Below are 144,179 nucleotides of genomic sequence, written 5' to 3' on the forward strand. Positions count from 1 at the left end.
AATAGGATAGATTTATCTAAAGTCACATGTTTTATCGCAAATGGTATTAGTAGGTATAAGTAATCCTCATACTCAAATAAACATTAATTAGTGATTCTGGATTATGGAGTGTGATGCTTTGATTATGTGCGAGCATAATCCACTACAGGGGGGCCTTAGGGTGTGTGAGAGAACGGTTAGGTATCACATAAAGTAATCGCAGGATAGTTAATGTTAGATTGAGCATTCGTCACTCCTTATAGATGGGAGATATATACATTGGCCTCTTGTGGAATAATTAACTGAAATCCTTGCAAGGTGATAGGGTTAAGAGTAGAAATGGAGATTTCACTTAATCTATCTATTCAGTGTTAATTCTACCTGAACAAGTAAAACAAACGTCTTATTTTATGTAACTTGACATATTCCATAGTTATGGATTTGCCTAAGGATATAGTTAATGAATGATCAAATTATACTGGACCTAATACTGAAAGGTAAACGTCAGAATCAACCTGACTTCTTATCGCTCTAGGGGAATGTGACGATTCTAATAAAACAGTCTATGCACTCATTCCGTTATATGTTTATGTTAAATTGATTCGGTTAAATTAATTTAAATAAACATATACGACTAGATGCGGTAAGAATCTAATGGGTCACACACATAATTAAGATCGAAGGATGGTATGGTAATTTAAGAGAGAGAGACATGGGGGCCGAAATTTATTGTTGATAAATTAAGATGGATTAATTGATTTATTTAGATAAATCTAATTAGATTATGTTTATGGTTAAATCAATTAAAGGGATAATGTTAATTAGATAGTATAATGTGATTATATATCTATATTATATCCTAACTTAATTAAATATTCTAATGGGATTAGGATAGTATTTATTGAGCAACTCGGGCAAGGCTTCTGCTGGGGGACTGATTCGCGATGAGCACGGAGTGTGGATGAGTGGATTTGGGGTCAACATAGGACACTGTATGGTTACTTTGTCTGAGCTTTGGGGCCTTTTCTTTGGCCTCCAACTCGCGTGGGAGAAGGGCCACCGAAAAGTTGTGATGGAGCTTGATTCACAAATGGTTCTACATATGATGGATGTCAGTTGGGATCCTCATCACCCTTATGGTTGGTTGATTCGTCGCTGCCATGAGTTAAAAGCTAAGGATTGGGCTATTAAGTTTACTCACACCCTTAGAGAAGGCAATAAAGCTGCTGATTGGTTGGCGAACTTCGCAGGTTCTTGTTCCTTAGGTCATCATGAGTTTGATGCACCTCTTGTAGGCCTCCAAGAAATCATGTCTTCTGATAGCAGAGGATCGATGCTTAACCGCTTTGTTCGTTCTTAGTTTCCTGTGTTCTTGCTGTTTTTTCTTTCCTGTTTTTTTTCCTTAGGCCTTGAGCCTTCCTTGTCCACCAAAAAAAAGGATAGTATTTATTAAATATAATTATATTGGATATAGATATTATTTGATATTTTATTATCTAATCAGAAAGCCTAATTTGATTAGAAATCTAATTAACTAAACCTAATGGGATTAGGATTGAATAAATTAAAGATTATAAGTACACCCCTAGGGCTACAAAATTCGGCCAACACATTCTAGAGAGATATGATTTCTTCTCCTCCCTCATTCAACAAATTATCTCTTCTGTTCATTCGTTTCTTAGTTCGTGTGGATATTGTTAGAGGCAATCTACACTTGGTTGCTATTTTGGTTGATTACTAACGTTTTGTTTTTGTTTGTGTTCATGATTGATGTGATATCCACATGGGCACTTCGTTTGCAACGGTAGTTAGTTCGTCAATCAAGGTACATATGTTTAATCCCTCTTTATATGAAATAACGATTAACGGATCTTGGAAAAAGGAAAATAGATAAAATTTTACAATTTTGTTGTGCCTAGACTTGTCTAATTTCCCTTTACATTAATAGTCAAAGCCCTAAAGAGCTTTCGAAACCGAAGAGGGGACATCTCACATCATGTAAATATATCGAATGTACACGTGTCATCACTTGGAACAAGCAAGGACATCTTCAGATCAAACCATGTTAGGATGAAGTAACCACAATGATACATGGATCAATTAGAGGCATTCTAAGGACCTGTTTGGTTCAGCTGTTAGCTAATAGCTGTTGCGGTTGTTGTTAGCTGTTTGCAGTTGCAATAAGTTGTTAGATGTTGGCTGTTGCTGTTAGCTGTTTGTTATTAGTTGTTTAATTATGAGTGTTTGGTAAAATTATATTGAACTGTTGATGTTCGGATTTAAAATGTCTAAAATGGACATGTTTTAAATTAATCAACGAAGAAATTATAAAAGGAAAAATGTGAAAAATTGCCTACAACGTTTACAACTAGGAATAATTTTACTCTTAATGTCTAACATGATGCAATTTTACCCATAACGCTGGCATGTAAGAGCAATTTTACCCCCTAACATTGTCATGTTGGGTCGATTTCAGATATTATTAGAAAACATAGATATTTTTATTTCTTATTATACATCAATTGCACATACCAATGGTTCTAAAAAAGAGATTTCATTAGTTTTTTGTGATTTAATAATAAAATTGAAAATTAATATTTATAAATTCGATGAAATATTGGAAATTTTGTTGTCCAATTCGTAGAAAAGACAATATATATTTTTTTATTTTCTTTAAAAAAAATCACATTTAATCATATGTTTGTGATCTGTTACTAAGAATGACAAAATGGTGCACATGTGAAGTGTAGACGACAACATTAATGACCAAGAAGATAGCTTGATAAATTATTTCTCAAATTAACCCAACTTGTCAATGTTATGGGTAAAATTGCTTTTGGCTACCAAAATTAGGGGTATAATTTCACCATTTTAGACGTTAAGGGTACAATTGCTCCTATATATTGGGAGTATTTTTGCACTTTATCCTATTATAAAGGCTTAATGCTTCTCCAGCCCCCTTAACTTGTCCAAATTGGTCATTTACCCCTCCAACTCATCGAATGTCCTATTTACACCTTAAACTCCATAAAAATTCTATTTCTCACCCTCTTAACTTGTCCAAATTTATCATTTTACCCCTTCTCAACTCATCGAATATCCTATTTACCACCTTAACTCTATAAAAGTGGTATTTCTCACCACTTATGATCCTATTTACTTTCTTAACTCCATAAAAATGGTATTTCGTATCCCTTTATAGTAGTAAAAAAAGTTGAAAAGAGAAAGAACGAATAAAAAATACAAATAACAAGAACATTAATATAAACAAGTTAAATACATTATATGTAGGGATAATGTACCAAAATAGGCCTATGATTTTTGGAGAAGTATCAATTTAGGTTCCACTTACAAAATAGCATAAATATAGGTTTAACGTTTAAAAAAAGTTCTCAATTTAGGCTTCGATAACGGATTGTAAAGAGTGAAAAATACCACTTTTATGAAGTTAAGGGGGTAAATAGAACATTCTATGAGTTGGAGGGATAAATGGACAAGTTGATGGGGTGAGAAATACCACTTTTATGGAGTTAAGGGGGTAAATAGGACATTCGATAAGTTGAGGGGGTAAAATGACCAATTTGGACAAGTTAAAGGGGCTGGAGAAGCATTAGGCCTATTATAAAATAAAAAATGTGTTACACAAATTAATAAAAAATAATCTATATAAAAAATAAAAAATTTATTGAACGCAACAAAACATTGTTTTTCTGGTAATTATGTTATAGAAATATAAATAATGTTAAAGAATAAATATTTTTTGTGGAAATAAGAAAGATAATTCTGTCAATAACAGCTAACTACAAACAGTTGTTTATGAAAAGCTCCAGATAGGAGCTTTCCATGAAATGCTCCAAAACGCTGCAGTTTCCAGAGAAAATGCTAAACGCTGCGGTTACATAACCAAACGCTATATTTTCTGCAGTTTGGAGTAAAACGTTAAACGCTCCTCCGAAAAACTGAAACAAACACCCTCTAAGTCCGTCTTAGGATAAGACCCAAATTTACACCTAGAATTCAGGGATTATAGTTTGGGAACATTACAAACTGTCTAATTTACAACATATATGTCCGTGATTTAAAAGCCAACACTTGTCCTCAATAGATGCTAGGGCCCGCATCTTAAACTGACTACCAGAATTGCTCCTAACACCTTATAAATAGAATATGCCATCATATAGTCAAGATACATACACACATCCATTGTAATTCATACTTGATTGGTTGGTGTTCACCTTTCTAAACTCTACTAATTTAAGAATCAGAGCAGGATCGTCGGTTACCAGCTTATCCTTGAGCCTTTTGTGGAGGAGGACAAATTTACTTGTAACAGTTCTGTATTTATAAATGTATGTTTACATGTTTTACCATAGGAAATTTAATAATTATGAAATGTAGCAATGATACGTTTTTTGGTAAACAAGGAAACGAAAACACAAAAAACAAAAACGAAAACAAGCTATACTAGGTAGCAATCAACTTGGGAGTAGCAAATACACCATTTTTCCGATTCTGTGAATCTAAGGAAGAGGGAAGTTTATCTTCCTTCTTCCTCCTTCCACCGGTAGATTTACTGTATTTTTTTTTTGTTTTTTTTTGTCTATGTTTATTTATTTCATCTGATCTTCTTATTCGTCTGAATTGTATCGGCTCTCCATTATTCTTTCATTTATACCTTTTTCAAATTTAGCACGAGCGGAAGTGGTTTATCTTGTTCGTAGATCAATAGATCTACGTGGTTGCAACAAAAGAAAAGATTCACATCCGAATGTTCAGATCGGCTTAAATGATGATGACTAGTTTGCAGATACTTTTCTATGGATTTGGAATTACGAGAAGTATATATTTTCTTATTCTTTTATGTTTTTAATACCTTTTATGGTTATTTTTGCTCTTTGTAGTCGTTTTAGTGCCTTTATGGTTCTTGTAAGGTTTCATTCCTTTTGTTTTTCTTGTTGTACTTACTTGTTCATCTATTAATGATATAAGTGTTTCTATCAAAAAAAATTAGGGAGTAGCAACGCGGATGTGATCTTTCTAAAGGATCTTTTCAATGTAAGTGGAGCTTTCGTGTGAACAGTAATACCCATAGTGAGATTATGAGCCAGCTTAGCAAGGAAATTTGTACATTTATTTATTTTCTGGTAGACAAGAATAATTATAAGGGTAAAGTTCAAATAAAACCTATGTGGTTTCACTAATTTTCAGATAAAGGACTATGGTTTACTTTTTGTCAAAACGAGGATTGAGGTTTCACACTTTTAATAATGCTATTAAAACTATCTTTAACGACCTGAAAATGAAAATTTTCAAGAATTAAAGTTGTTCAATGCCATATTTTCTATGGAACTACATTTTCGATTTTAGAAAATCATCTTTTTTAGAACTTTCTCTCTCTAAACATTAACTTTCTCTCTCTTTACCAAATATCATCTAAATAATCTCGAAATAAAAAAGTTGAAGAATTAAAGTTGCTTAGAATATTAGTAGTTTTTAAAATATGTCATTTTTGAAGTCGTCAAGGGTAATTTTAATAATATCAATCGAAAAAGTCATTATTTTGCTAAATTTGAAAACATCAGTTCTCGTTTTGACAAAAAGTAAACCACAGTCCTTTATCTGAAAATTAGTGAAACCACAGAGGTTTTATTTGAACTTTACCCTAATTATAACTCTATCACTAGAGAAGAAACAATTGAATGCCTCTGAAATGTAGCGAGGATACTTTCTAGTTTAGTAATGTTTGAAATTGAATAAATTAAAATGTAATAATTAGTAAAGTTGGATTATAAATTTTTTAAGATAAATTTGTTTTGTTGGCATGTATAAAAAATTGATAAGTTATTCTCTCCTAGGTCGAGAGCCGCCGTTTTTCTTCCTCCTAGGCCGAGAGCTGCCGTTTTTCTTCCTCCTAGGTCGAGAGCTGCCGTTTTTCTCTTTACATCAAGAGCCTTCAGCCGTAAGCCGCCGCCTCCTTCCTGTTGCAGGCAGTGCAAATACCTGTGAAAACAACCACAATGACGGAACCAAATCTCACCCTAACCACCCCCCCCCCCCCCAGATTGCCAACCTCAGCCTCCATGATGATGAAGAGGAGGAGTTTCTCCTCAAAAAGCCGACGGATGCGCCGGAATAGGGCATATTGAGCTAAGCATGTTAGGACGCTTTCTCTCTAAAAGCCCTATTAATTTTCTCAGTATGAAGAGACGTCTGGCAGTACTGTGGCATCCGGACAAAGGTATATGTATCAAGGAAACTGAAGGCCAGCGCTTTGTGTTCCAGTTTTTTAGTGAAAATGATTTACGTCGAGTATTTGATGCGGGACCATGGTTCTTTGACAATCGTATGCTGGTATTGGATCGATTATTCTGTGGGGCCTTGCCAGCCCAGCTCGCTTTGAACCACGTGAATGTTTGGGTGAGGATCTATGACCTGCCAACGGGGTTCATGTCAGCTCAAGTAGGCAAGCTGCTGGGTAACTTTGTTGGGTAGTACCTTGAATATGATGAGAAGAACAACTCCGGAATGTGGAATGCCTTCATGAGGGTTCGAGTGAGGGTATCAGTACTGGACCCTTTGAAAAGGTGGACGAAGATCAAAATAGCTAATGGCGGCACAACAATGGTGCAGTTTAAATATGAGAGAATCTCCTCACTCTGCTTTCTTTGTGGTAGACTGGATCATATTGAAACATTCTGTAGTAAGTATGGAGAGTCTAAGCGAGGGTCAGTTACGCGAGAATAGGGGAACTGGATCAAGGCGCCAGCGCGCAGTACTATGGATGGAGGGGCTGATCGCTGGCTGTGGAATCCTCGTGACTAAGGATTCCTGCATGAGGGAAGATCAGTGGGCGTGCAGAGGGAGCCTCCCTAATGTTTCACAGGGTGGAGTAGCACAGGGGAGTGCCGCAGAAGGGTCAAAGAGCCAGGGTCCAAAGAACTCGATAATGCGAGTACATAGCCAGTCGGGAGGGGGTTACACAACAAGAGCAGTAGAACAGGGCAGTCCTATGGAAGTGTCGTATGAAAAGCAGAATGAGGAAGAGGAGACCGATTTGGGGCTAGCGGAAGAAAGGAAGAGAAAGTAGCCAAGTTGACAGATTTTGGCAATGGACATACTACCGTTTCAGATGTCGATGGCACTGATTCACCCAACCCAACCTCTGGAGGACTTCCTGAGGATATAAATATATCGGCCGGGCCCCTTAATGGGCCCCGTCGGGAGCAATGATCGGCTTGAGCTGGAAATGCCGGGGCCTCGGCAACCCTCGCGCAGTGTTAGCCCTTAAGGATGTAGTGCGTAGTAGTATGCCGGATTTTATTTCTTGTTAAAACTCTTGTTCATTCTGTATTGATGAAATAAAACGCAATTTGGGTTATTATGGTTGTTTTGCTGTTGATAGTATTGGTCGTAGTGGCGGCCTTGCCGTTTTGTGGAAGGATTCTTTATCAGTTGACTTATCAGGCTTCTCCTCTCACCACATTGACATGATAATTAAAACTTCTGAGGGTCCCACCTGGAGGTGCACGGGTTTCTATGGCCACCCTGACAGAAACCAAAGGCACACGACCTGGGACCTCCTAAGAAGGCTCAAAGACTCATCCCTGCTTCCGTGGTGTGTGTTAGGGGACTTTAACGATCTACTAGCCCCTGAGGAGAAGAACGGCCAACACCCTCACCCGACCTAGCTGTTTAGGGGATTCTGGAGTGCGGTTGAGGACTGCGGGTTGGTGGACCTGGATCTAAAGCGCCACGGGTACACATGGGAGAAGGGTATAGGAACAGTACACTTTGTAGAGGAAAGACTGGACAGGTGCATGGTGAATAATCAATGGTTACAACTCTTCCCCGAGGCTTCGCTCCTGTGCCTGGCTACTACTATGTCTGACCACCACCCTATCAGGCTAAGCACTGCGCCTATGCACAGGAGTCATCGGGGGCACCGCTTCCGTTTCGAAAACCGCTGGATTGGGGAGGAGGAATTTGTTCAGAAAGTAAAAATGGACTGGGCTAGGCTGCAGGGGCCTCTGCTCGATAAAATGGTAGGGTGTTCGGAAGAGATGCGTAGATGGGGCCGTAATCATGCCCTTCGGTTCCGTTGGGAAGTGGATAAGTGTCGAACCAAGCTGCAATGCCTGATCCAACAAAGGCCCGAGGTTGACGGTGCAGAAATTAGAGCAGCTAGGGGGCGGGTAAACGAGGCTCTACAGCAAGAAGAGGTGTTCTGGGGTCAGTGGGCAAAGGTTCATTAGCTCTGAGGGGGCGACAGTAACAGCCGATTCTTCCACACTAGTGCCACGGCTAGACGTCGGCGTAATCAGATCCCTAGGCTTGAGACGGGTCCGTAAAACTGGACGAATGGGGCGACAGAGCTTGAAGAGCATGTGACGAGTTTCTTTAAGGAGAACTTCAGTGACCCAGGTGTATCAGTACCACCACCGCTGCCCCATTTATGAAGCTTCGGGAATCCGATTGTGAAGCTCTCACTCGCCCTTTTATGTTGGAAGAATTTATAGTGGTTGTGTTCTCCATGAGTCTGACAAAGTCTCCGTGTCCGGACGGCCTGAATCACTGTTTCTTTCAGACGTTCTGGCCTGACATCGGCTTGGAATTATTTAATGCATGCATTGATTGGCTAGATCAAGGCCTCCTACCCCCTTCCATCAATGAAACTCTAATCGCTCTAATCCCAAAGACAAATATCCCAGGTACAATTACTGATTATAGACCTATCTCGCTATGTAATGTCATTTACAAAATTGTAGCTAAGGTGCTAGCGAATAGGCTTAAAACTGTGCTTCCAAGGTTGGTGGGTGAAGAGCAGTCGGCTTTTGTAGGGGGCTGCTCTATCCTGGATAACGTGTTAGTTGCATTTGAAACCATGCACCATATGAAAAATAAAGTGAGAGGAGAGGAAGGCTATGTGGCTTTCAAGATAGATATTCGTAAAGCGTATGATAAAGTCCGTTGGTCCTACGTGGAAGGTGTGCTTATCAAGATGGGCTTCCCAACCCAATGGAGGACATGGATTTTGTAGTGCATATCTTCCATTGAGTACAGGGTTCTCATCAATGGGGAGGAATCAAGGACTATTCACCCAATGCCGTTTGTCCCCATATCTATTTGTGTTGTGTGCAGAGGGGCTATTATAGCTTGTTAAGATGGCAGAAGAGGCCAGTTCCCTACATGGGGTTCGTGTTAGTCGTGGAGCTCCAGTAGTGTCCCACCTACTGTTCACTGATGACAGCATGTTCTTTTCCAAAGCCTCTGAAGAAGAGTGTATGGCAGTATAGGGGATCCTGGGCAAGTTTGCTGAGGACTCTGGACTTGAAGTTAATTTGAATAAGTCTGGCCTCTTCTTCAGTAGGAATGTACCCAGCACAACCCAGGCATCAATCAAAGCCACTCTACAGGTCACAGCACCCCTAAATACAGGTAGGTACCTGGGCTTACCTTCACTCATAGGGAGAAGTAAAAAGGCAGTGTTTAGTTTTCTCAAGGGACGGATGTGGAACAGAATTCACGAATGGCAATCCAAATTCCTCTCTCAGGCGGGGAAAGAGGTCCTTCTGAAATCAGTGGCTACAGCCATACCATCATATTGTATGAGCGCCTTTCTCCTCCCGAAATCACTATGTAACGAGATGGAGGTCATGATGAACGCTTTCTGGTGGGGTGCGAGATCAGGAGGTGGCAGGAAAATTCACTGGAAATCTTGGGCAAGACTTTGCAAACCGAAGAAAGATGGAGGCATGGGGTTCAGGCATTTACACTCTTTCAACCTAGCCCTGCTAGCCAAACATGTCTGGAATATAGTCACTAAACCAACTGCTCTCTCTAGCAGACTTCTCAAAGCTAGATACTTTCCCAGGGGGGACATTTTGACGGCTAATCTGGGTTCCAACCCTAGCCATATCTGGAGAGGCATCTGGTCGGCTATTCCCTACATTACCGATGGCCTGAGATGGTGTGTGGGAACTAGAGAAACGATCCGCATTTGGTCTGACCCTTGGATATCGGGTGAAAATAGGCTCATTTCCACACCAGCTCCACCAGATACCTCATTGCGTGTAGTGTCGGACCTGTTTGTACAGGGGACAAAGTATTGGGATGCTAGACTACTGCGCCAATTATTTAGCCCAACGGAAGTTAGAGATATACTACGACTGCAGGGCGGATCAAGATTAGGCACTGATGCGTTGCGATGGGAGTTTGAGAAGCATGGCATGTATAATGTCAGGTCGGGATATCATGTGGTGGCTTCTGTTTTACTAGAACCTGCACATGTAGAGGGGGTGGTAGTGGATTGGTAAAAGATATGGAAGCTGAGGATCCTACCCCGAGTTAAACTGTTTGTGTGGAAAGCGCTAACTCGAACCTTACCACTACGGGACCGGCTAATAACTAAGGGGATGACCATACCTAACGAATGTGCTAGCTGCCACCTGTTTGGGGAGTATGAGACGCACGTCTTCCTCGACTATAACTTTGCAGAACAGAGCTGGCAAGCGGCAGGATTAGCGCTGAATATACCACCTGTTAGTGACTTTATAGAATGGTTCAACTGTCTGCTGAACAATCACAAGCGGGAGGTCTTAGAGGTGGCTTGTATGGTGTTGTGGGGCATTTGGCGCAACCGGAATGACAAAGTATGGGGCAGGGCTCAGGTCACAACAGCAGTTGGAGTCCAGCTTGCTACGAGCTTCCTTGCGCAGTGGAAGCAGGCCAAACACACCATAACACAAGTCGGCATACTACGGAACGAAGAGGCATATCAAGTATGGCAGAGGCCAGTGGGACAGGAGACAAAACTGAATATTGATGCAGCTATCTTCCATGATAACCAGACTATTGGGTGTGGTTTTGTGTTACGGAATGCAGTAGGAGCAATCCTTGGGAGCGGCAGCAGACAGGTAGCAGGCATCTTCGAAGTGAATATCGCGGAAGCTATCAGTCTGAAAGAGGCACTAACATGGCTAAAAACAATACGAAGGTGCAACGTGATTGTCGAAACAGACTCCCTTCAGGCTGCAAATGCCTACAATAGCGGGTTAGAAGATCGGTCAGAATTCTCTCTTGTTGTCCAAGACTGCATCGCCTTAGGAGTTCAGATTGGCATTTACCATATTTATCATGTAACGCGAAAAGCGAATAGGGTAGCTCATTGTCTAGCACGAGCCGCTAGGGAGCATGTTAGCCCGTCCTTTTGGCAGCACGGACCGCCCCATTGTTAGCCGGCTGCTGATATTGATGTTTACTATTCTCATTATTAATGAAAGTCCATTCTTTTCAAAAAAAAAAAAGATAAATTTGTTTTGTTGTTTAATATGTTCGGTCTATATCAAAACTGAACCTAAAATACTATTTTGCTTGATTCGGTTTTATTTAGTTAAGTTCGATATTCCAAGTCCAACTGAGGCTTACTCCTATTTATTCTTATGGTCGCACGGTAGCGTTTTGATTGAATCATGGATATTAGATCTTAAACGTCACGAGTAGAGTGTGTGTCGTTCCACAATAATTGCTTTTATTAATTAAAGAATAAAGGGTCAATTTTAGGGATGAAAATGGGGCGGGACGGGGAATGCATTTTCCATCCCCGTATCCGACTAGTCGGGGATTTCCCTTCCCCATCCCCATCCCTGTGAGTTAGACGGGGACAGATTTGTCCCCCATCCCCGTCCTGCGGGGAATCCTCGTTCCTGTGGGGATCCCAATCCCCGTTTAAAAACACTTTTTTCCTATTCCACATCCACGTTCCCGCGAGGAATCATTATTTATATTTTTGAAAAAATCAGTATATGTTTCTTTTCTCTTCTCCTTTCTAATTCTAGGTTTTGTTCAAAAGAATGGTAGAGTAGAGATACTATGCTTTTAGTTTAGTTTAGATTAGAAAAAATATCCATTTAGTCCTTTGCTAATATTTTATTTATCCCATTTAATTTTTTATTTGAAAATAAGTCTATTTAATTTAAGTTAAATGCTATAAATTATAATATTTAAAGTATAATTTTAATTATAATGGAGAATAATTGGGGATCCCCCATCGGGGATTAACGAGGCAGGGTCGAGGATCCCCATGGGGCGGGGATACCATTCCCCATCCCCGCCCCATCCCCGTCACATGGGATAAAATTATCCCCATCCCCGTCCCTGTCGGGGCGGGTCACCGACGGGGACGGGGAATCCCCGCCCCATTTGCATCCTTAGTCAAATTGGCCCTTCAAGTTGGCATGAAGGGTTAATTTAGTCTAAATTAATTTTTGAGTATCAAGTTTTAAGAGTCAAATTAATCCACGATCAAATCAGTCTTAAAAGTATAATATATTTTTGATACCCAAAATTTATCATGTTTACATTTTGATACCTCAAATCTATTTTTATACATAAAATGTATTGAAATCGTACTAACAAAGGAAATCTCTAAAAATCTCTCGAAATATGAGTATGGACAACGAACAATTAATTCTTATAGAAACTCCTCAAAACAGAGGCAAAAACCTCACTAAACCCTTCAAAATAGTATTTTTTTTAAACACCATCAAAATAATATTAGTGCATCGATATTAGATACTGACGCATAATCCTTTTGAAATCATGGATGTTGTAGGAAGTTTATTCTTGTATTTCTTTTGAATAATTGTTTGTCTAATAAAATAATAGTATTGAGTGGTGGTGAAGCTCTTAGACTAGTGGTTGAGAGTTTACTTATGACTAAGGAGGTCATGGATTCGAATCACATCCGGGTTTTATGGGTATTTTCCTTTTTTTTTTTACAATTAAAGAAGCATATATTAAGAATCAAGAAGAAGCATATTACAAATAAAATCAGGGGGTACAGAAAACCACTCACCCCGATGTAAAGGTAAAATACTACTTCTAGCTAACAAATGAGCAACAGAGTTTGCAGAATGACAGACAAATCGAATAGAGCAATTAAAAGACTCGTTCAATGAAAAATGACAATCATTGGCTAAGGCGTTAAAAGGAGATGAAACCTCTAACGGGCGGGCCATAGACTGTACCACGATCAAAGAATCTGATTCAATGATTACATCCTTCCATCCGCGGTCTTTGATCCAACTAAGAGCTTCACGGACCGATAGGGCTTCAATGAACGATGCATCTTGATAATTCTGCAAGATTCCATTTTTAGCCGCAACAAAACGGCCCGACTCATCCCGAACAATACACCCAAACCCACCCACATTCTCGTCCGCGAATGACGCACCATCCACATTCAATTTTAGGAAGCCTGTTGGAGGACGCTGCCACACCGTCAAGCTTGGCACAGTCGGACTGCCTGAAGAAGAAACAGACGCCTGCGCTTTCTTCCAGGCCTGTAAAAAGGAGCCGGCCGAATGGTATAGGATCGAGACTTGTGAACCCTTCCGATTCCACACCATGTTATTTCTATAACACCAAATGATCCACCATAACACGGCTACAAGCTCAACAAGCTCCACTGGTTTAGAGAAGATCCAGCCCCAATAATAAAAAATGTTGTGAAATTGGGTTCCCACATCCCCAATAGGCGAAATAGTCCAAATAGCTCGAGCCATAGTACATTTGAGAAAAATATGATACGAATCTTCCACCGCCCCATGACAGAGCTCGCATAAATCTGAGATAGGAACCCTTCGGCTTTCAACGCGACTTTAGAAGGAAAACAGTTAGCAAGAACCCGCCAAAGAAGGTTCTTAACTTTAGGGGGCACTTTAAGATTCCAAACTTTATTCCATAGTGGAGAATCAATGAACCAATTTGTTCCAAATCCAGACATAAGCTTTCGATACCCACTTTTAACTGTATAGATGCCCCGACGGTCATCCTTCCAATACCACACATCATGATCAACCCGATTAGATAAGGGGATACGGAGAATAAGATCTGCATCCCAAGGAACAAAAATACCCGAAACTAACCCAGCATCCCAAGACCTCCGACCCTCCTCCATAAGATCAGCTGCCACTTCCACCCCTAAACCATCCAATTTTTCACTTTCAATATATGGAAAATGATCGTCAGGGAGCCATGGGTCATCCCAAATTCGGACCTCACCACCCGCCCCTACAAATCTACGAATACCTGACTTTAACAATTCTTGAGCACCCATAATACTACGCCAGATGAAGCTAGGCCCATCAGATAAAGATGCATCAAGAAAAGAGCAATTCGGATAATAAAGAGCCTTAAAAACACGAGCCACAAGAGACTCAGGTTTTGAGTTGAGACGCCAGCCTTGTTTAGCCAATAAAGCTAAGTTGAAATTATGCAATTTTCTGAACCCCATTCCACCAGCTTTTTTCGGGCAACACAGCTTATCCCACGATTTCCAATGTAAACTACCTTTACCCGAACCATCTGATCCCCACCAAAATGAATTCATCAACTTCTCAAGGTCATCACAGATATTCATAGGAAAAAGGAAGAGACTCATAGCATAAGTAGGAAGCGCCTGCACTACTGATTTGATCATAACCTCCTTACCTGCTCTTGATAGAAATCTGGCTTTCCAACTCTTCAATCTAGCCCGGACCATGTCCTCAGCAAAGCCAAAAACCTGTGACCTATTCCTTCCCACCACCGAAGGTAGACCCAGATACTTATCCGGGAGGGCTACAGTGGACACCCCAAGATATTACTAACTTCAGCACACCCACCATCTGGGCAGTTTCGACTGAAAGAAATAGAGGATTTTGATAAATTTATTTTCTATCCAGAAGCACACTCATAGTCATTTAGAGCTTGTTTAATAGCTGAAGCTTCTGATCGATTGGCTCCGAAAAAGAAGTAACTATCATCAGCGAAGAACAGATGAGAGATTGCTGGCGCTTGATCCGCAACAACACAACCACGGATCCGACCCTCTGACTCCAGCCTAGATAAGTAGAGAGAAAGACCCTCCGCACAGATAATAAAAAGATATGGTGACAGCGGATCCCCTTGACGGAGCCCCCTCTGTGGTACAATAGGGCCCACAACATGCTTCCCATGGACAACCCTATATTTAACCTTTGTAACGCACTGCATTAAAAGGTTAACAAAGCTCGATGGGAAACCAAGTTTCACCAACATCTCCTGAAGAAATCTCCATTCCATCCTGTCATATGCTTTAGACATATCAAGCTTAAGAGCAGCTATACCACTTGAAACCCTTCTAGTCCTCCGATGGAGATAATGATTCACCTCAAATGCCAGCATAACATTATCAGTGATTAGTCTGCCAGGAATAAAGGCACTCTGGGACGGAGATATAAGAACATGAAGGACTTTCTTTAACCGATTAGCTAAAACTTTAGACACAATTTTGTAGATCACATTACAAAGAGCTATCGGTCTCAAGTCAGAAACCATCTCAGGCTTCGATTTCTTAGGGATTAATACAATATTAGTTTCATGAATCTCATCAGGCAACATACCAGAATTTAACCATAACAAACAAACTTCGGTAACATGACCTCCTACTAAATCCCAAAACTTCTGATAAAAACCGGGGTTAAAACCATCAGGACCAGGGCTTTTGTCAGGGTGCATTGAAAACAAGGCTTCTTTAATTTCCATAGCATTAAACTCACCACAAAGCATATCACAATTTTCCACAGACAACTTCGGCACCACATTTTCAACAATAGGCCCCAAAACACAACCATTCGAGGTAAAAAGCTGAGAAAAGTAAGAGAGAATAACAGAATCCAAACCTGCACCCCAGCTGCGCCATTCGCCATCTACATCACGAAGCCTCACAAAGCTATTCTTTTTCCTTCTATTATTAGCAGCTGCATGAAAAAATTTTGAATTCATATCACCGCCAGCCAGCCACAATTTTTTTGCTCTTTGCTTCCAATACAATTCCTGTTGGTACAGGATATTTTCCAGCTTTTCCCGAGCTTCTAATAGTAACGCCTGACCAGCCCCATCGACATGATTCTGCAACCTTTTAATCTCAGCTCTACACTCCACAAGTTTGGAAGAAAACCGACAGCGTAACTCAGCTCCCCACTGATACAGCGCCTGCTCGCACTGCTCCTGCCGAACCAAAATGTCAGCCGAGGCATTTACATTCCAGGAGCTTACAATCCGTTCCCGACAATTAGGCTCTTGAGTCCAGGCAGCTTCGAAGCGGAACCAGCGAATAAACACCCCTTCACTAGAGGTCGGACACAGTACAAGAGCTGAATGATCAGAGGCCGAAGCTTCCTCATTAATAACATTGGCCGAAGGAAACAATTGAAGCCAGCTGGATGACGCTAATCCCCGATCTAACTTCTCTTCAACAAAATTATGATTGCCTCTGCTCTTTTCCCAAGTAAATGCATGTCCAATCATAGGGACCTCGAACAGATTACATTGCTCAATCACATCAGAAAAACCATTAATTAAATAAGGTGGATGTCTGCGACCACCACTCTTCTCACTCTGTAAAGCCATGTCATTAAAGTCTCCAATAATAACCCAAGGCAAATAACGATTACTACACAGATCCCGGATCATCTCCCAAGAAGCTGACCTTCTAGAACGCTCAGGAAAACCATAAAAACCGGTTAATCGATACTCCGGCAAACCCAGTAAAGAGACTTTGACATCAATAAAATTTCTAGAAGCCCGTAACAAACTGACTGAACCATTAATTTTCCAATGTAAAGCCAAACCTCCACCTTGGTTAATAGGATCAATGAAAAAGAGACCAGAATAAGAAAGACTACGCTTTATTACCTCAACTTTCTCGCGGTTACATTTCACCTCCATCAGAAAAATAAAGTCGGGCTTGAACCTAGCAACTAAGTTCTTTAACATACGAACTGTTCGAGGGTTGCCCATACCTCGACAGTTCCAGCTTAACGTACTCATTCTCCTTGGCGGGTCTGGTCTCCAGATCCCGCCTGCTGTAAGTTTTTTGAGCCAGTCACCAATGGTGTTGTATCCACCACCATATCAGAGGTTATATTCTCAGCCACCTCCTCCTTTCTTCTCCTCTTTGACTCCATAACAACAAGGCTATCCTTCTTGTCTCCTTGCTTTGAGGCCATCCCCTTATTATTTTCAAACAAGGAAACAGTATTCATCACAGTCTTAGTTCCAACTCCTTGTTTCATAATACCTCCAGTAGAACTTTCCGGGGCCGCAATATTTTCCAATGGACGAGCCGTTTCAGGCGGCTTTGACAAGAGCCACTTCGACTGAGGTGGGGGCTGCAACCTGCGGGGCAGAGCACGTAATTCCACCGAGAATGGCCGTATGACAGTAGCCGGATCAGGCACATCAAGCAATTTCAAACAAAATCTCTCAGCATGCCCTAAACAACCACAGAAGAAACAGAAATAAGCAGACGTTCATATTTGAACGTAATGGTTTGCGGAGTCTCACCCGCTTTGCTGATAGGCATAGAAGCACACAAGCTTTTCCGAACATCAAAAGAAACCCTAATCCTCATATACGTTCTGCCGACGCCATTGAAGTTGTTCGGATCCGATTCAACAAAAATCCCTAAAGTATTGCCAATCAAAACAGCCACCCTCTCTGACATAAAACCACTTGGCAAATTATGAACTTGAACCCACATCTCCGTATACATTAGTTCTTCATCACCACGAACCACATCTCCTTCAAGTTTCTGCATGATTAAAAGATGTTGGTCATAAGTCCAAGGGCCTCCTTTTAAGATCCGTTCACGCTCCTATGGATGATATAGATCAAACCGAAACAGATTAGGACCCAATGGTTCCACCGTCAAACCTTTTGCCGGCTGCCAGATATCAGCCAAAACGCTTGTCATTTTTTGGGTTCTTATAATCCTCTCTGTCAAAAAACGCCCAAGAAAGCTCCAACGTTGAATCGGCGCTGTTTGTACCACATCTTCTGCTTCAAGCACAAGCCCCAACTGCAGACTTCTCTCCACCCCATCAATCATATTATGATTATTCGAAGAAGCCATTGAATTGAATACAGAGACTAGACCCGAAAAAACAATAAAATTGTTTGGAAGATACTCAAATCCTAACTCTAAAACTCCTCGTACGGGAGAGATTCTCAAATCAAACTATTGAAACCAAAATTGATTAAAAAACCAAATAACCAATGAATGAAACCCCTTTTTACTTTTCTTTTAACCAAAAGGTTTATTATTTTAGAACTTTTTCATATTCAAACCGTAACCTCAAACTATTCAATCAAACAGAGCCGCCATTATACAATTACGAATTTGGTCCGGCATTCTTCAATCCTTAAACTCAACCTATTCAATCAATGAAACCCCTTTTTACTTTACTTTAATTCAAAAGATTTATTATTTTAGAACATTTTTCTTATCCAAACCTTAAACTCAAACTATTCAATAAAACAGAGCCGACATTATGCAATTACGAATTTGGTCCGCCATTATTCAATCAAATAGAGCCGCCAGCAGGGAACAACCACTGAACCTAAAAGTATGATGACAGGAACATAACAATGATAAAAAAACCCTACGCAATTTCAGACCGGAAACAGATTTGTGAAATAAGAGAGGAGCGGCGGCGAAGGACACGGCAAGAAGAACAGAACCACGACTCTAATCAAGGAAACGACAGAGCCAAAGCCCTAACAGAGCCAACCTCTCCATCAAATCTAAACTATTAGACCGTTCATAATATCTGAACCACAGGGGAAGGCGGCGGCGCAGAGATCGGCGACGGACAGAAGACACGGATCCGCGCGATTAGAAAAGGAAACAGCCGCGAGAAGGGAGCGGCGGCGGAGCCATTAAACACCGAAAGCAACGCCGGCGATGCGAGACGCGGAGCGAGATCTGGACGGCGGCTTCTCTTAGGTTCGGCGATTAGGGTCGGCGATGGAAGGAGATTTAGGGTTTCGTCCTTTTTCTTTCAGAGAGAGGCGCTGCGAGAGAGGTATTCTTCCTTATGAATGTACTTTATTTGTGTAGTTAAAGGTTTAGGTTTGTTGGGTATTTTCCTTTCTTCTTTAACGTAGGCGGGCGCATTGTGCGCAAATTTAAAAAAAACAATAACAATAATATTGAGTAATAACATATGACAAACATAAATTTCGGATATATTTTATTTAAAAAGAGAACAAATCCAATTTTGAATAAGAATGAATTAAATTTATAATTTTAAAATATTTTGCTCATGAAATAATTCTATTAAGTGATAAATTGTGAAAAAAAAATAAAGGTGAAAACTGAAGTGATAGAAGAAATCTCTAAAAATCTCTTGAAATATGAGTATGGCCACAAATAATTAATTCTAATAGAAACTCCTTGAAAAAAGATAAAAAAAAAACATTATTAAACCCCTCAAAATAGTATTAGTATATCGATATTCTGTATTGGCGCATAAACTGCTAAAATTTTATGTGGCTATACAGAATATAATAATTTTTATGCATTAATTTGACCCACCATACTAACTTTAAGGATGAAATTGATAGCCAAAGATGATTTGGGCTAAATTGATCATTCACGCCAACTTGAACGATCAATTTAACCCTTTATTTATTAATTAAAAGGTTGTTTACATAAAATTCATAAATATAATAATATTTATTGTTTAATCAATATTGATAATTTAATTAGTAATATATAAAAAATATGAACCTTTATCCTAAAAATGTCAAATTCTTTAAGTGATTTAGTGGGTGAAATGGCACTGAAAATCGTTAACGGCCAAATATTATTGGACTTGACATAATTCATAATTGTTTCCTACAAACTTGTAGATAATTTTTAAATTTTGAATTCCTTTGTAAATTCCCCTTAATTAAAGGATCTGATCATCAGCTTTTATGATATTCTCTTTCTCCTTTGCTTCTCTTCGATCTGCAGGACAATCTGGAATTTTTAGGGTTTCTTAGTTTGGGAGAGTTTTCCAATTTGCTTCTAGGTACTTTTTTCTTATGTGATTCATATATTGATATACGTATTCATGTTTATATATGTACGTAATTTTTTGAAAGCATATGCACGTATTTTGTTTCTGCTTCTATTTCTTCGGTGAAATTCTCATTCTAATTGGTATTGTTTTTCCTAATTTTAGGTTTAATTCAGTGCCATCTAGGTGTTTTTCCTTACGAAAATTGGTGATCGTCTTTTTTAAGATGGTCTGATCGTTTAAAATCAATCATGATTATTTTACTAATGAACAAGACTATATAATTTAATGAACCAGACTATATTTTGATTTCTTTATAACATGAGAGAAAATATAATTTTCATGTTGTGGAGGGGAATGTAAAGGAAAGATTTGTTGTTTATTTGAAAAGCGATAGCCAAAAATAATGTCAATTTTTCTGAAGTATTTTGATCGTGTCCTTGATGTTTCCCTTTCTTAGAGAAATCAGAAATGTTGCAATGGATTTGAGGCTTAATTTTTTTCTTGAAGGAAATGCATAAGTTGATCCTTGTGAAAATTGAAGGGTCAGCATTGGCCTTATTTTCTTGTAGGATTTTTGTTGATATTGAAATGATATATTCTTCCCGTTTGCTTCTGGTTTTAAAACCTGGTGTATGGTTTGTTAAAGGTTGACTGAACAAGCATGGAGCATTGTTTTTTTTTTTTTTTTTTTTGTACTTATTGTACAAGTAATGTTTACATTTCAATAACTAGACGAAGGATGACTGGTATTTATGTATAAAAAACCTCCTGATTTGGTTACTTAAGTTGCATTTTGTCCATTTATTTGAATTGCAAATCATTGTAGTTTCTTCTTTTCCCCATCTAATTTCTGGTTAAAATGGAAAATGAAAACTTAGGGTCTGCTTGGATGAAGCTAAGGAAGGTTAAATAATGGAAGGGGAGGGAGGTTGAGGTGAAGGGGAAAATAATCAACTTATTTAGGATGTTGTTTGGATGGAGGTTATGGTTTTTTATGTTTCTATAAAAAAAAATTTAACAAATGTCTCCAAAAACATCCAATTTGGTGGAACTCAAACTAACCTTAATTTAATCTTTCAAAAAATTTCCAAGTCCATTAACCTTCATTTAACCTCAATCCAAACAGACTCTTATTGTTTTGGTTATTTGTGGCTTTGACAAGTGGCAAGTAGTAGCACTTGTTATGATAGCTTTCTTTGAGATTGGCATTTTATGTTTCATTGGGTTGATCATTGATGAAATGTATAGCTGTCCAAAAACCAAATTAAAAAAGAAAAAGGTTGACACCAAACCAATGAAGGTTACTATTTTTGAAACATACCTATTGTTTTAATCTTTGCCCAACTTATTTTGAAACTTTTACTAACGATTTGTTAATTATTTTTGCTAGTTTTAAGTAGAATAATTGAAGATATAAGTATTTTAAATTTATTACTTCAGATGTCTGTTTTGAAAAGAATAATTTTGTCTCATATTTAAAATTCCATAACCGGTGGCTATTGGCAGTTACTCTGTTTTTAATATGCGTCGAGTGATTGACTTGGACAAGCACAAGTTATCTTATTTCAGTACCCTTTTCTTAGATATATTTGTACATTTTGTTATGTTCCCTGTGCTTTAAAAATCTTGGTTAATTAAGTGGAAGTTTATGAGATTGTTTATTTTTCATCTTAATATGTGAATAATTGTTTTTTCTACTGGTTTGTGGAGTTAAACAGTTTACTACTTTCAGAATATGAAGGCAATGAAGACTGGAGTGTCTACATTGAACCCGTATGCAGCATCATATGTGCCACTGTTTAAAAGAGAAGTAGCTGAAAAAAGTGATGTTCTTGGAGTTGCAGATAGTAGCAATCAAACTATCTTCTTTGGACCAGCTACACAGCATGAAAAGACATCTTCTGTTAATGAAGCATCTGCACTGAAGAGTCACTCTTCAGATGGTTTTTATGCTCTATCGTCACAAAACTCATTTGAAATGACAGAACATCAGATTATGGAAGACCCATTTGATATGCATTTGGTATATCTTCAGATGCAGTTTCCTGGAATATCAGATGAGTCACTTAATGATGTCTATATTGCAAACAAGGGCGATTTGGAGGCTACGGTTGATATGTTGCACCAACTTGAGGTAAATTTTGTTTTTCCCCCTTGTCCAACTGATATTGAATCCTGAAATTGGCCACTCATGATCATAGAAGCTTACTCATACCACCAAATAGGAACACCATTGAAACTGTGCATATCTGTTTTTTATTTTTTTGGGACAAAACTAGTGAGAAGCAAGTGCAACTTAAGGTGTTGATTTATTTATTTTTGTGCTACAGTATGCTACTCGTGAGTATTTTTTTATCAACATCCTTCATTAGCGTTTAGACTTGGTTCACCATACCAATAAATGGCTGCTAGTGCCTGATTGATGTTAACAACAAGAACTTCTTGATTTGTTACATTTTTCTTCATTTGCTATACTTTCTATTCTTATGTTGCTCAATGAATAGAGTTTGACAAGTGACAGTGTGAGATGTAAAAATAAAAAAGATTTACCAGTAATTTTACATTAAAAATTGATCTATATTAAGTGTTAAGACTGATTTGAATCCATTCTTGGGACTGATGTCTCTACACCGCCAGCATTTTTTGCATTATGAACTATTATTGGTTGTGGATGTCTCTACACCCCAGCATTTTTTGCATTACGAACTATTATTGGTTGTGGACCTGCTTCATAATTTTTTTGATTGTGTGATGATCTATAATGATCTGGTTTCTAGTTTCTGCAATATCCTAACTTGTTGTGTATTTTACGGGTTGCAGTTTGACCCATTTGAGTCTCCTGAAATTCTTCCAGAGTCATTGGACATTGGGGACATTGGCGAGTCAGGTGAGAGTTGTGTGAAATTAAGGAATGTAATGGGTGAAGGTGTCGCCTCTTCATCTGGGTCATCAGTGGCAGATTCAGTGATTATTACCTGATTGAGTTTGTGACATGTTGAGTTTTTGTTGGTTGGGTTTGTTGTTGAATATGTATGTGCATAAGAAGTATACAAGTAGGAAATCTTTCCTTAGGAGATGGGAGAGAGGATACATATATATTACTTGGTGATGGGTGTATAGAGTCTCTGGTGCTGGTGCTGGTGCTGGTGCTTGTTCCCTGTAATTGTATGCCCTTTTTTCTTTTCTGGGTTCTGCTGAGGGTTAAAATAAGCATGCAGATAGAAGAAGATTTCTGAAAATCTAGTGTTGTTTTTTTTTTTTTTTTTTTTCCCTTTTCTATTTGGTATCATATGCTGTAGAGAAAAATCTTGGAATCAAAATGGTTCGGGATTTACATGTAAAGCTTGAAACTTCAATACATGCATTTGCTGGATGCTTTTACGACTCTCTTAGAAATATATAATTATTAAGATAATTCAATTTTTTCTTTACTAGATTTGAAATTAAATATCCTTATTCAAGGGCTACATGAAAACCAGTTTTCCATTTCAAATAGCAGAACTCACTTAATCCTTAGAATAACACATTCTTAATAGGGTTATTCTAACTATACTTTAAAGTGACCAATAGTAATGAGACATGTTTAAATAAAAATAAAAGTAATAAAACTCAATAAAAAAAAGTTAACCAACTATTATTACAGGTAATATTTGTGACTTCCTTCCCCATTCCCCCAATCACCCCCATTACAGGTAATATTTAATTAAAGAATTAATCTCTATATTTTTACTTAAACAATATTTAGTCCTCGTTTATTATTTATACCCTATTTAGTCCTTAATTTTTATTTAATTCAATATTTTACTCCCTTATCGAGGGACTCATCTGTTTAAAAATTATAATATTTAAGTGACCAAACTGTTTAAAAATTCTAATGTTTTATGTAAACTTTATTTATCACAAAGTTTGTGGATTTTTTTCTTATAAAATAAGAAGTTTACGTAAATTTAGTCTTAATTTACGTAAATTATCTCTAAAAATAAAACAATTAAGCAAAATTCTAAAGTTTTACATAAAACTCTATTTTCACAAAGTATTTGGATTTTTTCTTATAAAATAACAAGTTAACGTAAATTTAGTCCAACTTTACGTAAACTATGTTTAAAAATAAAAGATTTACGTAAAGTTTAAATGTTTTACGTAAAATTCTATTTTCATAAAAATTTGTGGATTTTTTCTAATAAAATAACAAGTTTGTTGAAACACAATTTCCACATAGATTTTGATTATGACAAAAACATTAAATTAAATTTATATCTCCATAATTAATAACACATTAAAAATAAAAATGATAAATACTAATGTGTTTGTTGAAGTGTCTGATCAATATAAGCAATAGTTCAAAGACATTAAATTGGGCCTTAAGGCTTAATCCAAGCCCATTGTCAAGAAGGCTTGTGAACCAAAGCATTAAGCCCGGATCATAGAAGGGTCCAGAAGTCTTCCAGCTATCTCAACGACAAAAGCATTCTAGAAGACAAGAATCAAGTCACGTTGGACAAGATCAACAGACGATATACAGAGACAGAGTTGACCTCCACACAACTGTCATTGCCCATACCAGATAAGGAAGTTTCAGAACCACAGACGGCTTGTCTCCTGGTCAACCTGAAAACTTTGCATGTTTTGGTTAGACCAATAAGACTGACTTCGACCAACTCTGCACAACGGCGCAACAGACAAACCAACGGACAAAAGATAGAAGATGATTGGATGTTGGCATTAGCCTCTGGAAAGTGAAAACGACAGCTGAACTTTTTCCCTTTCAACGGTTATTTTGAAATTCGAAATGATCTATGCCTCAAGTGTCAACTATAAAAGGCCTCTCATTTGCAACATTGGTACATACACTAGAGAGAACGATCTTCAATGCAAAAGCTCTGAGTGATTATCTTTTGAAGTTCCAAAAGCAAAGCAAAAAGCAAGAACTACTTTACACACACGTTCATATTTCTTGTGTAATATTTTCTTTCAAGTTCATTCAAAGTGTTCTTAGATTAGAACAAAAATTATCAATTCTCTAGAATAGTTCGGAAGCTCTGTTTGTTCGCTACTTAGCAAACAGAGGTAGATAGTTAGTCGGAGTGTAGAATTATAGAGGAAGGTACTCTATAATTGGCTCAACAACTATTGTAAGGGTTTGTGCTCTACCAGAAAGAGCTCAGTAGTGGATTAAAGCTTGGAAGACGAATTCTGGGGACTGGATGTAGGCAGGAGTCCGAACGAGGATAAATCTGCTGAGTATCATTTTCTAACTCTTACTCCGTATATTTGCTTCCTTATTATTTTGGAACTGTTAAACAAACGAGAGTATCATCTCTAACGTGCAAAGTTCGGAAGCCCTCTAAGTGTTGCTCTCCGAACCAAGGACAGAAGCAATCTTAGTTACTAGTTAACTAACATTGCCTTTGAACCTCAATCTTTGCACTCTGATTTGTGATGTGTATTGTGAGAATCGTTTTTTAGCGTGCAAAAGTTTTAAATCCTAATAGTTCCATTAACCCCCCCCCCCCCCCTCTGGAACTAATTCTCACATAACTAAAGGACCAACATGTGGTATCAGAGCTTAACTAGCTCACACAAGATAACACTATCTTGAGATGATCCCATAATGGCTGGTAATGCAAACAGCACTTGTTTCCTACCTGGAAATGAAACAACTCAGATCTTGCCTAACGGTTTGTCTATCACCAGACCACCTCTGTTCTTTGGATCAAATTATACATTCTGGAAGAAGAGAATGAAATTTTTTATCCAAGCCACGAACATGAGTGCCTGGCTAGCAATAGTCAGAAGATAAGAAGCAAAAGTCCTTAGTCATGAAAGAAGACTCTACTGATGAGAGCTCAACTGGCTATGTTCACCCGGAAGAATGAAAAATATGGAAAGAAGCCCTTTCGAAAATATGACAAGACTAAGAATGAATATGGTGACAGTAAGTACAAGAAGGATGCTTCAAAACCCATTAGTGTTTTGAATGTCATCAAACTGGACACATTAAGTCCAACTGTCCAACTCTAAAGAAAGACAAGAGAAATACATATGCTTCATGGCTGCTAAGACAGAAGAACCAAATGCTTCTGAAATACAAGAATCCTCTTATGCCTCTGAAGACAAAAATCAAGCTACTGAGGTAACTTCACTTCCCACTCTGAAAAATGAAATGATTAATACTCTTTGTGATGTGTACTCTCTAGTTAAAAAATGCAACAAGAAAATAACAGTACTCACCAGAAGATGTGATGAGTTTGAAGAAGTCAAACTGAGTGACATCTGACACCTTCTCCAAAACAATACTAGGCAAAATGAAAATCTCAAGATAATGCACAAGTTTGTCTCAGAAGTCCAAACAGAGTCTACAAGTCTCTAGAAGGATATCACATCAATTCAGAACCAATTAAGGCTTCCGAATATAAAGAGCCATAACCATCAGTACACTTGGAATCATAGTTCCAGTAGAAATGGATGGATCCCACAACCCATATTCCAGTGTGACTTCTGCGGAAAATCTGGCCACACAACCAAAGTCTGTCGGCACAGAATTAGTTACAATAACTGCAATAATGCTTTACCTATCAGAACTAACAAGAAAGGACCCAAAAAGACTTAGGTACCTAAAAGCAAGTAATTATATTGCAAGTAGGCATGAGATGTGCTCAAAAGTCAAAGATGTGGTATATTGACAGCGCATGCTCAAGGCATATGACTGGTGATGAAACCCAATTCATCACATTTGTGTATAAACGAGGAGGAAACGTAAGTTTCAAAGACCACAAAAAAGGTAAAATAGTGGGTTCCGGAGCTATTGGAGGTAACCCATTTATTGAACATGTCTCCCTAGTCAGAGGTCTTAAGTATAACCTTCTAAGCGTAGCACAGCTATGCAATAATGGAAGAAAGGTTGTATTTGACTCTTCTGGATGTCAAATACTCGACAGCAATCTGTAATTCTTACTGCTTTGAGAATAGATAATGTCTTTATGCTAAACCTGGAAAACAAGTTTTTAAAAGATATATGCTTGGTCTCAAAGGAAGAAAATTCATGGTTATGTCACAGAAGACTTGGTCATGTGAGCATGGACCTTCTGGCCAAACTAGCAAGAAAGCAATTAGTTGAAGGACTGCCGACCTTAAGATTTGAAAAAGATCATTTGTGCAATGCTTGTCAGTATGGAAAACAATCTCGTAAATCTTTCAAAAGCAAAAATGTCATTACAACCAAACGTCCTCTGGAACTTCTTCATCTGGATCTTTTTGGTCCAGTTCAGCCTCTGAGTCTAGGTGGAATAAGATTTTCCCTAGTCATTGTAGATGACTTTTCTCTCTATACCTGGATCATCCTGCTTAGTAGCAAAGATGAAACTTTTGAGACATTTTCAAATCTGTGTAAGAAAGTTGAAAGTGAGAAGGATTTGAAAATCGCTCATATCAGAAGTGATAATGGTGGAGAATTCAAAAATCAATTATTTGATGAATTCTGTGAAACCACCGACATTGACCATAACTTTTCTGCTCCTAGAACTCCCCAACAAAATGGGGTTGTTGAAAGGAAGAACAAAACTCTGGTAGAAATGGACAGAACAATGTTGATCGATAATAAGCTTCCAAAGTACTTCTGGGGAGAAGTCGTTAACACAGCTTGTTACATTCTCAATAGGGCTCTGGTTGGACCTATTCTGAGGAAAACCCCATATGAACTCTGGAAAGGATGAAAGCCAAACATTGGGTACTTCTGAGCCATTGGTTGTAAATGTTTTATTTTAAATACTAAGGACAGTCTTGCTAAGTTTGATTCAAAGGCGGATGAAGCCATTTTTCTAGGCTACTCAACTAACAGTAAAGCATATAGAATTTTCAACAAAAGAACTCAAGTACTTAAAGAGTCAGTCCATATTGAGTTCGATGAAACTAACCATGCAGTTAGAATTATCAATGCTTCAGAAGAAGAGCCTGGTCCAGCACCTACAGAACTCAGTCAGAATCTAGAGTCAAGTCCATTCGGAACCTCTGAAGGTAAAAATGAATCTGAGATTGTTTTTATTGACCATCTACCTACTGCAGATGTTGTTGAAACACCTATAGTTGAAGACATTACTCTTCTAATAGAAGTTAGAATCCGTAGAGGGCACTCTGAGGACAACATACTTGATGCTGCCGAAAACAGACTAATGACCAGAAATCAACTAAGAAGATTTCTGAGTAATGTGGCGCTCGTATCATCTCTAGAACCTAAGAACTTTCCAGAAGCTGAAAATGATGGATTCTAGATGATAGCCATGCAAGAAGAATTGGATCAAATCAAGAGAAACGAAGTGTGGAATTTAGTTCCATATCCACAGAACCAGAAGACAATCGGAACCATATAGGTATTCCGAAATAAACTAGATGAACAAGGGAATGTAATTAGAAACAAAGCCAGACTAGTTGCACAAGGGTATAGTCAACAGGAAGGTATTGATTATGGTGAAACCTTTGCTCCAGTAGCAAGGCTTGAAGCCATCCGAATTCTGTGTGCTTACGCTAGCTTTATGAATTTTAAATTGTTCCAAATGGATGTTAAAAGTGCTTTCCTTAATGGAGTTATAAATGAGGAGGTCTATGTAAATCAGCCTCCGGGGTTTGAAGATCCTAAATTTCCAAACCATGTTTATAAACTCAAAAAGGCTTTGTATGGTTTGAAACAAGCACTATGTGCTTGGTATGAACGTTTAACCAGCTTCCTTCTAGCAAGAAATTATGTCAGAGGCAAGTCTGATACAACCTTATTCATTAAGAAGAAGGGTAAAAATACCCTATTGGCACAGGTGTATTTAGATGACATAATATTTGGTGCTACTGACGAATCACTCTATAGAGAATTTAGTCAGTAGATGAAAACTGAGTTTGAGATGTCCATGATGGGAGAACTTAGCTTCTTTCTAGGACTTCAAATCAAACAAGGCAAAAATGGAATCTTCATTAGTCAAACCAAGTATGCTAAAGAGATATTGAAGAAGTATGAAATGGAAAACTGTAAGCCTATTTCAACACCTATGAGTACAGATAATGTGCTCTCAATAGATGAGACTGGTAAGTCAGGAGATAGCAAATTATACAGAGGTATGATTGGTTCTCTACTCTATCTTACTGCCAGCAGGCCAGATATTCAATTCTATGTATGTTATTGTGCTAGATATCAAGCTAACCCTAAGGACTCCTATTACATTGCTGTAAAAAGAATCCTTAGATACTTGTAAGGCTTTGTGAATGCAGGTCTATGGTATCCCAATACCTCTGAGTTCACTCTTATGGGATATACGGATGCTGATTATGGACGAGACAAACTGGAACGAAAAAGCACCTCTAGAGGATGTCACTTTCTCGAAAGTAGTTTGGTATCTTGGTTCAGCAAGAAGCATTCCTCTGTAGCCATGTCAACCACAGAAGCAGAGTACATTGCTGCAGGAAGCTACATTGCACAAGTCCTCTAGATTAAGCAGCAACTTGAGGATTTTGGATTAAAGACAAAGACAATTGAAATCATGTGTGGCAACAAAAGGGCAATTGATCTATCCAAAAATCCCATCCAGCACAGCCGGATGAAGCATGTCAGCATAAGGCATCACTTCATCAGAGATCACATTCTTAAAGAAGACATTAAGCTGATCAATGTACCCTCTAAAGAACATCTTGCTGATATTTTCACTAAGCCTCTGGCACGAGAACAGTTATGTGCCTTAAAGAGAGGCAATAGGTATATTCAATCCTCTTCAATAGGCTCTATATAAATGTGCTTCTAAATGAAACTTGTTTGCTTCTAAATGATGTATGTACGCATGCTACGTGTCTCTTCTAAGTCGATTTGAATTCCCTTCTATCTTCTTTAAGACAATTTTACCGGTAAAACATAACTTTTTCATATTTTCATGATCGCGCCAAGTAGAGAAGGAAAGGTACCATGTCTCTTATGTGCTTAAATGCATTTGCCCTAAAAAAACTAGAATGACGACACCATCATTATGATTTAGGAGAACGCATGCGTCGTCACCTCATTAAATGTCAGAATCTCTGCCATGAATGGCTAGAATTCTGACCCCTTAGGTTCTGACCTTTCACCTAACACGTCTTCCTCTATAAAAGAAAATAAAGCTTACTACCTCCATTCTTACGCTTAAGCTTTTCTCTCTCTTGCTCTCCAAACCTCTGGCCAATCGTTTTCTCTCTCTAAAATCTTCAAAGTTTGAAAATGTCTTCTGATGGCAAAAGAACTGCCTCCAACTCCTCTGAGAGTATGAGGCATAACTCCTCATAACTGAATCCTTCATCACCTGAGTCACAACAGCTAGATTATGGGGATTCACCTACCCATGAAGCCCAGAATGTTCAAGAACATCAAGAACGTCCAGACGAAAACCCTAAAGAAAAAGGCGCAAAACCTTCTGAAAAAGGCACTGAAGAAGAAAGGGAAGAAGAAAGGAAAGAAGGACAAAGAACCTGCTCAATACACTTTCCACCCAGTTTACGAGAATCTATCTAAAATTAAAAATCCAAGAGTGAACAAATCCAAGGAGATTTCTCAAGATTTATTAACTACCGTGAAACCCTTATACACCTGGATCTCCCAGCAATAATGGGAACAACTGTTTGCTCTTCTAGAAGTTGTTTATCCAACACTGGTATAAGAATTTTACTGCAACCTAAAGTCTGCAGTAGAAGATCCTGGCCACCTGATCAGCATGGTTAAAGGAAAAGAGATAATTGTATCTCCAAGGTTTCTAGCAGAGTTGCTGAATCTGAAAAATGAAGGCACTAAGCTTCGGAAGCTTGGTGATGAAAAGGAGGCATATCTAGAACATTACTGCCGACCCAAAGGCTACGTTGGTGAACTCTTTGCCACGTACATGACTCAGCCCCTCCGATAGGCTCATTACATCATCACAAAATTCCTTTTCCCAAAGTCTGGATCCGTCAATTCTGCGTCCAACTTTGAGGAATGTGTCATTTGGCATATGGTTGAAGGCAATCCAATGAATATGCCAGTGTTTCTTATCGGAGCCTTCACACGATGCAAAGTTCAACTGAGCCTTGGCTCCCTCATTACACCAATCCTCAAACACTACAATATTTACCTTGAAGAGGTAGAGGCCCACGAAGGAAAGGACATCACCCTTGAAACTCTGACCCAGCTGGTGCATAGCAAGGTACAGGATGATGAGACTAAGGCCAAAGTTTTGGCTAAGATCGCTGAAAAGGCTGCCAAAAGCAAAAGATCCAAAGCAGGAGCATCAAATGCAACTGCTAAGAAGGACAGTAAAAGGCGTAAATGGAAGTCCTTTGAACAACCGGAAGCTGTAAAGTCTCCTCAAAAGGAAGGTATAAAGAAAGCCAGAGTCAATACATCCAAAACTGATTATGAGAAGGAAACGATTGCTGCGGGTCAGACTAACACTGGGAAAATCCCAAAGGCCCCTGAAACCAGTAAATCATCTAAGAGAGCTGGATCGGAGATTCCGGAAAACTTACAGCCTTCGTCCAAAAATACCCTTAAAATCACGGGACTCTCGGTTCAACCTTTGAAAGTTGCAATTCCAGCAGACTCGCACTTTGCGCAACATTAGAAGCAAGGGGAACTCTTTAGCCAAGAAATTCCTCTTACGACAAATCCAGTAAGTACTAAATCTGCCTCATCTACTGTTGATGTCGTCATAAACATCCTAAGAAAGGATACAGAAACCACACCTAAACCAAACCCTTCCTCTCCACCATCACCTATCATTCCTTCCTTTGAGTCAATTCACTCTCCAAAACCTAAATCACCGTCTGCTGAACCCAAGAAGAGATTTAAGAAGAAGAGCAACAAACTTTAAGTCAGCTTTGTTGAACCTACTGCTTCTACTTCTTATTCTGATTTTGAAGTGGATCTAAACGATCTGGATCTATCCTTTCTCGACCTCACTCCATCAGAACTGTTGACCCCTGAGTCAAACGGGGAAAATCAAGCCTCTATTCCTAAGTTTGGGGAACAAGCCAATCCAGAAGCCAACAAGGGCCAACCATCCGAACCAATAGCCTCTGCTCCAAATTCCACAATTCCTACTGAGCATGCTTCGGAACTAATGTCTGAGCAACCCAAAGATCCAGACTCTGGTGTGGATCAACCTTCCATCATTCCTCCATCTTCCTCCACAAACCCACCAAAAAACACCGAGGAACCTGGCTCTGAACCTATAACTGCTCCTAACCAAACACAACCATCTACAAATGAGAATCAATAGCATGCTTTAATTTTTGCATTTTCGAATGCCTCGGCTGAAGGACAAAAGATTCTAAAAACTGCTCTTGATCTGAACTCAAATATGGCTAAGTCTCACGCCTCCACTTCCACCTCCACACCACCCTCTGATACCAACACTCTCACTGAGACAATGCAACTACTGAATGAACTCTCCACTATCAAATCCTTACTCAATAGTGTTGCAACATTAGTCTCCCAGCAAGACAATCACGTCTTTGTTGAATGAATGGCGGCACTTCAACTCACAATGATTCAATACATGAATCTATTTGAAGCCAAAATTCAAGCTCTGCCTCAAAATTTGCCATCTATTGAACAACTCTCTTCATGCCTAGCCATTGAATTCAGTTAGATGAACTCTGAGCTTAACAAGATCCAGTAGACAATAGAAACCACCTCATCATCTGTTGTTGATCAAATTGATGAATCCATCAGCCTTCTGAACGTCAACCGAATGGCGATGGAAACTTTGGATCAAAAGGCCAGCTCCATCTTTCAACAGAACAATGACACTCTTCGTCAAGTTCAAACTCTGGCCATCCAAAATCATATACTGGATCAAGCTCTTCTGAACATCCATCAGAAGTATACGTCGGCACTTTGCTGAATGTGTGGTTTGGCACTCCAAAGCCTTTCAATTCATCGTCACCTGCATGAATGACTCTAGACAAGTTCCTGCCTCCCACCAGCAGAATGGTCGTGTCTTATTTGCTGGGTTGAAAATCACCAACAAGAAGTTGACAGAATACACCCAACAACTCAACATTCGCCCTGTTGGAACTCCCTCTGTCCGTTCGGGATCTTTACCAGTTGTTGATATTGGAAAAAAATGGGAGAACAATAAGGACAAGGCTAAGTCCTTAGAAGGTGATAAGGACAAGGCTAAGTCCTCAAAAGGTGAGCAAACCAATACTTCCAAGCCTGAAAAACCAACAACCTCTGGACAGGCTACCTATGCTGTTGACGTCACCTTAACAAAGCAACAACAACAACAACAATCTCAACAAAGTCAGGATTCGTCAATTCTGCGTCCAACTTTGAGCAATGTGTCATCTGGCATATGGTTGAAGGCAAGCCAATGAATATGCCAGTGTTTCTTATCAGAGCCTTCACACGATGCAAAGTTCAACTGAGCCTTGGCTCCCTTATTACACCAATCCTCAAACACTACAATGTTGACCTTGAAGAGGTAGAGGCCCACGAAGGAAAGGACATCACCCTTGAAACTCTAACCCAACTGGTGCATAGCAAGGTACAGGATGATGAGACTAAGGCCAAAGTTTTGGCTAAGATCGCTGAAAAGGCTACCAAAAGCAAAAGATCCAGAGCAGGAGCATCAAATGCAACTGCTAAGAAGGACAGTAAAAGGCATAAAAGGAAGTCCTTTGAACAACCGGAAGCTGTAAAGTCTCCTCAAAGGGAAGGTATAAAGAAAGCCAGAGTCAATACATCCAAAACTGATTATGAGCAGGAAACGATTGTTGCGGGTCAGACTAACATTGAGAAAATCCCAAAGGCCCATGAACCAGTAAATCATCTAAGAGAGCTGGATCGGAGATTCCGAAAAACTTACAGCCTTCGTCCAAAAATACCCTTAAAATCATGGGACTCTCGGTTCAACCTTTGAAAGTTGCAATTCCAGCAGACTCACACTTTGCGCAACATCAGAAGCAAAGGGAACTCTTCAGCCAAGAAATTCCTCTTACGGCAAATCCATTAAGTACTAAATCTGCCTCATCTACTGCTGATGTCGTCATAAACATCCTGAGAAAGGATACAAAAACCACACCTAAACCAAACCCTTCCTCTCCACCATCACCTATCATTCCTTCCTTTGAGCCAATTCACTCTCCAAAAACTAAATCACCGTTTGCTGAGCCCAAGAAGAGATTTAAGAAGAAGAGCAACAAATTTTAAAATATCACCAATCGGGTCGGGCCGATAAACGGCCTGACCCTAAACAACTGCATACATTAGTTATGCAGCAGCAGGCCCGCTGCTGCCTTTGCGACAGCATCGACCTGCTGCCGCTGGTTGCTGCCGCGAGTAGACCTGGCAATTTCTGTGTTCGTGTCGTGTTCATGTCGTGTCAGGTTTCGGGTTTGTGTCAAAACCTGTAACATGAACACGACATGAAAACTTTTCGTGTCACAAAATCAGAACACGAATACGACCTGCTCTTGACACGGTAAACACGACACAACACGAATTTCTTACACAACCAATTAAATTGACACGACCTAACCTGCTAACACGACCTAACATGCTAACACGACTTGACCTGCTTTTTTTATACTCTAATAAATAAGAAAAGTCATGTCTATTTTTAACCTAGTTTATTATAATTTTTAATTTTTTTAATTTTTTAATTAAATTTTGGGCCAGTTTCGTGTTTTCCGGTTGACACGAAAATTAACGTGTCATTTCGTGTCGTGTCATAAAACCCTAAACACTAACACTAAAAAAGCATGTCGTGTTCGTGTCGTGTCATCAGGTCGTGTGTTGCTTTGTCGGGTCTAGCCACGAGGCAGCAACCCGTGATAGCAAGTTCGGGTTGCTGCCTCGCGGCAGTAACCCGAACTGCTGTTTTATTTTATTTTTTAATTTAAATACATATATATATATATATATATATAAATGTTTTAAAACAATTTCAAAACAATTTTCAGAATACCAGAAACTTTCAAAAAATTTATGTTTTATCTTTTAGAGTTAATAAAACAAAACTTTTTTTAATCTAACTATAAAACTTTTAGTTTTGTTATAATGATTATCAACCAAATTAATTAGAAACTTTTGCATAATCAGTTTTAATTATCAGATAATCAAAACTCATTTATCTTTAGATTAATTAAATAAACCAATTTATTAATTAACCTAACAATAAATATTCATTCAATCTGATTGAAAACTTTTATTTTCATATATGAAATAACGGATTTAACGCAGGCTCTTATACCACTGAAGGAAAATAGGCAATCATAGGGCAGCGGAAATACAAAATTTTTTACCTATTTCCTTAAACCAAGATCTGTTAATCGTTATTTCATACAAAGAAGGATAGAAGGAAATACCTTATGTGACGTACTATAACGTAATGTCATCAACTCTAGTTCCGAGTTCACGAGCACAAAGAAACACAAAAGATCAAATCAGTCAGAATCCCAACCAAAAGAAAACAATCAATAAAGATTATCTCTAACAAATCAACACAAGATCAAAGAGAAAAAAGAAGAGATAGAATTAATCGGATGGAAGCAGGCGGAGCAAATTTCTTCCTCAACAAGGGTGACCAAAATTTCTCTCTCCTCTTCAATTAGGATTGGCTGAAATTTCCATGTAAGGGGGGTATAAATAGCCTCTTGTATCTAAACCATAGTTAGATAGAATTAGGTTACTTAATAAGAGTTTTATTCTAAATAATACACTATAAATATTATCTATAATTATATCTAAATATAAAGATAATATTTAGTTGTTTGATAGAATAATAATTAGAAGAAACATAATCACACTAAACCTTCTAATTTAATTATCCTATAATTAATTTAACCACAACTATAATTTAATCATAATTGTCTAAATAAATTAATCCCCACATGTGTAAAACACATGTATATTTCGCTCCCCCCCCCCCCCCCCCTTCCATTGGGCCTTAAAAACTATTTTGGGCTTCCATCTATTAATTACTATCCATTCCTCTTTTTGGTTCTAAGTCTTGTGTGTGACCCATTAGGTTCTAATTGCTACTAGTCGTATACAACCATTAAATTAATTTCTCAAAATTATATATAATCTTTGCATAACGGAATGAGTGCGCGGACTATGAATAGCAGAACCGTAAACATTCCCCCAGAGCTATAAGAAGACAGGTTGATTCCGTCGTTGACCTTTCCATATTAGGTACAGCATAATTCGATCTTTTATCAACTACATCCTTGAACTGAACCTTATGACTATGGATTATGTTAAGTCACATATAGCGAGACGTTCATTTTACTTATATAGACCGAGTTAACTCTGAATCGATAGATTAAGTGAAATCTTTATTTCAACTCTTAATTCATCACCTTGCAAGGATTTAGAGTCAAGTCTTCCACAAATGATCCCTGGACATATCTCCCATTTATCGGGAGTGACAAATGCTCAATCCAATATTAACTATTCTACAATTACTTCCTGTGATACCCAACGCCTGCCCACACACACCCCAGGGTCATCCCTGTTATGGATCGTGTTTAAACAGAGTCAAAGTCTCACATTCCATAATCTAGAATCACTAATTAATATTCCTTTGAGTCTGAGGATTACTTATACCTACTAATACCAATGTTATGAACAGGTGATGTAGGATAAATCCATCCATCCTATTATCTCAAGTCGGGTACCTAATCCTAATGAACTCCTTCATCGGGTCCATGTAACTGCCCAGATATCCACATATCTGAAGCTTATGAGATCAGCTCTCTGTTCACAACAGAAGACATTGTCACATGCAAGTCTCAACAGTATTATGTCAATCCCTATTCAAACATATTACTTGACTTGGGGTGGTTTTAAGTTATTAGTTTATTATAATGTTTTGTCTCACTTCATGCTTGTATGAACACTTTATAATCACTTTAAATAAACTCAAGGATTTTCTTTTATTTGACTTATTTAGTTCTTAAAAGTAATTGCCTTTATATAGTTGAAAACTATATCTTATTAAAACAAATAATATAAAAGAACAATTCATTTACAACTGGTTGGCTATAGGACACTAAACCCCAACATAAGTTCAATGATGTTTCAGTTCAGTAATGTTTCAGTTCAGTAATGTTTCAGTTTAGTCATGTTTCAGTTCAATGATATTTCAGTTCAATGATGTTTTAGTTTAGTAATATTTTAGTTCAGTGGTATTTCAGTTCAGTAATGTTTCAATAGAACTGAAACATTACTAAACTGAAATATCAGTGAACTGAAACATTACTAAACTGAAACATTATTGAACTAAAACATCACTGAACTGAAATATCACTGAACTGAAACATCACTGAACTTAAACATCATTAAACTGAAATATCACTGAACTGAAATATCACTAAACTGAAACATTACTAAACTAAAACATCACTGAACTGAAACATTACTGAAGTGAAACATCACTAAACTGAAACATTACTAAATTGAAGCATCACTGAACTGAAATATTATTAAACTAAAACATCACTAAATTGAAACATCACTCAACTGAAACATTACTAAACTGAAATATTAGTCAACAGAAACATTACTAAACTGAAAAATTACTGAACTAAAACATCACTAAACTGAAATATTACTAAACTGAAACACCACTAAACTGAAACATCATTAAATTGAAATATGACTAAACTGAAATATTACTGAAGTGAAATATTACTAAACTGAAACATCACTGAAGTGGAACATCATTAAAGTGAAACATCACTGAACTGAAACATTACTGAACTGAAACTTCAGTGAACTTAAATATTACTGAACTCAAACATTACTAAACTGAATTATTACTGAACTGAAACATCATTTAATTGAAACATTAGTGAACTGAAACATTACTAAACTGAAACATTACTGAACTGAAACATTACTGAACTGAAACATCACTCAACTAAAACATGACTGAACTGAAACATTGCTAAAATGAAACATCACTGAACTGAAACATTTAGTAACTGAAACATTACTGAACTGAAACAATACTAAACTAAAACATTACTAAACTAAAACATTACTAAACTAAAACATCATTGAACTGAAACATTACTTAACTGAAACATTACTTAACTGAAACATTACTAAACTGAAGCATCACTCAACTGGAACATCAATGATTCCTAACATATGATTAGACGTGAAATTGCAATAATTGCTCCGACGTTAGGGGTAAAATTGCACCATTTTAGACGTTAGGAGCAAAATTGTTCTTAGTTGTTAACATTATGGGTATTTTTACACCTTATCCTAATATAATCCTATCATAAAATTCTAGTAAATAATATTTAGTTACTTATAATAACATAGTTAATATATTTCTCTCTCAAAACTTTAAACAATTCATTTTCTACTACCTCACTATTTATTTAATTACATAAAAATTCATACTAATTTTTTTTTTGGTAGAAAAGGAAAGGAAAGCAAAGCAAAACAAGCAACTACACCGGGATTAGCCTAGGAAAGCTAACCCCAATCCTATCCTCTAAAAGAAGAGGAGAAAGAGAGATAGGGGGAACGGTAAGGGTAGAAACACCTAACACCCCCTCATGGCCTGCCGCCGCCAAGTGATCTGCAACACGGTTCTGCTCCCGGAAAATGTGGCTGAACTCAAGGATATCAAATGAGGGGCTAAGCCTCTTAATAGCTTTAATAAGGTTGCGGCTATGAAGACCCATGGCATGACTACCCAAAATCATATTGATGGCCTCCAAGTTATCTGACTCCATAGAAAGCCTCTTAACACCCAGCTTAATCGCCAGCTGGATCCCAGAGAGAATGCCCCAGAGCTCCGCAGAGAAGGAAGAACCCAAACACAAATTCTGGGTAAACCCAGAAAGCCAGGCGCCTCCCACATCCCTAAGAACACCTCCGACAGCAATCTTACTTCAAGAAGAACTCAGCTAAGTTAGGCAAAAGCACAGGTTTATTATCAAAAATCTCCTCGTTCCTCCATTTCCACACTTGATGACAGATAATGGCAAACAAAATGTCCCCATGCTCTATATAAGACAATAACTTTCCCCTAATACCATCTGAGAACCAGTCATTCACAGAATGGGACATGAAGGAAGAGAAAGTATGATGAGGGAGAATTTTCTTCCAAACCTCTTCACTCTTAGGGCAATCCCTAAGAGCGTGGCACAACGATTCAACATGGCCTCTACATCTACCGCAAGCTCCAGAGGTCGCCAAATGCCTTCTGTATCTATCTGAGTTAGTAAGTAATCTGTCTTTAACGCCCAGCCACAGGAAGCTCCTCATGCGGTAGGGGATTTTAAGGGACCAAATGGTCTTCCAAATATCCGAGGGATTATTAGTCCTGTTAAGGGAAAAAGCTTCAAAGGCAGATTTGCAAGAATAGACTCCATTGTTAGTCAGTGCCAAGCAATGCTTATCCATGTCTTCCTCTTGATTACTCACCTTCACTCCTCTAATTCTAAGGAGAGTCTCAAGGCTAAAGAAAGAATCAAATTTAGGCCAAACCCAGTCCCCTTCAGAGTCCACCACATCGGCTAACCTCCAGTTTTGGATATCACTAGGCGGGGGGAAGTGCACACATCCACTAAAGGTTTATCCCCAATCCAGGTATCAAACCAGAAGCTTATGGACTTACCATTACCCACATCCAGACCAACCCCCGAGCAAAACTCAGCAAAAACAGCGCTAAGCCATTTCCAGAGGAAGGAACAATTGATAACTCTCTCTTTCGGGCCCCCAAAGATCTTATCTTTTCGATACTTACCATAAAGAAGGCGAACCCAGAGAGAGGAGTGGCATTGCCACATACGCCAAAGGAGTTTCATTAATAAAACTTTATTATTATCCTTAGCTCTCCTAATGCCCAAACCCCCTGAATCTTTGGGCTGACAAACCTCACTCCAAGGCACCAGGTGGATCTTTCTTCCCTCCACAGCTTCCCCCCACAGGAACCTTCGGTTAATCTTATCAAGATCATTAAGCATAGGATTCGGAAGCTGACAAGCCTGCATGATGTGGTTGGGAGCAGCGGAATTCACAGATTGAATTAAAGTCAGACGGCCAGCGAGGGAGAGAGTCTTGGCTTTCCACGTGGCACACCTCGTATTGGCTTTGTCCAAAGTATCTTTAAAAGAAACTTTAGACACTCTCTCACTATGGAGAGGAATCCCCAGATACTTCCCAAGAGAATTAGTAAGAGGAATACCAGACAAATCACTTAATCTTTTACAAATTCTCGGATTCATATTCTTAGAGCACATCATCCTAGATTTCTGGATATTAAGTCTCTGACCAGAGGCCGAACAAAAACAATCCAGAATATCCATAATGACACTCAACTGCTCCTCATTACCTTCAAGAAAGATAAGGACATCGTCCGCAAAGAATAAGTGGGTCACCTGGGCACAGAAACTGTTGATGGCCACCGGGTGGAAACTCCTAATATCAATGGCATCTTGAATAAGGTGGGACAGCCTCTCCATAGCAATAACGAAAAGGAAGGGACTCATAGGATCACCCTGACGGATGCCCCGACCCGGAGAGAACTCCTCCGACATATCCCCATTCACCATAACCTGAAACACAGGAGAAGTAATACAAACCTTAATAAGATTTCTCCAAACGTCCGGGATCCTAGCTCTCTCCAGACTCTCCATCAGGAAGTTCTAGTTGATGCGATCATAGGCCTTCTCCAAATCCAGCTTAAGAGCCACAATGCCTTTCTTCCCTTTCCTAATCTTCATAGTGTGCACCATTTCTTGGGCAATCACCACATTATCCATCATTTGTCTACCGGGTGCAAAGCTATCCTGATTCTGACAAATGATCTCTGGAAGAATGCCACGGATTCTATTAGCCACAATTTTTGTAATCGTCTTGTAAAGAACATTACAAAGACTGATGGGTCTCATATGCAAAAAGGAAGAAGGCTTATCAATTTTAGGAATAAGGACCAGGAGAGTTCTATTAACCAGCTCAATATCCTTAGACCCATTGAACACACCTATGATAAACTCATAGATACCCTCCTTCACAACACCCCAGTGCTTGTGGTAGAAGCCAGCTGGAAGACCATCAATACCAGGCGCTTTAGACGCCCCAATGCTGAAGATGGCATGGTCAATCTCTTTTCGGGAAATAGGAAGAAAGGCACTCTGACTGATATCCTCACTGATTAAAGGAAAGGTAACAATAGAGTGAGCCCTCTCCAGCTGAACAGGATCCTCTTTGAAAATCTCCTTATAGAACTCCAGAGCCAAATTCCGAATCACCTCATCTTCATACACCCACTCCCCATCAGAATCTTTGATAGCCTCAATTCTATTCCTCTGCCACCTGATCATAGTAGACAGATGGAAGTACCTGGTATTACGATCCCCATCCCTAATCCAGGATTTCCTAGACTTCTGGAACTAGAGAAGCTCCTCCTGCCTAAGCACAGCTTCCAGCTCCTTCTGAAGGGTTCTAAGGAGGCCATCTAAACTGTGATCAAACCTCACATCCAACCTACGCTGAACGCCCTCCATCCTTTTTAACAACTTATTCTTTCTTTTAATAATGTGCCCAAAGACATTCTTATTCCAACCAAGCACCTTCTTCCTGAACCCTTCAGAAGCTTGCAGGACATTCGAATGAGGTTTCCAATTATCTTGGACGAACTCCTTAAACTTAGGATGGGACTCCCACACCAGCTGGTACCGGAACGGTCTCCTCCCCCTAGGCCGGTTGCCTCTCAAAAGTCTAAACAAAATAGGGCAATGGTCTGAATGACGGAACGGAAGATTTAAAATAGAACACTCAGGGAAAGAAGTCAGGGCAGCCACATTAGCATAGACCTTGTCCAAACGAACAAAGGTACTATTGCGTTTCCAAGTGAATCTATGACCCGAAGCCCCCAAGTCGGAAAGCCCACATAAATCCATATTATTTTTGTGGTGAAGACAGCGATTAACATAATGATTGGAACCTCCTCTCTGGTCACTCATAAGGCCGATATCATTAAAGTCTCCCACAATAAACCAGGGCTCAGAGATGCTGCCACTCATCGAAAAGAGGATCTCCCACAGCCGTTTGCGATTAACTAAGATCGGATCAGCATACACAAGGGTAGTCAAGAAGGGAGTAATACCAAAAATGCTCACTTTACAGTGAATGAACTGCTTATCGATACTAATAACATCAAAATGAATCCGATCTGGCCTCCAGAAAAGCCAGATCCCACCAGCTCGGTCAGTAGCCTCCGATCTAACACACCTCCAGTTCTTAAACTTATTAACCACCTCATCTGCTTTCTCTCCACTAATCTTAGTTTCCAGTAAAGTAAAACACGAGGGGTTAAACTGTTTAATTAGGTCATTAATATGGATACGGGTAGCCTTGTTAGCCGCACCCCTAACATTCCAGCACAACAAGTCCATAGAAAGGAGGAGACTGACCGCACCAACCTACCTAAGCCAGGTATTTACTAGGGGCTCCTGAGAGCCTCACCGAGGTACCCGCAGGTCCCCTCTTCTCTGAAAAAGCCAAGGAATTCTTGATGCTTTTTTGTTTGCCCTTTGGCTTTTTCAAGCCAGGTTTAATAACCCCCATTGGATTCCCAATTCCAGGTCCACCAGTAAGAATAGAAGAACTACCCTCATTAGTTTCCTTCATCTTTCGGGCCGCCTGAACCAGGGGGGCCCCCTGAGCTTCATTCTTGGAAGCAAAGAGGGGATTAACAGAATCAACCACTAGCTCAGAAGACACAACAGACTCCAGACCCGGCAAACTGTGTTCCATAAGCTCATCTCCCTGGACAGGCTCATGAACGTCTTTAATAGATAGGGCACCAAACCTAGAGCCAGACCTAAGAGCTAAGCTGGTACCAGCCTCCTCCATAGCCTTGGGGATAGGCTTCTCCTTCACCCTAGGGGCAGCCATAGGCTTAGAAGGAGCGGAAATCCCCTTCTTGATAATATCAAGAGGAAGATTCTGCATAATAGGAGGTTGAGTTCTACGACGAGTAGTCCGTTTAGCTACCATCCAAGGACCGGAGTTTCCTTCATTCCCTTGGTTACCTACAGAAATACTCCCACTCTCCATAACAGTCTCCTTCAAAACACTCTCCCTTTTGGGGCAACCTTCCTGAGAATGACCATAAATGCCACAATCATAACAAATGTTATGTAAGCCTTCATATTCGATAAAGAACACCTTGTTCTGAACACAGAACTTAGATAATAAGGGTTTCGCAAGATCCACATCCACACAAACCCTAGCAAGCTTGCCCCTAATGGCACCAATAGTAGTCTTATCCACATGGTGGACCTTCCCAACCATGCCTCCTATTTTGCTTAGGAATTTCTCACTGTAATACTCAATGGGAAGGCCCGGAAACCTAACCCAAGTCAAAATCCTGTTAACAGTAGAATCATGGGGATTAAAATTAGGAACCCAAGGCCGTAAAGCCAGAACGTGGTTGGAAATAATATATGGGCCCCCCTTGATCACAGTATTGTAATCCTCAACTCTAGTAAACTTGATGACATAGAAGTCATTTTCAAGGTCAGTAATACTGACTTTCCCTTTCCTAGCCCACTGGGCTTGAATCCTTTGGGCAAAATAATTAAAGCTGATCCTCTTCCCCAACACCTTAACTATCAAAGACACCTTCCACTTCTCTTTGAGTTCCCTCTTCTCTTCCGAAGACAGTCTAATAACCGGACAAAGAGGATCATCCTGGACACCATCCTCCTCGTCCGAATCAGAGAAAAGATCCGCAGAATCCCCTACCATCTCCACTTCCTCAAAGCAGAGCTCCTCCTCAACCACTCCCATAACAGTGTCTTTCCAAGACCCGTTACCTATCCCGTTATTGCCAACTGCAGTCCTGGGGGAGGCCATGTTCCCCTGTCCCTGAATATCATGCCCAGCCTCAAAAGGGCTCTGACTCGAGTCAACCTGCCCCCCAAATGCAGCCTCAGCCTGCCCAGCACTGACTGGAATAGGATAATCAATGCCAGGCACAATGCCGGAAAAACCAGGCCAACGCCCAGCCCCAGCATCGGTAGGCCCCCTGCGGTGCCCGGCGCCATCGAAAGGGAGGACAGGCGTCGCACAGTCCGCAGGCGGCAACTTGCCCACCCGTCCATCCGGGATCGCGGGGAGCAAGGGGCGGGCAACCGCGTCACCCGATCCCATGCGCCCACCCCCCAAACATCCTGCAACCACTTCCCCAGGCATAGGGCACCGCTCGTCCAACCTCCCTGCCGATGAATCCCCCTCCAGCGGCGCCGCCTGCGTCCCAGCCGAATCCGCAAGCAAGGCAACCGATCCAGGCGCCACGCCCCTGTCCCCACGATCCCAGGCCCCTCCAGCCCCCCAATCCCCTAAACCGGTGCCGCATCCTGCCGGATCTAACCCATCGGACCCTTGCCAAGCCCCCCGACCCCGCTCCCGGGAGCGGTCCCTCACCCGCTCGCCATGCCCCCTCTTCTCCCTTGCATCCCCTGCCGAAGCCACAACGCCGCCAGCCGACACTCCATCCTGCACCAGATCCGACGCCCGCCCTACCCCAGCCGCCCGATCCGCCTCACCAAGATCGGAATTGCCGCCATCACCGCCCCCCTCTAAGGTCCGCCTAACCCTAATTAATATCAAGAAAATATTATAAATAATAAAAGTTATAGTGAAGGTAAGTAATACATCTTCATGCTAACATTGTATATAGAATTAGCCTAATTTCTTCACATTCCACAAAACTACATCAATTAATCCATTGAAAATCAATTAACTCAAGTGAAAAAATTAAAATGAAATAAAGAGAAGACTGAAGAAGTAAATGAAATATATATAGGCAATGCTAGATAACTAGTTACACCAATCACCCAAAAAGACTTAAGTACTCCTAGTTGCCTTTTTTATAAGTTTCTTGGGAATATAAGTTCATGAATGTAATTAACAACCCATTATGTCTGTTTCGTTTATTTTTTTTAATTATCTAGCATAAAACACATCGTTTTGCGTGAGTTTATTGCCAAAAGAATAAACAGATGGGGCTATCTTCACCTTCATCGAAGAAGAGCTGCCATGGCTGAAGGGGCTCCCAGCCATGGCAGCCCAGGGCCGAGCCCCAAAACCACCATTTTTTATGGTTTTTCGGTGGGCCGGGGGTCGACCGACCCTCCACGGCCCTCCCTGGCTCCGTCCCTACAGTCAGCAAAGGAACAAGGACGACCGGAGGTAGTGGCCAACGGAGGAGATGAACATAACAACGTTTTTTGCGGTATTCTTTTGAAAAGAGACTTTTTTGGGTTACTTCTTGAAAGGAGAGTCTGAGTTTTAGACTTCTAATCCAAAAAATACAATTTAATAACTCGACTAATTAGTTGATTTTTATTCACCAAAAAAATTAGTTAACTTGTTTTATTGACATGTGTTACGTATTTGTAAGTTTATTATAGCATTAATTTCCTGGGTAGTGCTATTTGGATAGAAATATTTAGCTAGAATGGCTAGAATTTTTTGGCGATGTTTGGTAAAGAGCGTTTTGGGATAAAAAGAGCGGTTTTGACTAACTTTAGAGGTTTGACCACTAAAACCGCTGATTAGAGTGTTTGGTGGAGAGAGGTTTGGGAGAGAGTTTTGGGATGAAAACGCTAATTTAGAAAAAACTCTTAAAATGAGTTTTTTCAATTAGCGTTTTGCAATATTAAAATTAATGGACTTCTTTAACCCTAATAGATAGACTCCCTCTTCTCCTGCGCCAAAATTAATGCCTTTATTCGTCTTTTTGCACAAACCGCTATTATCAATCAGCTAATTTTTACCAAACAGGTCAACACAAACAGCTAGTCAAATCAGCTAGTCAAATCAGCTAACAGCTAACAGCTAATTCCCAAACAGGGTCTTTATTTTAAAAGTGAAATGACAACGATGACCTTATAGTTATAATATGCAGTTAATTTTTTTTTTTTTTTTATGTACTTGTAGTTAATTAATAGACTCAATTTCTAATACATTGTTTTTTTCTTGATTTTTTTTGAAACGTCCAATATATTGTTTCTCGTTATTAACTACTAATAGTCTTGTATAACTAATCGTAATTAATCAATTTATTAATTTTTGTTTTTATGTAATTTTTATTTGTAGATTGTCTTTTTTTCATCTTTTGCAATTTTAAGTAGTATTTTTTAAAAAAATTAAATTTTATAGGTTATTGTTAGCAATATTTTCGAATAACACTAATTTTAATATTGTCATGTGTGGTTTGGGTGCAGGCGTACCAGAGAAATTAACTCTCGATTAATATCAGTTAAGTTTATAGATTTTTGCGCACCAAAACTTGAAATCTAAATGAAACAATTGGTGATAGACGCAAGGATTGAAAAAGTCATCATTGGGGTCTTAGCGCCGTTATAGAAACTTTGTTAGATAATTAATTTTATTTAAACTATTGAGAGTAAGTAAATAATGAGTAAAGAAAGAAAAATAAAAGTGTGAAATTGACATGAAATTTTATAAAAAAAAATGGATATTTTATTGATAATGAAAGGGTTTGAATACATATTTACAATTGAAATAATTTCTATATCAACATATAGCTAAACCAATTGCAAAATTGAATGTAAACAAAGCAATAAGCAAACTTGGAAGATGGTGATTGAGAGTGATATGAGTTTATTGGGGATTGAGAAAAATATGATAGTGGATAGGACGGAGTGGAGGGAGAGAATTTATGTCGCTGATACGACTTGATTTCACGGTTTCGTATGACGGTTTATGTTAGCTGAACCGAATCATTTCGGGACTAAAGATTTGTAGTTATTGTAATGATTTATTGAAAAATTACTGAAATTATAAATTCAAAAATAATTGTTTTTGAAAGGATTCAAATATATTTATTAAAAAAATGTAAAAACTTTTAAACTTTTGTATTTAAGAATTGAAAATAAAATTTACCAAGCCAAATAAAAAAACAGAAATGAAAATCTTGTATGATATTTATAATTTTTATTTCTTTTAATCAATATTTATAATTTTATATAATACTAATGTTGTAAATGTAATACTCCACTTGGACAAGAATAATAGATGATATTGGAAGTAGAAATCCAAATAAAGAAGAATTTAAGTCATTAATTATAAAGGTTAAATATATATAAGGTTAAGTTAGTAAATCCAAATTATTCTATCCATTCTATCCTAAAATATTTCTATCCAAATTGTAGGGGTGCACGTGGTCGGTTAACCAGTCCATTAACTATAGTTCGGTCGGTTAACCATTTTTTCGGGTTTTAAAAAACACTAACCATATACTAGTTCATTAAATTCGGTTAACCACAAATCGATCAAGCAAATATTTCGGTCGGTTAACCTTTTACTTCAGTTATTAACCATTAGTAATTGAGGATTAAAAAAACATTCAAATACTATATACTGCATTTTATTAAAAAAAAAAAAAAAAAAAAAAAAAAAAAAAAAAAAACCAAGCCTTTCTTTTAGAACTTCAAAATCAACACAGAAATACAAAAAAAAAATATGCAACAAAATAGAATCGGAAAAAAGCCTTTACATCAAAATAGCAAAAACCACCTAAACACATAACTGATTCCGTCCAAGAGTGAGTGGAAAAGTATAGTTAAATATGTATGTTAGTTATTAAGTTAGTATTATTTTTTGAATCAAGTTATTTTTTTTATAGGAACTTATTAAGTTATTATTAGTTATTAAGTTACAGAACATATATACTTATTATTTTATTAGTTATATTTCGTTATTGTTTTTTTTAACCAGAAAAGATAATTAAATAAATGATTGGACTTGCATCCATAACAATAGTGTTTACAAGTTATTCCGGCACAACAGTTGAAAAGAAATTGCTAGTATTGGAACAGGCAAGCCTAGCTGCCAAATGAGCTGCACTGTTCGCTAGACGAGGAATAAAAACTAATTTAAAAGATGGGTTGGATCTTAGGACTAAACGACAGTCTTCTAATATCATTCCAAACTCAGAGATATCCTGTTTTCCAGAGAGAATATTATCTACCACAAGTTTAGCATCAGATTCAAATTCAACAACTGTATATCCCATATTAGAAAGCCAAATCAAACTCGTGCGAATTGCAAGAGCTTCAATGACCCTTGGTTCTTTGATACCTGGAATGAAGCTACTGCTACACAATACGAAGGCTCCCCTTTCGTCTCTGATAACCGCTCCCATACCGCTGCTTCTTAGTTCTTTAAAGATTGCCCCGTCAATATTGCATTTGACGTAGCCTGGATTCGGTGTGCTCCATCTCTGATCTGTCGCACGCTGTCTCATACCGTTATTGTCGACGGTCTGTGCTGTCCTTGGTCGATTATCGTGGGTCAACTCCGAATCCGCGTGTTGAGGCGTCGCCCCATTGCCAGCAGCATTTGTCGACCCTGGTTGCTGATTGCTTGACTCCTTCCTCCTGGTACTTACGGTTGCGGCCTTTTGTGATAAGCTCTCCAGTCTTGGGTCGCTTCCAAGCTGTTGTGCCAACTGGTGTCTGCCGGCCACCATCTCATATGCCAAAGGACTCTATTTCGGTGATCCCAAATTGCTTTTACTGCACAGCATAATCTGACAATCATGTCCTGGTTTGGGCCACACAATGATTGCAGGAGCCAATCTACAAAATTCGCATTGTCCACACTCGGTGTAGGAACTTCTGCAATTCGCCAAATGTCATCTGCAATTCGCATTTGTTTTAATTATTTAGGAATCATAATATAATATTAGGCAAAAAGCATCCTGAGGCCCCTGATCTTTCATTGTTTGGTGCATTAAGCCCTCGATCTTTTATTTAGACACATTGAGCCCCTGATCTTTTATCATTTGGTGCATTAAGCTCTCGGTCTTTCATTTAGACACATTGAGCCCTTGATCTTTCATATATGGGTGTATTAGATCCTTCCATAAATCAATTAATATATAGGTTTATTAAGGGCATGTTTGGTGTGACAACAAATGATGTTCTAAAAATAACAAATTCTAAAATAAAAAATATATTATACAAATTAATAAAAATAATTTAAATAAAAAATAAAAAACTTATTGAACACAATAAAACCTTGTTTTTCGATAATTATGTTCTAAAAATAAAAATAATGTTAAAATTGAAGCACATTTTGTGGAAATAAGAAGGGTAATTTTATCAATAACAAATAACTACAAACAACTGTTCATGAAAATAGCTTTTCGTGAAAACTCCAAAATGTTGCAGTGTCCAGAGAAAATGCGAAACGCTGCAGTTATATAAACCTAACCAAACATGCCCTTAATAAACCTATATATTAATTGATTTACGAAAGGGCCTAATACACCCATATATAAAAGATCAAGGGCTCAATGTGTCTAAATAAAAGATCGAGGACTTAATGCACCAAATGATGAAAGTCAGGGGCTTAATGTGTCTAAATAAAAGATCAAGGGCTTAATGCATCAAACAATGAAAGATCAGGGGCCTCATGATGCTTTTTGCCTATAATATTATCACGTATACTAATATTAATACATATTTTTTATCTTCCAAAAAATGCATATTTTTTTGTTTTAATTATTATCAGTCGGTTAACTGAAACCGGTGGTTTTTAGAATTCCGAAACCGAAAACCGAAATCTTTAAAATTAAAAACCATCAATTGGTCCATCGATTTCAGTTAACCTCTTTTTCGGACTGGTTTCGGTTCGGTTTCTTGGTTTTTCGATTTTTTGTGTGCACCTCTACCAAATTGTATTACCGTAATTTATTTAACTAAAAGCACAAAACAATAAATGAGTATTTGTAAAATAATATAACAATAATGTATTATATAAATTTAACACTAACTTCAATATGGAGAGAGTAAGTCTAATATATTAATTAAGGAGAGAGAAACATGATTTGTATTTATTATGGAGTTATGTTTAATATACTATTAATTAAGGAGAAAGAAACATTGTGTATTTATTAAGGATTAATTACAAAGGGAGAGAAAAATGCAATTCACAAGAAAATTCATTTATTATGAAAATAAATTACAAATTTTAACATTAAATGATCAGACTATTGGATCAAAATCAACGGTTGAAATTTTGGTTACATTTAGAGTTTAGATGGTTACTACTACCATTAAGATCAAACTCATATATATAGTAAAAGATATATGACTCAACTAATAAATACACAACATAACATATAAATAGAGAAAATAAATATTAGAACTAAATTAACCCTCTTCTAACGTAATAAAACCCAAAAATCCTCACCAATATCATAAAAAACACATATTGAAAAGTTCTAGTAGCTTTAGTGACAGAAAATCTGTCGCTAAGCTACTGCTTGACCGAAAAATGGTGAATTACAATATCAGTCCTTCAATAAACCCAAAAATCATTAGATCTACACTAAGCAATCCACTTTAATCTCAAACTACCCAAATCGGGTCACAGTTCGTATGACGGGATTATAAAAATGGAGTTTTTATTTTAAATTCCAAACGAATGATTTAATAAACGGAATAAAAGGAATTCAAAAGGGTCTAATTCCTCAGATTAATACATGTTTGAGGTATTTTCGATCCAAATCAGTCAATGTTCATGCGTTTCGGTGTGATTTTTGTATGTTTCGTGTTCTAAAAACAATCCGGTAGCGCTTCGGTATCCAACCCCCCCCCCCCCCCCTCATGTATCGCGCTCCGTGCCTATAAATAGGCACGGAGCCCAAGGCCCCGTAGCCCGAGCCGGGTGTAAGGCTCGGCAAGGCCTTACGACCAGCGGGGCGTAAGGCCCATCTGGCCGGGTTTGGGCGGCCCGTGCCCAATCTCGGCCCGTCACGGGTCTGTTCCAGACCCGTGACCGCTCATGGCGGCCCCCTTGGGAGGGGGCCATGCTCTATATATATATCTCATTTTATTATTTTTAATGATAAAAATAAAAATGGAAATAAAAAGGAAATAGTTTTAGAATAGATTTTTAGGAATAAAATAGAAGTGGATTAGATTTTGAAATAAAATAGATTAGAATAAAATTTAGAAATGAAATAGAATAGATTTTAGAATTAAGATTAGAAACGAAATAGAATAGATTTAGAATTAGAAATAGAATAGAAAACAAATGGAATTAGAATAGAATAGAAATTAAATAGAAAAGAAAAGAAATGGAATTAGAAATAAAATAGAAATCCAAAGAGAAATTGTAGACTATAACCCCTCCGCCTTTTAATTCAATTAACTGTTCGGTTTTGATTTAACATAATAAATATTTCGAATTAATTCATCGCTAGAACGATTAACTTGACGACCCGGTTAATTTAATTAAACCCTTTCTGTTCGTTTTTCCACCGACTTCTAGTTTGTTTGGATTGACTAACTTGGATCACTTATCAAAATGTTTTCTTCATAGGTACTCCAATCTTAGTGTCTATAACTGACTTAAGCATTGGAGAAGGGACGTCGGACTCCGACCTCTATGTGACAATTTGTTCATTCTGTTCAGCGTGATCATCATATTTTGTAGACTGGTAGAGTTTTGATTTTTAGAATTATGGTTATGGTTGGATGAGTATATGAGGTTTTCTCCATACAATGACACCAATTAAAGCATTATAGAAGGAAGGGTATGAAGATGGTCCTTTGGTAGGACCTTGCGGAGCATCTCTCTAGTCTTTATTTTTAGTGTTGGAATAAAGGTTTTGCTAATTATAGTAAAAGAGTAGGGTTAAAAATGCATTGAAATGAAACAACTGTCATCTTCTTGTACCATAGAATTTGGTGGAAAGGAAACCAGAAGAAAACTTTAAGACCAAACATTTCAACTTATTCATTACACATTTTCCGTTATTTTTGGTTACTAAATCCTAAATCGGAATCATAGATTGATTCTGTTTGTACGCATTCATAAAGAAATTACTTTTCAAAGTCTTTGTGATTTTATGTTCCTTGTAGAATTTAGAAAATTAAGAAGAAGTTGAAAATAGAAAAAGATGGGTTTGGATTATTATAGTATATTAAAGGTGGAGAAGAATGCATCAGAAGATGATCTGAAGAAATCATATAGAAAATTGGCTATGAAATGGCACCCTGACAAGAATCCAAACACCAAAAAAGAAGCTGAAGCCAAATTCAAACAGATCTCTGAAGCTTATGAGGCATGCATGTTTTGTTTTGTTTTGTTTAGTTTAGTTATATAACATTTTTTGCCCATTAACCCCTATGGTGATTTCAGGTATTAAGTGATCCACAGAAGAAAGCAATATATGACCAATATGGAGAAGAAGGATTGAAAGATATGCCAGCAGGTGGATTCCGAAATAGTAATAGTGGATTCAATCCAAGAAATGCAGAGGACATATTTGCAGAATTTTTTGGGAATAGTCCATTTGGATTTGGGTCATCAGGGCCTGGAAGATCAATGAGGTTTCAATCAGATGCACATGCACATGCAGCAGGTATGTTTGGTGGTGGTAGTGAAAACCTTTTTAGAGCATACAGTGAAGGAGCAAACATGCCTAGAAAACCTCCTCCAGTAGAGAGTAAATTGCCTTGTAGCCTTGAGGAATTATACTCTGGTTCCACTAGGAAAATGAAGATTTCTAGAACTGTGGTTGATGGGCATGGAAGGCAAGTTCAAGAAACTGAGATATTAAGTATTGATGTCAAACCAGGATGGAAAAAAGGAACAAAAATAACATTCCCAGATAAAGGAAATGAACAGTTGAATCAACTTCCAGCAGACCTTGTCTTTGTAATTGATGAAAAAACACACTCAACCTTCAAGAGAGATGGTAATGACCTTATTATTAACCAAAGAGTGTCCTTAGCAGAAGCACTCGGAGGAACTACCGTTAATCTCACTACTCTTGATGCCCGAAACCTCTCCATTCCCGTGCATGACATTGTTAGTCCTGGTTATGAGCTCGTTGTTGCCAGGGAAGGTATGCCCATTGCCAAGGAACCTGGCAATCGGGGCGATTTGAGGATCAAATTCGAAGTCAAATTCCCCACCAGATTAACTCCTGAGCAGCGTGCAGGACTCAAGCGCGCCTTGGGGGGTTAGACTTCAATTTTATCTGTAAACACAAATGTATCCTTATGAATTGGATTGGTTCAAACACTCTTAAAAACCCTTCCCTCACCTCATCATGTATTCATCTATAAGGAAATCAACTTTCCTCAAATTCCAATTTCTAAATCAATCTTCTTATACTATATTTATCCCTTCATAATTATCACTAATCTTGAAGTCTAAATTTCCCATATTCAATTTTTTTATTTCTTGTGGGACACATTAAAACTTTAAACATCTAAGTTTAGACCTTGCGGAGCATCTCTCTAGTCTTTATTTTTACTGTTGGGATAGAGGTTTTGCTAATTATAGTAAAAGATTAGGCTTAAAAATGCATTGAAACAAAACGACTGTCATCTTCTTGTACAGAGTAAATTGCCTTGTATTGTAGCCTTGAGGAATTGTACTCTGGTTCCACCAGGAAAATGAAGATTTCCAGAACTTTGGTTGATGGGCATGGAAGGCAAGTTCAAGAAACTGGGATATTAAGTATTGATGCCAAACCAGGATGGAAAATGGGCACAAAAATAACATTCCCAGATAAAGGAAATGAACAGTTGAATCAACTTTCAGCAGACCTTGTCTTTGTAATTGATGAAAAAACACACTCAACCATCAAGAGAGATGGTAATGACCTTATTATTAATCAAAGAGTGCCCTTAGCAGAAGCACTCGGAGGAACTACTGTTAATCTCACTACTCTTGATGCCCGAAACCTCTCCATTCCCGTGCATGACATTCTTAGTCCTGGTTATGAGCTCGTTGTTGCCTGAGAAGGTACCCAATTCCAAGGAACCTGGCAATCGAGATGATTTGAGGATCAAATTCCCCACCAGATTAACTCCTGAGCAGCGTGCAGGACTCAAGCGCGCCTTGGAGGGTTAAACTTCAATTTTATCTGTAAACACAAATGTATCATTCATTCACAAACGTAGCAATTCACCAACTATTATTTCATATGTTCCATCTTATGAATTGGGTTGGTTCAGTATTCAATTTTCAAACACTCAAAAAACCCTTCCCTCACCGCTATAAGGAAATCAACTTTCCTGAAATTCCAATTTCAAAATTAATCTTCTTATAGTATATTTATCCCTTGATAAAGGGCAAAATTAAATTTTATCACTAATCTTAAAGTCTAAATTTCCCATATTCAATTATCAAAAAAAAATAAATAAATAAAAAAATAAATGTTGGTTTGATAACAATTTCCTTTTATTTCTAGTGGGAAAAATTAAAACTTCTCCATCTAGCAATGAGTCTAGGAGCAGATCCATCCTCTAGTATAAAGTATAAAATGTTTAACAAAAAATCTAAAATGAAATCCCCTAACCATCATTATTCAAAGAAAATGATGCCAAAAAACTTATACAAAATCCAGAAACAAGTCAGGGAAATATAAACCTTTTACTATATGAAGGAATCTACTTCTAATGAACATTAATAAAACATAAGATCTACCAAAAATAATAGCCTAGCTTCAAGCATCTAGAGCTGAATTGCTGAAGCCGTAATGAGCTTTCCAGTGCAAACCATGTCAAGCATATAACAGATGAGCTTTTAAAGATAAGAATAAGTTATTCAGATAAAAATTAACTGGTAATCCATTCCATTAAAGAACTGTCGTGATTACAGATGTTATAACTGATATTGCTCGTATAATTGGTTTCTGTAATAACTGATTGCTTGTCTGGTATAGTAGAACAAGCAGACAGGCCTTGCTCGTCTTTGTTTTGAACTGATTATTTTCTACTAGAATCTAACGGCAGCAAACAGGCTACAAAACATGAGATCTGACAAACCAACGATTAAAATAAAAATAAAAAAACTAAATTCTACTGTACACATTTTATAAAAGATAATACAAGATGTTTAAAAGCCTCTACTAGAAGGGGCATCTCTACGCCATGGCTGCCCATTATTATTCTGATAGGAAGAAATGGGAGCCATCCACTGGCCCTGCTGCTGCCAAGGAGTTTGGGGAGGTTGCATCACATTTACTTGGGGTTGCGAACTTATGGTTTGTGTTTGTGGGGCCATATGCTGATATTGTGTTTGCTGCATCACATGGGCACGTAACATCGGCTGCTGGATGCTATTGTTACGCATAAATACAGCCTGCACATGCGCAGGCTGCAAATGAGGCTGAGGCTGTAGCTGTGGCTGCGATTTAGCATCATCTGGGTGCCACTCAGGCATGTCATCATCATCATCATTCCACGTCTGTACCATTACACCTCTTGCATTATTAGTTTCTGGTTGCCCGTACTTATGTACGAGCTCCCTCATTTGATCTACAGGACGAGGTAGAGATTGAGGAGAGTGAAAGGGCATTCCTTGACCCTGAATACCACTTTTTTTAACCAAGTGTGACCTTGGAGTGAGAGGACCACTTGAGAAATTGAACTCTGGCAAGTCATCCTCATCCCGAGCAGCCCCAGCTGAAGGACCAAACCCGGGAGGCACATCATCATCATCACCATCATTCTCATCAGGTTGAGGTTTAACAAAGCTATGAGGTCGATCACCATGGTGTTTAGACATTACATTCACATCTAGATTAGCATCCTTCTCTAGGTTTGTCCTAGAAGTGGAGTTTTGCTTTTTAGAATTGTGCTTATGGTTGGGTGATATCGTTGAGGTTATATGAGGTTTTCTCCATACAATGACACCAATTAAACCATTATCAATAAAATTAAGGGCATCAAGCTGGTCCTTTGGTAGGACCTTGCCGAGCATCTCTCTAGTCTTTGAATCAGGTGGGCAGACATAGAGTTCCACACCAGAAGCAGGTTCAGCAAAACCCACCCTACAGTCAACGACATAAGAATCAGCCACCTGCACCATTACATGCCAATATCAGTTTAATGACAGATTGCCAAATGTATGCATTCATTCAAAGTTCTAGTTTACCTCTTTGACACTTGCACGCTCACTTTCTGCAGATCCCTCCTTGCAAACAAATTGCACAGCCTGCAAAACACATTGTTAATATATGAGAAAGGGGTCTTTCCAGCTTCAAGAAAACATATACCGTGATTGTCTGTTCATCTGTGTCAAATAGAACTCCACTTATAGCAAATATCATGAACAAATGACCTCTGCTATTGCCGCACTAATTAATCTAATCAAGTTTTTAATTTCACAAAATCACATCTTATTTAATATACTTTTTGGTGCACATCAATCTCTGTCAAACAGATCTGGCATGATTAGACATCAACTTCCATCTATAAAAGCAATTGGAAGAATTTGTCCCTATTTAAATCTCAATTCTCAATGCAACCTGCCTGAGATGGTTGTACAATATGTATTTTTGTATCACTTAAACAGAGTCTGCTTTGTACATGGTGAACTATAAACAATGAGCAGACCAGTAATATGGACTAATTAACAGATCCAACAAATCTTCTTCTGGTATCCACATTAAACTTCCTTCAAGAGATTAAATCAGCATTTTTCTTCTAATCAAATTGATTATGATTTTCCATCGAAGTAACCCTTGATTTGAACTTTTCTCTTTTGAAATGTTGGTACAAATTCTCATTAGCCTAGGATATATGCCACTGACAATGCTTGCTAATACCCCATATACTGGACCGACAGCAAACTGGAGTAAGCAGGGAGGGGATAAAGCACCATCCCTCTTTTTTGAACTGTAGTAACAAAACCCAAATCTAGTACAATTAAAAGGAACTTGAGATACCATAACAGCACGACTTCTGGACATCGGCAGCTCTTGGAGGAATTTCTCAAATGCATCAAGTCTAACTCTCCCCTTAATCTCAACGAGGCCAGGCCAAGCTTTTGCAAATGCTTTCTCACCACTGCAAAATCAAAATACACATGGACATTACGCAAAATATTCTTTCAGATGGAGAATCAGACGCAACAGAAGATATTTCATACAGCCACTGGCACCAGTTCTCTATCTAGAGTTCATCAAATGTATCTATTTAGAAACACATAAAATACAGATTTAAGAACATTTCATTTCAACACGTCAAAATGATAGAGCCAAGAACAGAGAAAAATAAATAACGAAATATATAAATAAAGAAGGATAACAATGAGGAGCCTAAAGATACTGCAATAACAAATAGCTGGGAACAACTTCATCAACACTTCAATGCCATTAGATACTGACCTTTTAAAAAGGGCCATGACTGAGGCCGAGGATGATATGTTCAACTGAAGTAAGCCTTCCCACACAAGTTCACCCTTTGTTATGCTAACAGAACGTGGTGTTTCTGATTTTATAAGTTCCTCGGCAGATTTTCCATCAGAATCCAACTTTGCGTTTGTCAAGTCCACTGTGCCAGGTTTACCAGAGGTAACATCATCAGGAGACTTGGATTCTGAACCAACTCGTGAATCGTCCTTATCTGAGACAGTTGTTGCTTTTCCAGCATCCACTGGTAAATTTTCAAATGGAGGTTCAGCATTAAGCGATTCCATGAACTCATCGAGGGAAACAATTGGAGGAAGAAACTCTGCATCCTTCAACTCGTCATCAACCATTAGCCCTTGCATCAAATCACTCCCATCAGTGGAAGGAATCATGAGAACATTCTGGTCCTCTGGACTACTCTTTTGACCAGTACCATTTCCTCTGATTTTCTTTTTATCAGGTTGCGAAGGGGAAGAGTCATCCTTCTCCCTAGGTTTTGGTCGCATCCTAGTAAGTGAAGAAGGCGCAGTGGCAACCTCCACAGAAATGCTATCGTGTGGTTCAACTTCCACTTGGAACTCACCCTTGTGTGTTTTCTTCACCAATCTCCTCATGTCACCATCTGAATCAGGCAATACAACCATCTGAGCAAGCTCCTCAGCTTTTGCTGTTCGCCATTCAGAAAGCTCTTTAGATGCAAGTTCCTCTGCAGTCATTGCACAGAGACGGTCTGGGGCAATATCTCCTGACATTACTTTTTCTCTTAGGTCAGGATTATTGCGATCCTTCAAGTTAAATAAAAGAGATCTGCCTTTCTCCTTGTATTTCTTGTTAACTCCACTGTATAATTTGTATAGCTCTACTTCAATCTTAGATGCTAAGACTTCAGGTGGCTGAGTATGTCGTCCTCCACTAACTATGCAAGAATCCCCCATTGCAGGCTGTTTTTCAACAATTTGAGCCTCCCTTTTCTCTTCTAACCCCATATTAGATTCTAATACCCATGAAAGCCCATTTCCCTGCAAAAGTTCATCTTTAACAAACAAGCCATCACTGACTGAAACACTCTCACCAAGGGAACTAATAACTGACTGACAGTTCTGGCCATGAATTCTGGAGGTCTCTGTATAATCATCAGAATTATTAGATGAAATTTTGGGAGTTGAGTTTAGTCCACCTTTATTTTGGGTGCAAGTATCATACCCTTTGTCAGACAAAGACTCCTTGTTTTCCTCAATCACATGATTAAATGCACTACAGGCAGTACCAGAAGCAAGACCAGAAGTTTGAGAATTCACCTGTGTGCCTGTGTTCTGAGATTGCTTGCCAACACTTGAACTTTTATCTTGCTCTTGACAAACCAAAGCTAGTGCTGCTCCTAATGACTCCCTTAGCTTTAACCTCACAGACTCAGTTGACTCATTTTGATATTTTGGGGATGGTTGTCCACTTGGATTTTTCTGAGCTGATAACTGCTGTGGCCCAGCTTTAGTAGATGCTGATCTCTTAAATTGCGCCTGTGGACGTGGAGAACCAGATGCAGTAGAAGTAGACTGTGATTGCATCTGCACCGATAATTTGTTGGGCGACGATGCTTGATGCAGCCATGGCCTGTGTTCCACATGTGCAACCCGCTTATTAGAATCCATTGGCATCTTCCGCTTAATCAACACTGATGACTGCTGTCCCACAGTGTTAAACATGGTTTCCATTCCTCCCGGTTGCTTATTAGGCGGTAGGATGTCTGAGACAAGATTGTATGACCGTGGACCCATCTGCATGTTTGAAACTGATAGTTTTTGCAAAACATGATTATTAGGCATATATTCATATGGTTGTGTTTGGTGGCTTGATACAGATATCTGCTGTGATGATGCATCAGTAGAATTTGGCCCCATCATTCCCATTTGCATATCTGACATTGACATTTGCTGCAATGCAGGACTATTGACTCCTTGTCCCATCATTCCCATATGAATTGACGAATCCAATTTGTTAGAAAGGGGTTCCAGCTGGCCCATTTGAATGTTCTGTATCGACATCTGCTGTGAGACAAGATTGTTTGACATGCTAGACTAACAGCAAGAAACATGTGCACACATCACCACTGCACAACAAAACTACAGTTAGAATAATACATCAGATTGCACTTCTCAAGTTTCAGAAGATCTATATAACCATTCAACAGAGGATACTTTTTTAACAGTCGGACCATGGAAAATATCAATCTTAAAGAGACAGGATGCATGTCAGAAACATCTACACTAGTGACCCTTTGCAATTTCAGGACAAAAGGTGGCAAACATTTAAAATCTAAAAGCGATTTCAACATCAACAGTAATCACTTGGGTAAGCACAATTAATAAGCCAACTTAGGTATTTAAATGTGGGTCCCCTCTCAATTATTTTGATATATCATTCAGAATTAAATGGTTCAACCTATGCGAATTGAGCTTTCAACAAATTCTTTTTTATAATTACTTATCATTGTCTACTTCCAACCACAACCAATATATCTAACTTTTAAAATATTAAGTCCGAATAGAAACCACATCTCCTAAATTTGTTCACTTAAGCCTACACGAGACTTTTTGAGATCATTTGCCTTGAAAATTGCAGTATCTCAGAATTTTAGATTTAGTTCAGCTGGAAGTTAGGATGGTATCACAATTTCACTAGGCCAATCAATTTCTTACATCTCAGAACACTCTATTATTTGTACCATTAACGTTTGCTAGACATTCATTCAATATCAAGAGCCAACTAGATTTACCTTTCTGAATATTAATTTCTTTTTTAGATTACTATTCAGTCTCACGTATATGTATTCCTTTATACAAAAATAGACCAGTAAGCAACCGTATCAGATTCCAAAAGAAACGTGGTTATTTAATCAAATTAAGAATTGACTACAATGGCCCATGATCTTATTTCAAGCAGCAACTACAGTTAATTAGACAACTTAAGAAAATGTTTACAACTGCTAAGGCTCTCATGAACTATTTTCAATGACAATTACTCCTCTAAGCAGACAGGCCCTAGTATCGACATTTTTACTCCTATTACCAGTCATGTGTCTGAAATAACATGCTAACATTTGAAAATCGATGACAAGTTGACAACATATTTATTTCATCATGTCATTGTATTACACTTCAATTTGAGATTCCTTAACAGTGGTTACATTAATTAAAACATGACATTCACATTCAGTATATTTATTCAATACAATAGTTACTTCATTTCTCCCTCAACTAACGGCTCACACATGCAATGATGTCTAGGCATTGGACACCATAATCGCTCCAGTGGCAGGTAAGGATATAAACAAATATAGACTTCCAGCTACATGTTCACAGAAAGTGAAAGCCACCTCAATAACCATAGACACGGGAGATAAAGAGAAGATATACTAGATAAATATCCATATACAATGAAAACAATGAATTCATGTAAGCTTCATCTAAGCAGGGCTCAAAGAGGGTCTTGAGACAGTCCTAATCTTCAGCATTTTGCATGAAGTGGCTGCTTTCAAGACTTCATCCACGCACTTAGATTTGGCATCTCTTGGTTTCACTATTGCACCAGATAATGGCTCCAAGATTCATGCAAACTGGATAAAGTACAAGTATCAAAAATAATTTGTGAAATGTTCATTATATTATTATAATTTGCATTTTTGAACTGAAAGGGGGAATACAACTACAGCCATGATTGAAAATAAATTCCATTTTTACATATACATAGAAATCTCCAAGTTTGCTCAAGCATCCTATTACATGTTCATTAATATAGATAGGTAAGATGTCACATAATCTCACAAATAAATTGAACAAATTCAAGAGATAAAAAAATGTCATTTTCCTTTTAGAATATAGTATCAATCAAGTAAAATTCATACAATGCAAGGTTGTAAAAGACGCTAGGTGCTAGTCCTTGCATTACCGGGCATGAGTGGGTTTTTGGTCGGGGCTGATAGGGCCCTCGAGGATTAATCGGATTTATATTTTTGTATTTTTTATTTGTTAATCAACAAATTGTTATATAAATTCGATTAAAATATGTATTATACTATCTATAAATAATAATATAAAATTATTTAATATAGAAAAACATATATATTTGTACCATATATCTTAAAAAATGTGCATAAGCAAAAAAAAATCACAATAAAAAACGTTTTTGTTCGTCGTCACTAAGGCGGTGCTTAAGCAGTCTATGTGGCGTCCAGGCGGTCTAGGCAGAGGCCAGACGGCTAAAAATTGCTCATAAGCCAAAAAAACGCCCATAGGGACTAATCGGAGAAAATCAGGGTGGATTCTCGATTTCGAGCACCTATGGGACCTTGTTTTTGAACAGTAGAATTATGCAATATACAAGTATCATAGCTGGGTACCCCTTTATCCTAAATGAGAAAATGAAGCCAAATTCACAGCTATACAGGGACAGAACAGTGTTGGCAATGGGGGCACTTCCCTCCATTGAATTTTAGGAAAAGAAAAACTCCAAAGTAATATTTGCACCATTGATTAGGCTTGGAAGCTTTCCGTTGTGTTCTTTAGGTCGAAGAAAAGTTGAAGATGACCTATATTTGGCTGTTTCATTTTTAGTTTTTCTTTCTAAACTAAATGAAACGATACGGAGTCACTTAGTGTGAAATGACGTAAACATTAAATAAATAAAAAACCTAAGAAACATCATATCTATCTCTCCTTTTTTTCAAAGGTTCCATTTAAAGCAGGAGGGGACTGAAGTGAACCAGGTGAAACAACCACTTCAAGGGGCTGCAATCTCTCCTCCTTTTCGTTCAACCCAATCACTTCCACCGCCATTCATCGTTGCCCGATTCGATTCAGTCTCTCAAAATCGCTAGTTAGGTATGAAATTCAATTTAGGTGTTCAGGGTGTTAGCTTTTCATAGTGACTAATTATCATGTTCTTTCAAAACTTGCATCCCAACCTAGCACATGTTCTATCCCTTTCCCAAGCTGTAGTTATTGTTTTCTAATTTTTTAATTTTTCCCAAATAACTAAACTATATATTCTTGAAACAGATTGAATTAATTGGACTTATTCTTGAAACAAATAGATATTTGAGGTTTGCAATCAATAAGTGGAATCACTTCAGAAGTCTTGCTTATTTAGGTTCTTTTTTGTAATAATTATTTGTGTCTGCTAGAATAGAAATAATTGTTATGAAAGAGGAATCCATATAGTTGAACCTGACCACACTGGATTAAGGCTTTGGTTGTTGTTTGATGGCTTTATTCCGCCATGTAGCTCTAGAGGGTTAATTAAGTCACTTTAAGCAAGTCTAAAGGGCTAATGAGACATCCTAAAGCTCATAGGACCAATCAGTTTTTTGAACCAAGTTCAGAGAACTCTTGATATATTCAGCCTAAAAATAATTTTATCCTATTAAGGGAACTGATGGTAGATTATATCTCCCAAAATGGAATCCACTTATTTGTAACATATGGGTGCTGAGTTTTATGATTATTTTAATGTAAGATAAATTTATCCGGATACAAATTAATCATGTAATCATCAAAGCTGAAGTAATAAACCATACAGACAGTAAGCCATTCAAATAAGCCGATCATATGCTCTTCACTAGCAAACACAACCATATATTTCAGAATTACCAATATAGCACTAGCAGGCAAGAGGCCAACGCTAAATAATCCAGTCACATCAATTCCACCGAGAAACAGAAAGCCTATTAATTACCAGAAATCGACTTAACAATATACAGAGCCATGCTTCCAGGAAATTGATTTGACAACAAACTAGGGTTTCTCTGTGGTGAGATTTACCTAATCGAAGATTCGCCAACAAGGTGAATGAAGAATAGCCAGTAACAAAGTTAAAGAGCAACTGAATAGTGAAAGGGGAGAGAGAGAAATAGAGTCTGCAAGAGAAGAAAATAGATTATGGGTTACAGCTTTGTTCGAGTTGAACACAACCCTAAAAACCTAATCCTAGAGATGAAAAAGCATATCGAATTATATACCAGCGCCACACATTAAGAGCGATATTTCTAGAAAGAGCCAAGCCGTCTGTTTTCTAACACACTCACTTGCATTTATCACATATTTTCATATTCAATAGATATTAAAATTAAAATAAATAAAACAATTCCACAGAATAAAAAAAAGGAAATTTTCTTTTAACTCCATAGAACTTCTTAGGGTTCATTTTCTTTAGAACTAGTCAATGATAAAACAGAATCTCCAAGAATAAACTCATCCATATAGATCAAATCGATTTTTAATATTATCAGAAATTAGATAAGAGAGATAAGAAGAAATTAAGGCTCGCCGTCTTGTGATTCAACCACCATATGCATCACATAAAAAATATTAAAAAGAAAAGGATAAAGGAAGAAACTGGTATAGAAGGAGATTCTTACTTGAACATGGTAGACGGTTTTTAAAATCACAGAGAAATAGGAACGTCTCCGTTTAGGATCGCCGGCCGAACTGAGAAAAATCATAATGACTGAGAGGTCCCTTAGCATAATAGACGGTTTGAGATGCAGTCAGTAAGGATTATAACGCCACCGGTGACATACTGAACGGAGAAGAAGGGTGTCATAGGGTTTTTCGGTAGATAAAAGTTGGAGAGGAGGCAGATTAAGGAGGAGGTTGTCCAAATGATGATAGGGAGTTAGGGTTTAGAACCAGATAAATTTGTAGGATGGTTCTAGGTTTTAAGTTGGGTTATTGCATCTTGGATTTTGAGAATAAAATTTATATTTGGGCCTAGAAAATAGAAAGCCTGTACCGAGATTGTATGAGCTAAGTTTGTCTTCTTTTCCCTTTATTATTTTGATTAAAATCATAATTAGTTATAAAAAAAATTATAGTTTTTTTTTGATGAAAAATATCAGCTTGTATTAACGGATACGATTAGAGCCAATACAAGAAGACAGAAATGAAGGAAAATCAGAAACTAACACTTGAGGTCCAGTTAAACTGGATCCCCATTTTGCAAGCTCATGAGTCGCGACATTCCGCAAACGTCTCATAGATGAAGCACGCATCAACATAAGACTCAGCCACCTCACGAATTGATTTGATTATTACATCAACATAACTCAAATCCCTATGTGCAAGAATCACATCAACAGAAAATTTACAATCCGACGACACCATCACTTTCTTCTCCACACCATATTGTTTGGCAAAAATCAAACCATTCAAAATCGCCAACAACTCCGCATGAAGAACTGGCCAACACCAACCCAAAGGACACGCACCACTCATCACAACCTCACCATTTGAGTCACGAGCTATAAAACCTGCAGCACCCACTACTCGAAATCACAAAAGCCGCATCGCAATTCAACTTAACAAACCCAAAATCGGGCGGCTTCCATCTACAATCTCCAGAACTAACAGCAGCAGAAACTGAATGGCAAGACAAAATATTGGCAACACTATAAACACCCACCATGAACGCCCTATCATCAAGACTTCGCTCACCATGACTTACCCTATTATGATCAAACCACAACATCTATAAACATGAAGAAAAAAACCAAGAATTCATCACTTGGTATAGCCACATGTACCGCCTCAATCCAATCAAAACAGCAATTACCAGGCAAATCGCATACCTTCAGAGACAAACCAGCACATTTCCAAAACACAAGAATTAGGAAACATGAGATCCCAATACACCGATCTCAAAAACCGATCAAGCTTTTCCCTTATACGACCCTCATTCCTCCTTCCATTTGACCAAGTAAAAGTCGAGCCTTTGTAACCCAGATCAAATAATTCACAAACATCGAGACAATCACGAAATGCCTGCTGCATATGCGTATTAGAAAATTTCATTAAAATCACCAAAGCACAGCCAAGGTAGTTGTTCCCTCACATATAAGTCCATCATCATACCCCAAGTACGATGTTTATTAACCCCCTCAGGCCATCCATATACACCCGTACCTCTCCAGCAAAGTACACCTTGATCATTCAGGACCCCGAAATGATTGCAATGGTCCGAATAGCCCAAAATCTGTACATAATTTTTTTTATCCCAACACAATATCAAACCTCCTGACCTACCAACAACTGGTACCAAAAAAAATTAAATGTAAAAAACCTACGCTTCAAAAAAACCACATCCTTCTAACCTAACCGAGTCTCCATCAAAAAAACTAAATCCGGACAGAAATGACTAAGCAGCCGCGCAAGCGTATGGACTGTCCTTGGGTTGCCCAGACCCTGAACGTTCCAACTTAACGTTTTCATAATGAAGGGCAGGGCTGCTCAACTGCCTCCGCCAGAAATTCAGCCTCATCCACACACATGACATCATTCTTTAGTTTCTTATTACTAACCTCACGCCCAAAATCCAACCAACAATCATTATCCTCACTAGAAATTTTCCTCTTAGGCCCACCCATTTTCGAAGTCACCACATTACCCGGCCCAAGAGAACAAGTTCCAGCAGGGCTACGACAACCTCTAGCCATTTTCTTCAACTTAACTCTCCCACTAACACTAGCCATATGTACTTTGTCAGAATCCACATTCACCAAGCCTTTATTACTTATTACAAACACATCAGATTCATTGTCCCATGGCAGACACATTATCCCTTCCCCAGCACATGTTACATCAGCCAAAACAGAAGAGTCATGAATTCCAAAAACAGGCACATTATCAATAATAGGTAGTACCTTTATATTATTTTCCTTCTCAGATACTTTCCTACCATTACTCTGGCCTATATCATCCGGATTTATATTTTGAGAACTCTTTTGATTAACAACATTATCACATGGATCCTGTACAGAATTTTCAACCAACAATTTACGAGCAACCTTATTCCTTCCGCTAGCCGTATCTAAAATTTGTTTAGATGAAGAAACACAGACTTTAATAGCTCTTACCTTAAGCGGTGAAGCCCGAAGATGTTGAGGAAACAGCCATTCACTACCTACAAACTCCTCAGGACCATCCACACAATCCTCATAGCCATGCCCCAAAATACCACAACAGTAACAAAAATTAGGAAGCCTTTCATACCGAAAAGAGACCCACACCCGCTCACCTTTACTATTCTTAACCATTACACCTCTAGTTAGAGGCAAACTAATATCAACAGCAACCCGAATCCTCACGCAACTGCTCCAGGATCCCACATCCTCTTCATCCACCGTAACAATCTTCCCAATACGATGTCCCACCGCCTTTATTGATCCAAAATCCCTTCTATTCAGAGGCAAATAATAATTTGAACCCAAAAATCACATAAGCTCATTAGTATGTCATCCGGTTGTTCATGTCCCATAATCTCCTGAAAAATCACAAGCTGTCGTTCAAAATGCCAAGGGCCCTCATACAACACTTTATCTTTATCTCGTTTCTTCCCAAACTCTCACAAAAAAAAGTCGATCACCAAATTCCTTCAATTCAAAAGAATGAATTCTCCAACCAATGTGAAAGGCATGTGCCATACCTTTCAGATTCAGTGGCTTGTGAGATAAGACTTTCCCAATCACGCCAAATTTCATCGCACCATCCGATCTCACCTGAATCGAATCGAAATCCAGAATTTCACCTTCTGATTTCGATAATCGAATATTTTTAACCATCTGTTCTAACTGCTCAGCCATTCAATGGAGGATGATCGCAAAAAATGAGAAAGCACACAAAGATCATAGCCAGAAAAAGCAAGAAAGTAGAAGAAAAAAGAAGAAACGACCAGAGTACCGTAAGAAAACTTCACTCCACTAGCCCTAGCAGAGGAAGGAAAGAGGGACCACAAAGGGCTAGAACTATATATATAAAAAAAATTATAGTTAAATCATAGTATAAAAAATTATTTTTAAAATACGAATAGTTTCTATATATCACAAATAAAATATATTTTTATACTATAATTTATAAATTTTAGACTATAATTTAAAAAATCTGAACCTAAAAAATATATATTAGACTCCTGATTTATATACTCTGATCCTTACAATATATTAAAAATAATAATTGACTTAGTTTGATATGATTTTAAATTATTACTTAACATAATTTAAATAATTTTTTAAAATTTAATTATTATATAAATTTTTCAATTATTTTTCTAGATTCAGTTCACTTGGATTTAGCGAAAAATATTTAGTTTTGGATCCATTTTCTTAAAGTTAAATGTAGGATATTACTTATTTTTACAAGATATTATGCGAATTAGTTTGCTTTTCATGCATTCCAGCCATCCATCCATTAAATATATAAAAGTTGGAACACAAAGAAACACTTAGCGTAAATATAGAGCTTCAACCGTATGATGTGGCACGATAATAAAACAATTGCTGATGTGTCATTTTTATAAATATTTAGAATTTTATTAATTTTCATTTCTTAATTTTAGGCAAAAGGACTTTTCCTCTCTGCATCTACATCTTCCTCAACTGCTAAACTTTATTTCCAATAAAATTGACTCTCTTTCTACCATCTTCATCTTCTCCACTTGACTACATTTTCAGAGAAATTGACTCCCTCTATACATATCCATAATCGCAAATTCGCATTCATTTCAATACCTAAAACTAAAAAAATAGCATAAGCTCTCTCACATACCAGGGTTGAGTTTGATTTTCTTTTCTCTCTCGCTCTCTTTAAGAAACCATATTGCGACAAGCATCGAGAATGTTGGGTCGATCTATTCATCAACAACCAAGGATGATGGCTCGAGCCTTGGCGACGGATGTTCGAGCCACATCCACCGTCGATGAAACCTTTGTCGAGGCATGGAAGAAAGTGGCTTCAAATATCGACCCTCCGAACATTCCATTAGCCTTTATGAAACATTGCCCCCTGACTCCCTCTACCATTCCTTCTATGCTCACTATCAATTTTGTACTTCCCTATTCATCTGAGCTCTCTATTAAAGAGGTGTGATTTCCGCATTTTATCTCTAATTTCTTTTAGGGATTTTTTTAATTTAAGGTTATTTTATCTAGGTTTTGATTGAATGCGAAGGTTATGGTACTTGATTTAATGATCTTATATTGATTATGTTAATCTTTACTTGGTGGATCCGTCTTTAAATCTGTTTTTTTTTCTGATTGAGGAAATGAATAGAAAAACTCATGTTATTGTTTCAATTGATTTTTATTTGATTGGTTTCTATTTAAGTGGTAATTTTATTCTTAGATATAATCTAATTACAGGTTTGGGCTATAGTTTTTTTATTTTGTTTCTGGCAATGATTCAAGTTCTTTCTTTGTTTGCTTTGTAATTTGAAGATTCAATTTATCTTCCATTGCAGCATTGCTGATTTTTTTTATACTTTGACTTGTTTAGCAACTATTTTTATTTACTACCATTAATTATTTGCATTATTGTTTTCATTATATTTTGTGATGCTCATTTTAGGTTTTAATTTTCCTCTACTGGTTCCTAATGAAATTTTGTTCCTTTCTATTTATTTCAGTTAAATATGTGGTCTTGGAGCTGCAGAGCTTCTGGTTTAAAATGATGCTTGAATAATATTAAAAGACTTATAGGTTTGTTTACCTAATAAATTTCCTATTATTTTAAAAAGTTGTATTATTTTTCCCTTTATTAAATGATTTTTCCTTCCCTCATTAGTGTACGATAATCATATTTCATTTGATTTTCTCACTTGGGTGTGTGTGTGTGTGTGTGTGTGTGTGTGTGTGTGTATATATATATATATATAGAGAGAGAGAGAGAGTCATTGCCCTATTGATGAATTGGCTATGGAATTTTGTACTATTACTTGAGAATGGAATTCGAAAAACCAACAGATACTTTCAGGATATTAGTATTTAATAAAAAAACAAATAAAATATTGTGTTTCCTACATGACACAAAAAAAAAATTGTTAACTTGTTGAAGAACATAATAATTGATTATTTTATTTTGTACTATGTTGTTCTATATGAACTTGCTTTTGGTAGCTTTGTGTTGTTGACAGAACCTCCGTTCCCTCTAATTTTGATTTTATTAGAATTTCTCTTTCATTTTTGAAAAAAAAAATCATTCTTTTGAATTCCATTTTGATGTAGATTAGGAAAAGTTGATATCAAGGCTTCCTCAAATGCAGTCAACTATGTGACTAATAAAGTTTTTATATTAGACATACATACAGAAGTAGACTAAAAAATAGAAGCAGCTACACAACATCATTTTATTGTGACTGCCATAGAATGCAAATGTGGAATGTCGTTATGCATATGTGAGGCTCCAGCTCCTACCATAAATGCACAACCTTTGCAAGTAAGTTTTCTTTAATATAATTGGATGCATTATGTATGCCACAATTATAACATACTTGAATATGTTACTTGGTAGATGAACAACAGACCTATGTGTGATTGCTTTAGATGCTTTTGCTCTTTTCTTATATACTATGTTAAATATGATATAGTTTTATAAGATAATAACTTAGCTTATGCATTGTCATGTTTGACTTTGTTGTTTAATTATTACAACGAGAATGTGGGCTTAATGTATGAAGAATGAAATTCTGCCTTCTGATCCATATATCTTTGCAATTATGAATTATATTATTCACACTGTTATTGATGTTATTTTAACTTCCAAAATGATGGTGAGACTTGGAACACAATATATGTTCACTCCTTATCATCAACATCTCCTAAAATGCATGTTCCTTGCTTTTCAAAATTGTACATTTCTTATCAGAATCATGATTTTTTTTCTTTTTTTTTGTATCTCATTTCTTTCCAACATGTTTTAAAAGTTGACATTTTGGTTTGTTTGTTGATGATAAAAATTTATTATTGAAGTTTTACCAAGTATCTGCATTTTGAACTATTCATGAATGGATTGATTTAGTTTTCACATTTTCTTTCCTACATAGAAAATAATGATTTCACTATGAAAATTATTTTCATATAAGCAATGACTCTCTTTACTACACTTCATAAGGATTCTTACACTTTTCTGTATGTCTGTTTTCGAATGCAGACACATCGCGTTGCCTTTTAGAAAATACATGGGACTAATTAGAGAATTAATTGGGTGTAGGATGCACTATTTAACCGAACTGGTATAAGTTTCATCCTAATGGAATATGGAGCAAGCATGGACTAGAGGAATCCACAAGTTGAAAAACAAGTTCTGATGCCCTATCGTCAACATCGAAAAGCTATGGTCGATGATTCCTCGGGATGTCACATACAAGTCCAGATGTGGATACCCATTTTTGTCCGTACATTTTTTTAATCTTTAACTGATTATATTTGAAATTCTAATAAATTCATAAATTATATTACAAATACAAACTTTCCATCACACATAATTTATCAGGAAAATTAGATTTTTTTTATACCAATCCGTTATATCTCAGTATAATTATCAAATTATATTCAAACCAATGGAGGATGCCCATCATCATCAATTCAATTAACGGAGAATGCACGCTTTCGAAGACATTCAAATCTAGTTCAAAATCAACGGAGAATGCCCATTTGCGAAGCCATTCAAGTCAAAATTAACAGAGAATTCCTGTTGGCGAAAACATTAAAATCAATTCAATTAGCGGAATATGCCCGTTGTGAAGCCATTCAAATCAATTAGCGGAATATGCTCGTTTGCAAATCCATTCAACTTAAAATCAATGAAAAATGTCTGTTTGCGAAATCATTTAACTTACCGGGTTTAATTACTGGATAGCAATCATAAAATAACCACTTCAAATCACATCATCAGCGATTGAAAAGTCCACACACATCTCACAGTGTTGCGGGGAGCCGCTATAAGCGCTCATACACCAGTTGTGGGGAGCCGCTATAAGCACTCAAACATCAGTTGCATGGAGACTGATAACACTCACATCAACTTTATATCAGTTGCGGGGAGACTGCTAACACTCACATCAACTTTATATCGGTTGCAGGGAGACTGATAACACTCACATCAATCACACATCAGTTGTGGGGAGCCGCTATAAGCACTCACACATCAGTTACGGGGAGCCATTATAAGCACTCATACATCAGTTGCAGAGAGCCATTATAAGCACTCAGATATCAGTTGCACAGAGTCGCTACAAAGCAGTCACATATTAGAAGCCTCTATATAAGCTCATTCAAGATGCGGGGAGCCGCTATAAAAGCTCATACCAGTCACGAATCATCACTTAAATACTCATATCTGTTGCGGGGAGCCGCTATAAAGTCTCACATATGAAAATCAAATCAACATGAATCAAGTTCGATCAATGCAAATTGATCTGAGCATCTAGGGAGTTTTGCTAAACTTTCTTTTTTTCTTTTTTTAGTGTTTTATCTTTTCGCACAATGAAGTGTAAAAATGACTATGTATGTGTACTTCATTTCTATTGGAGATATACAAAATGGAGCAATTGTAGATACCCATTTTTATCGGGACATTTTTTTAGTTTTAACTAGTTATATTTAAAATTCTAATAAATTCATAAATCATATTAGAAATATAAACTTTCTATCACACATATAATTTATTAGGAAAATTAGATTTTTTATACCAGTTCGTTATGTAAAGGCTATGATTACTTTGTTTTTGATAAAGTAACCCTTACTTTGTGTGTTTTCACCATTGGATGAATTTTACACTCAATCATCCAATGGTGAAAATAACCAAGCAATGTTTACTTTGTTAAAAACAAAGTAACCATAGAAGGCACCCAGTTCGTTATATCAGTATAATTATCAAATTATACTAAAGGTGCAATTCATTGAAATAAATATATTTTTTCCATTTAGAATATAATGTGTTGTGTTCTAAATATAGTTTTTGAAATTATTACGTTTCAAATTTATTAGTTAAATTCAACTTAGACAATTAGATTAATTTTTCAATTTTAATTCATTAGTTGTGAAATCATATTAGAAAAATGTTTATAGTATAAATATAAATTATTATTACAAAATTAATTGTTAAAAATATTCATATAGCTTTAAAGATAATTTTTTATTATACACTATGTTTAGATTTAGGGTCCGTTTGTTTTACCTACTGTTTGCTGTTGCTGTTTACTGTTACGGTTTGTTATTTGCTGTTACGGTTTGTTGTTGCTGTTACGGTTTGCTGTTTGCTGTTGGAAAAAGCTGCTTTTCCAAAAAGCAGAGATTCTCTGCTTTTGTAAAAGGCTGCTTTTCGGGTGTAAAAGGCAAACAGGAGACCACTAACCAAACACCTAATGCTACTTTTCAATTGTAAAAGGCAAACAGGAGATCACTAACCAAACACCTAAAAATCTTCATTTTGAAGTGAAAAGGCAAAAGGAGCCTGAAAATGAGCAACCAAACACCCCCTTAATTTAGGGCAAATGAATTGACAATTAGAAACTAAATTCAATCATTTGATAAGAGTTAGAAGTAAAAAAAAAAGAATTAAAGTCTTATTAAAAAGCAGTGAAATTTAGGCCTAATACTCCTCCATCCCCCTTAACTTGTCCAAATTGGTCATTTTACCCCCTCAACTTATCGAATGTCCTATTTACCCCCTTAACACCATAAAAGTGGTATTTCTCACCTCCTCAACTTGTCCATTTATCCCCCAACTCATAAAATATCATATTTACCCTCTTAACTCCACAAAAGTGGTATTTCTCAACCCTCAACTTGTCAATTTACCCTCTTCCCAACTCATAGAATGTCCTATTTACCCCCTTAACTCCATATAATTGGTATTTCTCACCCCTTACAATCCGTCATCGAGGCCTAAATTGATACATTTTTTAAACGTTAAACCTATATTGGTACTATTTTGTACGTGGAACCTAAATTGATACTTCCCAAAATCATAGACCAATTTTGGTACATTTTCCCTACATATAATGTCTTTAACTTGTTTATATATTAATGTTCTTGTTTTTTTATCAAAAAAAAAAAATTCTTGTTATTTGTATATTTTATTCATTCTTTCTTTTTTCAACTTTTTTTGCTAGTTAAATTTTGATTATCTAATTATTGTAATATAATATTATTATAATAAACACATGAAGGATCAATATAATTATCAAATTAAAACAAAATAAAAAGTTGATATTAAAAATATATATTTTCAAACTCATTTGAATAAGTGCTATTAATTTTGCACTATAAATGCGTAAGAAATACCACTTTTATGGAGTTAATGGGGTAAATATGATCATAAGGGGTGAGAAATGCCACTTTTATGGAGTTAAGGGGATAAATAGGACATTTGATGAGTTGAGGAGGGATAAAATGACTAATTTGGACAAGTTAAGGGAGTGGGAAATACCATTTCTATGGAGTTAAGGGAGTAAATAGGATATTCGATGAGTTTGAGGGGTAAAATAACCAATTTGAACAAGTTAAGGGGACTGGAGGAGCATTAGGCAGTGAAATTTATTAAGTTAATGTCATTTTTTGGCCAAATCCAAATAAAATGGATCTGGATCCAATCAGTGTCAAGTCAAGCTATATCAGATTCAGATCTAAATCCTTAAACTAAACCATATCAAGTATTTCGAGAGAAAAAACTCCCAAGTATTTCGAAAAAAAAAAGTGAGTGAGTGTTGTAATATGCATATATACTAGAAGAAAGACTTCGTATTAATGGAAATTATCTTATAATTAAAGCATAATAATTAAGTAAAAAACATTTTTAAAAGAGAAATATAAAGAGTAATAGCCGAATTAGTAAATCTGAAATTGTGCTAAAATCAAGGACAAAAACAATGCATTACGGCTTAGTAAGACAATCTCACTAAATCAGTAAACTTCAAATTTAAGGAAATATTCGGAGATTTTTTCAATTAAAGCATCAAGGATAGCAATAAAAAGGCATCCATTTATTCCAGTACTATATTTAGAAATCTTTTATCCCATGCCATCCATATATAGGATTTATTCCAGTCGTCATTTAAAAGGTTAATTCAGCAAGCTGATGACCAGAGTTAGCTTTTCTTTGCCCAAGACAGAAATGAATATGGCATAACATAAATTCTTACACAAAAATTCAATCCATATGAGATTTCACAAAGGCTTAAAAGATAGCAATTTACAAGATATCTCGTATTATATCCTATCTATGTAGCTAGCTCAAGTGAAGATGATGTTATATCCTATCTATGTAGCTAGCTCAAGTGAAGATGATGATCAAAACACAGTGCTATTGCTGGCCCGAATTTGACCCAGACAATGATCCTATTCTACTTTCACCAACCTCATTCTTGCAAAGGGGACAGGATGCGTTGATCTTCAGCCACTTATCCACACACTCCTTGTGGAAAAAATGACAACATGGCAGTTCTCTCAGTTCATCATTATTCGCATATTTTGCTAAACAAATGCAGCAAACCTGTCATAATTAAACATTATCAACAAGATAAGGGAAGGGTGTTCGGAACACATAGTAATATAATCAAGGAGAGACGAGAACTGGAAGCTCTTACCGCATCTTCTCCTGAGATGGAACGCTCCTGTTCAGTTCCTGCACCCACTGTCCCACCATCACCAGCAACCAAGTTGTTATCATCACCATTTCTGTTTTTGTTCAACTTAAACTTGTATGTTGGTAATGCATCGATTGATTCTGAGGTGGCTCCTCTGGTCTGCCCCAGATCTTCTCTAAACCCAAGAAGTGAAATTATACAAGGCAAGCAGCAGCAGATCGTTGCACACAGAATGAAAGGCATAGCATATCCAATACAGCTAAATGTCAGAAACACTATACATAATCTGCACGAGTAAAAGGATGCAAAGATGAAGATCAGCTCTCCAAACAACTACTAATTAGGACAACAAAGAGAGAATAAAACCAACTGTACCTATACATGTTTGGAGCATCAATAGCAGATGAATGCCCCCCAAAGATCCACACGTTGCCAACCACAAACCAAACAGCAAAAAAGCAATCCAAAGCCATTTTGAAGTATTCAATCAGAGTCTTGAGTCTGAAGTCCAAGAAGATTATGATCAACCTATCTTTTTATATATCACACACATTTCAAACTGAAATTATTAAATAAAAACAGATGTTTTCATTTGATGCTGTTTACTAGGTAAGAAAGAATATTAATGCAGTAAGAACAATCCATACAACCAGGGCATGACATCCAGGAAATATGTCTTTGAAAAGTTAGCAGCACTCATTGAATACTAACCAATGCCAACCAAAAAGCAGAGTTTTCTACTCCCATCACCATGCAATATTACTCACAGCCATTGAAGTAGCATGCTTTCATTGTAAGGACAAAAGGTAGCCACAGAGAGATTCCCCAAGCCAAAGACCACTATCCTTAAGCTTCCCAATCTAGACCACAAAATGCAATACGCAAGGTAAAGCACACATTAATTTAACAGTGAGCTTCTCAAGTCAAATCACATTATAATTAATCATTAAGCCTTCCCAAACACAAGCAAAGCTCATTATGCAGCTACAAATATATCCCTTTTTATGTTAGAGAACTTACACTAGCAGTTGAGTTATATCACCTCCCTTACTTTTTTTATGCAAGTTTGAGTATCTGCTGAACACACCAGGTTTATTATGTAATGCACAAACTGGTCAATTTCATGATCATTAGTAAATTGAATTCATTAAGGGAGAAATCTAGAAAAATAATAAGCCCCCTAAGTTTTCTCTTCCAATAGGACTATCTGCCAGACAGGATAGAGAGTACCATATACCACAAAAAAGTATAGACCCCGTTTAGTCATTCACATCAACATCCATAGAATGACTTCATGAAGAGAAAAAACTAAAAAGTTTGGACTATATCATTTTATAGTACAAAGAAAATATGCAAGTATATGTATTATAAAGTGTGATTGTTAACTGTCTGTGCAACTACATTGCATCTATATGAAGCTTCAACAGCTAGTAGTACATATAAAGCATAATGTTCATTGTTATTAGAATAGTTTCATCAAAGAACTCAGGCAAATGTTTTTGATAGAACTCCAAGACCTAATCCAAGCATTACATGTGCAGAATTGATATTTTTTTATCATTAAATTCCTTTGACTAACAAGAAAAAAATTACATGTTCCGGAACATACCAACGTTATTATCAGAATCCATACCTTGCATTAATTGCTGCAGAGTTTTGACCACTTCTAGGCGATGAACGTCGCTCTTCCACTTCCGAGTTCCTGCTGACTGAAACAGAATAGGAACCTGCAGGAACACTAATGTGTGAAGAACCCTGCCGAGGTTGCACTAATTCTTGCTCTGAAACTTGGTTACGGTGATGGTAACGCCAATATAGTAGAGGAAGGGTTGCAACACATCCTGATGCATAACCAACAATCCATGCAAACAATGGCGCCCGTGGATGCTCATGCCTTGACACAGCCAGAACAATAATGGATGCAATAATCTGGCTGACTGTGAGAACCAATTCAACAGAAATCCATAAACCAGAATTCAACGGACTCCTTCGTCTACGAGCTTCACCTCTTCTTGTGGAAGATGAATTACGGTTGCTCGATGCATTAGACGAAGCAGTTGAAGGATTAGAAACTGGTGTCCTCACACTAGTAGAAGGCATATCTTCACGTGATGAGGCTTCCAAACCACTGGTAGTTCTATCATTAGATGTTGATGAGGATACATCAATTCTCCTTGGCATGTCAATAATGTGCTCATTACAGCTAAGATTGTTTGATTGCTCCATTAACAGCGGGTAGGTATCAGTTTCAGTTTGAGAATGTTGCTCTGTTGAGGAAACATCCATCTAAGTCTACCAACACAGCTGGAAATGACGAATGCATAGGATCTGAGAGTCAGGTCAGGTTAACAAGTCAATATGCTTCCCATGTATACACTGGAACCGATGTGACTATAGCTCCGATTTTCTGTTTTTTTTTTTTTTTTTTTTTTACCAATTACTGGACACCGCAGTCAGTGGATAGTTTAACAATTTCAATCCTGTCAAAGAAACACAAAATCAGTAGAAAAATATACCTTCTTCAATTGAAACAAAAACAATGTGGATATTTTTCTTTTTGATGCAATAAGGAGCCGTAATCATCTATCTACGCAGACAATGAAACTTAGCTTAGCTGAAATATATCGAGGAAACATGCGACACGATCGCAAAACATAACTATAAATTATTTATCCTCGTTTTTATCAGGAACCATAAAATGGAGGACTAAATAGACTCGGCGGAAAGGACGAGGAAATTGCCAAAATCGTCGATAAAAATTGAGAAGAGGACAAATGGACCAATTTTAATTATATAAAGGACAGTAAACAAAAGCATATGTTTAACTGATTCAGTCGCCCAGAAGAGCTAGCCCTATGTTTGGGCATTAAAAAAAAATTGTATAGGATTCTCATTACATTTTCAAACGTCCCAGAAAAAGGGAATTACATTTTCTATTTTGTTATCGAACAACAAGTGATAGTCTTCAGAATTGAACATCAAGTGAACATCAACTTCTCTTGCTCAGTTCTCCAACAACCCAACCCAACCCACTAAAATCAACCATTAACTAATAACCGTTTTAATCGATTGTGAAAAAAGAAAAAGAAAGTAACAAGTACAAGCTGCAAGAAGAGCCGATTCAAAGAAAATAACAAAATTGAACTGACATAACACGGAATTAGAAATCCAAAGAATACAGAATGATGAGCAAAACCAGAAATTGTGAAAAACCCTAAAACTTTGAAACGTTGACTACAGTTGAAGAAGTGATAATTTGACTGGAAAGCAGCAATGAATACGTGAATTGAAAGAGAAAGATCCATACCAGGTTGGATGTGTGTGGAGCAGAGGAAGAGAACGAGGGAGAAGAGAAGCGAAACGGCACCGGTTAGATGGAGAGAGTGATTATGGTGATATTTTTGTAGAATGCGTTAAATGTTTTATTTAGAAGGAAGAAGATAAAGAGTCAGCTTTGTATTCTATTCTTCCTTAGCTAACCTTTGCTGCCTTTCCTTTTCATAAAAAATAAAAAAATAAAATTGATCCGATAAAAATCAAAACAAAAAGAATAAATAATTTGTTTTTCATGATTTTATCTAACAAACAGATAAGGGTTAGGCTATGGTTACTTTGTTTTTGACAAAGTAAACATTACTTTGTTTTTCCACCATTGGATGGTGTTGAACTTTGACAAAGTAAGCTCATCCAACGGTGGAAAAAACAAAGTAAGGCTTACTTTGTAAAAAACAAAGTAACCATAGAAGGCACCAACAGATAAATATAAAAAAATCTATATCTATATCTATCTATCTATACTATATAAGAGGAAAACCGTCGAAAATTTACAAAAAGCATTTTAAAGGCTTATTAGCTTAGTTGGCACCGTATGAGCAAAAAGAATAAATGAGTTTTAATTATCTCTATATCATAAGTACTATAGTAACACATTATTTATTGTCAATTATTAGACTATTAATTAAAGTAATAAAAGAAAGTAAGAGTTGAATAAGCATTTTACGATATTAGCAACTTGATCTTCAATTGAAAACCCTACCCGTCGCTTCACCCCTCCTCCCGTTCGGCCGCTATGGCTGATCGGAATCCTCCTCCGAAAGACTATATCGGCATAAGAACTCTCTTCAATCCAAATATGCGCTTCAATTCGGCACCACCTACAAACCCTCGTCCCCTGCGGCCGACTTTCGCGTCTGTTCTCCGTGATAAAGCCATTACTGCTCCTCAATCGGATGCTTCAGTTACGGACTGTGGGGGCATTAGATCGGTTCGTATCACCCAAGCAGCCTATGAACGGCACCTTGCTTTCTGTTCACACTCATTGATTGGCAAATTAATTCTATCGAAGGGAGACTCCCCCATGGAAGGTTGCAGACCTGCGAGACTCTTTAACAAAACTATGGGGTCTTTCGACTCAATGGAGGCTGATTTCGATTAGTCGTGGCTTTTATCAGGTAATTTTGCCTTCTAATGCTGCAAAGGAATTAGCTCTAAGTAAAGGGGTTCTCAATGTGAAGCCTGGGATTTTTAGACTCTAGTCTTGGGTCACAGATTTTGACCCCTTTGCAGAACAGTCCACACACGCTCAGGTTTGGACTCGCCTATATGGTTTACCATGGGAATACTGGGATTTCGCAGATCCTAGCGGATATTGCCAGGGGTATCGGCAGCTTAATCCGTTTTGATAAGGCTACTTTGGACGGAGACTTTGGACACTACGCCCGAATGCTCCTGGATGTTAATCTTGATGGAGAATTGCCTACACAATTGGGTATTGAATGTGAAGGGAAACGTCTCTGGGTAGAAGTCTCTTATCAGCAGCTTCCAGGCTACTGCAAGGTATACTTTTGCATTGGACATATAGCATATCAATGTCGTCGTAATAAAAAAAACCACATGCAGAACCCAAAGTGGCTGTGAAGGAGCCACGAAAACGGAATCATTCACTAACCCGTAAAGAATCGAACGGAACTGGACCGGTTGCTGCGGCTACTGGCAAAATCAGGACGACATTGCTACAAAACTCGGATGCAACACCTGAGGAACCTGAGCAGGGTCTGGAAAATGTCATGGCTACGAAAACTGGAACACCGGAGGGCACTAACAATATAGAGGATTCCGAACCTGAGCATGAACCTATTGATAAACCCGCCTCTCCGGGAGCTGAAAATTTAGAGTCTCTGGACTTCGGCTCTCACACAAAAGAATCATGGGCAGATCAAGCAGAAGCAGAAGAAGGAGAGAATGAGGAGGGAGAATGGCATTCAGTTGCTTCCTTAAAAAATCGGAAAACTAAGTCTGGCATGGGTCAGTAAGCCTCCATCCGTTTTAGATGAATGTGTTGTACTGGAACTGTAGAGGCATTCTGAATGCGGATACCCAGAGGTATTTATATAATTTATGTGATGTTCATAAACCGGATATGTTGTGTCTTGTGGAACCTATGGTTAGCTTGGACTCAATTAGGCAATCATTATGGGATAGCATGGGGCTAAAATTTGTCTCTGCTAATCTTCGGGATAGACAAACACTCTGGTTCTTTGTGGCAATTCCACTTTCTCCTTCTATTTCAGTTGTTCAGCTCACTGGTCAATTTATTCTAACCAATTGCTTATGGCAAGGCTCTCTGCAATTTTTTTGCTTAAAGTTTTATTAATTATTTGGCTTGAACTTGATAATTCTATCAAGCTTCCTACGTATCCCGAACGTCTTTTAATTTTTAAATCGGGAATCAAAGCCACGTAGTTCTACCTATTTTAGGTAGTTCTCTTAACTTAAGTTGTTCTCTTTAATTATGCACTTGTCTGACTCATTAATCATTTAATTGTGTATTTCACTTTATTATACAATTTTATTTTTCACAATACAATTATTGAGCATAAACTAATACTTAGTATCTCGAATTTATTTGATAATTCATATAATATAATCATCTTAAAATGTAAATATATTTTATGTAGTTGATAATTGCTTACTGAGATTTTTGTCTCACATTTTTAAATGTTTAAATGTTTTTAGGTGAGAACATACAGGATAGAGAGAAGGTTACCAACTGATTAGGCGATAATGGGAAGTTGTTGCTTATTGTTAGAATTATTATTAGAATTTTAGTATTTAACTGTATTATGATGAAATTGGTAAATATGTTGAGGTTTTAATGTAATAGGAATATGGATTTGTTTAGAATATACATTTAAGAGGAATACCTAGAAAAGTGATATTTATGATAATTGGAGACTATTAAGTGTTGATTGTGATCTTTCTATTTCACGTCCGATGCCTCTACGGTAGTATTTGGGCTAACAGGCATATCAATATGTTTGAGAACATCTCAACTCTTTACGCGAGCTCCCTAGGTAGCTGGATAATTATTGGGGATTTCAATGTAGTTTTAGGCATGCATGAGAAAATAGGGAGGCCACCAGCCCAGGGTCCTTGTAGAGCATTCCGAGAATTTGTTGATAATGGGAATTTAATTAATGTCAGCTCTATTGGTTCCTTTTACACCTGGTGCAATGGAAGACGGGGTACTGCCAGGGTTGAGAGTCGACTTGACAGAGCTCTCATTTAAGAGGAATTTTCTGCATTTTGGGATCACAGTTGTATCACTCTTGCCCGACATCACTCCGATCACCACCCGTTACTTTTTTGTTGTACTAAAAGAGGTCGAGCATCTCTCATCTTCGGTTCCAATCTATGTGGGTCACCCACCCGGAGCTTCGTGAGGTCATCCGCGGTTACTAGGATGGCTTACACCCCTCTTTGGATCTGATGCAATTACTTTGTTATAAGCTACGTGGTCTCAGATAGATCTTGCGAAGATGGAACAAGGGGTATTTGGTATTCTGGATGTCCGGATTGATAAATGTAAGCTGGACCTTGAGGAAATTCAAACTCGCATCATATGAAGGCTTGACAGATGATGCTCATGCATAAGAGCTGCGAGCCCACGCGGATCTGGATGCTTGCTTGCTACAGAAAGAAACTTACTTACGGGAAAAGAGTCGGATCTGTTGGTTGGATGTTGGGGACAGGAACAGTGCCTTCTTCCACCAGGCTGCTTCACGCAAAACTGGGATGAAAGGGATTTCTGCACTTTTAATAAACGACAGCCTCAGCATGGATCAGAATGCAATCTCGGATCATACTGTCTCATTTTATTCCACTTTGTTCGCTAAACCCGCTGGTCCAGCTCCGGATTTAGCTTCAATTGCTCAGATTATTCCAAATCTAGTCAATGTGGTAGACAATAAAGCCCTGCTGCGCTGCCCTGACATTTTCGAGATCCGCAGTACTGTCTTTAAAATGGACCCGAGTAATGCTCTTGGCCTAGATGGTTTCGCTAGAATTTTCTTCTAGAAGTATCGAGATATAATTGGCCCCGATGTCTGTAAGGTGGTATTTTGGTTTATTACTCACGGGTTGGTTACCCCTGGAATAAACTCGAGTCTCATGGTGCTTCTGCCAAAATTGGAGGGGGCGAATCGTATTGAACAATTCAAACCAATAGTGATGAGTAACTTCAGCTTCCAGTTAATTTCCAAGATTTTGGCTGACAGATTGGCACAGGTGTAGACACCGGAGTCGTAGCCCTATGATGAAAACCTTCAAGGATGATTGGAAAAGTATGATGAAAAATGGATCATAGAAAAATCCCCGTTAGGAAGTCCAGATCAACCCTTCCCCATCCAAAACCAAAAATCTCAAAAGAGCTAAAATGAGTTTTAGGATATTTTAGTGGGTCGTGCCCCCCGAGAGTGCCTTAATGCACTTTTCTGGGCTCAATTCGGAGGTCTAACAAATATGTTATGATTAGATGAAGTTTCGGGTGAAATCCGGGATGCAGATGAGCAATAACCTTAGTTCGGGTTACTTTTAACCTTAGGTTGTTGGATATTAAAATGTCCGTCTCGTCAAAACGAGTCCAACTGAACAAAAATCGTTGAAATCGGAGATCGTTAAGAGCATGTTTTGGGCTGAAAAGTAATTGGAGGAACGTGCCACGTGTCGGCACGTGATTGACACGCACCAGACATGTGGCAGCGTGCGTCAGGGCTGACCTGCGCCTGTCCTATTTTTCTGTTAGGTTTTCCGTGAAAAATGTTTTGGAAATAATTAAAAAAAAAATTTAAATTCAATAAATAAACAAATTAAACCTAGGATAAGTAGGTTGTGCGGCGCAACCTTTGTGAAAAAGGTCAAAAAAAAATGTCCTTTAAGCCCCTGCTCACTTAGTTAATTCCGAAATTAACACTGAACCCTAATTAAACTCTATAAATAGCAGCTCTTTAGACACAGTTAAGGGGCACGAAAATTACACCAAAAATTAGTGAAGGTTTACCAAAATACTCCGAATAAAATACCGTTTTAGAAAATCCAAAACCCGTGTTTCATTATTCTTGATTTTCCAATCATCTTACAACCTAGGTAAAAGTTTCTGATGGACAAATCCTATCTATTGGCTTTATTTTTACACTGTAAAATCTTGTTTGTTCATCCCTTTTTCTCTTTTATTTTTCAATACTGATTTTTATTATCTTATAGGGTGTCAAATATATTTTTCATATATATTTGATGCCTAAATAGGTTTAAATCAACCCTAAAACAATGATTTAGGGGTTAAATCACTTGTTTTGATCATTTTTATTTGTTCTAATTAACTTGTTCCATTCTCTTGTACAAATCTGACATTAATAATATTACCCGTTAATATTATTGATTCAATTGTTTTATCTTTTTTTTATTCATAACTATGATTTTGGGGTAAACGAACCAATCCGAGATAAATCTTATCTCACGATCATTTTTACTACCAATAGTTATAAAAAAATTCTTTTTTCATCCCTTTCAATCCCTAATGTAAATAACTTTCTGATTTATTCACTTTAGTCCCTGATTATGATTTTTCTGTTTTATTCACTTTAGTCTCTGATTAGGACTTTCTGATTTACTCACTTTAGTCCTTGATTAGGATTTTTCTGTTTTATTCACTTTAGTCCCTGATTAGGATTTTTTTGTTTTAATCAATTTAGTCCCTGATTAGGATTTTTCTGTTTTATTCACTTTAGTCCCTGATTAGGATCGTTCTGATTTATTCACTTTAGTCCCTGCTTTAGGAACTTTCATTCTATTCTTTTCGGCCCCTGATTTAATACTTTTTTAGTTTATTCACTTTGATCCCTGTAAGTATATTTTCTATTATTAACATGTTTAAATCAATTAATTCTATGTTAATTATTTTTTTAGCATTATTTCCACAAGTTAGTATTTTATTTAATTATTAGAAGTTACTAATGTGTGTTTTGTGGAGTTTTGAGGCAAACGGAGTTGAAAAAGAATGAGAAATAAATCAAGTAAAGTAGCAAGTCCTTCTGACAGACATTTTGTCTGTGAATTCCGTCAGAAAACGGAAATAGGCCATTCCAAGCTTTCTATTACGAATCTATGACAAAACTCTTCTGTCAGAAATGCTGAAACTCTCTTTTTCTCAATATTCTCTTAATTATTTGCTTCTAACCTGGATTTTGCAGGTTTTATTAAATAATTAAATATGGTTAAAGACCCGGGGATGCCCGGATGTATTTGTAATTTGATTAATTAATTTATACCCATTTTGTATAATTGTTTGATTTGATTTGAGAATTTTCATTTATTCGTGCTATTTTTCATATAAAACAAAACAAGCTTTTCTTAAAAGAATTTTAAACCTAAAGGAATAATGTGATTAGCCTGGTAAGACTCGGAATGTTAAGTAGGAGGCCGGGTTCACCGGGCATTTTGGGGTGCCTAATATCTTCTTCCGAGAAGATATTAGCCTTCCCAAAAGTGTACCAAATTTCCCGAACCCGCTTGCTTCCCGCAAGGAATATCGGTAACATTTCTCAAACCTTGTTTGGGTGGCGACTCTTATTCTCCGGTGTCGACCCTGTCGAAAATGCATCGTGATCTTAATTGGGCCTCAAGCCCAAAACTGTCATGTCGTCAACGGTTCTCCCCGTCGCTTGCGATGAGGCGCTGAACCTATAGTGGCGACTCTGCTGGGGACAGAGAAATTGATTCCGATTACATTCTGGACGTGTTACTTAAACTAATTATATTTATTCCTTTTTGTATGCATAACATGAGCATTAGATACAACCCGGTGGGAATTGGCACTAAGCACTTTGACAATCCAATCGATAGTTAAAGGCTAGCTTAGTGTGAATTCCCCCTTGTAAGAAATTTCAAACTATCTCACTGCATTCGATAGGGGCAGTTTGAATATGTTGTAAGGTTCCCATGTTCCGAACACAGCCCACATATAACAGCTTAGTAATTATCCTTAGGAAGTATGACCCGTTAAGAGTTTTTGGTGTGAAGTATGTTTGGCTTTTTTAACTTCCTTGTTGTGGGTTGTGTCATTACCCAAAAAATTATTTAACCTTTTTCAATAGGAAAAAGGAAGGAGGTTCTAGTTTGGTACCACCCATTCAACATTCAAGTAAGACCAAAATTATGTTTTTAGGTATAGTACATGTCTTACCCAAAACATTAAGCCAAGGTGACTAAAACAGTTTGAATTACATCGTAAGAACGATATAATGTAAGTGTCAATAGTTTGGTAGCATAAACCTGAAGTTCCATATGTTAGTCTCTAAGATAGTGGACTTTGAATTTGTAGAAAGCCGAATAGACAAATTTTGACATATTTCACATTCAACCCAAAAATCTTAGAGACCTTGAAAGAGATTTAACCTCTTTTGTAATCAGGGGAATCAACGATTCAATGGGATGAATTTGAATCATGTCAAAATAATGTAGATTCAACTTTCTCAGATTTAAAGTGAACGATTTTAAAGACACTACATGTGAAATCAAGGTCAACACAAACTGTTTTCAAAGACATTATCTCGAGGCTTATGATGCAATTTATGCCATTTTAGTTAATTTGTGTTTGGAAATGAGGGAAGATATGGCCTATTCTTATTGAACATATTTTTTGTTCTTCCTTAGATATGAGTTGTGCTACGCCCTAATTTCCCTATCTGATAATTTTTAGGATGACATAATCCATACCGAGGAAGAAAGGGTTTCGTTTCTGTTTATGATGGTGTTTGTTATACCCGAAGATTTTGCCTACTAAAAAGAGGCTTCTCGTCTCCTAAGTTGGAACAAAAGGCAAAGTCTAAGGTTGACATAGACTATCTTAAGGGAAACGGGCGTATTCTTCGTGGTAGCTTTATCCCATGTCAAGAAAATTAAAAAAAAAAGTTAGAGATATCAGCTCTATCCAAATATCCTCCTCGGATGTTGATTGGGATAACCTATTACGAAGAACACGACTTGCTTAAAATGACTCATCCTATGTTTCAATCCCCGAGATCCATTTGAAGGAAGCTTAAAATTCCTAAAGTGGATGTGAATGTGTCTCGTGGGTTAGGCCTAGAATGGTGCCTTTTAAGCAACGACCTTATCCTTTAGCATAACCCATACAAGGGATATCCTAATGGTTTGAACAAAGTCATAAATGAGTGATGAATGTTTACATCAACTTTTCAAGAGTCAGGTATGACGACGGTTTCATGCATCCCATGTTGATGCAACACGCACCAGAACCAAAAATCCTAGGGAAGAGACTTAAGCCAAACGTGTGTGGGAGGAATAAGGTTGGAAGAGGATCTTTTGTGCTATGTGCTATATGTGTTTGAACTAACAATTTGCTTGTTTTGTTTTTCTTATTTTGTTCTTACTAATCCTTTTGTGTTTACATCTTACCTTTTTTGTGAATATTGAAAAAGAAAAAAGCACACACCACGAATCATGCATAAATCATACATCCATATGTAGAACGCACAAATAGGTAGCTCCTGTGTTTAGCTTGTACATGCATTGAATCATCAAAATTCAAAACGTCTAGATTGTCTCACGCATGCATCTTTCCTTTTCCTTATCTAGATCGCAGTCATGGCCCAATCTAGTGCTTTAGACCATAATCTCGAGACTGAAGTGCAAAAGGCTTTAGTGAAATGTCTCTTTTCTGATGAGTTCAAGCATGCTCTTAACATCCAAAAGGCTTCTGAGAATGATATGACTGGTGAAGCAGCTTGTCGATTTGGGGAATTAAGGGAAGAAGTTCAGAGTTCCAAGGGGGCAACTGGAGATCATGACCTCCGAGAAACAATTAAATAAGTCCTCCCTGATATTCTTGCTTCCAACGAATTCAAGATTAAGCTGAAGAAGTTGATACGAGTGGTCCTAAATGAGTCATTGATCATTGAGACTCCCAGATCTGAGATTACGGAGCCTGTTTTCCACCCCATACCACAGTCTACACCACCAACACTCGTTCAACGAGGATCCGCCTTGCATTTACCTCCTCCTCGACAACAACAAGTTCCACCCAGTCGGAGTAGTAAGATCAACAGAGTTGTTCCACTTTCATCACACCCTCAGTCTGTTGAAGTGAAAAGGAAATTCTCCACTTTTAGTCAACCTTTGTCTAAAGTGTTTAGGAGCCTACAAATGCATGATTTGCTCCATCCCTTACCAGCTAGTGATGACTCAGCCCTTTCCCAAATGAAATGTAACGGATACTGCAATTTCCACCAAAAGCATGGTCATGATACAAATAATTGTTTGAGGTTGAAGCATGATATTCAAGATCTTATTGATGCAGGAAGGATAAGTGATCCAAATTCTCCCCATAGGTGAATCCTTCAGCAACACCTAGAACAGTGGAAATGGGGAATGAATCGAACTGAGCTGAGGAAGAAGTTCTCATGATCGAGGACAGTAATGAAGTAGAGGCACCTAAAGCTCCTTGAAGCAACATGAGAATGAAGACTTACAATTTTGAGTCTTTTGTCTTTCCTGTTCTTAAATAAGACATTATGAACATGTTCTTTTAATTTCAATAAAATTTTGTTTTTGCTTACTCATACGGTATTGATAAGTTTGTGCATTCTCATCCACACCACATATCAGCATTTGGCATTCACTCAATTGAAACACTTCCCTCTTTTTCATGGCACGCATGAAAGTCCCAAAAAATATACTTATTGCTCAGAACCTAATTGCTGAAGAGAGAAAATTAATGGTGAAAAAAAAGAAAAAAATCATGAGAAATTATTTGCTTGGTGTTACATTGACATGTCGGTAATAGGTTCCAAAGCACAGGGCTTCTGGCATTATATCGAGAAAGCAAGCACAAAGATGGATGGTACCAGAAAAAAAGGATCAAAAGGTAGTCATGAACCAGATAATATCCAAGTGGTGGCCGGCCAACATTGCCCCAATATCGAAGAAGGAAGGAAAGTTCAGAAGGTGTGAAAACTATGGAGACTTGGACAAAGCTTTCATGAGAGGCAATTTCTCTATGCTCAATACAGGGGTGGTGATAAACAATGCTTCCCTCAATATGATGCAACTCTAGCAGCAAAAATTTTGAGACTAAGATGGTTAAAGCAGACAAGCACAAAATGGCTTTCATGACAGAATGGAGTACATACTACTATGAAGTCATGATGAAGCCGCCCACCTGTAGACAGTAATGACATTACCCATGACTTGTTTCACAAACAAGTAAAAGTGTATGTGACTTGTATGATAGATTGTTGACCAGAGTGTAGCACCTCATTGAAGTAGATGAGTCCTTGCTAGAAGAGGGAGGTGTAATCTATGCTTGTATGTCTTAAGTGTAACTACTGAGAAGATTCTGAGTCATGTAATCAGTTTGAAAAGGGTATAGCTTGAACCTAAAGAAATCAAGACGAATCAACGGGTGCCGTCTCCCAAGGCATAGAACGAGGCCAGAGGTTTCCTATACAGAACACCATATATATAATTCACAATGATATGTGCACTTTTCTTCAAACTATTCAGAAGGAATCAACTAGTGTAAGGGGAAGAACATTGTCAACATTGGCACATAGTACTTGGTCCATTCTTCCAGCATTGCAGCCGCCAAGGTCAAGGAATCCCTTATTACTGTCCAGCCGGTAAGGAAGAGTTTATGGGGGCAACATTGCCCTAAGAAGAGAAAGGGCATGAAATGTGCAAAGTACTACCTTGATGGTGTAGTGGAAGCAACAAAGAAGAACATCAAGAGCATCCTCAAAAGGACAGATAACTCTTACTAGATTGGCGAGAGCAACTGCCACTTTATGGAGGTACATAACAACAATGTGAACTCTTTTCAGGGGCAATTCTATTTCCCTAGTCTATTGAGCAGAACGATGGTTTCCTATCAAAATGAAGAAGAGATCTCTTGAAAGTAGAATCACTAGAAAAGCAGTGGCTTCTAAACCAGCATGATCAGTTAGCCTGGATTGATGAAAAGCAAGTGATGATGCTTTACCGCACCGTATTGTACCAAAAGAGGGTGACAAAAAGTTTCTTAGAATGAAGTGGAAAAGCTTTATGGAAGTCAGAGACTTTATGCTGAAACTGGGCGGACAAACACCTACAGACCAAAGTTAGCAAGTTCAAACCAAATTGGAAAGGTCAACTTTTTGTAAAGAAGATTCTGATCGAGGAGGAGTTGAGTTGGCGACCATGAATGGTAACAGGTTCACAAAACTGACAAGCTCAAGAAATAATTCTCATGAAAAATAAAAGAAAAAGAAAAAGAAAAGAAAAAAATCCTGATAGGTTGAATACCCGTAAAGGGTGGCCTATGCAACATTTAGGGACTTCCCAATGAGTGAAAATCCTCAAAGGGCGCTCATTTGAAAATTCTGGGAATAAAAGTGAGAAAATAAAATAGCTAGAACGTGAAAACCTGAAAGGGCACGTTTTGGTAACAGTGATTAGGAATCTGAGCAATAAACAATTCAATGTATATTTGCCAAGTGTTTTGTCCGAGTTGGATAGTTAGAAGCTATATATACGATGAAATGTTTGAATCAATAAATATCACATCCAAAAAATACACATAAAAGAGACTACTCCTTTTTTCCCATGTTCCCTAGAGCTTGGTCTCTTTGCTCCTCTATTGTCCTCTCAAGAGTCGACTTTGACTGAAGCATTTTGCCTTTGAAATCGTCAAGAGTAGTGAACTTTGGTCCGAACTAAGGAATATATCGAGCTCTTTGCTCCTCATTGGTGTACACAGACTAGCCAGTATGGTGTGCAACAAGGGTTCACTCCCGATGGTGGTGTTCTATAATAAGTGCATATAGAGGCTTCACCTTAAAACATTTTAGGAGCGACCACTCAAATGAACCTTTGGTTATCACCCAAGCTGAAATCTCCGACAAGGACACATCCACATGATCTAATCATCCGCCAGCCTGTTTAAGAGGCTTCTCCATTGGTCAAGAGACTGAGCACCAATTCACATTCGATGCCAAGTATGGAAATCAACAACGAAATGGTTATCGAGTCCATGCACTAAAAAATACCCAATTTCTCTCACATCCATGAAAAAAAGAAAAAAAGAGTTGGATTGAAAACCTCAAAAGAGGTGGTCCAGACAAAAGGAGAGATAGAGAAAAAACTGTGAGAAGTTTAAAAGCTGAATGGAAAACCCTTAGGGGTAGTTCAGGCAAAAGGAGAGATAGAGAAGAATAGAGAGATCCCGTTGAGTTGAAAACCTGAAAAAGGCAACTCATGCAAAAATTAGGGGAAAATATGAACAAGTCGACACCTCCTGACAAAAGATACGAGCCTCAACAAGCTAAAACCTTACCCCATGAGCTTCTCATGCTAGGCATGTCTATCCTCATCATTTGTAGACACTCTAAGCTCTCACAGAGCAGGTCACTAAAACATCCTTCTTTGGTCCTAAAAAGCTTCACATCTCTCGAGTCTGAAAAAGAAAATCTATCATATCATTTCATTCATTCATACATACACACACATCTCCTAGTGTATCCACACAGAGTAAGATACACGTGTAACACACACATACATTCACACATATATATTTATGCATACATGTATACACGCATAAGTATTTGCAAATACCCATAGATTAGGACACATGCATCCTCATGCATAGGCTCACGTGCATCACTACACATAGTCATGTGTCATTTGATTCGATGTCAATAGGCCTATTGCTTTAATGCAGGGTATGCTTGAAATTCCAGTCTGATGAAAAGGAGAATTGCCACCAAAAGGAGAATTGTCTAAACTAGAAAATGGTTGATGGGATACTCAATTTATCCCTAGAAATAGGGGCAACAATGTCCCAAAGGACAATGTTTAACACATTTTCAAGTTCTTTTGCAGATTATCCCGATCTAGAGGTGCACCAAAGAAATATCTTCTGAAGCAAGAAACCCATGGCCATTGAATGAGGTCATCAACTCAAGGTTGTTGAGTGAGATCATCAGCTCAAAAGGGTTAAAGAGATGGATGGGATCGCTCCTTGAGGAAACAAATCCCAAATTCGAGAGTGCTTGGATAAAGCACGAGCTATGATGAATTCAGAACAACCCTGAAACTCCATATAAGTATTCAGTTTTTCTTTATAATCCATTTTTATAACTTTTTCAAAAGCCGATAGCCGTCCCGAAGGGAAGCTAGGATAAAGATAATCTAACTCCCACGAAGTGGGGCATGGTTTGTTCTCTTTATGCAGAAAATTTTGTCCTAATTGAAATGGCAAAAATGTCAACATATAGACAGAATTTCCCAAATAGCGGCCGAGAGAAAAGTCGGATAACATGAAGAGTTCCGATCAATTATTCAATAAATCTAGATGGCTCCTGAAGGAAGAGTAGGATTTTATAGCTCAAGTAGGTTACTTGATGAGAGCAGTCAACTGATGAGACGGGTAGTTGAAGAGACCTACAATCTGGGATCACTCAAGAGATCCGAAACTACAGGTCGTTGAAGAGACCTACAACATGAGATCGTTGAAGGGATCCACAACTATAGGTCACTAAAGAGACCTACAACCTAGGATCGTTCAAGAAATCCAAAACTACAAGTCATTCAAGAGAACTACAAATTGAGATCGCTGAAGAGATCAACCATACCAGGTCGTTGAAGAGACCTACAACCTGAGACTGTTAAAGGGATCCACAACTATAGGTCGCTGAAGAGACCTACAATCTAGGATCATTCAAGAGATTCGAAAATATAGGTCGTTCAAGAGACATGCAAACTGAGATCGTTGAAGAGGTCAACCACAACAGGTCGTTCAAGAGACCTACAAACTAAGATCGTTGAAGAAATCAACCATACTAGGTCGTTTAAGAGACCTACAAACTAAGATTACTGAAGGGATCCATAAATACAGGTCGTTGAAGAGACCTATAATCCGAGATCGCTTGAAGGGATCCACAACTATAGGTTGTTGAAGAGACCTACAACCTTAGATCGTTGAAGAGATATGAAAATACAGGTCGTTCAAGAGACATGCAAACTAAGATCGTTGAAGAGATCAACCACAACGGGTCGTTCAAGAGACCTACAAACTAAGATCATTGAAGAAATCAACCATACTAGGTCGTTTAAGAGACATACAAACTAAGATTGCTGAAGGGTTCCACAAATACAGGTCGTTGAAGAGACTTATAATCCGAGATCGCTTGAAGGGATCCACAACTATAGGTTGTTGAAAAGACCTACAACCTCAGATCGTTGAAGAGATCAATCACTATAGGTCATTGAAGAGACCTACAATCCGAGATCACTGAAGAAATCAACCATACCAGGTCGTTCAAAAGACCTACAAACTGAGAATGCGGAAGGGATCCAAAAATACAGGTTGTTAAAGAGACCTATAATCCAAGATCGCTGAAGGGATCCACAACTATAGGTCATTGAAAAGACCTACAACCTTAGATCGCTGAAGAGATCAATCACTATAGGTCATTGAAGAGACCTACAACCTCAGATCGCTGAAGAGATCAATCATTACAGGTCATTGAAGAGACCTACAACCCGAGATCACTGAAGAGATCAATTACTACAGATTATAAAAGACACCTACAATCTGGGATCGTTGAAGGGATCCACAACTATAGGTCGCTGAAGAGACCTACATTCAACTCAGTAAGCCCGGTAACATTTTCAGAATGCGAAGCAATACATCGGCAATTCATGTCACTCTCGGAAAGGGGAACGACATTCAACTCAGTAAGCCCGGTAACATTTTCGGAATGAGAAATAATACATCGGCAACTCAGTAAGCCCGGTAACATTTTCGGAATGGAAAACAATACACCGACAAATCAGTAAGCCCGGTAACGTTTTCAGAATGGAAAGCAATACATCGGCAATTCATGTCACTCTTGGAATGGGGAAAGATTTTCAACTCAGTAAGCCCGGTGACGTTTTCGGAATGGAAAACAATACATCGGCAATTCATGTCATTCTTGGAATGGGGAACGACATTCAACTCAGTAAGCCCGATAACATTTTCGAAATGGAAAACAATACATCGGCAACTCAGTAAGCTCGGTAACATTTTCGGAATGGAAAACAATACATCGGCAATTTATGTCATTCTTGGAATGGGGAATGACATTCAACTCAGTAAGCCCGATAACGTTTTCGGAATGGAAAACAATACATCGGCAATTCGTGTCATTCTCGGAATGGGGAACGATAATTTTATCATGGAGTCCAATAACGTTTTCGGAATGGGGAACGACATTCTCTCTCAGTAAATCTGGTAACGTTTTCGGAATGGGAAACAATACACTAACAATCGCATGGTCCACAATCACTTTGACTTCAGGTTAGTATTTACTTTATCCTACTTTGTTCCATTGCACACGTTTGCTTCAGCCTCTGTAAAGTAGGCAAACCACCGTTTTTTCAAAACACTTACTCTGAAGTCAGTTTTCTTTCAAAATGCACACAATTCACAAAGCACGATGAAGTAGGGGCAGCTGTAGACACCAGAGTCGTAGCCCTATGATGAAAACCTTCAAGGATGATTGGAAAAGTATGATGGAAAATGGATCATAGAAAAATCCCCGTTAGGAAGTCTAGATCAACCCTTCCCCATCCAAAACCAAAAATTTCAAGAGAGCTAAAATGAGTTTTAGGATATCTTAGTGGGTCGTGCCCCCGAGAGTGCCTTAACGCACTTTTCCGGGCTCAATTCGGAGGTTTAACGAATAAGTTATGATTAGATGAAGTTTCGGGTGAAATCCGGGATGCAGATGAGCAATAACCTTAGTTCGGGTTACATTTAACCTTAGGTTGTTGGATATTAAAATGTCCGTCTCGTCAAAACGAGTCCAACTGAACAAAAATCGTCGAAATCGGAAGTCGTTAAGAGCATGTTTTGGGCTGAAAAGTAATTGGAGGAACGTGCCACGTGTCGGCGCGTGATTGACACGCACCAGACATGTGGCAGCATGTGTCAAGGCTGACCTGCGCCTGTTCTCCTATTTTTCTGTTAGGTTTTCCGTGAAAAATGTTTTGGAAATAATTAAAAAAAATAATTTAATTCAATAAAAAAAACAAATTAAACCTAGGATAAGTAGGTTGTGTTCTTCCCCCCCGCCTAGTGATATACGCAACTGGAGGATTGCCGATGTGGTTGACTCGGAAGGGGACTGGATCTGGTCAAAGTTTGATACTTTCTTTAGCCTTGAGACTCTCCTTAGAATGCAGGGAGTGAAGGTGAGTAATCAAGAGGAAGACTTGGATAGGCACTGCTGGGCGCTGACTAACAATGGAGTTTATTCTTGCAAATCGGCCTTTGAAGCTTTCTCTCTCTTTAGATCTGATCCTCCCTCGGATGTGTGGAAGTCGATTTGGACCCTTAAAGTTCCTTTCCGTATTAGGAGTTTCCTGTGGTTGGGCGTTAAGGACAGGCTTCTTACTAATTCGGATAGGCACAGAAGGCACTTGGCTGATTCTGGAGCTTGCAGTAGATGCAGATGCCATGTTGAGACTTTGTGCCATGCTCTTAGAGATTGCTCTAATAGTAAAGAGGTTTGGAGGAAAATTCTCCCACACCATATTTTCTCTTCCTTCATGGCACATTCTGAGGTCGACTGGTTCTCTGATGGTGTTAGAGGAAAGTTGCTTCCATACATGGAGCATGGTGACATTTTCTTTGCTATTATCTCTCACCAAGTTTGGAAATGGAGAAACGAGGAGATTTTTGGAGATAAAACTGTTTTTATGACAAACTTAGCTGATTTCTTCTCGAAAAAACTTTTCTCTATTATCGATAGTTTCAAAGGAGAGTCCCTTGCCAGAGCCTCTCAGTGTTGTGATGTCCATCTCGTGGGATGGAGCAGGCCAAGAGAGGGGGTTGTGAAGCTGAATACTGATGGTTCCTGCCTCAGTAACGGTAAGATTGCGGTTGGAGATGTGCTTAGAGATGCAGGGGGCGCCTGGCTTTCTGGGTTCTCCCAGAATTTAGGGTTGGGTTCTTCCTTTTCTGCGGAGCTCTGGGCTATTCTTACTGGAATCAATCTTGCTAAAAGGCTGGGTGCTAAGAGGCTCTCTGTGGAGTCTGATAATTTGGAAGCAATCAAAATGATTTCTGAGAATCATTCTATGGGTCTTAACAGTCGCAACCTCATCAAAGCTATTAAAAGGCTTTGCTCCTCCTTTGAGTTCGTAGAGTGCAGACACATTTTTAGAGAGCAGAATCGTGTTGCTGATTGCTTGGCGGCGGCGGGCCATGAAGGGACGTTAGGCGTTACTACCCTTCCTGTTTCCCCTAGTTTCATCTCTCCTCTTCTCTTAGAAGATAGAATTGGGGTTAGCTTCCCTAGGCTAATTCCTGGGTAGTTTGTTGTTGTTCGTTTTTCTTTTCCTTTTCTACCAAAAAAAAAAAGTAGGTTGTGCGACGCAACCTTTCTGAAAAAGGTAAAAAAATGTCCTTTAAGCCCCTGCTCACTTAGTTAATTTCGAAATTAACACTCAACCCTAATTAAACTCTATAAATAGCAGCTCTTTAGACACAGTTAAGGGACACAAAAATTACACCGAAAATTAGCGAAGCTCTGCCAAAATATTCCGAATAAAATACCATTTTAGAAAATCCAAAACCCGTGTTTCATTATTCTTGATTTTCCAATCATCTTACAACCTAGGTAAAAGTTTCTGATGGACAAATCCTATCTATTGGCTTTATTTTTACACTGTAAAATCTTGTTTGTTCATCCCTTTTTCTCTTTTATTTTTCAATAACGATTTTTATTATCTATAGGGTGTCAAATATATTTTTCATATATATTTGATGCCTAAATAGGTTTAAATCAACCCTAAAACAATGATTTACGAGTTAAATCACTTGTTTTGACCATTTTTATTTGTTCTAATTAACTTGTTCCATTCTCTTGTACAAATCTGACATTAATAATATTACCCGTTAATATTATTGATTCAATTGTTTTATCTTTTTTTTGTTCATAACTATGATTTGGGGGTAAACGAACCAATCCGAGATAAATCTTATCTCACGATCATTTTTACTACCAATAGTTATAAAAAAAATTCTTTTTTCATCCCTTTCAATCCCTAATGTAAATAACTTTCTGATTTATTCACTTTAGTCCCTGATTATGATTTTTCTGTTTTATTCACTTTAGTCTCTGATTAGGACTTTCTGATTTACTCACTTTAGTCATTGATTAGGATTTTTCTGTTTTATTCACTTTAGTCCCTGATTAGGATTTTTTTGTTTTATTCAATTTAGTCCCTGATTAGGATTTTTCTGTTTTATTCACTTTAGTCCCTGATTAGGATCGTTCTGATTTATTCACTTTAGTCCCTGCTTTAGGAACTTTCATTCTATTCTTTTCGGCCCCTGATTTAATACTTTTTTAGTTTATTCACTTTAATCCCTGTAAGTATATTTTCTATTATTAACATGTTTAAATCAATTAATTTTATGTTAATTATTTTTTTAGCATTATTTCCACAAGTTAGTATTTTATTTAATTATTAGAAGTTACTAATGTGTGTTTTGTGGAGTTTCGAGGCAAACGGAGTTGAAAAAGAATGAGAAATAAATCAAGTAAAGTAGCAGGTCCTTCTGACAGACATTCTGTCTGTGAATTCCGTCAGAAAACGGAAATAGGCCATTCTAAGCTTTCTATTACGAATCTGTGACAAAACTCTTCTGTCAAAAATGCTGAAACTCTCCTTTTGTCAATATTCTCTTAATTATTTGCTTATAACCTGGATTTTGCAGGTTTTATTAAATAATTAAATATGGTTGAAGACCCAGGGATGCCCGGATGTATTTGTAATTTGATTAATTAATTTGTACCCATTTTGTATAATTGTTTGACTTGATTTGAGAATTTTCATTTATTCGTGCTATTTTTCATACAAAACAAAACAAGCTTTTCTTAAAAGAATTTTAAACCTAAAGGAATAATTTGATTAGCCTGGTAAGACTCGGAATGTTAAGTAGGAGGCCGGTGGGTTCACCGGGCGTTTTGGGGGTGCCTAATATCTTCTTTCGAGAAGATATTAGCCTTCCCCAAAGTGTACCAAATTTCCCGAACCCGCTTGCTTCCCGCAAGGAATCTCGGTAACATTTCCCAACCCTTGTTTGGGTGGCGACTCTTATTCTCCGGTGCCGACCCTGTCGAAAATGCATCGTGATCTCAACTGGGCCTCAAGCCCAAAACAGTCGTGTCGTCAACGGTTCTCCCCGTCACTTGCGATGAGGCGTTGAACCTACAACAGGTCTCCAGCAGCATAGTCTCCGACAACCAATTTGGGTTTATTAGAGGCCACAACATTCACCAATGTATTGCAATTGCTTCTGAAGGGGTCAACATGCTAGACAAGAAATGTTTTGGGGGAAATATGAGCTTCAAAGTGGACATTACAAAAGCTTTTGACACATTGGACTGGAGCTTCTTGTTAGCAGTTATGCAAGCATTCGGCTTCTCGGCTCGGTTCTGCAATTGGATTCAGAATATCCTGCAATCAGCAAGGATCTCGATAATGACAAACACTGGCACACATGGCTACTTCCTTTGCTCTCATGGGGTTCATCAGGGTGACCCGCTATCTCCAATTCTGTTTGGGATAGCCGAGGATTATTTGAGCCGGCTTCTTCTCTCTCTGGTTGAACAGGGGCAATTGAGCCTTATGGCTTACTCAGGGAGCCACGCCTTCCCAACCTATCTGCTCTATGCTGACGACGTACTAATATTCTGTAAGGCCGCACTAAGGAATACGAGACTTTTTTATAAGATCTTTTCTCACTACGGTACTGTTTCGGGTCAAATTGTTAGCTGGCAGAAATCTGAGATCCTATTTGACTCTTTTATTACACCACGGTGATGAATACGCCTTACAGCTGTCACTGGTATGCGCACTGGCTCTCTTCCATTCTTGTACCTTGGGGTACCTTTATTAAAGGGAGCACCGAGAGCTGCTTTTTTGAGTGCCATTACTGACAAAATATCAATATCATTCTCAAAATGGAAAGGTCAAACACTATCAATGGCTGGCAGGATAACTTTGGTGAAATCAGTGATTACCAGTGCACTAATTCACTCGTTTAACATATACAAGTGGCCTACTGGTCTACTGAATCGACTTAATCGGCATATAAGGAACTTTATTTGGTCTGGGAACATCTCTGAAAGGAAATTTGTAACTGTACCTTGGGCAACATGCATAAAACCGATCAAAGAGGGAGGCCTAGGGATAAAAAATTGTGGACTTTCAATACAACTCTGACAGGGAAGCTAGTCTGGGGGCTCATCAGTGGTGACACCATCTGCCACAGACTGCTTCGATCTAGGTTTATTGCAGCTACAGGCCTGCCTAAAAGGGCATTACAATCGTCAGCTTGGTGTTCTATTAAAGAAGCTTATGGTCTTCTGAGGGAAAATTGCCTATGGAGAATTGGAAATCCGTCGTCTCTACACTTCTGGACTTCAGAATGGCTTTCTTCGCCTCTTCTGGTTTGAACGCAGCTACCTGTTTCGTGTCAGTTGACGTCGCGGGTGGAGGATTTCCTACTTGGCAACACGTGGGATAATTTACCTGAGCTCTTAGTGGCGACAGTGGAGGAGATTCTATCAATCACAGGAAGTGGAGAAGACGCAGACGTCTGTCTTTGGCAGTCGAAAAAAATGGTATATTCTCAGTTCAACTGTTCTACAACTGGTTGACAGGATCAGGCCATCATCACCGGATTTTCCGCTTCATTTGGCATCAATGCATCCCTCACTCGCGGTATGTTCTTGCTTGGAGAGCCTTCCTTGGTTATCTGCCGACTTAGGATGCCTTGCGGTCGCGTGGGGTTCCGATAGTTTCCCATTGCTGTTTGAGCTAGGGTCAATACGAAACACTACAACACTTATTCATTGAGTGCACCTTCGCTAAAGAAATATGGAGAGGGCCAGCTCCCTTTTTGGTCGCCGTTTGGACCATGTGGTCGGATTCACAGAGTTCATTCATCGCGCGGCTACACATCGCTTTAGCTCTCAAACTCACATCCTCTAGATTAATGCAGTAATACATGCTATTTAGGTGATTTGGCACACTTGAAACAGATGTATCTTTGATGACGTCCTCCCTAGCATCCACCACTCTCTACGTCTATTATGGGCTATGATCAGATAGGTAGATTTACTAAGACGGGGCACAATATGGAACTCAATGAGTGAAATTGGAATTCTTCACTCCTTGCATCTAGAACCGCGCCTAGGCACGGCTCCACAGATAATCACGGTCCGATGGCAAACTCCCCTACGGGACTAGATAAAGGTAAATACAGATGCGTCGGTAACCGCTGGCAATGCAGGGTGTGGCGGTGTTTTTCGCAAGTCAGATGGTTGCACTGTTGGCTCGTTTGTGTTTCCATCGAGTAGCAAGTTCGCCCACATAACAGAGCTAGAAGCCACGCTTCGTGCGATACATGAGGCACATTCGCGGAATTGGCACTCACTCTGGCTAGAAAGTGACTCAATATACATCGTCACTCTACTTCGTTCCAAGGCAGGCGACATCCACTGGCAACACTTCAAGCAGTGGCATATATGCCTTGGACTACTCCATTCCATGAGCTTCGTGGTCTCTCATATCTACAGAGAAGGGAATGCAGTTGCCGATCACCTCGCAAACATTGGTAGAATTAGTACAAATGCGCGTTGGTGGGATACGCATCCGCCTTCTTGTGATAGTTTGGTTAGGAGCAACCAAAATGGCAATGATATGTATCGTGTTACTTGAATTCCTCTCTTTACTGTAACAAGCTTATTTTATTCATTTATTTATATATTTTGGAGTCAGTTTTTGGGATCATCGGAGTGGTGCCAACCTAGTTGGGATGTCTCCGCTCTTAGCTCCCGCTCTCTGTTTTAATAAAAAAGAAAGAAAGTGAGAGTTACAGGAAGATGAAAAAACACAAAGCAAAGGAAATCCAAAAATCACAAATAAACCTATGTATATCATTACATTCATTGGCCACACCGAATATCAAAGACATCCTCGACCTTTAATTTTGATTATGTATTAGTTATATTCTTAATCATATAATTTTGTTCTTACTTCAAATAATATAGTCTTATAATTTTGTTCTTACTTCATTAAGAGATTCAGATTTATTTAGGAGCGGTTTCCATTGATAAACTGTATTAATAGCATTTTTTTTTCCAGAATTGAGAGAATTTAGACTTTGATATCTCCAATTGAAGAAATATGATGGAAATAGAAGATGCATAGGCAACTGAAATCCGGAAAAGCAAATGTGTCAAAAATTACAGGAAATCCTTATGTTTTCGAAAGTAATTATTCGAATTTTTTTCATATATAGTAGCTATTTTATTCTCAATTTGTTGCTCCACACATCTTGCTGCTTTATCTATGTTTTCTTTTTTATTTGTTTTTTTTTTCAAAATAACTAAATAAAGATTTTGTATATTTTCATTCTTTTTTAGTATAAGTTGTTAGGTATAATCGTTTCGATTATTAACTCTTAACTAAAATTTGGATTTTCAACTTTATATAAACTCAATTGCTAGGTTTAATTGGGGTTAGATTAATTTTCCAAATTCAGAACATGGTCAAGTCCATTGATTTTTTTAATTTGAGTTTATCTAACTCATATGGATTGAATTTTTTTTTTATTTATATGCATTTTTGGTACGAATAGATATAAAGTTTCACACAATAGTTGTCTATTGAAGTTGGAGAGAAATTGAAGAAAATAATTAAAAAGGCATTGAAATATTATACTTACAATGAAATTTATTTCAATTATAAATCATGTTTTGTCATGATTACCATTCTAAACTTCTTTCTCATTTTTTGTGATGAATTCTATATACTATATATAACAGTGGAAGCAGAAAGAAACTAATGAGGAGAGAGAGTTTTAGAGGCCTTTTTGAAATAATAACAAAAGAAATTAAAAATATTATATCTAATCTAATTTATATTTAATAGATATAATAAAATAACTTATAAAATATCCTAACAAACAAAAATTGTATAACGATAAAAAATATGTAAGGATCCATTCAAATTTTATTCATTTAACTTTAATAAATAACATTAAAACTAATATTACCGAAGAAAAAAAATTATATTTATAGTTAATAAATATAATAAAATAACTTACAAAATTCTCAACGAAAAAAATTTATATAACGATAAAAATATGTAAGGAGCCATTTAAATTCTCTTTTAATTTTAATAAATAGCATTAAAACTAATATAACTGAAAAAAGATTTATAACATATGTAAGGATCCATTCAAATTCCATTCATTTAATAGATATAATAAAAATAACTTACAAAATATTCCAACGAAAACAAATTATGTAACGAGAAAAACAAATTATATTTAATAGATACAAAGACATGCTTATTTAAATTCATAGATTTATCAAAGATTTTAGAAAGTAGGATAAAAAATAATTTTGGGAAGAGCCAGAATTTGATTGAAAAAACATCGCCACAAAGTATAGTAAATATTTTAAAATTGCAAGAATATATAAAAAAAATATTATACAAGAACGGAAAGGAAGGACCCTTGCAAACATATTAATAGGGACAATAAATTATGACTTCAACAACTTCTAAACATTATTGTGAAGCAATTATAAAAGTATGTTTGTTAATTTATTTATAATTTATAAATTTAAATTATTTTAAAACAAGATATTAATATTAGTATACGTATGTAAATGATATAAAATTTAAAAAATATTAAAATGTTAAATTTGTGTACAAAAGAACTATCCACCCGCGCAACGCGCAGACACAATACTAGTTATATATAATAGAAGAAGGAGAATTTACAAAAAGTGTTTTATAACTCTTATCCTAACTCAAATGCCTATCTCTAGTTATGGGCAATTCGTTTGCAATTGTAGATAAATCGCCAATTAAGGTATTTCATTCTATCCCTCTTTATATGAAATAACGTCCAACAGATCTTGGTTAAGGGAAATAGGTAAAAAAATTATATTTCCATTGTGCATGTGTTTGCCTATTTTCCTACATTTGCATCCTTAGCTTCCTTCAATTCCAAGCGCATAACTTCCATAGAAACATGATTATCATGGAGGATATTCATCAACTCCTGAATGGAACCCATATTGTAAATCAATTGCTTTGTGAGATTATCTATAAAGTAGCCGGATCCATGGAACCCAAACAAGCCTCAATCTGTGGGTCTAAAGCTGGTGTAACAAACATCTGCGGAATCGATTGATTACTAGAATCAACCAGGCCATGATTATGTGTGGCTGAAGTGTTAGGGACATCCTCTATTCTTTGATTAATCAGGGATTGAGAATGAACCACTAGTGGAATAATCTGCTGGAGAAAAGGCTCAATCGTGGGATGAACCACTGAAGAATGAACATAAACCATATTTTCACGAAGTTTGGTCCACGTTCACCGCACCAAATGATATCTTTTCCCCCTTTGTTTATTATGGTTGTGGGTATCAGAATCTTCCTTATAAATAGCTTCTGGTAACCTAAAAACACAGCACACGGTTAGACAGGGGCCGGAGTCTGGCAAACCCTCTCTGATGCTTAAGTCACTGAGATATCTAGAAAGAATACCAACTTGAAAGCAATTTAGTAAGAGAGAAATTAGTATTTAGTTACATATCCGTGTCTCTAACTTCCGAGCTATTTATAGGCAAATGTTACTTACAAGTGGGCTTATGCTATGTACATATGTCAACTCCTCATTGACTTTGGATCCTATTATTACATTCTGAAATACATGTGAACTTGGGGAGCGTGCCTTTGGAGTCCAGCATTCTTATTGGTCCACGTGTCTCCTTTAGGCAGCCCCCCGAAGAGAAGTCGGTTAACCGAAGGTCAGTGGTTTTACCAAATCTAGGTTCGCTCCTAAGCTTTAATTGGGCTAGGCCCAAGTGTTACTTCGAAATGAGACCAAAGCCTTTTGACTTATGGCCGAATCAAACAATACCGTATCAATGTATTGACGCAATCCTTATCATATTATATTGTTATTGTATTTTATTATAGTATTTGAAATTCTTTCAATCTCTAGCTTTATATTCAAAGACTTCCATTCTTTTGTGTTTAAGGAAGTGTTTGGTTGGATACATTTAGATTATGGAATGAGAATAGGAATAAATTATTCCATTTGTTAGTGTTTGGTTAAACAACTATAACTTGAGAATGAGAATCCCATTACCCAATTATGGGAATCATTGACCTCTTCCCCACATCAATCAAATTTCATTCCTATTCTAATGAAAAAAAACCACATGATTTTCTTTACATGCACATAGACCCATCCACATCTAAAACCCACGATTTACTAATAACAATTAAAATTATTTTTTTAATTCTAAACTATAGTTATTATATATATAAAAAAATGTTTTTTCCTCTCCAATTTTATAATAGAGTTTTTTTAAATAATAATAGTATGATTTGAATTTTTTTTCGTATTCTTTTTATGGTAGTTATAATAACTATTATTATTTACTAAATTATTTTTAATAAGTTATATTCATCCCGATTTCGATCATTAAAGAATCAAACAGCTTCAAAGAGAATCAAATTCCGATTCCAAATTGAATCAAACATAATAAATAAATAGTTATTCTGATTCTGATTCCGCCACATTCCGATTCTGAAGTTTAAACCAAACACCCCCTCATTGTTTTTTTTGGCAATTCGAAATTTTGATTTTTTTGTTTGTTTTTATTAAAATATTGATTTTAGTGACAATTGGTTTCATTTTATTTGTTTTTATTTTATTTTTATTGTTAGGTTGTTAATTATTTTAGGGTGTTGTTAAACACAGCCTCCATTTCCCACCTCTAGCCCCGTGAAATGATGAAAATACCCTTTGAGGTTTTGAGGTGGGAAATGGAGGATAATTTCCTCACCCGGCACGCGGACGTGAGGTAATCACGCCTCACCACAAGGTGAGGCACGATAGCCTCACGCCTCACCATGTGGTGAGGCGTGATTACCTCATGTCCGCGTGGCTTGGATTGGAAAAAAATGTATAATTTTAACTCAGATTAACCTTTTAGAAATAAAAATTACAGAATTTAACTCGGATTACCATTTTACAAATAAAATTTAACAACATAAACATTAAAATAAATTAATAAACATAAAAGAGTATATATAATCTCAAAAGTGTTAAAATGTAATAAGTTGTAATAGATAAACTCATACAAACATAATTTAGTTCGCCCGACACCACACGTCCATAAACTCATCCATCTCGCTCTTAATAAGTGGAGCCTCCTCATCAGTTCGGTTGGTAGCCGCTCGCTGGGTGATACGCCAAAACCAGCTAACCCACTGCAAATAAATAAATATCAAAAAACAAACACATGTAAACTAATATTAAATAATAATAAACTTACAAATTCGCTGTTGGAGCGAGCATTCTGGATCGGTCCATCCCGTGGGGCATGAAGGAGAAGAGGATGCGAATATCGCATGTATCAGTCCATGTAAGCAGCATCACAAGCAGTGGGATCGTATCCAACTGGCCGGCATCCCCTCCGATCAATGTCCCGAGCCGATGGAAATCTCCGCCAGGTATCCTCAACTGTGACAAAGGAATGCATGAGCCTGTATGATAAAGACTTCCATGGTCGTACTGCTCTATCAGGTCTAATACGCTTAGCTGGGATAGGCTGAGTATATCCGACCTGACCTAACGCTCGATCCGGCATATACGGCTCGACAATATCTCTACACCGTATCCAACCGGCGTAGGACACTCGAAGCTGATCATCATCGGGGACAGGACCATAAGGCAACCACGTCACCTGCAAAAAAAATAATACTCAATAATAAATAATAATATACTATAAATAATACTTAAATTAAAATTAAAATAAAAAATACTATACTAAACTTATAAATAAAAATATACCGAAATTATAAAATTAAAATTAAAAATATAATTAATACTAAAATTATAAATAAAACTATAATTAATACTAAAATTTTATAAAATACCTCGGCTGCCGTCATGCGGTCCAGCTGTGCACGTATGGTCTCTAGTCGGGCGATCGTCTTGCCTGGAACCCCGACCTCCCATCTGCATGCACGGAGACGGTCGGCTAGGATCTTGTGTGGTAGTCTATGCGGCCGGAACACCGGAAAATACTCGTATATCCATGCCTGTAGTAGGGTCAAACATTCGTAAATACCAGAACAGTCTCCTCTGCTCGCTATCCTTAGCTGTCGATATAACGTGGCAAGTATAGCAGACCCCATGAAAGTCCAACTGCCCCTCTGACACCGCCATGAACCTCAGCCAGATGTGACGGCCTAATCCTATCGCCACTCTTATCAACAAACAAGGTGGATCCGAGAATAAGCCACATCCATACCGTGGTCCGAGTAGCGTCATCCCTACCCTCGCTGGTAAGTCTGTGTACAACATCAACAAATACACCTCCACCACTCCAGTATTTTCGGATCGGTAACATCAACTCCTCCTGATCCACCCCGAACATCATCATGCACATGGCATGCAGCCGCTCAGTACTGTGAGACTCGGAGACCATCGCATCGTCGATCGGGATACACATAATCTGCCATACATTATGCAATAGAATAGTCATCTTCTCGAACGGCATGTGGAAGGAGTTCGTATCGGGCTGCCACCGCTCCACGAACGCAGTTAATAGCGGAGTGTCAAGGTTTCTGAACATGGTGGATGGGAGGTGCGACAACTAGTCCTCTCGACCATATCCCGCAGCTGTAAAATGACACATATACAATTAATAAAAAAAGTTATCCATTTAGGGTTAAAAATAATAATTAAAATAATTTTGACAAACTAAATTATTCTTACCTCATGTGTCGCACCACGTAACCACACCCACAAATTCTGACATGCTAACGATCTGTTGTAGCATGTCAGAAACGATCGAAGCTCCCCTCTCAGCATCCGTGAGGCAACATGTCCTAGAAAACTAGGAATCACGGAACCATCAATGGGGCCACCATCCACCGGCCTAGAAACAATCCAGCTGTGAGCTTTGGGACGTTTGCTGGTCCCTGAAATTTTAAATAAAATTAGAAAATTATAAAAAAACTATACTGTTATTATCTGGGAAAAAAATTTAAATCATGATAAAGAAAATATTATTGAAACTATACTAAAATTATACTATACTATACTAAAAATTAAAAATACTATACTAAAATTATAAAAGTATACTAAAATACTATACTATACTAAAATTATACTAAAATTATAAAATTATACTAAAATACTATACTATACTAAAATTATAATATACTATACTAAAATTATAAAATTATACTAAAACTATAAAATTATACTAAAATACTATACTATACTGAAATTATAATATACTCTACTAAAATTATAAAATTATACTAAAATACTATACTATACTAAAATTATATTAAAATTATAAAATTATACTAAAATTATAAAATTATACTAAAACACTATACTATACTAAAATTATAATCTACTATACTAAAATTATAAAATTATACTAAAATACTATACTATACTAAAATTATAATATACTATACTAAAATTATAAAATTATACTAAAATACTATAGTATACTAAATTTATAATATACTATACTAAAATTTAAAATACTATACGCAAATTAAAAATACATGTACTCGCAAAGCGACCACTTCTACGTTGTCTGTCTTCGGTCGACTGCTCATCGCCATCCTCACCCTCATCATCACCACCAGATACAGGTTGTCGCTGTACCTGGACTACCTCCTGGAAATAGTCATCCACAACATCAACATCACGATCTCGGTCATCATAATCTGTCACTGCCTCCGGTCCCCGAATCTCGGGCTGATCCAATACAACCTCCATAATCGGATCCCTCCGCACCTGCTCCGTTGCAGCCCCTCTCCGCCTACGACCCGATATATCAATACCACGCTGTCTCATATGCCGTGGTATATTCTCCTCCTCGTCCATATCTAGACGACGAGTAGATGACGAGATAGATTTCCCCGCGATAGTAGACCGCTTCGTCTACAAAATTACATTAAAATAATCTAAATATTTAACATTTAACATATAAATCATAATCAAATTAATCTAAACATTTAACATTTAACCTATAAATTATAATCAAATCAATCTAAACATTTAACATTTAACATATAAATTATAATCAAATCAATCTAAACATTTAACATTTAACATATTAAATTATAATCAAATTAATCTAAACATTTAACATATAAATTATAATCAAACATTTAACATTTAACAATTTAAGTAAATGTAATTATAATCTTTTAAAAATAAAAAAAACACCAAATACCACTCAAGCGTATGAACATTACGCCCGACCTATGGTGCGGGCATGAGGCTATCACGTCCGCACCATAGAGTGATGTTCAAACGCCCGAACCACAGGTCGGGCGTAATGTTCATACGCCCGAATGTGATTCCGACGATTATGAGAAACGACGCACAGATTAAAAAACGAAGCTAAAATCATCAAACCAATAGCGTTTAGGGTGTTTGAGAGGTTTTGGGTTTGTTCAAAAATTTTTCAAAGGGTGTTTCCGTCTATTTACGGGGCTAGAGGTAGGAAATTGTGGCTATGTATAGTAATTCACTTATTTTATGTCTTTTAACTTCTTTACTTATTTTAATTTATTCAAAATTTTCCAAGTCTAAAAATTTCTGTTAAAAATAACAAGCATGTATTTTTGTCTCTCAAATTTATGTTTGTGGGAGGTAATTGCTTGCACTATAGTTAATTTCTTTATTTTTATTTTTATATGTTTTAAATATTCTAATTGCCATAAATTAGTCTAAGTAGATTTTTTAGAGTGAATTTTATGAGAGATTTGAGGTAAATCTGAGGGAGTAAGGAGAGTTTTTAATATTTTAACGTGTATTTTGTAAGCTAGTAAAAAAGCAGAAAAGTTATAAAATGTTAGAGTTAATCCTTCATGGAGATCACAGGGACCAAATGTTGGAACAATTACTCAATAGATGATCTGAAGATGAAGAACGTGACCTAGTGGAAGAAAGCAGGAAGTTACCCCAACATCTATAAAATGCAAATATTACGATAAAAATGAGAACTCAACACACACTCAAGCAAATTCTCTATAGACTTTAACAATTTAAATTTCTTAGTCAGTGCCTTACCTGTAATCTTCATTTTAATTCAAGTTTAAAGTTAATCCAGTTCTCCAATATAATTTTGTTTTGTTTTGTTTTGTTTTTCAAACATTTTTGTAAGGTCGGTATGATTTTGATAATCAAATCATTTGAAATTTTAGGTCTCTTTATTTCTTACAGTCGTTTGTTACTCAGAAGTTAGAAAACGCATTCAAATCAATTTTATAGTTAAACACTATAATTCACTAACACGTCTGTATTTTCTAGAAAAGAGCCCAACATAACCTAATATCTTGACATTGGTCCTTTTACTTTTCCAAAGCATATGTAATACATTTTCCACATGTAACTTATTTATTTTTATTTTTTTTACAACCGAGTGATTAATTGGTGACATTTTAAGTAAGTTGATGGAGGTATAAGAATATTTTAAACAATCTAGGAATTAAGTTATTTTTGAACAACTTCATTACGCAAATGATGTATTAAAAAAAACTAAATTAAGTATTTTTAATAAGATAAGTGGATGTTTATTTTTGGGTATTTTTAAACATAGCCTCAATTTCCCACCCCTAGCCCCGTGAAAGGATGAAAATACCCTTTCAGGTGTTGGGGTGAGAAAACATAATTTTTTTCCTCTCTCGACATGCGAGCGTGAGGGAATCACGCCTCACCTTGTGGTGAGGCCGTGATAGCCACACGTCCGCGTGTCGGATAAGGAATTTTTTTTTTGTTTCGAAGCTTGTATAATATTGCGGATTAGACGGTTTATTGCGGATTATTGTGGGTTATAGTTATTAACCTTTTAGTTTTAAATATACAACATTAACATTACAATTAATTGATCCACCATGGATTATCAAGATAACTTCCTCGGTATAGGGGTTCTCTTTAATCTAAAGGCCCCTTTTCATAATTCGCAATCGCATATCCCGCAACCACAGATTGCTTTGATTTCACAGGATCCTTTGAGCAAGCCTAATTTGGAGGTGCAGGGCAGGTCATTTGTGAAGGTCCTTGTTGGGAATCTGGATCCAAATCCTCGCTCGTCTGCTGTGATTTCTGATATTGGCGGTCTTCGGTCAGTTCGAATTTCTCAATCTGCCTATGATAGGTGTGCGACCCTTTGCTCCTCATCTCTGATTGGCAGGTTAATCTTAAACAAAGGAGATGCCCCATGGAAGGTTCTTTCTCTTAAGGAAACTTTAACAAAGGTTTGGGGTTTGAAAGATTTTTGGCGACTGATATCTATTAGGAGAGGAATTTTTCATGTGGTTTTGGGATCCCAAGAGATTAAGAATCAGTTGCTAGCGCGGGGCATTATCAATACTAAGCCAGGTACTTTCTGTTTGCAACCTTAGGTTCCAGACTTTGACCCCTATGCTGAGAAGTCTACAAATGCTCAGGTTTGGGTTAGATTATATTCTCTTCCATGGGAGTATTGGGATCCTCAAATTCTTTCGGACATTTCAAAGGGTATTGGAGGGCTTATACGATTTGATAATACCACCCTTGAAGGTGAGTTTGGTCATTATGATAGAGTGTTAATTGATGTGGATTTGATGAATGAGCTTCCTATTAAAACGGGTATTGAGAGAGAAGGAAAACAAATTTGGATAGATGTGGTGTACAAGCTTCTGTAAAGTTTGTTCAAACATTGGCCACATGGCTTATGGCTGCAGGAAAAATAAAAAACCATTGGAAAAGGTTTTAGAGGCTCCGGTTATTGAAAGAAAATGTACAATGGTTTCACAGGAGAGGAAGTTTGTGAAAAAGCCTAATGCAATTCAGACCGAGGTGCCTGTTCAGCATGCAAGTTCACAGATTGTTTCTGAGCTTAGGCATCCTGCTGATACTGGTTGCGTGGCGAAGGTTGTTCTACTTGGCAACCCGCAGCTTAGGAAGGAGGATGAATACAGTTGTGATGAAACTGATAGGTCGGATTCACCTGGAATGGACAATATTCTCACTAGATATGAGGGAGCTGATTCAGCATCTGAATCATCATCTCGTACTAATCCTGGGCTGATATAGCAGAGGAGGATGACAATAGCTGGAACACAATTAGCACTAAGAAAGTAAGGCAAAGGGAAAAAATTATGACAACGGAGAATTTGCCAGCTCGAAACTGTTGAAACACCTTTCCACATGATTTTGATTTGACAAAATTATTTAAGTTAATCCATGATTAAGGGGCAATTAAATTTAAGTGCTTTGATTTAATTGTACTAATGTGTTTGTTCAATGTTGAGTATAATTATAAATGAGAACAGAAATAAAAAGTACGACAGAATGAAGTCAGCATGAGCCATGGAAGCTGAGTAGAACACAACTCAGCGTTATAGAAGAAAAGTCTTCTTCAGAACTTAAGCTATCAGACGAAGCTGGCCAAGGAAGCTGAGTAGAACATAACTCAGTATCAAAGAAGAGAAATCTTCCTCTAAACTAAAGCTTGCAAACGAAGCTGACCATGGAAGCTGAGTAGAATGTGATAGGGACGTTTCGTCCCTATCTTTTAGTGTGGTTTACGGTTTAATTTAGGACTAAATAAATAAGTTTAATTACAAAAATAAGGAGTTTTTAATAAAATAACGAAATAAAAATAAAATACGTGCTTTCGGTTAATTGTCTCTATTTTTGATTAAATTTAGAAACTAAAACGTCAAGCTAACTCGGATCGCAAGAATCGTATTTCAGGTACGAGTAAGGAGCAAAATCCAACCGACATACGCGGGGCGTATTAACCTCCACGCGGGGCGTGTGATATCTAGTCAGAACTGACTGCTCAGTCCACAGGCACCACGTGGGACTTACCCACTGATACGCGAGGCGTATGAACCACCACGCGGGGCGTAGAAGGAATAATAGTCTCAATCATGAAGGTCAGACTGCATGGTCTTCCAAGTCAACAGGTTCTACGCAGGGCATCCCACCTTACACGTGGGGCGTGTATGGAAATTCTTCAATCTAAAGATCCAGGGACTCATATACGCGGGGCGTTCTCCAGGCTACGCGTGGCGTAAAAGACGTGATTCAAGCTATTAAATCTCAGGAGCTCAATCACGTGGGGCATATCTCAGTCTATGCGGGGCGTGGTTGAGACAACAAGATCTGGATTTGGTCCACATGCAGGAGATTATTAACGGAATTGGTCAATACGCGGGGCGTTCTCAACCCTACGTGTGGCATATCATGGTGCAACTGCAGAAATAATGTATCTCCATGCTTGTATCTAGTAAATTTACAATTCTACTCCTAGCTTGATTTGTATAAATAAGAGTGATTAGCACTCATTTAGGCATTCAGATTCTACATAGCAAAAACTCTATCACCTTGAGAGCTTGTTCGGGTATTCCGTTACTACGTAAAGGTTCCGTTCCGTACTCGTTCACCAAGCTCGAGAGTTCCACCTCCAAGACCTAAGAGACGGCTTTGAGTCCGGTTAGCTAGTTTCGAGGGCTGATTCTTCCCTTTTCACTTGCTAATTAGCTTGTACTCTTCCTATGTACTAGGCTTGGTTGTATTCCATATTTACACTTTCCATATTTATAATATATGATTTACAATTTTTGTTTCTCTATACGTGTTGATGTTTGTTACTTGTTTTGATATTTGTAATTGATTATTGTGTAGGGGAGCGCGATTTCCGACGCCATTCGGGCTATCTTTAGGGATTCACATAGGTGTTGCCTTACCGGAAGTGACGTACCGGAAACCGTAGGAATTGACAAGCCACGGAACTTACGGGCCCTAGTTTCTAATCCCCAGTATTAGACACGCCTTGACTAGGAACCACGTTGTCTAAGTACTTCACGGGTCGGTCGAATACACGTAGTCGTCATTGCAAGAGTAAATCATCAACCGTATATATTCGGAGTCATTGTTTATCGTACTTATAACTTATCGCCATCCATATCACTTCATAGAGTTTTCGTTATATAAATCTGTCTCACCTGTAGTTAGGAGTAGCTTGTAGTTGTTTCCCAAATCAACCCAAAGTATTCATCGCTTAGATAACGTATAAAACCGAGTCGTTTAATACTTGTGGTTATAAATCCCGTGGATTCGATACCCGGTCTTAACCAGATTATTACTTGATACGACGGGGTACACTTGCCCCTAAGTAGTAGCGTCGAGTAGAGATAGAGCATTTAGGAAGATCACATCCATAGTCGTAACGTCCTTATCATAATATATATTTAGAGCTCTACCGGACACTCATCAAGTTTTTGGCGCTGTTGCCGGGGATTTATAATTTCTTGCAATATTAAACAAAAACGTTTTATTGTTAGTTTAAGCATTCTTTTTGTATAAATTGTTTATACTACCTTCTACTAACAACATTCATTGTGTACTTAAAATTTCATTATCTACTTCTTTATTTTATGTGCACTCGATCTCGGAGTGATACTCTCGTTCCTATTGATCTTGAAATTGAACGTACTCTTTTGTAGGATTCGGAGAGAGAAAATGGCCAACCTCAACAATGAAGTTAACCAACCCGAGGCCAACCAAAGGCCGCCTATTCAACCCGTGAACAACAACCGCAATGGAGGAGGCAATGACACGCGATCGATGATGGAGATTCTTGCTCTGCATCGCCCTCAAAATCGCAACGGAATCATCGCTCCCACCATTCTTGCCAACACATATGAAATAAAGACTAGCATGATCTAACTGATCCAACAGTTTGGTCAATTCGGAGGGGAACCCCATGAAAACCCTAACGAACATCTCGACAAATTTCTTATGTGTGCCGAAACTTCTCGGCAGAACGGTGTTCCGGTTGAGGCTGTACGACTAAAGTTGTTTCCTTTCTCTTTGACAGGACAAGCGTTGGAGTGGTTGCACTCATTGGAGGCGGGATCAATTACATCATGGGAGGAGCTTGAGAAGGAGTTCCTTTCCTACTACTTCCCGCCGTCCAAAACAGTTAAGTTGAGGAACGATATCATGTCCTTTAGGCAACTTGAATGCGAGGCCCTTCATTCAGCTTGGGCTAGGTTCCGGAAGTTGCTCCGAAACTGCCCCCACCACGACATCCCTAAGCATGATTTGGTAAGTACCTTTTACCATGGTTTAACTCCCACTAATCGTACAACCGTTGATTCCGCTGCAGGTGGGGATTTGTTTCGAAAATTGGCAAGCGAGGCTTATGAGCTCATCCACGAATTAGCTAGGAAAAGTGTCCAGTGGCAAGAAGATCGGCTTGCCGGACCCTCGCGACATCAAACATTTTCCGTGGAAGACGAGGCTCCCAAGATCTCCATGGTTGAGATGAATAAAAAGCTAAACGTCTTAATGGCACAAATGAGCCTCAAGAATACAGCACAGGTCCTGATGTGCTCGCATTGCAGTGGTGAACACCATGGTAAAGATTGTCAAGCCGGAAGCCCTTTTGCCGGCGATGCCGAAAGCGTAAGTTATGTAGGGGGGCAACCAAGGTATAATTCTAACTATAACTCCTACCATAACTCGAATGCTTATCACCACCGTAATAATAATAACAACGGATGGAGGCCTCAACAACAACACCCGAATTTGTCTTATGGCAACAATCAGAATGTGTTGAAGCCCCCATCCGGATTCCATAATGAGTTCAAGGAACAAGGATTGGGCCAATCCCCCAACGCCCAAGGAGGACAAAGTTCTCAACCTCCTAGCAATGCGTCTCTACGGTAATTAACCTCCTTAAGGAAATATCTTCCCGTCTTGCTGACAATGAGGCTTTTTGCAGGGATTTGGGACATCAAGTGGCCCAATTGAATCGCCAACAACAAGAGAGACAACATGGGTCTCTCCCGACTAACACCGAACAAAACCCGAGGCCCAAGAACCGAGAGACCGCACAAGCAATAACTCTCCGTAGTGGTAAGGGTTTGGAACCACCGGTTCCAAAGGCGATTCCAACCGCTCCAAAGGTAAGTGACGAACCGAAAGTGGTAAGCAACCCCAGTTCGGATCCGAAACCCATGACTTCCTCGGATAAGAATGAGAATGTGTGTGATCCAATTGGGGCTTACGTACCGAAGCTCCCTTTTCCGCAACGACTTAAAAAGGAAAAATTAGATCACCAATATGGCAAGTTTTTGGAAATTTTTAAGGAACTTCACATTAACATCCCGTTTGCAGAGGCATTGGAACAAATGCCCACCTATGCAAAGTTTCTTAAAGAAATCCTCACCAAAAAGAAGAAGTTAGAACATAATGAAACGGCAGCGCTTACGGAGGAATGCTCCGCGATTATAACGAATAAACTCCCACCTAAACTCAAGGATTTAGGAAGTTTTTCTATCCCATGCATGATTGGTAATGTTGAGTTTAGTAGAGCTTTATGTGATTTAGGTGCTAGTATCAATCTAATGCCTTTGTCTGTTTTTAGGAAGCTCGGCTTGGGAGAGCCAAAGCCTACCAATATGACACTTCAATTGGCCGATAGATCCATTGCCCGACCAAAAGGAGTTGTAGAGGATGTCTTAGTGAAAGTGGACAAATTCATTTTCCCCGCCGATTTTGTGGTGCTCGACATGGCGGAAGACGATTCGGTGCCAATCCTCCTAGGACGACCATTTCTTGCAATGGGTAGGACTCTCATTGATGTCCACGAGCGTAAGCTTATTTTACGGTTGCAAGACGAAGAGGTAGTGTTTAACATGTACAACTCCATGAAATTCCCATCTCATACCATGGAGGATTGTAACTTTTTAAATTCCGTAGACTCTATTGATCTGTTTGTTGAGGATTTTTGTGATAGGTCTTCCGTGGAAACCTTTTCGGATACAAATGGTAATGAGAATTTGGATGAGGAGCCATTGAACAAACCGTTTGAATACTCCTCCGAGATAGAACAATGTCTGTTGGCAAGGAGCCGGTTCGAGGGTTTGGACCGGGATAGCAAAGCAAAACCGAAGTCATCTCTCGAAGAGCCTCCGACTTTGGAACTTAAACCCTTGCCTCCTAATTTGAAATATGTGTTTTTGCAACCTCCTAGTTTCTTACCCGTTGTTATATCTTCACTTTTGACAGAAGAAATGGAGGAAGCATTGATTGCGGTGTTACAAAAACACAAAGGCGCATTTGGATGGACCATTCACGACATTAAAGGGATTAGCCCCACTATTTACACACACCGCATCTTTATGGAGGACGAAGTCAAACCCTCCGTGCAGCCGCAACGACGACTTAACCCCAACATGAAAGAGATAGTGAAGGCCGAGGTAATCAAACTCCTCGACGCATGTATAATCTTTCCTGTCTCCGATAGTCCATGGGTTAGTCCGGTCTAATGCGTTCCCAAAAAAGGGGGCACTACGGTAATGGAAAATGATCAAGGGGAATTAATTCCCACACTAAAAATAACGGGGTGGCGAGTATGCATTGATTATAGGAAACTTAATGAAGCCACCCGAAAAGATCATTTTCCCTTGCCGTTCATTGACCAAATGTTGGAAAGAATGGTGGGACATAAATTCTTTTGTACCCTCGATGGCCTATCCGGCTATATGCAAATCCCCGTTGATCCTTCAGATCAAGAAAAGACGACATTTACTTATCCGTATGGGACATTTGCATATAAGCGGATGGCATTTGGGCTTTGTAATGCCCCCGCCACCTTTCAACGGTGTATGACGGCTATATTCTCCGAGATGATTGAGGATTTCATGGAAGTCTTCATGGACAATTTTTCTGTTTTTGGGTCGTCCTTTGAAATTTGTTTAAGCAATCTTGATAAAGTCCTTCAACGTTGCGAGGACACTAATCTCGCTCTTAGTTGGGAAAAGTGTCAGTTTATGGTTTAAGATTGTATCCTCTTGGGACACAAAGTGTCCGGGGAGGGAATCGCGGTCGATCCGACCAAGATTGAGGTGATTGAGAAATTGCCTCCACCAATCAATGTTAAAGGGATCCGGAGTTTCTTAGGTCATGCGGGGTTCTATAGGCGATTCATTAAAGATTTCTCTAAAATAGCAACCCCCTTGACCCAACTCCTCTTAAAGGATGCGGAATTTAGTTTTTCCTCCGAATGTTTGCTTGCATTTAACACGCTAAAGGAAAAACTAATTAATGCACCCATCATGGTGAAACCCGATTGGAATCTCCCCTTGGAGCTTATGTGTGATGTGAGTGATTTGGCTGTAGGTGCTTGTTTGGGCCAACGAGTGGATAAACTTTTCCGTCCCATTTTTTATGCAAGCAAAACGCTCAATGAGGCCCAACAAAACTATTCCATTACGGAAAAAGAGATGCTTGCGGTAGTTTTTGCTTTCGATAAATTCAGATCATATCTTGTGTTATCGAAAATTATCTGACCACGCAGCTCTCAAGTACTTAATGACTAAGCAGGATGCCAAACCACGGTTGATACAGTGGATTCTACTCCTACAAGAATTCGACATCGAAATCAGAGATAAAAAAGGAGTGGAGAATGTCGTGGCCGGCCATCTTTCCCGGTTACAAAGCAAGCAAGCCATATCTCTGGAATTTGTGGAGATCAAGGAGACCTTTCCTAACGAAACACTCTATGCGGTAACACCTCTACCTTGGTATGCCGATATGGCAAACTACAAGGCCGGTAATATTCTTCCCCCGCACCTTACCTACGAGCAACGTAAGAAGTTCTTTCACGACGCTAAGAACTATTTTTGGGAAGAACCCTATTTGTTTAAATCTTGTGCTGATAATATTATTCGTAGGTGCATACCAGAAGATGAGGTAAATCACGTGTCACAAATGTGTCACACCCAAGAGCCGGGGGGCCATTTCGGCCCAAGTCGTACTATGGCAAAGGTTTTGCAATGTGGCTTTTATTGGCCTACCATGTCCAAGGATTCCCAAGACTTTGTCAAATCATGTGACGCTTGTCAACGGAGCGGGAACATCTCCCGTAAACATGAAATGCTCCAACAAGGGATCCTAGTTTGTGAACTTTTTGATGTTTGGGGGATAGACTTCATGGGACCTTTCCCTAAGTCGCATAACAACGCCTACATTCTCGTGGCGGTTGACTATGTCTCCAAGTGGGTGGAGGTCGTTGCCTTACCTTCAAACGACTCTAAGGTGGTAGGGAAATTTATAAAGAAAAACATCTTTACTCGGTTTGGAACCCCTCGAGCTATCATTAGCGACGGGGGTTCCCACTTTTGCAATCGCCAATTCGACCAACTCTTACATAAATACGGGGTTGCACACCGAGTTTCCACACCCTACCATCCGCAAACTAGTGGGCAAGTTGAGGTTTCTAACCGAGAACTAAAACGTATTTTGGAAAAAACGGTTAACTCCTCTAGGAAAGACTGGAGCCTAAAGCTCGATGACGCTCTTTGGGCCTACCGCACGGCGTTTAAAACGCCTATCGGGATGTCACCTTATCGCTTAGTTTTCGGGAAATCGTGCCATTTACCGGTGGAATTGGAGCATAAGGCATATTGGGCTCTGAAATTTTTAAATTTTGATGTGCAGGTTACAGGGGAACACCGTCTCCTCCAACTCAATGTCCTTGATGAACTTCGTCTAGGTTCGTACGAAAATGCCAAACTTTACAAGGAACGTACGAAGAAATGGCATGACAAGCACGTGCAAATCCGGGAGTTCAACAAGGGGGACCAAGTTCTCCTATACAATTCTCGCCTCCGTCTGTTCCCACTAAAATTAAAAAGTCGGTGGTTGGGACCGTACACCATTATCAACGCCCACTCATCCGGAGCGGTCGACATCCAAGTGAACGGCCACCGTCTGAAAATTTATCGCGGAGGCACTCTTCCACAACACGGCGAAGCCACCTTCCTCCAAACACTGTAAGCATGCACACATAAAGAGAAAGTCAAGCTACTCCGACTCTAAACGTAGCCCGGTTTGCATTTCTCAAACTCGTTGTTTATATGTCATATATCCATTTTTCACCTTATTTTTATTTTCTTTCTTTTTCGTTATATGCTCTTTCCTTTTCCCTTCAATTCTTGTTTTCGTTTGTCTTTCCTTCCAGAAACCACGAAAAAACAAATCCCTCACTAATCCAAAATAAGTACGCGGAGCGTACACCCCAGTACGCCCCGCGTAGCCGAGCCTCTGCTCCTTCCTGGTGCTCTAACGCACGGCTACGCGGGGCGCCGCACTTCCCACGCCTCGCGTCCTCAGTCCACTCCAGTCAACGAACAAATAATAAAGGCTACGCGGGGCGTGCCCCTTCTACGCCCCGCGTGTCCTCGGGGAGTTGTGGATTGTAACTCCCCATAACAGCTTTTTCTCTTCCCCAAACATATTCTCCCACTTCCACACTCCACCTCCTCTCAGATCCAATCACCTCAAGTCTTTTCAAATTCAAATTTCTTTAACTTCCCTCTACATTAATTTTACCTTTAACCACCCTCTTAATCACCCTTTAAGAAACCATAAAAACATTAACTACCAATTAAAATCCATAAAAATTCAAAAAACTCTTTAAAAACCGAAAAAAATATATTCCGCTTCTGTCTTATACGCGGGGCGTACCCCCCATACATGCCCAGCGTCCTATCCATTCTCCCTTTTTTTTCTGGCCAGGAGGAATGGCACGCGTGGCGTGCTCCTCGCACGACCCGCGTGCCTAGCCATTTTTTACATCGAATAAGATCAGGAGGTGGGATACGCGTGGCATGGCCCCTTCACGCCCCGCGTACCACCCTGGGAATCCGAGAATCCATTGGATTTCCTCCTTCCCCCTATATACTCCTCCCTTTTTCCTCACCTCCTCCCTTCCACTCACTCTAACTTCCCAAATTTCATCCTACTCTCCCTCCCTCACTTTCTCCATGACAAGAAGCAAGAGACCCGCTAGTGACCGTCCCCCGCGGTCCACTCGTGCCCGCTCTTCTCGTTCCCAACATCACCAATAACCACCACCACCCGAACGCGAAGAAACACCACCACTCACCCACCAATACAACGCCCCCTTTCACCTCCTCACTGAAGCGGAGGTGGTCCAGTACCACACCGTCTCCTCCTCCACCGTCATGGCCCTCCCATATATCAACCTCAGTACTCTCGACCACTACAATGTCGGGAGTGCTTTCGAAGATCATCTCCGCGCCCTTGGTTGGCATGACCATTTTCGTGCGCGCCATCACGTGTACCCGTCATTGGTTCAGGAATTCTACACTACCATTGTCTCTAATGGTGTCCCCGGTGCCGCCCTCTTCACCTTCCTCCTTCATAACCATCCCTACTCCATTACAGGGCCTGGATCCGCACACATTTCACAAAGCAAACGGAACCCGGCACCACCCATTGGCCCTCCGATGACGCTGCCCGTGAATTCTGGGCCACCATCACCGGCTCGGATACCTATAATGTCTCCAACCTCCATCCGGGTAGCATCCGCGACCCCATCCTTTACCTCCTCCACCGCTTCATCAGCAATTATTTTACGGGGAAGTCTGAGTCCAACAAGGTCAACAAGCTTGAGCTTCTGGCTCTGTATTGTTCCGTGAGCGGCCTCACATTCGACCTCTCCTTCCTTGTTGCTACTATGCTCCACCAAATGCCAACACAAAGGCGTGCCAAACTTGGGCTCGGGCACCTAGTCACTGTTTTTTCCACCTCCGCCCTTGACCGCCTTCTCCATCTAGAAGCCCGCCCCTTGGACAAAAATGCCTTCAAATCCCTCAAACGCCGTGCCTCCGGCCAGGGTGAGAGTTCGGGGGCGGGAGAGCAACAAGCGGAGGACGGGTGGGACTCCGACCTCGGACTCAACTTTAGCCCACCCCCAACCACGACTTCAACTCCATCTATGCCCGGTTGGATATTTTGGAGGGAAACCAACGACGTGATCGGGCCAACTTCGACTCCCGGTTCGACGCCTTGGATGCTCGCCTTGACGCTTCCGAGGCCCAAAGGCAAGCGGACCGGGCTAGCTTCGACGCATTTACCAACACCTTCTTCACCCACTTCAACATCCACGACCATCCTCCTCCGTCTCCACCCTAGTTTTTCTTTATCTTTCATTTTCATGTTTTTATGTTTTTATCATTTCGTGTTTTTCTGTTTCCGTTTTTCTTTCTGTTGTGTTTTTTGTTATCTTTTGTGTTTTTATTGTACTTTCATTTGTTTTAATATATATTTCCCTTTCTTATGCTCTCTCTTTGTTTTGTTGCATTTATTTTCCATTCTCGTGTTCGTTATTTCTGTTTTTCTACGAGTTAATACTGTTTACGCGGGGCATGCCCCTTCTACGCCCCGCGCGCCTCACCTTCACACTTGCACCACGGCTTCATACACGGTCTACGCGGAGTGCCTCTCTGAGTGCGCCCCGCGTATCCGTGTCTCTGGCCTCAACATACTTAATATGCATCTCTTACGCGGGGCGCCCCCTGGGTACGCCACGCGTAGGACCTGACCTCTAGGGTCCTTTTTCCTTTAAATTCTATCTTTCTTTTTGTTTTTGTTTTCCTTTCTTTTGCGACGTCCTTGGAATAAACGTCTTTTTAATAACGCGGAGGGCCGTGCAACTCTGCACTCACCGTTTGTTTTTCCCTAACAAAAACAAAAATAAACATCAAATAAACAACAAAATAATTAAACTAGTTTATTGATTCTTAAATTTTTTCCGACACACTACCTCCCTCGAAAATTAATTAAAAGTTCTGTTATTTGTTCTTAAATGTAAAGACGTTAAAACAAAGGATTGGTCTACTTAAGATATTTAAGTCTTGACTCCGAAACTAGGGAATTTATGCATAGTCAAAACTTGTACTTAACGAAAAGCAATGTGTTCCCTAACCCACACGTCATATTTATAATAAAAATTAACAAGGCAATAAAAACGGGATTTTTGAAAATCTCACGAGAACTTGAAAGTACACAATTTGACCCGAAATTTTGTGAGGTACTTTTGAGTCAAAAAGAGTTCGCTCGAGAACTCTACCTTTTTTTCAAACATTTTCGAGAGCTTTGACTTCACTCAACTCATTGAGTTTTCACCTAATGCCGGGTTAAGTACACTTGTTTTGGTAAAAGGAGCAATAGATGATGAAATGGACCCATTTAGACTAATTCTTTCTTAATTACTTTTTTTCGTTTTCATGACCTCTAGGAAACCCCCTCGAGCCTATTAACCAACTTCTTTGCTAACACCTTTTCAAACATTTAACCCTTTTTCCTCTTGATCGAATACCGACAAAATCAATGGCATCGGGAATAACCAAAAGCTCTAGCAAATAAACACCATAAAATCTTGAAATCGTTTTTGTGCCGCTCTCAACAAAAACAATAAAACAAAGAGCAAAAAGGCATTCTCAAGCTCCGTTCGAGCAATTTTAAGATATACCTTTCACGCTTGCCAAGAGCAAAACGAATGAAAAAATGATGCAACCAACAAAGAGGTATTCGAACTCGAGTTTCTAAAAATTAACCACTAAAAAGCCACCCACATTACAACCCCCTCCGGGTCCATTTTTAATATTACCTAAACCATGATATAGGTGGAAAAACCCGGATGAACATGCAAACTCGAAGTGACCTTGAGTAAGTTCAAAAAGGAGCGTACAAACACCTACCCACCAAGATCGAGCGTTAAGAGTGAAATCCATTGGTGAGGTACAATCGGGGTCTTAAGAGATAATCAACCCCCGTTAATATTGCCTATTAATTTTGATCATGGAGGTTTCGAATAAGTTTGGTCTCTCATTTTCCTACGTAGGTACATTTCGAAAACTTTTCATAAAACCTTAGTTTTGAAGTCACGCACTTGGTAAAACCAACAGAGGGTTTGTTTCTTACTTGTCTCAATCCTTTGTCTTTCATCTTCTTTTACTTGAGGACAAGTAAAACTTTAAAGTCTGAGGAGGTTGATAGGGGCGTTTCATCCCTATCTTTTAGCGTGGTTTACAGTTTAATTTAGGACTAAATAAATAAGTTTAATTACAAAAATAAGGAGTTTTTAATAAAATAACGAAATAAAAAACTTCCGGTTAATTGTCTCTATTTTTTATTAAATTTAGAAACTAAAACGTCAAGCTAACTCGGCTCTCGAGAATTGTATTTCAGGTACGAGTAAGGAGCAAAATCCCACCGACATACGCGGGGCGTATAAACCTCCACGTGGGGCGTGTGATATCTAGTCAGAACTGACTGCTCAGTCCACAAGCACCACGTGGGACTTACCCACTGATACGCGAGGCGTATGAACCACCACGCGGGGCGTAGAAGAAATAATAGTCTCAATCATGAAGGTCAGACTACATGGTCTTCCAAGTCAACAGGTTCTACGCGGGGCGTCCCACCTTACACGCGGGGCGTGTATGGAAATTCTTCAATCTAAAGATCCAGGGACTCATATACGTGGGGCATTCTCCAAGCTACGCGTGGCGTAAAAGACATGATTCAAGCTATTAAATCTCAGGAGCTCAATCACGCGGGGCGTATCCTAGTCTACGTGGGGCGTGGTTGAGACAACAAGATCTGGATTTGGTCCACATGCAAGAGATTATTAACGGAATGGGTCAATATGCGAGGCGTTCTCAACCCTACGCGTGGCGTATCATGGTGCAACTGCAGAAATAATATATCTCCATGCTTGTATCTTGTAAATTTACAATTCTACCCCTAGCTTGATTTGTATAAATAAGAGTGATTAGCACTCATTTAGGCATTCAGATTCTACATAGCAAAAACTCTATCACCTTGAGAGCTTGTTCGAGTATTCCGTTACTACGTAAAGGTTCCGTTCCATTCTCGTTCACCAAGCTCGAGAGTTCCACCTCCAAGACCTAAGAGACGGCCTTGAGTCCGGTTAGCTAGTTCCGAGGGCTGATTCTTCCCTTTTCACTTGCTAATTAGCTTGTACTCTTCCTATGTACCAGGCTTGGTTGTATTCCGTATTTACACTTTCCATATTTATAATATATGGTTTACAATTTCTGTTCCGTTATACGTGTTGATGTTTGTTACTTGTTTTGATATTTGTAATTGATTATTGTGTAGGGGAGCGCGATCTCCGACGCCATTCGGGCTATCTTTAGGGATTCACATAGATGTTGCCTTACCGGAAGTGACGCACCGGAAACCGTAGGAATTGACAAGCCACGGAACTTACGGGCCCTAGTTTCTAATCCCCAGTATTAGACACGCCTTGACTAGGAACCACGTAGTCTAAGTACTTCACGGGTCGGTCGAATACACGTAGTCGTCATTGCAAGAGTAAATCATCAACCGTATATATTCGGAGTCATTGTTTATCGTACTTATAACTTATCGCCATCCATATCACTTCATAGAGTTTTCGTTATACAAATCTATCTCACCTGTAGTTAGGAGTAGCTTGTAGTTGTTTCCCAAATCAACCCAAAGTATTCACCGCTTAGATAACGTATAAAACCGAGTCGTTTAATACTTATGGTTATAAATCCCGTGGATTCGATACCCGGTCTTAACCGGATTATTACTTGATACGACGGGGTACACTTGCCCCTAAGTAGTAGCGTCTAGTAGAGATAGAGCATTTAGGAAGATCACATCCATAGTCGTAACGTCCTTATCATAATATATATTTAGAGCTCTACCGGACACTCATCAGAATGAAACTCAGCATCATAAAAGAGAAAGATCGAAGGCAACGTCTATTAGAGTCAAGCTGAGTGCTCATCAGGACAGCGAGAATGATCCGTTTGCAAAAAGACAAGATCCGACAACTGTCTGCGCCAATTCAGAAGCTTTAGAATTACGCATGGAGACATTTTCGAGACGTATGGGTCAACTGGCCGTTGGCTAAAAGACGAAACTGGCGCTAGAAGACGAACCTGGCAGAAGAAGACAAGCCTGACGCCTGCCAATTTCAGACGACAGGATTGGCCTGCAAAATATGTATGCTGACCAGTGAATGACGTAAGGAGCCTTTTGAATTCAACGGATACATTCGAATTCAAATGATTGAGGCATCAGAAATTCACTATAAAAGGACAAGTCCAACTCTTGGATCCTTTGCCGAATACAAAAAGAAAAGAGCATACATACAAAGTACATTCAAACAAGAAAAGAAAATCTTACACCAAATTCCCATCTCTGTGTAAAAGTCTAGATTGAATTTGTATTCATCTAAAGAGTTCTTCATCTAGAAAGAACAGATTTGTATCAATTGTAAAAGTTGAGAGAGTGGTGCTGAGTACTCGGTTTTAGTACTCAGCGGTAGAGAAAATCTGAGTGTTCGGTTATAGCATTCAGTAGGGTTGAGTAGACGAATAGAGGAAGGTACTCTTGCGTACTCAATCGCTTGTAAACGGTTTGTGCTCTACCTTTAAAGAGCTCAGTATTGGATTGAAAAAGCCCGAAAGGATTCTGGGGACTGGACGTAGGCGGTGAGGCCGAACCAGGATAAATCTGCTGAGTAATTTCTAACCCTTTCTCTCAATATATATATGTATGTGTTGCTTGCTTAAATTACTCAGGAAATAAATTGTATAAGCTGCCATTGAGTAATCAGAGTGCTGAGTTGGAAACTGACCTAAGTGTTAATTCCCAACTCGCAAGTAAAACGGTTCTAGTCAGCCTCTAACTAAAGCTGTCTTACATCTCTCTCGGCCGTGCTGACCAAAACTGAGTTAAGTAATTTAAAGAATTGATTAAGTCAGCATAATTAAGCGAAAAAGTTACATTAGTTCCTAACCCCCCCTTGGAACTAATTACACGGGACCAACACGCGGTATCAGAGCATAGTAGCTCACTACTCAAAGATATAACTATCTTGAGCCGATCCCTATAAATGGCTGAGAACAGCACTCGTTTCCTTCCTAGAAATCAAACAACACAGATTCTCCCTGAGGGATTATCAATTAGTCGGTCTCCCTTGTTCTTCGGATCAAATTATACATTTTGGAAGAACATGATGAAATTTTTTATTCAAGCTACAAACATGAGTGTGTGGCTTGCAATAGTTCAAGGCCCATATGTGCCTTACAAAATGGTTAACAACGAGAAAGTTGTTAAAAGTGAAACTGAGTGGCCAGAAGATGACCTTAGAAAACTACAAAATAATGCTTCGGCTATCAATATGCTTCACTGTGCGTTAGATGTTGTAGAGTACAACAAAATTTCAGGTTGCGAGTCAGCACAGGAAATATGGAAGAAGCTGGAAGTGACCTATGAAGGTACAAGCAAGGTCAAGGAATCAAAGGTGAACCAACACATGAGATTATACGAGCTGTTCGAGATGAATGACAATGAGGACATCTCTGAAATGAATGCTAGATTCACCAACATCATGAATGAGCTGAAAAGACTCAGCAAGAACTTCATAGAAGAAGAGCAGGTGAAGAAAATCTTGAGAAGTCTACCCAAGAGCTGGCAAGCTAAAAAGACAGCTGTAGAAGAAGCTCAAGACTTGACCACATATAAATATGATGAGCTGATCGGATCTTTGCTGACCCACGAGATCTCCATGAAAAACTTTGAAGCTAAAAACAAGTCAGAAGACAAGAAACAAAAATCACTTTTCATGAAAGCTGACTCAACCGCAGCTGACTCATCAGATGATGAGGAGATGGCCATGTTTACCAGGAAAATGAAGAAGTTGTTCAGAAAGAATGACAAGAACAGCAAAAGGCCATTCAGACGAAGCGATAAATACAAAGCTGAGTCAAGTGACAGCAGATACAAAAAGGACATCTCCAAGCCTGTCACATGCTTTGAATGCCATCAAACTGGGCACATTAAATCAAACTGCCCCACACTGAAGAAAGATAAGAAAGGTAGCAGAAAAGCTATGGTGGCAACATGGAGCGATAATGATGAGTCAACCTCATTAGAAGCTGATGCCACTGAGTCGGCGAACATATGTTTCATGGCTGACGAAGCGGCTGACCTATGCCAATCTGAGCAAGCTGACCTCTCAGATGACACTGACCAAGAGGACCACTCCAATGAGGTAAATCTCTTCTTTTGCTCCGAAATGAAATGGTTAACGCCCTGAGTGATCTCTATACACTGACCAAAAAGTGTAATAAGAAAATTAGAGCACTCAGCAGGCGATGTGATGAGATCGAGTAAGTCAAACTAAGTGACATACGACATCTCCTTCAGGACAACACTAGGCATGATTGAAACTTAAAAATAATGAATGGATTTGTCTCTAAAGTCTAATCAGACTCTAAGAAGCTGAGAAAGGACATCACAACCATACAGAACCAGCTGAGTACATCGGCTAAGAAAAGGTTCTATCCCAATGCTGAGTATCAAGGTACTGGTCAGCATAGACAGTACACTCAGCAGAACAGTCAGTGTGACTGTTGTGGGAAAAGAGGGCACACCATTGATGTGTGTTGGTATACTCGGCGTAATTTCCAATGGGACTTCTACGGAAAGAAAGGCCATACCACTAAGGTATGCTGGCATGCTCAACACAATCGTGCTGACCAAAAACAAAATCACCCTCAAAGGGTAACCTATTGTGACTTCTATGGTAAAGCTGGCCACACCATAAGTGTATGCCGTCACAAAACTAAATATGATGCTTCACCTGTTCATGCTAACAAACGAGGACCCAAAAAGAATTGGGTACCTAAAGATGAATAGTTTAAAATGCAGGTGAGCCTGAGGTGTGTGGAGAAGTCAAAGCTTTGGTACATTGACAGCGCATGCTCGAGGCATATGACTGGTGATGAAACTCAATTCATCACACTTGAGCGTAAACGATGTGGAAATGTAAGCTTCGGAGACAACAAGAAGGGTAAGATAGTAGGTTCAGGTACTATCGGAGGTAACCCTACTATTGAGTCAGTCTCCTTAGTCAGGGGTCTCAAATATAACCTATTGAGCGTGGCTCAGCTGTGTGACAGCGGTAGAAAGGTTGCATTTGATGCCACTGAGTGTCGGATACTCGAGGGAAAAACAAACGATTTGATTTTAACTGCCCCTCGTGTTGACAATGTGTACATGTTGAGTTTAGAAAAGAATTTTTCGAAAAACATATGCTTAGTGTCAAAAGAGGATAACTCCTGGCTATGGCATAGGAGACTTGGTCATGTAAGCATGGACCTCGTTGCCAAATTAGCAAGAAAGCAATTAGTTGAGGGTTTGCCCAAACTTAGATTTGAGAAAAATCAATTATGTAATGCTTGTCAGCAAGGTAAACAAACCAAAAAGTCTTTTCAAAGTAAAAATATTGTCTCAACCAAGCGTCCATTGGAATTTCTACACTTGGATCTTTTCGGACCTGTCAAACCACTCAGCTTGGGCGGTAAGAGATTTTCCTTGGTCATTGTGGATGATTTCTCTCGGTACACTTGGGTCCTCTTGCTGAGTAGCAAAGATGAAGCTTTTGAGACGTTCTCAACACTGATCAGAAAACTTGAAAATGACAAAGATTTAAAATTAGCTCACATCCGTAGTGATAATAGCGGAGAGTTCAAAAACCACCAGTTTGATGAATTTTGTGAAGTCAGCGGCATTGACCACAATTTTTCTGCTCCTAGAACTCCTCAACAAAATGGGGTAGTTGAGAGGAAGAACATAACATTAGTTGAAATAGCTAGGACAATGCTGAGTGAGAATAGGCTTCCAAAGTATTTCTGGGGCGAAGCTGTCAACACAGCATGCTATATACTCAATAGGGCTTTAGTTAGACCTATTCTTAAGAAAACCCCCTATGAACTTTGAAAAGGACGAAAGCCCAACATTGGATACTTTCGTGCTTTTGGTTGTAAATGCTTTATACTCAATACGAAAGCCAACCTTGCTGTAGACACCGAGTCGGAGGACTTGTGACGAAAACCCATAACCGACGGTTAAAGCGGTTGATTCCAATAATAAAAAATAAAAAAACCACGGAAGAATCCTGAGGGATTGCGGGTCGACAAATAGGAGGCTCGCGGGCGCCCAACGAACATGAGGCGCCGTCCAACGCATGCCGAAGGCGTTGGACGCGCGCCTAAGGATCGTTGGGCGAGCGCTTAACGGCGTGGGGCGAGCGCCCAGCAGCGTCGGGCGCACGCCCGACGGCAGTTGGGCGCACGCCCAACGGCGCTTGGACGCGCGCCTGACCTACGCTGGGCGTCCGCCCAGCGCCTGTTGGGCGCGCGCCCAACCGAGGTTGGGCGTCGCCAAACCTACGTTGGGCGCGTGCCCAACCTGTGTTGGGCGTCCGCCCAACGCTAGTTGGGCGTCGGCCAACTCGGCATTGGGCATGCATTTGAGGAAGAGGGAATTTTGGAGAGCTTCTCACTCTAGAACATTTTTTAGAGAGAGAAAGTAAATTTTTGGGAGAAAACATTTTTTTCCTTAAAATTGAAAAATCTCCAAAAAGTTAAATATTTTACAAAAACACAAAAATATCGAGAAATCATAATTCATGGAATCAACCGACTTCAGCTGTCAATACCGATCTTGAGGTATTATCCGAGGACTAGACTCGTTTAATTTATTTATTTCGTTTATTTATAGTTTTTTCCTTTACTTATTTATTTAGTTATTTATTTATCACGTTTATTTATTTTTCCGCATTTATTTAATTCCCGTCTCGTATTAAATAAACGTTTTTGTTTTGAATAAAAATAAACCTCGTTTTAACGTCCCAACATGAACCGTGACCCGATTTGAGGGTAGTTTGGGACTAAAACGTTGTAAATATAGAATTTAAAAAGTTTTTTAAATTAACGTTTTAAAATAAAATATCGTTTTGGGAGGCTCCGCTATAGACTATGACCCGATTTGGGTAGTTCGGGGACCAAAATGATAGAATAGAGTAGATCTAAAGCTTTTTAATAAATCTGGAAACTGTTGGACTGTTTCTATAATTTACCGTTTCTGTCACTAAAAGCGGTTTACCGACGGATATTCCGTCGGTAAAGCTGCTGGAATCATAAAAATCCCATTTTTGAACCTTTTTCCTAACTTTTTGACATTTGAACTTGTATATATGTGTATATAACTATGTAGTATATTTATTAAAATTATTTTTGGGGGTATCTAACTAATAATTATAGGTATTTACATTTGGGCATAATTTACATTAATTTGGTTTTTATAAAACTATATGTATATATCCATATTTTTCTTTAAAAGTACCAAGACCATATTACTTTATTGTTTTGGGTGGGTTATTTCCTAAATATTTATTATGTATAAAAACTATTTTGGGTTAAATATAGTTTTCTTATTCATGGACTTTATCCATCATTTTTACATGTTTTCAAATTAGAATACAAGTATATTATATCTAGTAGTATATTTATTACCATTTTTACTTATTAATAACTCTTGTATATATATTATTATTATTTTTCTTATCTTATTTTTTATCTATAAGTATTACTATTATTTTTACCATAATATATATTTATATAAGTATGTACATTTATTCTCCTTTTTGAATTTCCTATATGTATATATTTTAAATGTACTTGGGTTGGGCGGATTTAGATTTAATTGTTAATTATTGTAATCATATTCAAATAAATAAAGGTTAATTGAGTGAAAAAGGGGAAAATAAACCACAAAAAGGAGATTTGAACTTGATTATTTAAACTAAAAGTTTTTAGAGATTCCAAATGTAAATAAAAGGTTTTTGGTTCTTTATCATTTTCAAACGACTTCCAAAATATCACGTTTTCAAACCTCGACCCGTTCCAACGAAGGATTAAGCAAACCTTGTAATTAAAATCGTTTTCCTTGTGAATAATAGAGTTTTGAATCGTTTTCCTAACTAAACGGTTTTGTACAAAAATAAATGGACTTGTATGTTTAATCACGTTTTTGAGTTAAAACTTCTCATGCCACGTTTTCAAACGCTCGAGACGTTCCAACGGCGATTCGAGTGAAAAGCATGTAAATCAATGGGGTTTTGAAACGTGCCTAAATCGTTCCAACGGCGATTAAGGCATGGACCATGTAAATAAACCTTCTTTTGGGGATTGAGATTATTGTTGATTTAATATACAATATAAAGCATAACTCATGTTGTAAATAAACCAATTCTTTCTTCTATCTCCCTCTTTCTTCCATATACTCTAAATTCATGTAAATGGGTGATTCTTTACTAAAATGGCTTTCAATAATATATGCTCAAAACGGCTTTCAAAACGAGAAAGAAAAGGTTTCAAATGAATTTTAAACTTAAAGAAATATGCGATTAGTCCGTTAGCGCCTAACATGCTAAGTAGGAGGCCGGTGGTTCAGAACCGGGCGATGTCGGGGTGCCTAGTAGCCTTTCTTCGGAAAGGAGCTAGCCTTCTCGGCTCGTACCCAAATTTCTCGAACCCTCACTGGTCTCCCGCAAGGGATCGGTGTTCATTTCCCATTCGTGGGTGGCGACTCTTCCATACTCCAAGCTCCGGCCCTGCCGAGCAGCTTGATTCCGCGATTGGTTGCTTTCGGCGTCAATCACAACATCTGTCGTCAACGGTGTCCACCCCCCGGGTCTTCCGGGTGAGGCCGCGGCACCTACAAGTGGCGACTCTACTGGGGAAGCGAGAAATTTGATTCCAGAAGGCGTGTATTAACCCCATAACGGGGACAGATCGTATTATTTCTTTTCGTATGCATTCATAAGCATTATTGCAAACCTTTTGGGTAATTTTCGCGAAACCTCTATTGAGAGTCCATTCGTCGCTCGAAAGATGCTAGTGTAAGTTCCCCCTTGCAGTAAGGCGCCAAAGGGTGCCCATCCATTCGTTAGGGGCGAATTTGTGCGGTCCTGTGAGGTCCCGCGATCAGCCGTGTCAGCATATAGTAGCCTTAGAAGTTGCCATAAGATTACCCGTTACTATTTTTGACGTGATGAATGAATCAATTCGTGTTTTCAAATTGCCATGATACGTGTCTAATCCTAAAATGTGTAAAGAAAATGAAACGATACCTTAATATATACTCTTAAACCGATATATAAACTACCCCAAAACACCGAAACGATTTGAACTAAAGACGACTTAGTCATCTCGTATGAACGAACTTGTGCGACCCGCCTGGTCCCTTTCCGTGTCTCGAAGAAGGCACATGTTCAGGAAATACGTTATGATGTAAGCACGTATTAGTACAAGTCAGTTTGGTATTAAGGATAGTTATATCTCGGTTCAAAAGACTATATTAACTGTAGCCGTTATTCACATTCTTTAAATACGTTGGGATAAAGCGAGATTATGACAAAACGAAAACGAAGAACATTTCTGTTTTGAACGACCCCATTGTAACGTAAAGAGTTTTGTATACGTAGCCTGTCCCTTCAGAATTAAAAATGAGCTATTACGTTACGCCTTGCATTGTTCTAAGGAAAAATGGACGTATCTGCAAAAGTGACTAAGAAAATAAAAGGAAAATAAAATAAAAACGACCAAAATCATTCCATATATACGATATATGACAATCCCGAGAGTAGTTAAAGAAAATGAACCAATGTCGTTAAATACGTGCCTCGAACTGGTATATACGCCGCCTAAAAATCACGAAGCCGAATTAAGATAAAAACCGCGTAATTGCACCATATGGACGAGACTATGGATTTGACTAATGGATTGATCATTTCGACCGTTACCCAAAACTACAAGAAATATGGCCCGATTTGCGCGTTTGCTTAACTCATGCCTAAATGAAAAGAACGTTAATATCCCTGCTTCAAATAAGCATGCGATTAAACGAAACGTTGATTTTCTATAACCACGCTAGGATGGTATATCCCGTAAATCGGAAGAAATAAAGAGTTGTTGCTAGCCGAAAGATTACCATGCGCTCGAATAAGACTCACCGTCTTTTCACGTAGCCAAAACGAGCAAGCGGATTCTTGCGCTAAAAACAAACACGTTACGCGATAAGTCCGTTCCCTAATATAAAAATCCAATAGTGATATCATCACTAAACAAACACGTGGTTGCATCTCTCGATAGATCCAAAAGATCCCTTCGTAATCCAAAGATCGAGACACAAACCCACGCGAATAAAAGGGAACGAGTCATTGTCAATAACGAGCGATTGAACCAAAAGAATAATTCGTACCACGTCTAAATCCGAGATGCGCTCAAAGGGAACGAGTCACAGTCGGCAGTTGTGGCTTCTGAATCATCTTCGTCTGAGTCTACTCAGTCTTCAGTCAGTATGTCTACGACCAATGAAAAGGTGGCCGAATTGGAGAATTCTGTGAACAACATTAATGATCAGTTAGCCGCGATTTTGGCCCAGCTAGCTGAGCTGGCATTGAAGGATAACAAGAGTGGGAGTAAGCGCGCTGAGAATGATGTGAACACTGGTCCCAGCTTCGGGAATGAAGATGACTATCAGGATTACATCCAGAAACAGCTTGAGAAGGAGAAAGCTAAGGAAGTGGAATGGGAGCAACACATCACTCAGGAGGTGCAGGATCTGCATAGGGGAAGCTCTGGGAGTCAGGACTTTTATAATTTGAAAAACTGCTTATCGGCAACGGCTTTGCCTTTGAAATTCCGACTCCCTGACATGAAGAAGTTCGACGGAACTGGGGATCCTACCGGTCATATGAATCAGTATGTCGCGGTGATGAAACACACGATCTTAACCGAGGAGCAATTCTTGGGGCTATTCAATACTTACCTGGAGGGGGCTGCCCTCGTATGGTTTCATGCGTTACCGCTGGTGACAAAGAGAGATTGGAAGGAACTGGCGAAGGCATTCATCGCCCAGTATAGCTCCAACACTATGCTTGAAGTTACTTTGAAGGAGCTAGAGAGCACTAAGCAGCAGATTGGTGAATCCTTGTCCGACTTCGTGAGGAGGTGGAGAGCGAAGGCGGCGGTTATGAAGCAGAAACCGCTTGAGCAGGATCAGATCCGAATGGTAGTTGGCAACACGTTGCCGTATATTAAGAATGAGCTGCGGTATATGCCTTTTACCGATTTCAATCAGATGTATAGCTGCGCTTTGACAGTTGAGGGGGATGGAGAGCCGAAGAAAGCTTATACCAAGTGGACGAAGTCTGGATATAGTGCCGGAGGGCCAAGTGCGAGTACAGAATCTACCGCAGTGAAAGTACTTGAACTTAATGCTATCGAGAAGAGGTAGTTCGCCAAGTTTGATCAAACCTACGTGAAAGTTTTCGAACGATTGCAGAAGAAGGGATTGTTGAAAGCCCTCACTCCTTATAACAAGGCGCAGCCTACTCTGCAAATGCAAGCTAGAGGGTACTGTGAGTTCCATAGCAACTACGAGCACACTATTGAGAATTGTGAGAGGTTGAAGCATGAAATTCAGGATTTGATTGAGGAGAAGAAGATAGCTGATCCATCGTCAGCAAACCCTTACACTAGGCACAATCCATTGCCTAATCATAGGGTAAGCATGATTGGATCTGGGCTAGAAGGAGGCTTGATAGTAGAACCCTTCGAGGAAGATGAGGAGGAGTTGCTGGGCTCCGATGAGAAAATGACTATAGGAAATGGAGTTTATGTGTCCTTTCTGGGGGAAGAACCAGTGGATGAGAGGATGGATGATGAATTGGGCGATGGAGCACCGTATGATGAAGATGACACCGAAGAGACCGGGCAAGGGTCATCTCGGAGGATTATTCCTGAGTTAAAAGTATTCAGTGGAGTGGAAGATCCTGAGGTCCATCTGTATAAGTATATATGTGCTATGTTTGTTGAACCGTTTGGGATTAACGAGATCGCTCAGTGGTTCCACCATTCGTTAATAGGCGAGCCATTGAGGTGGTTCCGATCCTTGCCTGACTCCATCGAGGGTGATTGGTCGCAATTGGCAAGTTTATTCTTGGAGAAGTATAAGAAGGTTAAAGAGAGAGCGGCAGAAAGTAGCGCAATGCAAATTGGGCCCATCAAGCGCCCGTTACCAGCAGTTAGTAAGTATAACGGCAACAAAGATCCTATGGAACATTTGCACTTCTACTTGTCGGCAATGGGGCCGTTGGGCTTTAATGAAGAGGAGATCACCAGTTTGTTTTGTAATTCACTAATGGGTGAACCGTTGATGTGGTATATGTCACTCCCGATGTACGTCAAGAGCAATTGGGCCGCAATGACGAAGAGGTTTATCAAAGAATATACGGTATGGATGCTTGCGGAGCAAACACCGGATTCGCCCTCCTATGAGACCCCTGAAGCAGTGTTGGCAATGCCCAAGTATGGTGGATATCAAAATCCAGTTGAGCACGCAACCTCATTCCGCAATCACATGTATGATGCCGGGTTCCCCCAAAGTGAGTTACACGAGCATTTTCCGGATACTCTTACCGGGGACGCTCTGTTGTGGCACCAAGGGTTGTCGGAGGAAGAGATGGGACATTGGATACCTATTCGAGATGCGTTCGTGTTGAGATACGAGATGTATATTCCATGGATGGGATCCCTAGAAGATCTGGATAGGATCAGGCAATTCCCCGAGGAGCCCTTCGTGGATTTCGCCAGGAGGTGGAGGCACCACTATGAACTGTGTCGACAAACTGTGAGCGATAAAGTGCAGCTCATGTATATACAAAGAGGCGCTATTCTGATAGTGGCAAGGAGGATGAACAGGGTGTTCCTCAAGGATTATGACGAACTGATAGGTTGGGCATTGTATGGATCGTCAGACCCCTCCTATATCAATCTGAATGTCCCTCATGCGATGGACCTGATGGTTATGGATATTTGGGGAAGTTCCTCGGAGGAGGAAGATGCCGAGAAGGGAACTCCTATCAATATTTGGGATGAATCTGATGATGAGCCGGAAGTTGCCGTCATGACAAGATCAGGTCGTGTGGCCGAGGGGAAGGCACCTATGGTCGAGACAGAGATAGGAGAAGGATCGGCTCCCAAGTCGGATGATCAAGTCCTAGAACAGTTGAAGAAAACATAGGCTAAGTCTACGGTGTGGGAAGTTTTGTGCCATTCCAAGTATCACCGTAAGAATTTGATGAAGGAGCTGCAGAACTTGGTCATTTCTACGGATCCTGAGCCGGCAGCGCTAGTGGGGGCAATCATGGCCCGGAAGAAGACCGAGATCACCTTCACTGACAAAGATCTCCCGGAGGAGGGGAAGGCTCACAATAAGCCTTTGTACATCCGAGCTAAAATCAATGGGAAGAAGACTAGCTGTGTGATGGTCGATGATGGATCAGCCATTAACGTTTGCCCGCTGAAGCTCTTGTCCAAGTTGGGAGTGGAAAGAGGGGATTTGACTTCCTCGGAAACCGTGATCAGGGCCTATGATGATAGCCGCCGTCACATCGAGGGAGTTTTCAAGGCTAAACTGAAAGTGGGGCCACATGAGAAGGAAACTGAGTTCACGGTGCTAGACATACCGATGACTTTTGCTGTGTTGTTGGGACGTCCATGGTTCCACAAGCTCGGAGGAGTGCCTTCCATGAGCCACCAAATGATCAAATTCCCCTTCGGGGAGGGATAATGACTATCAGAGCCGAGAAATTGAGTTCCGTGGCTGCATTGGGGATTGAGCCTCAACTTTTCTCCGGATTTCAAGTTTCTGGGATCTACGAGTCTAGCATGACCACCGATGTGATAAGGATGATGAAGGGGGTTTCATCCCCGGTATGGGCTTGGGTGCACACCATCAGGGGCTGCCAGAATCACCAGATTTCAAGAGTCAGAACACCCGGAGGGGATTGGGATATGAGCTAGGAGGTCCGTCTAACAAAGGCTGTGAGGGGAAAGTGGGCCTAAAGAAGTATTTTATGAACGAAGGCCAGGGGAAGCTTTATTCAGGAACTTCCAAGTCATGGACTAGCACTGAGGGAAAGATCCTGCCATGCTTTGAGATCTTCAATGATGTTACCAACTGGGGCAAAGGAAAGGCAACCTGCTTCATAGAGGAGATCATGATGTTGGATCTGAATGCCGAGGAGCAGGTTATCACTGCAGAAGCAACCGTGGAAGCGATGGATGAACCAAGCACCTCCAAGGCCTACAAGGCGCCCGAAAACCCCGATGATGACAATTGTATTACTGCTTTGTTTGAATCTAACGATGTACTCACCAGAACTATCAATGAAATGAATTCTGATTTTGCTTACTTGCTTGATGTTGATTCTGACCATTCTATGCATTCTCATTCATATAACATGCCTACATTTGAAATCAATGCAATAGAAATGTCAACTTTCAATCTTGGCACGGATGAAAATCCTAAACTTATTATACAAATTGCTCAAGAATTAACTAGTGAAGAGAGGAAAGAATTTGAGAGAATAATTAAAAAATACGAAATAGTGTTTGCTTGGACGTACGAAGACATGCCAAGAATTGATAAATCCATCGTAGCTCACCGCATTCCGACATACCCCGATGCTAAACCCGTAAAGCAAAAGCTCCGACGCATGAGGCCAGAATGGGCGGATAAGATCAGAGAAGAGGTGAAGAAACAGTTAGAGGCAGGTTTTATCGAAGTGATCGACTATCCTCCTTGGGTCGCAAATGTAGTGCCAATCGCAAAGAAGGATGGTAAAGTGAGAATGTGCGTCGATTATAGAGATCTCAACAAGGCTTGCCCCAAAGATGAGTTTGCACTGCCTCACATTGACGTATTAATCGACAGTGCAGCATCAAGTGTCTTACACACAAACGTGGATGGTTTCGGGGACCAAAATGATAGAATAGAGTAGATCTAAAGCTTTTTAATAAATCTGGAAATTGTTGGACTATTTCTGTCATTTACCGTTTTCTGTCACTAAAAGTGGGTTACCGACAGATTTTCCGTCGGTAAAGCTGCTGGAATCATAAAAATCCCATTTTTGAACCTTTTTCCTAACTTTTTGACATTTGAACTTGTATATATGTGTATATAACTATGTAGTATATTTATTAAAATTATTTTTGGGGGTATCTAACTAATAATTATAGGTATTTACATTTGGGCATAATTTACATTAATTTGGTTTTTGTAAAACTATATGTATATATCCATATTTTTCTTTAAAAGTACCAAGACCATATTACTTTATTGTTTTGGGTGGGTTATTTCCTAAATATTTATTATGTATAAAAACTATTTTGAGTTAAATATAGTTTTCTTATTCATGGACTTTATCCATCATTTTTACATGTTTTCAAATTAGAATACAAGTATATTATATCTAGTAGTATATTTATTACCATTTTTACTTATTAATAACTCTTGTATATATATTATTATTATTTTTCTTATCTTATTTTTGATCTATAAGTATTACTATTATTTTTACCATAATATATATTTATATAAGTATGTACATTTATTCTCCTTTTTGAATTTCCTATATGTATATATTTTAAATGTACTTGGGTTAGGCGGATTTAGATTTAATTTGTTAATTATTGTAATCATATTCAAATTAAGGTTAATTGAGTGAAAAGGGGGAAAATAAACCACAAAAAAGGAGATTTCAACTTGATTATTTAAACTAAAAGTTTTTAGAGATTCCAAATGTAAATAAAAGGTTTTTGGTTCTTTATCATTTTCAAACGACTTCCAAAATATAACGTTTTGAAACCTCGACCCGTTCAAACGACGGATTAAGCAAACCTTGTAATTAAAATCGTTTTCCTTGTGAATAATAGAGTTTTGAATCGTTTTCCTAACTAAACGGTTTTGTACAAAAATAAATGGACTTTTATGTTTAATCACGTTTTTGAGTTAAAACTTCTCATGCCACGTTTTCAAACGCTTGAGACGTTCCAACGACGATTCGAGTGAAAAGCATGTAAATCAACGGGGTTTTGAAACGTGCCTAAATCGTTCTAACGGCGATTAAGGCATGGACCATGTAAATAAACCTTCTTTTGGGGATTGAGATTATTGTAGATTTAATATACAATATAAAGCATAACTCACGTTGTAAATAAACCAATTCTTTCTTCTATCTCCCTCTTTCTTCCATATACTCTAAATTCATGTAAATGGGTGATTCTTTACTAAAATGGCTTTCAATAATATATGCTCAAAACGACTTTCAAAACGAGAAAGAAAAGGTTACAAATGAATTTTAAACTTAAAGAAATATGCGATTAGTCCGTTAGCGCCTAACATGCTAAGTAGGAGGCTGGTGGTTCAGAACCGGGGCGATGTCAGGGTGCCTAGTAGCCTTTCTCCGGAAAGTAGCTAGCCTTCTCGGCTCGTATCCAAATTTCCCGAACCCTCACCGGTCTCCCGTAAGGGATCGCTGTTCATTTCCATTCGTGGGTGGCGACTCTTCCATACTCCGAGCTCCGGCCCTACCGAGCAGCTTGATTCCGCGATTGGTTGCTTTCGGCGCCAATCACAGCATCTGTCATCAACGGTGTCCACCCCCCAGGTCTTCCGGGCGAGGCCGCGGCACCTACACTTGCCAAATTTGATTCTAAAGCTGACGAAGCGATCTTTCTAGGGTACTCAACTAACAGTAAAGCATATAGGGTGTTTAATAAACGAACTCAAGTCATAGAAGAGTCTGTCCATATCGAGTTCGATGAAACTGACCCTGCAGGAAAATCAAGTCAGTCTGTCGAAGATGACCCAGGCTCAGCTTCCGCTGACCAAAATGGAGCCGTTGAGTCATTACCACACGAGCTGACCAAAGATAAAAACGAACCTGAAATTACCTTTGCTGACCAATCTAAAACTGCAGAGATTGTTGAAACACCTGCTGCTGACAACTCAACATTACCCAAAGAGATCAAATTCCAAGAGGACACTCGGAGAAGTCCATTCTTGATGCTGCTGAGAACAACCTGATGACAAGAAATCAACTGAGGAGATATCTTAGCAATGTTGCGTTCGTCTCAGTCCATGAACCAAAGAATTTCACTGAAGCTGAGCACGACGAATTCTGGATCAATGCTATGCAAGAAGAGCTTGATCAATTCAAGAGAAATGAGGTATGGGATTTAGTACGAAAACCTAGGAATCAAAAGACCATATGAACTAAGTGGGTCTTTAGAACAAACTAGATGAGCAAGGCAATGTAGTCAGGAACAAAGCCCGACTTGTAGCCCGACTTGTAGCCCAAGGCTATAGTCAGCAAGAGAGCATTGACTATGGTGAGACCTTTGCTCCTGTTGCTAGGTTAGAGGCTATACGAATATTATGTGCATATGCTAGTTTCATGAACTTCAAACTATATCAAATGGATGTTAAAAGTGCATTTCTTAATGGATTTATAAACGAAGAGGTATATGTTAGTCAGCCTCCAGGGTTTGAAGATCCAAAATTTCCAAACCATGTTTATAAACTCAAGAAGGCTCTGTACAACCTGAAACAAGCACCACGTGCTTGGTACGAGAGGTTGACCAGTTTCCTGCTGACCAGGAACTATGTCAGAGGCAAAGCTGACACAACTTTATTCATTAAGAAAAAGGGTAAAAATACCCTGCTGGCACAAATGTACGTAGATGATATAATCTTTGGTGCTAGTGATGAATCTATGTACAAAGAATTTAGTAAACAGATGCAAACTGAGTTCGAGATGTCAATGATGGGGGAACTCAACTTCTTCCTTGGACTACAAATTAAGCAAGGGAAGAACGACATCTTCATCAGTCAGTCTAAGTATGCCAAAGAAATGTTAAAGAAATTCGATATGGAAGAATGTAAGCCCATATCTACCCCAATGGGTACTGACACTGTCCTTTGTGCTGACGAGAAAGGTAAGTCAGTAGACACTAAGTTATATCGAGGTATGATTGGCTCTCTACTTTATATTACTGCTAGTAGGCCTGACATTCAGTACTCAGTATGTTATTGCGCAAGATACCAAGCTGACCCCAGGGAATCTCACCTTATAGCTGTAAAAAGAATTTTCAGATATTTGCAGAGCTCAGTTAATGCAGGTTTATGGTATCCAAATACAAATGACTTCACACTCATTGGATACACTGACGCTGACTATGGACGAGATAAGCTAGAGCATAAGAGTACTTCAGGAGGGTGTCACTTCCTTGGAAGCTGTCTAGTATCTTGGTTCAGCAAGAAGCAATCGTCAGTGGCCCTGTCAACAACTGAAGCTGAGTACATTGCTGCTGGAAGCTGTGTGGCATAAGTCCTATGGATTAAGCAACAGCTGGAGGATTATGGATTAAAAACTGAAACAATTGAAGTCAAATGCGACAACAAGAGTGCCATTGACTTATCCAAGAATTCAATCCAACACAGCATGATGAAGCATGTCAGCATTCGACATCACTTCATTAGAGATCATGTACTCAAAGGAGAGATCAAGCTGACCTACGTACCAACAGATGAACAGCTTGCGGATATCTTTACGAAGCCTTTGGCTCGTGAGCAGTTTAACATACTAAGGGAAGCTATCGATATGTCTAATCCTCCTCAATAAAATTCTATGTTTAAATTGAATGTTGAGTGATTACCATACTGAGTGATTTGTGCTAAAGTAGTAACTGTTGCATGCTGCGCTAAATATGAATTATATCACCTTATGCTGAGTAGACATATATACTGAGTGGTTATCATAAGCTGAGTTACTAAGCACACAAATACTTCTTCTACGTAAAACTAGGCACTCAGAATGACAAAAATGTTTAGTATTCTAGATACTGAGTAAAAGCCAATGAAAACAATAAATGCTAGCACGCACATTAAATAGCCACTTAGGATGACGTAAGCGCAATAATTAGAAAACATATGCGCAGAATGTGTCATAAATGCCAGGGATAACTCTCGATTGATCATCTCGATGTCAAACCGCCATTCCGACCTATCAGATCAACTCGGCACCTCTATAAATAGTGGACGAATTCCCACTTATCCCTCTTTACATCTGAAATCTTTGGCATTTAATCTATCTCTTTCTTAAAACCCAAAATCCTCTCAAAATCTCTCAAAAGAATTATGTCTGGCGATTCTCAAAACATCTCCGGTGCCGGTTACGACGACAATCGCTCCGATGAAAATCCACCTTCTCCTGCTCAGTAGGACTATGAAGAGACTTCAAGTGAGTCTTAAGGGGATGGTCAGCATGACCAATCTAAGGTCAGCACCTCCGACAAGAACCCTTAAGCTGACCAAGCAACTCCGTCAAAGAAACAGAAGAAGGAGAAGCAGCCTAAGGAAAATGTATTCCTTCCTGTATACAACAGGGTTGTGAGGTACTCCGCTGTCGTTGGTCCTCTAAAGGGTTTGTAGAGGCCGAGAAACCCTTCTGTGAATGGATCTCCAAAAACAACTGGTCTGAACTCTTCTCTCTCCCCGGTAACACCTATCCACAGCTGGTAAGGGAATTTTACACAAACCTCAGAGTTAACGAGGACAATGTTGACCACCTGATCACCAAAGTCAAGGGCAAGGATATCACAATCACTCTGACCTATCTCGCAGCTCTACTAAAGCTGACGGCCAAAGGTACAGAATTCAGGACCACAAACGACCACGCCAAAATTGACTATCCTGTTGAGTTCTGTAAGCCAAAAATCCACAAAGGAGAAATAGCCAGCACGTGCATGGGTCAGCCTCAGAAAATGGCTCATTACATCCTGACCAACTTCCTATTCCCAAAGGTCAACTCCTCCTCATCGGCCTCAAACTTTCAGCATTGCTTCATTTGGCATATGCTGACCTACCAACCACTCAATATGCCCGTCTTTCTTGTCGGCGCATTCCAACGAAGTACCAAAAAACTCAGGATGAGTTCCCTCATCACAAAAAATCTTTCGGACCATCAAGTAAGCACGGTCGAAGAAGTTGAGACTTGGGATACAGAAATCACAGCGGCACTGCTGTTTGGGCTAGCTTACAACCAACCCATCAAGTCCAAGAAGGGAAAAGGAGCTGATGAAGAAGGGGATAATATGGTTGAAGCAGCAGAGGATGTTCCAACCAAGAAAGGAAAGAAGGTAATGATTGAACCTGTTGACTGAACAAGGCAAGATAAGAAGCGAAAAGCTGACCAATCCGCAAGGGACGCCAACACAGCTCCGAGGAAGCTGAGAATAGTATCTAGTGCGAAGAAAGCTGCTGATGAGCAAGCGCAAGAGGAACCTAAGTCAGTGGAGAAACTGAAAAGGTAAGTTGAGCCTGAAGAAGAAAGTGAGGAAACCCCTGAGCAACCTTTGAAAAAGAAGAAGAAGACTTCTGGGTTGAAACTGATTGATGCACCTCCTCTTGACTTTGTAGTCTCTGAAGACTCACACTTTGTGAGAAGTCAATAAATTGATCTTGAGAAAACTCCTACTGACCAAGAAGAAGAAGTGGGTGATATTAGAGGTCAGTTTCATGCTGACAAGACAGGCTCTCCTGAGCCAAGTGAGAAAGCTGCTGCTGAGCAAGATAAAACTGTTGATGCTGAGCAGACTGAGAATCAAACTGAGCAATAAGTACAGGACAAGGTTATGGAAGGCCTTGATGCTGACCTTGGTCTTATCTCTGCCTCTGAGTCACTTGACTCTATTGCTGCTGACCCCCCTTCTCAAACCAACAAGGACAGCACAGGCAAACGACTCAAACGAAAGGCTCAGAAATCTCCAGTCATCGACCTTCTGGACGATTCTCCACTAAGGGAACCAACCACTGCCCTCACCAAACTCCAGTTTCAATTCTTCTCCACTGTCATTGAGCTAACTCCAGACCAACTCAAGGAAAAGCAAGCCTCTATTTCTCAAGCTGAGGAACAAGCCAATCCCAAAGCTCCTGAAGGTCCAATTTCTGCCGAGCAAGTGCTCGAAGTCCCTGCTGCTCAGAACAAAGAGTTACCAAAGGAAAATCCTGCTCAAGTCAGCTCTGAACTACCTCAACCTTTTGAAAATACTCAGCTTTAGACTGACCTTGAGAAAATCAATATCTCTGCTGATCCACCTCTTCCTCATCCTTCAACACAGAATGATAACCAGTCAGCTCCTGCTGCTGACCTGAATAAAAGTCCAGCCGCTGACCACACTGGCACATCTAATTCTGGACAGCACCAAACACCTCCTCCATCCGGTGCTACTCATATTCCGGCCTCTAAACCACAAAATGATGAATCCTATGCTTACTTACATGCTACTGAGTCTGGACGAAGAATCATTGACTCAGCTCAAGCCTTACTTCAGGATATTCATCAAACCAATGCCGATGCTGCTGGGTCTGTTAATGTTGAGCCAACACAACTCTCTTCTGTCACTCAACTTTTAACTGAAATCAAGGGTCTCAAGGACTTACTGAGTGTCATGACATCCTTTCAATCTCAACAACCCAAGCAAGAAACAATAGCGAAGCTGGCTGAACTCCAGCTGATGATGGTAACTCATATGGACGCCATCCAAGGTCAACTCAATCCCTTATCAGCTGCGAACTCAACATATGCAACCTCTGCCGAGGTAAATCAACATTTCTCCCAGCTGACCTCTGAGCTAACCGGAGCTCGTGAGCTTATCTTCTCCTCCTCCCAGTGTTCCATCGAACAGATTGGTGAAGCTGTTCGCCTACTCAACCTGAATAAACAGGAAATGGACACTGATATCGTGAAGACTAATGAGATTCTGCAATGCTCTCAATCTACCCTTAAGCAGGTTTGGTACACCAACGTTCAACGTCAACATTATGACACTGCCCTGCTCAGGATGTATCATCAATCCTTTGCCAAACTGACAGAATCTATCACTTGGATCGGGAAATCTCAAGAGTATCTCTTAAGTATGCTCAATGCCAACATTAAGATCCCCGCTTCCACTATGGCCAATGGCATGGCAGTCTTCGACGGTCTTCGGGAAAGTACGAGTCAACTTCAACTGTACTCATCCAAATTATCTCGTGCTGCTCAACAGGGAATCTTCTTTCCTCCTCCTTCCAATCCCGATGCTGGCAAAATGGGGGAGAAAGAACGCGCTGCTAGAACTCAGCAGAGAATGGGGGAGATCACTCACTCTGCCGCCGGAACTGAGCAGAAGCCTGGTCCATCTTCTGCTGACCCAAGAAATCCTAGTCAGCAACCAAGATCTGCCAAGGGAAAAGGCAAAACCCACCAAGTTCAAGTCAACACGAAAAGATAGATTAGGAATAGTCCTAGACTTGTAACTTTTGGCATGTTCTATTTTTGTGCTGACTATCTATTATAAGCATCTTTTTATCCAAACTGACTTATCTATATGCGATGCTTACCTATTATGATTATATGCTGATCTATCATACTTAAACTAAACATTGAACAATAAAATAAAATCTTGTGAACATAAGGAACAAGCAAATAAAATATACTTAGCACACATAACTTTGTACGTATATGATAAACTCTGATACCAATGTGCAACTCTGAGTAACAACTGTATGTTCCAAATATTGACCATCTTCTGAAAGCTGACCTAGGCTCATCTGAATTAGATCTTGG

General features: G+C 38.7%; 4 protein-coding genes and 1 pseudogene across 18 annotated transcripts; 3 read left to right on the forward strand and 2 right to left on the reverse strand.

The window, feature by feature from the left end:
• Positions 1-18,277: 18,277 nt before the first annotated feature.
• Positions 18,278-23,231, forward strand: LOC136202920 (polyadenylate-binding protein-interacting protein 6). 8 transcript variants are annotated; one of them, XM_065993909.1, is made up of 4 exons: positions 18,278-18,866; positions 19,802-19,859; positions 21,561-21,984; positions 22,671-23,231. In XM_065993909.1, exons 3-4 carry the CDS (start codon positions 21,586-21,588, stop codon positions 22,827-22,829), a joined length of 558 nt encoding a protein of 185 aa, XP_065849981.1. In that variant the 5' UTR covers positions 18,278-18,866; positions 19,802-19,859; positions 21,561-21,585; the 3' UTR covers positions 22,830-23,231. The 8 variants fall into 8 exon arrangements, with proteins under 8 accessions (XP_065849981.1, XP_065849982.1, XP_065849978.1 ...); XM_065993910.1 differs by having other exon boundaries at positions 21,569-21,984; XM_065993907.1 differs by having other exon boundaries at positions 18,279-18,866; positions 21,583-21,984.
• Positions 23,232-51,677: 28,446 nt separating this feature from the next.
• Positions 51,678-53,016, forward strand: LOC136203236 (uncharacterized). The gene is made up of 2 exons (XM_065994338.1): positions 51,678-51,973; positions 52,051-53,016. The coding sequence occupies exons 1-2, from the start codon at positions 51,809-51,811 to the stop codon at positions 52,879-52,881; spliced, it is 996 nt and encodes a 331-aa protein (XP_065850410.1). The 5' UTR covers positions 51,678-51,808; the 3' UTR covers positions 52,882-53,016.
• On the forward strand, positions 52,907-53,775 carry LOC136203936 (uncharacterized; annotated as a pseudogene).
• Positions 53,776-54,467: 692 nt separating this feature from the next.
• On the reverse strand, positions 54,468-63,761 carry LOC136202769 (uncharacterized). Of its 7 annotated transcripts, none has more exons than XM_065993632.1 (7): positions 63,474-63,761; positions 62,878-62,972; positions 60,613-60,674; positions 57,038-59,168; positions 56,597-56,717; positions 55,804-55,863; positions 54,468-55,728 (listed from the first exon to the last, which is right to left on the reverse strand). In XM_065993632.1, exons 4-7 carry the CDS (start codon positions 59,128-59,130, stop codon positions 54,763-54,765), a joined length of 3,240 nt encoding a protein of 1,079 aa, XP_065849704.1. In that variant the 5' UTR covers positions 59,131-59,168; positions 60,613-60,674; positions 62,878-62,972; positions 63,474-63,761; the 3' UTR covers positions 54,468-54,762. The 7 variants fall into 7 exon arrangements, with proteins under 7 accessions (XP_065849704.1, XP_065849702.1, XP_065849701.1 ...); XM_065993630.1 differs by having other exon boundaries at positions 60,494-60,674; XM_065993629.1 differs by having other exon boundaries at positions 60,475-60,674.
• A 10,234-nt stretch (positions 63,762-73,995) lies between these two features.
• Positions 73,996-77,935, reverse strand: LOC136202956 (E3 ubiquitin-protein ligase At1g63170). 2 transcript variants are annotated; one of them, XM_065993969.1, is made up of 5 exons: positions 77,778-77,935; positions 76,104-76,950; positions 74,846-74,998; positions 74,471-74,756; positions 73,996-74,376 (listed from the first exon to the last, which is right to left on the reverse strand). In XM_065993969.1, the coding sequence occupies exons 2-5, from the start codon at positions 76,754-76,756 to the stop codon at positions 74,188-74,190; spliced, it is 1,281 nt and encodes a 426-aa protein (XP_065850041.1). In that variant the 5' UTR covers positions 76,757-76,950; positions 77,778-77,935; the 3' UTR covers positions 73,996-74,187. The 2 variants fall into 2 exon arrangements, with proteins under 2 accessions (XP_065850041.1, XP_065850042.1); XM_065993970.1 differs by having other exon boundaries at positions 74,846-74,971; positions 77,778-77,934.
• Positions 77,936-144,179: the final 66,244 nt, after the last annotated feature.

This window comes from Euphorbia lathyris, chromosome 8, assembly GCF_963576675.1.
Source record: "Euphorbia lathyris chromosome 8, ddEupLath1.1, whole genome shotgun sequence".
NCBI lineage: Eukaryota > Viridiplantae > Streptophyta > Magnoliopsida > Malpighiales > Euphorbiaceae > Euphorbia > Euphorbia lathyris.

What these genes read in the sequence shown, in the direction of transcription:
- LOC136202769 (XM_065993631.1), bottom strand. Translation starts at nt 59,130, where the DNA reads ATGTCAAACAATCTTGTCTCACAGCAGATGTCGATACAGAACATTCAA. An exon ending in GTCATGGCCCTTTTTAAAAG is followed by an intron (nt 56,718 to 57,037) that starts GTCAGTATCTAA and finishes TTGATTTTGCAG; the next exon opens with TGGTGAGAAAGCATTTGCAA. An exon ending in CCAGAAGTCGTGCTGTTATG is followed by an intron (nt 55,864 to 56,596) that starts GTATCTCAAGTT and finishes TGTGTTTTGCAG; the next exon opens with GCTGTGCAATTTGTTTGCAA.
- LOC136202920 (XM_065993906.1), top strand. Translation starts at nt 18,809, where the DNA reads ATGGAAGGAGATTTAGGGTTTCGTCCTTTTTCTTTCAGAGAGAGGCGC. An exon ending in AGAGAGGCGCTGCGAGAGAG is followed by an intron (nt 18,867 to 21,568) that starts GTATTCTTCCTT and finishes GGAGTTAAACAG; the next exon opens with TTTACTACTTTCAGAATATG. An exon ending in ATATGTTGCACCAACTTGAG is followed by an intron (nt 21,985 to 22,670) that starts GTAAATTTTGTT and finishes TACGGGTTGCAG; the next exon opens with TTTGACCCATTTGAGTCTCC.
- LOC136202956 (XM_065993969.1), bottom strand. Translation starts at nt 76,756, where the DNA reads ATGGATGTTTCCTCAACAGAGCAACATTCTCAAACTGAAACTGATACC. An exon ending in TCTGCAGCAATTAATGCAAG is followed by an intron (nt 74,999 to 76,103) that starts GTATGGATTCTG and finishes ATAAAAAGATAG; the next exon opens with GTTGATCATAATCTTCTTGG. An exon ending in GATGCTCCAAACATGTATAG is followed by an intron (nt 74,757 to 74,845) that starts GTACAGTTGGTT and finishes TTACTCGTGCAG; the next exon opens with ATTATGTATAGTGTTTCTGA.
- LOC136203236 (XM_065994338.1), top strand. Translation starts at nt 51,809, where the DNA reads ATGGGTTTGGATTATTATAGTATATTAAAGGTGGAGAAGAATGCATCA. An exon ending in AGATCTCTGAAGCTTATGAG is followed by an intron (nt 51,974 to 52,050) that starts GCATGCATGTTT and finishes TGGTGATTTCAG; the next exon opens with GTATTAAGTGATCCACAGAA.